Genomic DNA, 126,424 nt, shown 5'->3' with positions numbered 1-126,424 from the left:
ACCATTCTGAGTTTTCTATGACCTGGGCTTTAGATCCCATCAGCTAGAACAGACAAACTTCGTAACATTGAGCTGGGTGACTTTGGGTGTGTGGATGAACTCTTCTGGACCTTTAAAACTAGCCGCTCAGAGTCTACACGAGCCTGTTTCATCTGGACCCTGCTCACTCTCCACTTTAACCCCATTTTAGGGTCTCCCTCTGTAGCCCCAAATGGCCTAGAACTTTCCATCTTGTCTCAATTTCCCAGTGCTGGGATTACAGGCCGGTGCAATCTAGCCTGGCTTCTCTGTTTCTTTTGATTTGACTTACTCTAGCCCTTTTAGCCTCTACTATGAACTGAACTTTATGATTGTGCTCCCCTCCCCCATTTATACGTTGAAGCCCTGTGTGACCATATTTGCATATAGAGCCTGGAAGGAGGTAATTAAGTTTGGCTTAATCCTCCTTATAAGAGGGAAAAAGCTACTCCCCCCACCCCAGGTACAGAGAGAACGCGTGGTAAGGATACATCGGGAAGGTGGCTCTGCACCCCAAGAGAGGACCTCCCTGCTGTTTTTCATTAAATGCAGTGGCTGCCCCTTAAGCAACTCCTATCCTAATGGGCAAGTCCTCAGCTCCCAGCAGCGAGCGGTTCAGCACCAGCTCTGTCACAGCCAAAGGAAACTTTATCTAGATCTCTGTCCCTCTATAGAACTCAGGATTCAAAGGTTGAGGTGAAATTCTGCTCACTCAGAGAGGCTGAACAGCAAGCAGCTAACCTTCTCTCCTTGCTCACTCTCCCAAAATACAGGGCATCCTCCTGCTCAACCCCCACTTAAGAACCCTGGCTATACTTAGTTCCTCCCTACCACTTCCTGTCAGCTAGTTGCTGACTCAGCCTCCTGACCCCAGGTTCATTTCATTTAATCAAACAAATGCAACACGTCTTTGCACCATTAAACAAATATTCCACAGCATAAATGAATGTAACACATCTTAGATTAATATTCCACGGTACCTCACCAGATACCAGTCCTGCTCACACTTGTCCTTAGACTTCCAAACTGCAGAACTATGAGACTATAAATGTTTGTTGTTTGTGACACCCAGTCCATGATATTCTGGTATGACAGTATAGTGGTTTGAATAAGAATGCCTCCACCATCGGCTTAGATAGTTAATGCTTTGACATTGGAGAGTGGCACTATTTGAGAAAGATTAGGAAGTGTGGCCTTGTTGGAGGAAATGTGTCACTGAGGGTAGGCTTTGAGGTTAAAAAAGCCCACCCCATCTGGATAGTGGTGGTCCATGCCTTTAATCCCAGCACTTGGGAGACAGAGGTAGGAGGATCTCTACAAGTTCCAGGCCAGCCTGCTGCGAGCCACAGGAAAATGTAATGGAATTCAGATACTATCACAAAAGCTACTACTTGGAAAGGTCAAGGACTTTTCTGAAGGTCAAGCCATGGCTTAAGAAGTCTTGGTGATATTTTAGCTTTTGTATATATACTAGCTGATTTCTGCAATGATTTTCTTGTATGCTGTGTATGCTTCCAAGAACTCATAACAGTGTATTTTACCTGAAATACCTATCAAGCATCTAAGGCCAAAAGATCTGCTGCATTAAGGTAAATTAAGCTCAAACCCTCCTTTCTTTCTTTCTTTCTTTTTTTTTTTTTTTTTTTTTTTTGAGACAGGGTTTCTATGTGTAGCTTTGCGCCTTTCCTGGATCTCACTCTGTAGACCAGGCTGGCCTCAAACTCACGGAGATCTGCCTGGCTCTGCCTCCCGAGTGCTGGGATTAAAGGCGTTCGCCACCACCGCCTAGCCAGACCCTCCTTTCTTATACAGCCCTAGTGGTATTTATACTAACGCTAAAGACTCCTAACATTTACTTAACCACTTCTAGGAATGTAGTTTGAGCACATAAATTCCCTTTGTCTGATATATTAACTGATTTTAGCTCTTAGTTGACCTCCTCCCTTACCACTCCCCTTTTGGGTTGTAAAAGGAAGCCTGGCAGTCACTGCCTGAGAAAAACTCTTGTCTGCCTTTGTGACTCTGTAAGAGTTCAAGCCTGGAGCTGGAGAGAGGCTCAGGGGTTAAGAGCATTAGCTGCTCTTTCAGAGGTCCTGAGTTTAATTCCCAGCAACCACATGGTGGCTCATGACCATCTATAATAGGATCTGATGCCCTCTTCTGGCATGCAGATATACACGCAGAACACTCATACATAAAATATAAATTAAAAAAAAAAAGAATTCAAGCCTGGTGACCTTGCTTTAGCTAGAGCACTGCTATTGTATGGTTATATAACTGTAAACCTCAGAGACTGGGAGAGGATTTTGACTTGAGAACTAGATGGAGAACTAGAAGAATAAGATGAGAAAAACCAAGATGGGGCAGAATTAAGATGAGAGACTTAAGATAGAACTTAGAGGGGACAGCAGATAAATGTAGAGAGAAATCAGGGAAGAAAGGAGCTAGGCATGAGAACAGAACTGAAGCTGTGTAGATAGGATTTTATCCCAGAGGAATAAAGTAGATGGACTAAGAGCTCGGTGTACTTAGATTCTTTTCCTGAAAATAATTCTCAATGTTCGTAGCTTCTCTTCTGGGCCCTGGGAAGATAATTAAGGCTGGACCATGATAATAATCGAGACTAGCCTGGTCTACAAAGTGATTTCTAGGACAGCCAGAGCTACACAAAGAAACCCTGCCTCAAAAAAATCTAAATAAAACCCATACCAGGCTGAGCTTCTCTCTGCCTGTGGATCAGAATGTAGCTCTCAGCTACTACTCCAGCACCATACCTGCCGCCATGCTTCCTGCCAGGATGATAATGGAGTAAACCCCTGAAACTGAAGCCCCAGTTACGTGCTTTCTTTGGTTGCCTTGGTCATGGTGCTTCTTCACAGCAACAGAACAGTGACCAAGGCAGTCTGCAGGGGACTGTATACCACGTAGCTCCCTCCTTGCCCTAACCCTGCCTAAGGCAGCTTCAATAACACGTTAAAGTGCTCTTTTCATTTGCTGTTTCCATGCATATTGGTGGGTTTGTTTTATTCTGGTATTTTGTTGTTGTTGTTTATTTGAGACAGGATATCACTATGAACCTCAACCTGGCCTTAAACCTGCAGTGATCCTTCTACCTCTGCCTCTCAAATTCTGGGATCACAGGTGTGCCCAATACTGTAGGGAGTGGAGGGAGCCTTGAATGAATATGTAAAGAGTAGATGAACTCCCGAGTGAACGTGTATTGTTGATATATGGGCACACCATGTCAAGGACCCAGTGCCTCAGACCTATGGGAATGTCACCATACCAACTCTGGACTGTGGAGACAAGTGGACCCTGAGAGTTTGCTAGCCAGCCAGGGGGCAAGGCTACCTTCCAGTTAGTGACAGACCCCGTCTCAAGGCAATATGTGGAGAGTTGTAGAGAAAGACACAAAGTTTGGCCTTGCCTGCATATGTGTGTGTGTGCACAGCTGCACATTCATGGACATGTACCACACAGATATATAATGATTTTAGAGGGTGTTGGGGGGGGTGTTGCTGGGATGGAATCCAGGGTCTTGTGGATGCTGGGCAAGTATTCTGGGACGGAATTACATCCTCAGCTATGATACACATACCTTATTCTTGCTTCAACCACATATCTGGCACTATTCTCCTTACACAACCTCAGAAAAATCACCTCTGGGCCGGGAGGTGGTGGCACATGCCTTTAATCCCGGCACTCAGGAGGCAGAGGCAGGTGGATCTCTGTGAGTTTGAGGCCAGTCTGGTCTACAGAGTGAGTTCCAGGACAGGCACCAAAACTACATTGAAAAACCCTGTCTCAAAAAAAAACAAAACATAAATAAAGAAAAAAAGAAAAAGAAAATCACCCCTGGGCAGCAGGTAGCACAGCAGTAGAGTTGCCATCCTGCTGCTCAGTCATGCTATGGAGTCCTGGCTGGTCTAGAAATCAGTAACCTCCTGCCTCAGCTGCCTGAGTGTTGGGATAGGTGTGTGCTACCACACCAGGCTAATGGTGGGATTTCTTGCTTAGTATTAGTGAGGACCCTAGCTCAGTTCCCAACATGCAGACACACACACACACACACACACACACACACACACACACACACACACACACACATATGCGTGCGCAAAGGAGGAGGAAGAGGAGTGGAAAGTCGTGTCTTTGAACTTTTCTCCTCCTTACCTATCAAATGGGATTAAAGCTCTTGCCAAATTCAACTCACAAGTTCCGTACTGTGTCCTCGTTTGCTTCCTAGAGCTGTGATAAAGACCATGATCAAAAGCCACCTGAGGAGGAAAGGATTTGTTTGGCTTGTATGTCTCAACCACAGTCCATTTTTGAGGGAAGTCAAGTCAGGAATTCTAACAGGGCAGGGACTTGGAGGCAGGAACTGAAGCAGAGACCATGGAGGAGTGTGGTTTCTGGCCTGCTCCTCCTGGCCTGCTCAGTTTTTGTTTGTTTGTTTGTTTGTTTTTGAGTTTGAGACAAGGTCTCTCTAGGTAGCCCTAGTTGTCTTGGAACTAAATGTGTAGACCGGGCTGATCTTGAACTCACATAGATCTGCCTGCCTCTGCTTCCTGAGTGCTGGGATTAAAGGCTCAGCTTGCTCTCTTATACACCTGTGGTGGTTTGAAGGAGAATGGCCCCCATAAATGGCCCCCATAAACGCTCATATTTTATGTTTGTTTCCCAGTTGGTGGACTGTTTAGGAAGGATTAGGAGGTGTGGCCTTCTTGGAGTAGGTTTGGCCCTGTGGGAGAAGGAGTGTCACTGGGGGTGGGTTTCAAGGTTTCAGAAGCCCACACCAGGCCAAGTTGCTGTTTGTGGATCAGATATAAACTCTTAGCCACTGCTCCAGAGCCAGGCCTGTCTGCCTGGTGACATGCTACCTGCCATGATGGTCATAGACTAACTTTCTTAAACTGTAAGCAAGCCCCCAATTAAATGTTTTTTTTTTTTTTAAAGATTTATTTATTATGTATACAGTGTTCTGCCTGTATGTATCCCTGCAGGCCAGAAGAGGGCACCTGATCTCATTACAGATGGTTGTGAGCCACCATGTGGGTGCTGGGATTTGAACTCAGGACCTCTGGAAGAACAGCCAGTGCTTCTAACCTCTGAGCCATCTCTCCAGCCCAAATGCTTTCTTTTTTTTTTTTTTTTTAAAGATTTATTTATTTACTATGTATACAGCATATGTGACTGCAGGCCAGAAGAGGGCACCAGATCTCACTACAGGTGGTTGTGAGCCACCATGTGGTTGCTGGGAATTGAACTCAGGACCTCTGGAAGAGCAGTCAGTGCTCTTAACCTCTGAGCCATCTCTCCAGCCCATGCTTTCTTTTTTAAGTTACTTTGGTCATAGTGTCTCTTCACAGCAATAAAATACTAAGACAATACCTCAGGATCAATGTCCAGGGGTGGCCCACTTTTTTTTTTTTGTTTTTTTGAGGCAGGGTTTCTCTGTGTAGCTTTGCGCCTTTCCTGGAACTCGCTTTGTAGACCAGGCTGGCCTCGAACTCACAGAGATTCCCCTGCCTCTGCCTCCCAAGTGCTGGGATTAAAGGCTTGTGCCACCACCGCCCGGCCAGGGGTGGCCCTTCTACATTGATCATTAATCAAGAAAATGCCCCCAACAGAATTGTCTACAGGCCAATCTGATGAAGGCAAATCCTCAACTAAGGATCTCTCTCTCCAAATGACTCCAAACTGTGTCAAGTTGACAAAAAACTAACCAGCACAACTGTCCATATGACTCTAGAGACAGATGGTCATTCAGGGCTGTGTGACCTTGTGGGCTCTTCCTCTAACAAACACCTTGTTATCTGTTCAATAGCTTCATTGATAATTCCCCTTCGTAAAGACATAATGAAAGCCCGTTGGTGGTGGCCCACGCCTTTAATCCCAGCACTGGGAGGCAGAGGCAGGCGAATCTCTGTGAGTTCGAGGCCAGCCTGGGCTACAAAATAAGTTCCAGGACAGCCATGGCTACACAGAGAAACTCTGTTTCAAAAAACAAACAAACAAACAAACAAGGACATAATGAAGGTGTTAGCAGGTGGGCTAGTGCACACGTAAAGCTTTCAGAATAGTGCCTAGGGTATGCTGTGAGCTTCTGGGAGAAGTTGCTCATTCTCTCAGAAGCTCTGCATTACAGTCAGCTAAAGCTAGAGACTGCTTTTCTCTGTGAACCTCCTGTTGGTTTTAAATATGGCGCTTGTTACCATGCGAGAAAGGTCACAAGGCACGGAAAAACCCAATATCAGAGCTTTATTGGGGGTGGGGGGGCAGAAGGGAGTGACCAGGTCTGTGAAAGACACGTGCAGGGAGAGAGGGGGTGGAGAAGAGAGAGCAGAAGAGAGGGGAGGAGTCTGTGACTGGCTTTTTAAGGATTCTCCTGCACATGCGCCTGTGGGCTTACACCACACATGAGCAGATTGCATGACCACGCTGGGCGCATTAGTAATCGTGCAGCACACGGATGACGTAAGACCCCTTGCTTAGCTATTGAATTGCGCATGTGCGGTGATGCAGCTGGAGGAGTGGCAGAATCCTAACACCTCTGACAACCCAGACAGAGAGAATTAGGTTAGCATCCTTGGAGGAGAAAGAAAGTTATGAGCACAACTCACAGCACTCACGATAACAGTGTCAGCAGAGAAATTCTATTAGATACAAGCAAAAAGAAAGTGATAATTAGCCGGGTGGTGGTGGCACACACCTTTAATCCCAGCACTCAGGAGGCAGAGGCAGGTGGATCTCTGTGAGTTTGAGGTCAGCCTGGTCTACAAAGTGAGTTCCAGGACAGCCAGGGCTGTTACACAGAGAAACCCTGTCTCAGAAAGAGAAAGAAAGAAAAAGAAAGGGATAATTACATCCTTCCTCAGGGTACAACTGCCCTTCCTCTTTATTTCTCAACAGGCTGAACAGGCTTATGGGGAGTTGGAGTGTGAAGTGTGAAGCCCTGGATTCTATTCCTGGCTCTGAGAAGGGAGAGACAGAAAAAGAAGCCTATGAATTTCCATCCTTGTATGTAATCCTAGCACTTGGGATGCTGAGGCCAGGAAATTTTAAGTTCCAGGCCAGTCTGAGCTAAATGTTGAGACCGGTCTTTTTTGTTTGTTTGTTTGTTTGTTTTTGTTTTTCAAGACAGGGCTTCTTTGTGGAGCCCTAACTGTCCTGGAACTGGATCTGTAGACCAAACTGGCCTCGAACTCACAGAGATCCACCTGCCTCTGCCTCCCGAGTGCTGGGACGAAAGGCATGTGCCACCACTACCTGGCTGAGACCTGTCTTAAATTAAATTATAGAGATTAAGGAAAGGAAGTAATCCAAACTCTTCTTACTCGAATCCTCCACAAATATATCTAGTTTGTTTCCAAATCCCATCTATCCTTCATGAGGGATTCATCTGTTTCAAAAAGAGCAAAATGCAGCAGGTTGCAGTGTCTTGCACCCATAATCTCAGCACTTGGCAGGCTGAGGCAGGGGGATTGTCCAAAGTCTGAGGCCAGCCTGGGCTACACAGTGTATACCAGATAGCTGAGGCTGCATAGCAACACTGTCTCGGAAAAAAAAAAAAAAACAAAAAAAAAACAAAAAAAACCCAAGAGACTGAAGAGATGAGTCAATGCTAAGAGCATCGGATGCTTTCCCAGAGGATCCAGGTTCAATTCCCAGCACCCACATAGAGGCTCACAACTTTCTGTAACTTCAGTTCCAGGGAACCAGTTAACCTCTTCTGGTCTCTGGCAACACTAGGCAAGAAGGTGTTTCACAGACAAGTGTTACAGCAGTGGCGCACGCCTTTAATCCCAGCACTGGGGAGACAGAGCCAGGCGGATCTCTGTGAGTTCGAGGCCAGCCTGGTCTACAGCGCGAGATCCAGGACAGGTACCAAAACTACACAGAGAAACCCTGTCTTGGGGAAAAAAAAAAAAAGCAACCCCACCCCCCAAAAAAAACCAGACAGGTGTTACATAGAGGCAAAATACTCATATATATAAAATAATAATTAAAAAAAAAGTCAAAACAAACCAAGAAGTATAGACTGAAGTTTCTTGGTCCTGCCTAGGCAGCAGCCTTTTTTTATAAAATAAACACAAAGAGTCTTATATTAATCACAAACTGTTTGGTATATGGCTCAGGCTTATTACTAGCTAGCTCTTTCTTCTTAAATTAACCTAATTCTATTAATTCTGTTTTGCCACGTGGATGTGTGGCATTTCCTGTGTTCCATGAGATCTTGCTCCCCAGCAGAGCTCAGTGCCTTCCTTCTCCCTGTCTCTTTGCTTGGATTCCCTGCCTGGCTCTATTCTGCCTTGCCATAGGCCATAGCAGCTTCTTTATTAACCAATGGTAGCGACACATATTCACAGCATACAGAAAGACCATCCCACACCAAAGAATTATGTATATTCATTCATTTATTTGTTTATACAATCAACATGTTGTCATAGAAAAATTGGGATGTTAGGGGCTAGAGAGATGGCTCAGTGATTAAGAGCACTGGCTGCTCTTCCACAGGACCTATTCCCAGCACCCATATGGCAGTTAACAACTGCTTATAACTACAGTTCCCGGATATTTGACGCCCTCTTCTGGCCTCTTCAGGCACTACATGCGTGGTGCACAGACATGCTGGCAAAACACTCACATCTATAAAAATAATTTTATAAAAGAAGAATGAGGAAGTTAAATGAATTGGAGAAACTTAAACCTAATGTATCACTACACTGGTAGAACCATGTTAATATTTACTCTCCTAGATTTCCCCTTTGCCTAGACATAGGCTTACATGTATTGAGATGGCTACCGTTATGTTGATGGCTCACTCTATGATTAAAAGTTTAAAATTAAAAAAATAAAAATAAAAAAATAAAAAAAATTTTAAAAAAAGAAAAAAAAGTTTAAAATTACTGTACTTAAGAGAACTATAAAACAAAATTGGACTTCAGAACGGTAAGGGCTGTTAAGGGTTGGTTTTTGTAATTGCCTGGTCTTGTATAATTTTAACAAATCTGTTGTTTATGCAAGGTCATAAGGTCAACTGCTGTTTCTGCTTCTGTAAACAAACTTTGCTTTGCTCCAGAGGACTTTCTGCTTGCACTTAGACAGACTGTAACTCTGTATTATTTGCCTTTACAATCCCGACTGGGGTGGCTGGGCACTATACTTTGGAATTCTGAATCCCAGGAGTAGACCTGGTGCCAGTATGTGAAATAAAAACCTCTTCCTTGTTACAATTTGTTAATGGTCAGACTGGTGAATCTCTGAATGACCCCAAATCCATAACAGTATATTTCTAAAAGTAGTCACAGTAGTAGTTGTTTGAAAACCTGTTCTGTCACTTTATATGTTCTGTACATAAATTATCTAGCAATAAACCTAACCAAGGAGGAAAGATCTGTATGTAGTGGGTAGCCATTCCAGCTTTGATCTGGAAGTTCCAACCCCCATTGAGACTTCGGCAACTGTCACGCCTACAAGGCGGGGCGAAAGGAGGCGCCTGGGGACCCGAGATCTGGATCGGCGGGCGCTCTCTCTGTTGCGGGACCCTGGACTGGAGAGGTGTACCAAGCAGAGCTCCAGAGAACACCGCTGGACTGTGATACACCTTCCCCAGACCCCGCGACCTACCTATCCCTTAATCTGTAAGTTACGCCATTAAATAAATCTCCTTTTAACTACGTGGAGTGGCCTTAATAATTACACCAATATCTGGGTTGGAACTTCCAGATCAAAGCTGGAATGGCTACCCACTACATCTGTATAAGGAAAACTTGAAGACAATGAAAGAAGATGAAGACTCTAAACCATGGAAAGACCTTCCATGCTCCTGGACTGGCAGCATTATTGTGAAGATGGCTTTACTACCAATTTACATGGTGTACACACAGACATGAAGCCCTCATACACATGAGTTAAAATAAAATAAAATTTAAAAATAAAATAAAACCAGAAATGTTGAAACTGCTAAATGGAAACACCTCAGGATTTAGATATAGGAAAAAAATGTCTGGCTAGAAACCCAGTAGCACAGGAAATAGTCCCAAGAATTAACATATGGTAGTCTATAAAATTAGAAGGCCTCTCCATACAAAAGAACCTATGGACAAAGTGAATAGACAGACTACAGAATGGAAGAAAATCTTCACCAGCTGTTTCAGACAGGGTTCATATCTCGAATATATGAAGAACTGCAGGAGCTGGAGAGATGGCTCAGTGGTTAAGAGCATGTGTTGTTCTGCGGAGGACCTGAATTCAGTTCCCAACACCCTCATCAGCTCACACCTGCTTGCAACTCCAGCTCCAGGAGATCCAATTCCTCAGGCCCCCACGGGCAACTGTACTCCTGTGCACATACCCACATATACAGATACATAATTAAAAACAAATACATCTTTAAAAATATTTATTGTTATTTAAGTGTGTGTGCACCACATGTGTGTATAGGTGCACTTGGAGGCCAGAAGAAGGCATTGGATCCCCTGGAGCTGAAGTTACGGGTGGTTACGAGCTGCCCCTTGAGCCCATAAAATAAATAAACCATAAGGAAAAAACCTTGGCACAGTGCACACCTTTAATCCCAGCACTCAGGAGGCAGAGGCAGGCAGATCTCTGAGTTTTAGGCCAGCCTGATCTATACTACAGTGAGAGTTCCAGGATAGCCAGAACAATACAGAGAAACCCATTCTCAAAAAAAAAAAAACAAAAACAAAAACAAAAGGAAGCCAGGCGGTGGTGGCCCACGCCTTTAATCCCAGCACTCGGGAGGCAGAGCCAGGCGGATCTCTGTGAGTTCGAGGCCAGCCTGGTCTAAAGAGCGAGATCCAGGAAAGGCGCAAAGCTACACAGAGAAACCCTGTCTCAAAAAACCAAAAAGAAAAAAAAAAATCCCAAAAAAAACAAACAAACAAAAAACAAAAGGAAAGAGGAGGAAGAGGAAAAGAAGAACAAGAAGGAGAAGGAGGAAGAAAAGGAAGGAGGAGAAGGAAGAGAAGAAAGAGGAAGAGGAGGAGGTGGAAGAAGAAAGGAAGAATTATAAAAACTAGGAACTAGGGGCTGAGGAGAAGGCTCAGTGCTAACAACGTTTGCTGTGCAAGCATGAGCACCTGAGTTCAGCTATGGAGCACTCATGTGCTTTTTGGATTGGCAAGACGGCTGAGTGGGTAAAATCCTACATCACAATACTAGGCGACAACTCACATAGAACCAACCCAGTGCTGCGGAGGGGGGCAGAACAGAGACAGGAGGATCGCTGAGGCTTGCTGGCTGCCAACCTGGCTGCCAAAGGGCAAATCCTAGGTTCAATCAGAGACCCTGCCTCAAAAGAGGAAGGCCGAGAGCGTCAGAGGAGGAGCATCAGAGAGCATGCACCCACAGTGTGCACACATACAGACAGGGGGTGGGTAGAGACAGACAGACAGACAGACAGAACTATAAACAAGCCAACCTGTCCGCAACACACGGGAACATGCACTAAGAAATACAATAGCCAACAAATATTCTTAAATGTGCCCGATATCCCAGCTGTCAAGGAAATGCGGATGAAAGCCGCTTTGAGGAGGGCTGGAGAGTTGGCCAGTAGGTAAAGATGCTTGTTGCACACTGCTGGTGACTTGAGTTCAATTCCTGGGACCCACAAAAATATGGATGGAGAGAGCCAACTCCATGAAGTTGTCCTTTGATTTCCCACTATGCCTCGGCACATCCTCTCCATCTCATCACACACATACCAACAAATTGACTACAAATGAACTGTTCTGAGATCCCGTCTCACCCCAGTCTGTATGGCTATCATCAAGAAAACATGACAACAAGTTGTGGGGAAAATGTGGGAAAGGGAGAGCCCTTATCCATTCCTGGCCAGAGTGAGAACTTGTACAGCCACTATGGAAATCAGTGTAGATGTTTCTCGAAAAAGCTAAAAGTAGGGGCTGGAGACACAGTTCAGTGGTTCAGAGCACTTGCTGCTCTTGCAGAGGACCTAGGTTCAATTCCCAGCACCCCGGGTGGCTCACAACCATCACCAACTCTGATTCTAGGGAATCCAATGCGGTCTTTTGAGAGCACCAGGTGTTATACTAGTTGTGCACAGATGTATAAACACTCACCCAAATAAAATAATAAAGTTAAAAAAAAAAAAACTAAAAATAGCAGGATGTGGCAACCTACGCCTTTACTCATGGCATTAGGGAGACAGAGGCAGGTAGATCTTTGTGGATTATAGATTAGCCTGGTCTACATACCGAGTTCCAGACCTGGCTGGACTACATAGACTATGTCACAGAGAGACCCTGTTTTAAAGGAAAACAAACAAAAATCTAAGCCTACCACATGACCCAGCTGTACCACTCAAGGCTGTGTACTGAGAAGAGGAAGCTCGCCACAGGGACACCTGCTCATCCCACACCTATCTTTTCACAACAGCCAGGAAATGAAGACAGATAGTGAGTGGATACTCAAAGTGTGGTGCTTATTCACGATGGGGCTTTATTCAGCTCTAAAGAAAATGTAATTAGGAAAATTTCAGGAGGGTGGGATAGACCTGGAAAACATTACATTAAGTGAGGTAACCTGCTTAGAAAGACAAACATATGTTCTCTCATATGCAGATCCTGGCTCCTAATTGTTCAATGTGTGTATCTGGATGGTTGTGTATGTGGGTAAAGACCAGGAAAGTAGGAAGGGGTCCATGAGATGGGGGGGGGGGGGAGTTTTAAGAGAGGAGGTGGGGTCTGGAGAGGTGGCTTGGCCATTAAGAACACACACTGTTCTTGCAGAGGCCCAAGTTTGGTTCCAAGCACCCATGTAGGGTGGCTCACAACCTTCTGTAACTCCAACTCCAGAGGATCCTACTCTTGTGGACTGTTACTTTAACTATGTAAAGGTGTGTTGCATTTGTTTATGTTGCATTTGTTTAACTATGTAAAGATGTGTTGCATTTGTTTATGCTGCATTTGTTTAACTATGTAAAGGTATGTTGCATTTGTTTATGCTACATTTGTTTAACTATGTAAAGGTGTGTTGCATTTGTTTATGCTGCATTTGTTTAACTATGTAAAGGTGTGTTGCATTTGTTTATGTTGCATTTGTTTTACTATGTAAAGGTGTGTTGCATTTGTTTATGCTGCGTTTGTTTAACTAGGCAAACGTGTTGCTGTTTCACGTTGCCTGCCTAAGCACCTGATCGATCTAATAAAAAGCTGAACAGTCAATAGCTAGTCAGAGGAAGGATGGGCAGGGCTGGTGGGCAGAGAGAATAAGTAAGAGGAGGAACCTAGGTTCAAGAGAGAGCAAAGAAAGGAAGATAAAGAAGGGGAGACACCAGCCAGCCAGAAGCAGAGGAAGTAGTGGATGTAGGACATAGAGAATGAAAGAAAGGTAAACAGGCCTGAGGCAAAACAGAGATGAAGCTGGCTGGCGGTGGCCGCATGTCTTTAATCCCAGGACTCGGGTGGATTTCTGCGAGTTCGAGGCCAGCCTGGTCTACAAAGCAAGTTCCAGGACAGACTCTAAAGTCACACAGAGAAACCCTGTCTCAAAAAGCCAAAGAGAGAGAGAGAGAGAGAGAGAGAGAGAGAGAGAGAGAGAGAGAGAGATGAAGAGAAACAGGTTAAATTAAGTTTTTTAAAAAAGTGCTATACAAAAACAAGCCTAAACTAAACTAAGGCTGAGCATTCATAATTAATAAGAAGTCTCCATGTCATGATTTGGAAGCTGGTTAGAGGCCCAAAGAAAGCCTGCTATATCCCATAGCCTCTCCTGGCCTCCATGGACACTGTATTTATGTGCACAAACCCCCACACACCACCACCACTACCACAACCAACAATAATAATACCTTTTCACCTTGCATGGTGGTGCACACCTTTAATCCCAGCACCCAAGAGGCAGAGGCAGGTGGATATCTGTGAGTTTGATACCAAATTGGTCTATGTTCTGGTGGACGATTCACCTCAACTCACCTCCCCATCTCTTTACCCAAACCCGCCCCTTCAAAGCTGGCCAAACATGGCTTCTCCCGCAAAGAGACTCAAGACCACTCCCACAGAGTGTTTAAGCTTCATGCCAGAAAACAGACACATGGTTTTCTAGTCTCTCATCCCTGTCTCCTCTCTGGGGGGGGGGGGGGAAGGGGGGCAGAGAATCAATCAGGAACACTTTAGGCATTAAACCAGGGCTTTTTCTAATTCAGTCTGATTTGGTCTGATTTGGATTGCTGCCGGTGGAGAGGTTTATCAGGATGCAAAAAAAAACTTATCATTACTACATAGTGAGTTCCAGGCCAGCCACGGCTACATAGAAAGACCCTGTCTCATAAAACCAAAATATAGGGGGCTGGAGAGATGGCTCAGAGGTTAAGAGCACTGACTGCTCTTCCAGAGGTCCTGAGTTCAATTCCCAGCAACCACATGGTGGCTCACAACCATCTGTAATGACATCTGGTGCCCTCTTCTGGCCTGCAGTCATACATGCTGTATACATAATAAATAAATAAAATCTTAAAAAAAAAAAGCACCAAAATATATAAATAAATAAATCTCTTCTAAAACGTGAGAGGTGGGGAGGACAATAGAATGCATGCGCTATCAAAATGGAAGGGGGGTACAGGAGTTAAAGGGGGGGTCAGAGCAATAGGAGAAGAGCTGATGGCCATGTGAGACAATCAACCAAAATGAAATATATATAGAAAATACCATTAGGGCTGGGCATTGGTGGTTCACTCCCTTAATCCCAGCACTCAGGAGGCAGAGGCAGGCAGATCTCTGAGTTCGAGACTAGCCTGGTCTACAGAATGAGTTCTAGAATAGCCAAGGCTACACAGAGAAACCCTGTCTCAAGAAACAAAAACAAAACAAAACAAATAAACAAAAATACCATTAGGAAACCTGTCATTTTATAAGCCAATTATATTTTTATATGAATTAGAAACTTTTAATCTAATATCTCTGTATTAATATAACACCAGTTTAATATGCATTCTTCTAGATTTTCTTCTTTGCCTATACGTAGGTATTTATGTATATGTCTTTTTGTTTTTTGAACAAGGTCTCACCATGTATCCCTAGCTGGCCTGGAGCTCACTCTGTATAGATCAGGCAGGCCTAGAACTCACAGAGTTCTCCCTGCCTCTGCTTCTCAAGTGCTGAGATTAAAGGAGACAACTACCATGACCCCCTTCTTTCTTTCTTTTAAATTTTTATTTATCGTGAGGGGTGTATGCATGTCATACTGCAAGTATGGAGGTCAGGGGACAACTTGCCAAAATCAGCTCTCTGCTGCCACCATGTGGGAGTCCCGGGGATCAAATGGAGGTTTTCAGACTTGGTGGCAAGTCCCTTTACCCTCGGACCTTAACCCTCTGACTCATCTTGCCGTTCCCACTCTTCTTGCCATTCCCACTGATCCATTTTTGGGTGTAGTTTTCTTTATTGCCGTATTATCTGTATTTCCTACCGAATGCTTTGGGCCAAAGGAAAGACGAAGTTTTTTCTTTGTTTGTTTTTGGTTTTTTTGAGACAGGGTAGTTTTTTTCTCTGTGTAGTTTTGGGGCCTGTCCTGGATCTCGCTCTGTAGACCAGGCTGGCCTTGAACTCACAGAGATCTACCTGTCTTTGCCTCCCACTGGGATTAAAGGCGTGCGCCTCCACCGCCCAGCGAAAGACCAAGTTTACTGGCGATATCTTACATGTGCGTGTGTTTGTGTGCATGTGGGTGTATTCACCTGTGCAGGTGCATGAGGGAGTCAGACATAACAAGGGGATGTCTTCCTCAACCACCCTTTTTAAAAATTTTTTAAATTTTATTTTATGTGCATTGGTGTTTTGCCTGCATGTATGTCTGTGTGAAGGAGTCAGATCCCCTGGAAGTGGAGTTACAGACGCTTGTGAGCTGCCATGTGAGTGCTGGGAATTGAACCCAGATCCTTTGGAAGAATGCTGAGCCATCTCTTCAGCCCCTTCCTCAATCATTCTTACCTTAGTCTTCCCTCACTGAAGCTGGAGATTGCTGTTTTGATGGGCTACCTGGTCAGTGAGCCCCGAACAACGGGCAGCTGCCTGATTCTCCCTGCCAACACTTAGGTTACAGATCGGCTACCACGCCTGGCTTTTACGTGGTTGCTGGGGATCTGAACTTAGGTCTTCATGTTTGAGCAGCAGGCCCTGTTAGCCTTCGGGCATCTGTACTGGCCTGCCCTTAGGGTCGTATAGTGGTTAGTACTCTGCGTTGTGCCCGCAGCAACCTTGGTTCGAATCCGAGTCATGGCATCATACTTGTATTTTAAAAAACGGCGGGAAGGAGTCACACCATACCACAGGGTCCACGTGGGGGGTTTATTGAGGGAAGAGAAGGGACAGAGAAGGGGACAGAGACTGGTCCCTGGGGTCAAGAGTGAAGGAAGAGAAAGAGGGGAGAGCCAGGCAGGGCCCGCCTTTTATAAGGGAACGTAGCACATGCACACTGAGGGTGCTCTTAGTGGCTGCGGCTGAGGATGCCCCAAGGGAAGGCCAGCACAGACGCCTGAATGCTAACAGGCACTTTACCCTCTGAGATATCTCCTCAGTCCGATGATAACGTTTTGAAATTTATTTTTCAAAGCTTTGACCAACCCAATTCCAAATCTGTCATTATAGTTTGGGGATTCAACTGATTTGGCTCAGGCTTTGTGATGGTTAAGAAGTCCCAAGACGCCGGGCGGTGGTGGCGCACGCCTTTAATCCCAGCACTCGGGAGGCAGAGCCAGGCGGATCTCTGTGAGTTCGAGGCCAGCCTGGACTACCAAGTGAGTTCCAGGAAAGGCGCAAAGCTACACAGAGAAACCCTGTCTCGAAAAACCAAAAAAAAAAAAAAAAAAAAAAAAAGAAGTCCCAAGACAAGACCTTGGGGACTCTGGATGCCAGTAGCAAAGCTCAGTCCAAGACCAGTGGCCTGGCCTCTGAACCAAGCTAAATGTCCAAGGGCCTGTGGTGTAGAGGACTGGTACAGGAATGGAGTCTGGGCAGGGCAGTGGTGGCGTATAACTTTAATCTCAGCACTCAGGGGGCAGAGGCAGGCAGATCTCTGTGAGTTCAAGGCCAGAATGGTCTAGAAATCGAGTTCAGGACACCCAGAGCTCTGTTACACAGATAATCCTTGTCTTGAAAAAAAAAATTAATTTGTTTATTGAGATATAGTGTACATAACCCTGGATGGCCTCAATTTTGGGATCTTCTGGCCTCAAGCCCCTAGAGTGCTAGTGTTAAGTAACAGGACAGTAGGGTGAAGAGTGAGGTCAAAATTAGCACATGAAAGAAAGCAGCTGGCAGGAAGGAAAACTGGAAATACCCACACCAGCAAGGCTGACAGAGCAGAGTATGTGCCATAAGTGTGTTATACAGATGACCTCTAAAGACCCCAATCCGTCAGCCATGAGCACCTCTGAGCTTCTAACCTGTCCCCCAGCTCTGGCCCACTTCCTTTCTTGGAAATGTTTTCTTCCTTAATAACCTGTCTCTGCCTTTACCACTAAGCTATGTGTCCCCATCCAATTCCTTTAAAAAAAAAAAAACTTAGAAATTTTACACGTGTATACAACAAAGTATAATTATAGAAATCTAAAAAAAAAAAAAAAAAAAAAAAAAATAGCCGGGCGGTGGTGGCGCACGCCTTTAATCCCAGCACTCGGGAGGCAGAGCCAAGCGGATCTCTGTGAGTTCGAGGCCAGCCTGGTCTCCAAAGCGAGTTCCAGGAAAGGCGCAAAGCTACACAGAGAAACCCTGTCTCAAAAAACCAAAAAAAAAAAAAAAAAAAGAAATCTATCCAATTTCTTGTGCTGGGACTTGGAAGTCCTAAGAGTCAGCGTACTCTGATATCTACCAATTACAGTTATAGCTACGCACACACCACCCCCTTATGTTGTCTTGCATAGGTCCATTTAAGTGTCTCTCTTATTTATTTTGGTTTTCGAGACAGGGTTTCTCTGTGTAGCTTTGGGGCCTGTCCTGGATCTCGCTCTGTCGACCAGGCTGGCCTTGAACTCACAGAGATCCACCTGGCTCTGCCTCCCGAGTGCTGGGATTAAAGGCGTGCACCACTGGCCTCTTATTTTAATTATATGTATATGTGACTGTATGTAGGGTGTGTGTGTGTGTGTGTGTGTGTGTGTGTGTGTGTGTGTGTGTGTATTTGTGCTTGTGAGTTTGGTGCCCTAGGAAACCAGAGAAGGGATTCCCTTGGAGCTAGTTACAGGCAATGGTGAGCCGCTAGATGTGGGTGCTGGGAGCTGACGTTGGTCCTCTGTAAGAGCAGTGCATGCTCTTAATCACCAAGCCACCTCTTCAGCTTTAATTCTCAATCTGTCTGTCTGTCTGTCTCTCTTTTTTGAGACAGAGTTTCTCTGTGTATAGCCTGGAACTCTCTCTCTAAAGCAGGTTGGCCTCAAACTCACAGAAATCTGCCTGCCTCTGCCTCCCAAGTGCTGGGATCAAAGGCGTGAGCCTCTGTCTCGATTCCACAGACCCTCGTGAACCTACACCCACATCCCATATGCAACAAACCCACCTATTTGCGTGCCAAATACCCCATTTGGAAATCCCCTACCCTGGAGCTATTAAAACCTTACCTGTCCAGTCCAATGCTCTTGAAACCTGCCTGAGGGGACGGCAGCCCAAGTACATGAATAAAAAAACTTGCTTTAATGAGTTTGGCCATGATAATTTGGGTCGGTGGTCTTTCCTCCCATCTTTGGGATTAACAACACCTAGCAATTTTTAGTTTCTTTTTTAAGTTAGAACTTCTTAAATTTGGAGTAATGGGGGGCGCATTGCACGGGTGCATGTGGTCAGAGGACAACTTGTACCCTCTTTCCACTATGTGGGTTCCCTGGATAGAATTGAGATGTCAAGCTTGGTGACAATCACCTTTTTTTTTTTTTTTTGTTTGTTTGTTTGTTTTTTCGAGACAGGGTTTCTCTGTGTAGCTTTGCACCTTTCCTGGGACTCACTTGGTAGTCCAGGCTGGCCTCGAACTCACAGAGATCCGCCTGGCTCTGCCTCCCGAGTGCTGGGATTAAAGGCGTGCGCCACCACCGCCCGGCGTGACAATCACCTTTAACCACTGAGCCACCCCACTGGCCCCGATTCTCTTAGGTCTAATGATTTGTATGCTTTCCTTTAAAACTGGTAGCACTCAAGGGACCGATGATTCAACTTTATCTCAAACTTCTGCTTTAATGTAAGATGCTAATACATATGAATTAAAAACCCCGTCATCGTCTCTTTTTTGTGGCGGGACCGAAGACTCCAGGCACTCACCTCTACAAAGGAAAGCCTGCCTACCACCCAAGTTCCTGGGATTGCTTCCAGGGACTGGGTCCCGTGGAAGACGGCCCCACCAAGATGGAGGCAGGGTTTAATTCTCCAGTCTCTCCCTGGGCTTGACCTCCGCTGGCAGCCTTTCTTTGTTCCTCCACCTTTGTCTCTGCCTGGGGTCCTTTGTCCTGCCTCCCGCCCGATCCTCTCCAGGCTCTCCGCATCTCAGGGCCCAGGACTCCGCTCGGGGGACTGGCCGTCTCTGATCTTGTTTCTCCATCTCTTTGTCTCCGGTACCCGGTCTCCAGCTCCTGCCACTGTGTGTCCCTCGCCGCCGACCGCGTCCTGACTCGTGGCTTTCAGGCGAGGACCGGGCGGGCTGAGCTCGGTGCCGAGCCCCCGCCCAGCCCCCGCCCCGAGCCGGGCTTTGTTTCCCCCGCCTCGGCGCCCCGCCCCGCCCGCCCGCCCGCCCGCCGGGTCTCCGGAGCCCTTTGTCTGCCAAGGTCTCTCCCACCCGATCCCCGGGCTCCTTGCCCGTTGTCCCGCGCGGGCGGCCGGGCCCCGCCGCGCCCGTTAGACGAGCCGGGGAGGCACGCCGCCCACGCCGCAGGGCCCCGCTAGAGCGGTCTCCGTGGCCGCCGTGGCCGCCGTGGCCGCCGAGCCCGCGGCTCCTCCGGGTCCTAGAGCGGCTCGCTGAGGCCCGTGCTTCCGCTTCCCGTCCCGCCCCGCGGCGCCCGGGACGTGGGCCGAGCCCCCTCCCGGCGTGGCGCGGAGCCCGCACCGGAGCCGCTGGCGGCAGCGGGGAAGGGGACGGCGAGTGCCCACGGGGTGACCGGAGCCGCGCCCCGGTCGCGGGCCGACGACGGTGCAGCACGCGGCCGAACCCCGAGGCAGCGAGCTCGGCCGACTGGGAGCGGCTGAGAGCCGTCGGCACAGGTGAGGGCGGCGGTTGGGGCCGCGCCGCCAGGTAATGGCTTCTTGGGGACCCGGGAACGTCGGGCGTGGGCGAAGGGGCGCGGGAGCAGAACCCGAGGGGAAGGAGCCAGAGCACCTACTGTGTGCCAGGCCGGGGGGCGGGCATCCTCCACGGCCCGCTCCCCTCCCCCGCGGGCCTTCCCTCGTCGGTTCTGCCTCGGCTCTGCACAGGCCTCGGGGCTCAGTCGTGATAACCCCCCCTGCCCTGTCCTCTGCATGCTTTCTGCAGCAAGACTGCTGTAAATCCAGCTCTAATCCTGGCTCCCTTCTCAAAGCCTTCCTCACCTTCCTTATTTCTGTTAATTAAAAACCTTTCGTGAACCTAGTGTTAACGTACAAACCTTGTTTACTCCGACTAGTCTCAGTATCCTTTTCCAAATAACCCCATTCCTTTCCATAGTTTTCTCTTTGCTGCCTGAGTGATGCGCGTCCTTGACTTCTTATCTCTTGTCTCTCTTGTGACAACAGAGTTGTTAGGAACCCACAGTTATAGATAGTCCTTGCTACCTGGTCATTTCTCCCACCACCCCACAGTATCTGTAGGGAAGTAAGTACATGTAGAGTCATTGAAGTTACAAGGGACAGAATAGAGCCAGTGGTCTATTCTCCATGTACCTGTAATCCCAGGGAGGTGGAGAATTCAAAGCCACCCTGGGCACTATAGTAAGAATGTTTCAAAAACTGAAGGAAAAAAGCAAAACAGATTTAGTAGAAAGATCCCATACTAGGTTTTCTAAATAGAGGTATTGTAATATAACACAGGCTTGGGTAGATGCAAATTAGAAACTTGACTGTTCTCTAACTTTGCAGCCTTAAGAAAATTACTTTAGCTGGGTGGTGGTGGTCCAGGCCTTTAGTCCCAGTACTTGGGAGGCAGAGGCAGGAGGATCTTTGTGAGTTCCAGGACAGCCAGGGTTACACAGAGAAACCCTGTCTGGGGCAGGGGAAAGCTGGGTGGTGGTGGAAAACAGCTTTAATACCAGTATTCAGGAGGCAGAGGCAGGCAGGTCTCTTTGAGTTCAAGGCCAGCCTGGTTTACAGAGCAAGTTCCAGGATAGTCTTGTAAAACCAAAAAAAAGAAGGAAAAAGAAAAAAAAAGTGTGGAATGTTTATTTAACTAAGCAAAAATGTGTTGCATTTGTTTAATTATGTAAAGATGTGTTGCTTTGCCTGCCTAAGGCACCTGACTGGTCTAATAAAAAGGTGAATGGCCAATAGTTAGGCAGAGGAGGGATGGGTGGGGCTGCCAGGCAGAGAGAATAAGTAGGAGAAGAGGAAAAAGAGAAAAAGGGAGTCACCCAGGGCCAGCCCATCAGCAAGACACAGAGCAGGACAGGAAGAAAGAAAAGTAAAAAGCCTGAGGCAAAATGTAGATGAGGAGAAACGGGTTAATTTAAGTTAGAAGAGCTAGTGGGACAAGCATAAGATAAGGCTGAGCATTCATAACTAATAAGTCTCCGTGTCATGATTTGGGAACTGGTTGGATGCTAAAAAGAAAGCCTGCTACAAAAAAAAAAAAGAGAGAGAGAGAGAGAGAGAAAAGAAAAGAAAGAGAAGAAAAAGGAAATTAATTTTCTTTGTTTCCATGAGTGTAAAAATAAAGAAAATATTATTGATATGATTTTGAGGGTCTCGTATTTAGTTTAGTGGTTGTTGCTTAAAAACATGGTAAACCAGGATGGTGGTACATACCTATAATCCCAGGATTTGGTAGGCTGAGAATGGTGTTTGTTTTGAAACAAGTTCTTACTTTGTAGCCTTCTTGGCTGGCCTTGAAGTCTGATCCACTTGGCTCTGCCTCCCCAGTGCTGTGATTAGAAGCATGTGCTACCATGCCCGGCAGGATTGAAAGTTTAAGACCAGCCTGGGCAGGTTATCCAAACTTATGTTTCAAAATAAAACAAAAAGAGCTAGGGATGCAGCACAGTGGTACTTATAATTATTGAGAGACAGGTAGTTAGTGCTCCCTAAATTCAGTAGAGAGGGAGAAAAATTCAGGAGGTCATCTATTGTTAAGTCTTCCTGGGTAAATTACCACTAGGGGTAGAGGCCCTGGGTTCCACTTTAGCAGCACTAAAAGAAAAAGTGAGGTTGAGCCGAAGGGTGAGATTTATAATTCTGTTTTCTTTCTCCAGTTCTAGGGAGTGAGAATATGGAGGTTTCTCTGGTGGATGAGTTTGAACATACTCCACAGGAGGAGGATGGCTTAGAGTTCAAGGAAGAAGAACAATTAGCCCCAGATCATGAAGTAGGAAATGCTTCTCTCAAACCTGAAGGCATTCAGAGCTGGGATGACTTATGGGTCCACAGAGAGGGGCTTGGAAAGCGACAGCCTCGAGACCCAGTCCCCAGGGTCCTGGGAGAACCCCGCTGGGGACAGGCTAGTAATGACCGAGCCGCCGTGTGTGGGGAGTGTGGCAAGAGCTTCCGGCAGATGTCAGATCTGGTGAAACACCAGCGGACTCACACAGGGGAGAAGCCCTACAAGTGTGGAGTCTGTGGCAAGGGCTTTGGGGATAGCTCAGCCCGAATCAAACACCAACGAACTCACTCTGGGGAGAAGCCCTATAGAGTGCGGACACCAGCCTCGGGCCCTCCCAAGATGCCTCGGTCCCGGATTCCTGCTGGTGAGCGTCCCACTATCTGCGGGGAATGTGGGAAAAGCTTCCGGCAGAGCTCTGACCTGGTGAAACACCAGCGGACTCACACAGGGGAGAAGCCCTACAAGTGTGGTATCTGTGGCAAGGGTTTTGGGGACAGCTCTGCCCGAATCAAACATCAGCGGACACACAGAGGGGAGCAGCTTCCCCGGCCAGTGGTTCCCCGACGGCAGCCACCTCCGGCAGCCCCGACAGCCACACCGAGACCTAAGGCCCAGGACAAGCCGTATGTCTGTCCTGACTGTGGCAAGAGGTTCGTGCTGAGCTGCAGCCTTCTGAGCCACCAACGCAGTCACCTGGGACCCAAACCCTTTGGTTGTGATGTGTGTGGGAAGGAGTTTGCCCGGGGCTCTGACCTGGTGAAGCACCTGCGGGTGCATACAGGCGAGAAGCCCTACCTGTGCCCCGAGTGTGGCAAATCCTTTGCCGACAGCTCTGCCCGGGTGAAGCATCTCCGCACCCACAGTGGCCAGAGGCCTCACGCCTGCCCGGAGTGTAACCGTACCTTTAGTCTCAGCTCCACGCTCCTGCGTCACCGCCTTACCCATGTGGAGCCCCAGGACTTCAGTTTCTCTGCGTACCCTGTAGCCCCCCTCATCCTCAGCCCACCTCCACCTCCGCTTGTCACTAGCCCCTCCCTGACACCGCGAAGCCCTTCACATTCCAGTGATGGGCCCTTTGGCCTGCCCGGCTTGGAACCAGAGCCTGAGGGCCCACAGGCCGGGGAGCCTCCCCCACCACTGGCAGGTGACAAGCCCCACAAGTGTCCTGAGTGTGGCAAAGGCTTCCGCCGAAGCTCTGATCTGGTGAAACACCATCGTGTGCATACAGGGGAGAAACCCTACCTCTGTCCTGAGTGTGGCAAGGGTTTTGCTGACAGTTCCGCCCGAGTCAAGCACCTCCGAACCCATCAGGGCGAACGCACCAGACCACCACCACCATCTACCCTCCTGCGGCCACATAACCCACCTGGTCCTATACCCATGGTCTCTCAGTCTCGAGTGCGGGGCCAGCCCTCTGGACCCAGCCAGCTTCATGTGTGTGGCTTCTGTGGGAAAGAGTTCCCCCGGAGTTCAGATCTAGTCAAGCACAGGCGTACACATACTGGGGAGAAGCCATACAAATGCTCAGAGTGTGGAAAAGGTTTCAGTGATAGCTCTGCTCGGATCAAGCACCAGCGTGGGCATATGGTCTTAAGGCCCTTTGGGATAGGGGATGGTCTGTCAAGGCCTCTCCTCCAGGAGGAGTCACCAGCTGGAATAGAGTGACAGGGAGTCCATGGAGGGTAGAGGCCCAGGGTACCAGAGGGAGGGTATCTGCTGCTGAAGGCAGAGAAAAGCCTGGGAAATGGTGGGAGGGATGTGGAGGGAGAATGAGAATAGAAACAGATTGAAGACCATAATGTTCATGCTCAGGAAACTCTTGGCTAGGTGTTGGGAACCTCGCCAGTATGAGCTGTACCACAGCTTCTAGAACACTGCCCAGCAGAGGAAGCTCGTCATACTTGTAAAATTGGTAAGCTGGACTCAGCTCTAAAATCCTGCTGCCTTTTGTTAAGAATGCATCCCTTTGCTGGGCACAGTAGTGTACAACCTTTATTCCAGCACTCCGGAGGCAAAGGCAGGTGGATCTCAAATTCATGGCCAGACTGCTCTACATAGAGAGTTCTAGGTCAGCCAGGACTACATGGTAAAGCAAAAAGCAAAAAAAAAAAAAAAAAAAAAACAAAAAACCCACAAAAAACAAAAACCTTAATCCTCCCAACTTTAGGCTGGGAGATCATGGATTGTTTGAATTTAAGGTGTCAAAACAAGGCAGGGACATCTTGACTACTCTAGGGGGAAGTATTGCTGTGGCGCAGGCAGTTTCCACCTCTACCTGTGGATCACTGGACGTGGTTGTATCCAGGAAGGGCCCTTTGGGAAAGAGCCTGAGTCTGTGTGCTTTGAGGGCCTTGCAAGGGCAGGGCTAGTGCAGGCCAGAGACGCTGCAAGTCTCCACAGCCAAGCATCTGTCTTCTTACTAATAAACTGTCCCTTGTCTGAGGTTTGGTGTGTGGGTGTGTGTGTATATGGATAAATACAAACTCCAGCAAGGATTGAAGTTGGTACAGAGGCACTGTTGTAGGTAAAGCCCTCAGCCGTGATAAACTTATATGGGTCCCTTGCCTTAAGTTTGTTAAATAGATTGTCTTAGATGATTTAGCTGCTTTCATTGAAGGCAGGTGTCCTGGCTCATGCCTGTAATCCCAGAATTTAGGAGGCTCACTGGGATCTAGGACAGTCTAGTGAGATCCAGACCCAAAGACAAAGTCTTCAGTTCTGTCGGCCGATTTCCTAGGCTCAGGTCTGGTTGTTAACAAAAACTTAGCTACAAACTGGATCATGACTCTTGAAAAGAAAAATGTGAAATGCCAAGGAGGGAAGGCCAGTGACTGGGACTCGGAAAGCTGGTGATCAGTGAACTGGCTGTTGCCAAGCTCCCTGGGACATGTTCAGAAAGTTTGGATGCTGGGAGACCCACCTCCTCGGGCCTTTGAGTTGTATTACTTCCCAGGACTAGAGCTTCCTCTGCAGCAGAAAGCTGGTCCCCATCTTGTCCTGAGTAAAGCATCAGTAGGCAGGGAAAGGAGCTGGCCTAATTGGCCAGTGGCAGGAATCCTTAGTTCCACTCATCTTATTTGGCAAGTTCCTGCCAGACCTGGTAACTCAGATAACTGCTCAAGAATAGTCCGACGGTTTCCCAAGATCTTAGCCATCGATGCTTCCCCAGAAATCAGTTATCCAGACTCTTGTGAAGTTAGATGCATACTTGAAATCCTGGGACTTTGCAATCTGCCCCAAGGGCCCTTAGAGGCTTGTGTCTCCGTGCACAGGAATCCTGTTGGCCCTAAATGAAGCCCTTAAAGGGGCTTTTGAAGGGCCCTTCCTGAAGCTTTGTCTTCCTTTTCTATCCAAGCAGACCCCAGTGAACTTTGTAAAATTCTGTCAGGCCATGTCACCGCTCCATTGAAAACACTGTGATCACTCGGTGCTCTCTGTAAAGTATAACTCCTGGGCTGGGCAGATGGCGCCCATATAGTGGCTTACAAACCAGCCCTAGCTCCAGGTTCGGGGGATCTGATGCTGTCTTCTGAATTCTGCTGCACCAGGCATGCACATGGTGCACATACATGGATACAAGAAAACATAAACTACACATAAGATTTTGAAATCTTAAAAAAAAAAAGGGGGGTTGTTTGTTAATCCAAAAGATGCAAGGAGAAAGACCACCAACCCAAATCCTGGCCAAATTAATTAAAGCAAGCTGTTTATTCCTGTACATGGGTTGCCTCCTCCTAAGGCAGGGTTTATGAGGTCAATGTCAGATTTGAGGAAGACAAGGTTTTTATAGCTTAGGGGTAGGGGGTTTCCAAATGGGGGATTTGGTGGGCAAAATAGGTTACAGGAGCAGAACATAAGCATAAGTTAATCATCACCACCTAAAACAAAGACATCGATTGCAAGGTTGTTGAAACAAGATGGTCATAACAACCTTTTGAAACAAAGGTAGGGTTGCCAGACGATGATCGATAACTTTTTGAAACAAAGGAATGGGTGAAATTTCCTGGAACAGGCAGTATAGAACCATTTGTAGTTAAGGTTATACGTGGGGCATGTCCTGGTCCTTGAGAAACATTTAATCAACAGAAATGAGCCGTTGGTCTGTACCGTAAGATGGTTTTTGAGTCTAAATGGAGGCCTGCTGCTTCATCAACTGTTAGCATTAGGCCCTCCACTGCATTGCTTTTTATAGAGAGAAGGGCTCTCTGTTGCTGTCCTCCACTGAGAATTCAGCTAAGACACTTAAAACTGAAGTTTAGAGATCTGAAGACGACTGATCCAGAATGGCTGGGATAAGCAGCCTATTGTGTCCTGCCATGTGGATCTTTTAAGTTTTAATGAAGATTCTGGGGTGGAAGGCATATTCAGGGGAGAAAGATGCCTCCTTTTTCACCTCCCCTCATGGTGGATCAGACATTTTTAGATTTTTTTTTCCACATTCCTCTTGAAAAACCCACAAACAGAGGAGGGATCAAAAACACAGTGCAAATAATGTATTGAAGGAGGTCTTTGAGGAGGCAGACCTTCCTTGGTGCACATGTATGACAAAGTGCTGTAGGGTCATAGTTTCTTTTTTCTTTTAACATTTATTTATTATGTATACAGTGTTCTGCCTGCACACCAAGAGAGGGCACCAGATCTCACTATAGATGGTTGTGAGCCGCCATGTGGTTGCTGGGAATTGAACTCAGAGGACCTCAGAAGAGCAGCCAGTGCTCTTAACTGCTGAGCCATCTCTCCAGTCCCCTGGTCATAGTTTCTTATATAACCAGAACCTAACTGCCATTTTAAGAATATTTAACTAGGGTTGGGAAGAGGGCTCAGTGGCTAAGAGCATTTACTGGTTTTGCAGAAGACTTGGGTTTGGTTCTGAGCACCCATATGGTGCCTTATAGTCATCAGTTACTCCAGCTCCAGGTGATCTGACGCCCTCTCCTGACCCCTGGGGGCTCCTGCATGAATGTGGTGCACATACACGTACTCAGGTACACACAAATACATATTTAAAAAACAAACAGCTGGTCGGTGATGGCACATACCTTTAATCCCAGCACTTGGGAGGCAAAGGCAGGCGGATCTGAGTTCCAGGCCTGACTGGTCTACAGAGTGAGTTCCAGGACAGCCAGGGCTACACAGAGAAACTCTGTCTCAAAAAGCCAAAGACCAAAACAAAACAACAGAAAACTTAATTAAAGGAGCTGGAGAGCTGGCTCACCAGTTAAGTGTTTGCTGCTCTTTCAGAAGAGCAGAGTTTGGTTCCTAGCACCCATGTGCATCCCTCACAACTGTCCTTAACTCCACCTCAGAAGATTAGATACTTTTTTTTTTTTTTTTGCCTCTTCAGGCACCTGCAAGCATGTGAGCACACACAGACATGTGTCTTTAAAAAAAAAAAAAAAAAAACAAAAACTGCAAAGAAGCATTCTGACACCTGTAGTTGGTTTTTGGTTTTTTTTTTTTTTTTTTTTACTCTTTACTCTTTGTTCTTTGGGGGGCTCGCCACCCAGCTCCCAAGTAAATACAGAGACTTATTACTTATAAATGCCTGGCCTTAGCTTGGCTTGTTTCTTGCCAGGTTTTCTTAAATTATCCCATCTACCTTTTGCCTCTGGGCTTTTTAACTTTCTTTATTCTGTGTATCTTTTCTTTCCTTCTTATTCCATGTCTGGCTGTGTAGCTATGTGGTTGGCTCCTTCTTTTCTTGCTCCTTGATCTCTCCCTCTTCCCAGCTCCTATTTATTCTCTCTGCTTGCCAGCTCCGGCTATCCTATCTCCTGCCTAGCTATTAGCTGTTCAGCTCTTTATGAGACCAATCAGGTTTTTTAGACCGGCAAAGTAACCCAGCTTCACAGAGTTAAATGCAATATAAAAGAATGCAGCACATCTTTACATCATTAAGTGTTCCACAGCATAAACAAATGTAACACATTAAAATAATATTCCACAACAACCATCAGAAGACAGCCATCAAGGTAAGCTAGAGCTGCCTGTTCAGTTACATCATGCAGTACTTCCCTCTTTTTCCTTTTGAAATGGACACTTCTATATTGTTGCCCAGCTCGCTTTGAACTCAGGATCCTCCAGAGTAGCTTGGATTACAGAGGTGAGCCAACACACCCAACTTCAAATTTAATTTTCTGTTCTCAGTCCTATCAGGAGCTGATGCCCTTGGGCGTCATTAGATGCTATTTGTAGTATTCCAAGTGTGTCTTTGAAACACAAATTGCTCTCTCTGCTTTTATCTCCCCTCCCTCCTCCCCTTTTGTTTTTTAGATAGAGTCTCACAATGTAGGCCTGCTTGGCCTCGACTTACAGAGATCCACCTGCTTCTGCCTCACTAATGCTGAGCGACACCCTGCCCAGCTAAAAATATCTAGCGGGATAAGCAAGATAGTACTGTAGTATTGTAGACTGGATTTGACCTTGGGTTAATTTTCCACCCACACTACCTGTTGTCAAAAATGCTTCCTTACTGTGTAACTTAGGCAAGTCAGTCCTCTCTGAACCATCTTGAAGTGCGTGTGTAAAATGGGGCTGTGGTCCTTTATGCAAAGGAAATGTGACCAAGTGTGTAAAACAGTCAGTAAACTGGCACGAACTGGTACACAAACCAGACACCGTAACTCCGCTTTGGAGGTGGGGGGAGGGGCAGAACTAGACCTAGACTCGCCACTAGACCAAAACTAACCAGGGATACAACACAGCGAGACGCTGACCCAAAAGTCAGAAACACCACACGGTAAACCAAGGGGGCCGATTGGACGGCCGTGGATCTGGGCTATGCGGGCGAACAGCAAGCTGTCTGGCAGGCCAGTAGACGAGAGGGCGACGCGAGAAGAGAGGAAAAAGGAGGGGAACGAAGAGAGGAGGTAACAGGGCCGCTCTCCAGGCGAGGCGCCAGCGAGAGGCCCAGACCCGCGGCAGCGCACGTGGCCGACGCGGGCGCAGCAGTCTCGGTGGGGCGTCGAGACCCAGGAGCGGCGGAGACCCGGCTGAGGGTGGTCGGAACTCGGCTGCAGGGCCTTGAAGGCCGGGCTGGGCATGTTCGGTTCGTTAGGAGTTTCCCGACCGCCGACACCTCCGAGTCCAGGCTCCCCCTCCCCGGGCGGTGAGGACACAAGTCCGGGCCTCCGGCCTCTCCCCTAGGGGCGGGGCCAGGCGTACGAGCCAATGAATGGCCGCCCCTGGGGCCCCGCCCCGCCCCCGCCTCCGGAGCCGCGGCCTTCGCGGAGCACCCAACCGCCCCTCGCCCAGGCCCGGGGCCGCACGAGCGCCGAACCTCGGGCTGGTGAGTGCGCACCCCACCCCAGGGCCTCAGCTCCAGCTGGCCTCCAGCCCGTCCCTTAGCCCTGGGGTCGCCGACCCAGGCCCCGGGGAGTGACTCAGCGCGAGGAGGGTGGCAACTCGCGGGAGCTGGAGATTCGAACTGTTCGGGGCCCTGAATACCGGGATGAGTGGGGTGAACGGGTGTCTTCCGAGCTGGGCCTTGGGCAGTGCCGGAGCGTGGGGCCGGGCTAGGGTGGATGGGCGAGGACTCGACTCGGAGCCTGGACAAGGCGGGGGAAGCCACGGCTGCACCGCCTTGTCTGGGCCGGGGCCACAGTGGGGGTGGGGTGGGGGTGGGGGGCGGGTCCTGAGCCTCTGATCCAGCGCCCCGCCTCAGGACACCAAGATGCCTGGCGAACAGCAGGCAGAGGAGGAGGAGGAGGAAGAGATGCAGGAGGAGATGGTGCTGCTGGTGAAGGGTGAGGAGGAGGAGGGTGAGGAGAAGTATGAGGTGGTGAAACTCAAGATCCCTGTGGACAACAAGGAGGTACGTGTTACACCCTGATCCCACCCCCACCCTCGAGCCTGTGCCAGGTTCAGCGTCCCTCAGACAGAAGTCAGGAATCCTACCCCCAGCCTTCTCCTGGATCTCAGATCTAGAACCTCGGGATTAGCCCATCCCTCTGCCCACTGCCCTCGACCTGATCGGGACAGATGCTTTGGCTCCCTGTGAGAGTCAGGCGCCATCCTGAGTGCTGCATGGGGACACCGTGCTGAGTGTTTCCAGTCTCTTTGCAGCTTGATGTCCATAAACTCACAATCCTGGGTCCTGGGTCCAGATAGAGAGGAGTGGCGAAGGCCAGAGGTGAGGGAAGATTGGGTCAGGCAACAGTAACAGCTAACTCTTGCATAGTTTATAGAGTGCCAGAGGCTATTCTGAACACCTCCAGTCTGGTTTGTTGGTAGTATTGACTCCATTTTACAGGTGAGGAACTGAGGCACAGGACAGTTGGTAACTGACCTAAGGTCTCAAAGTTAGTGAGTGACTGCTCCAGGCAGAAAGAATGGCCCTTTGAGTGGAGAACTATGAGCCGGTAGTTCCCTCATACTTCAGCATGGCTCCGGGTAGGTCGGTTGGCAGACCATACTGGGAATCTGGATTTTCTTCTGAAGGGATCTGAAGGTATTAAGGACATCAGAAGGAGTTAGAGCCTGCCATTCGAGACCTTAACTGTCACCAGCTATTCTACTTCCTAGAGCTGCCAGGACCCTGGGCTGTCCCTGTCTGAGTAGCCTGAGTCCAGCTGAAGGGCTCTTGCATCCTTGGGTTTCAAGGCCCACACCCCAGGGGGGAAGTTCTAATACCCTCTAGTGGACATGGTGAGTTGTTGGGGAAGGGGACCTGCTCTCTAGGCCTCTTCGCTCCAAATTAACTTTGAAGCCCTATTTTTTCCAGCTTTCTTGGCTTGTTGTCTTAGCACAGCCCACCTTTCAGGCTCTGCGGGTCCTGCCTACTTCTTTGGTCTGTACATTAAGTCCTAGGGCTCTAGAGCTTAGGGTGGACTTCCATCCCCATCACCTACCTACCAGCTGACAAATTTTCCAGCCTTGTTAATTTTTCTTGTGGTACTAGGATTGAACCAAGGCTTTACATGTCTCTGTACTGTAGCCAAGCCCTTTTCCTTTGAGACAGGGTCTCAATCAAGTTACCTGGGTGGGCCTAGAACTTGTTCTATAACACAGGCAGGCAGGTAGTCCTTTGACCTCAGCCTTCCTATTAGTTGTGAGATTTCAGGCCTGAGAAAAGCTACTTGGCTTTTTCTCTATGCCTCAGTTTCCTTGTTAGTAAAAGGGAGAGCATAGCAGCGTTTACCTCTTGGAGTCGTAAGGACTGAGTGGATACATGAGTTAGGGCTGTGTCTTGGACATGAGCATTGTGTAAATAGTTCTGTATTTTTTTGTATATGTGGGTGAGTGGTATATGTGAGTGTGTGTACCTGTGCACGTGCCAAAGCTGGACAAGGATGGCAGGTGCCTGCTCCATCTCTCCACCTTATTCCCTTGACAGGGGGTCTCTCACTGAGCCTGGAGTTAGGTTAGGCTGGCGGCCTGCAAACCTAACTAACCTCCCCATATCCTCCACAGCACTGAAGGGTGCAAGGCTCAGCTACTATTTTTTGTTGCTGTTGTTAATTTGTTTTTTGGGTTTTTTTTTGAGATGGGGTTTCTGTGTGTAGCCCTAGCTGGCCTGCAACTTGATCTGTAGACCAGGCTGGTCTGAAACTCAGATCTGCTTGCCTCTGCCTCCCAAGTGGGATTAAAGGTGTGCACCACACCTGCCTCCAACTATTTTACTTTATTTAATTTCTTTGAGAGAGGCCCGCATATGGAGGTCGGAAGACAACTTTTGGGAGTCTGTTCTCTCCTTCCACCATGGGTTCCAGGGACAGAACTTGGTTCTTGAGGGCTACATGACAAGCCCTGTTACCTTCCGACCTACCTCGCTGGCCTGCCATTTTTATCAAAGGCTTTTTTTAGGCTGATCTCAAGTTGGACAGAGTTGAAGGCAAACTACTCCAGGCAATGGGAAAGACTTCAAGAGAGGGTCTCCAGTGTGGACCTTGGAGACTTGAGTGACAAGGAGAGGTGGGAGGAGGCAAGAGCTAAGGCTCAGAGAAAGTGATGCTGGAAGGGTCCGCGGGGCCAAAGTGTAACAGGGTTAAAACACGACAGGGCCGCAGCTTGGGCATACCGTGTTCCGTCCTGCTGTGACATGGGAAGTCTTAAGCCAGTCAATGAAAAGAATTGGAGTTTCTATTCAAAAGAATCTCTGGCAGGGGGCTGAGGATGTGCCAGCCCATAGAGTTCTTGCCTAGCATGCAGCAAGTCCTCACCCCCAGCACCACATAATCAGGCATGGAGGCATACACCGTGGTCCCAGTAGGTCCTAGGGAGGTAGAGGCAGGAAGTTCAGAAGTTCAGGGTTGGGGCCAGAGAGATGGCTTAGCAGTGAAGAGCATTTGCTACTCTTCCAGAGGACCTAGGTTCAATTCCCAGCACCCACATGGTGGCTCACAACCACCTGTAACTCCAGTTCCAAGAGATCTAGTGCCCTTTTCTGGCCCCCCATGGACACCAAGCATAGAGGCAAAACATTCAAACACATCATACCTTTTTAAAAGTTCAAAGTTCTATTCAGTTATGTAGTGGGTTTAAGGCAAGCCTACATGAAACCCTATCTAAAAAAAAAGAAAGAAGAAGAAAAAAAAAACTAAACAGCCAGATATGGTGGCTCATGCCTTTAATCCCAGTTCTTCGGAGGCAGAGGCAGGCGGATCTCTGTGAGTTTGAGGCCAGTCTGGTCTACAAAGTGAGTTCCAAGACAGTCAGGGCAATTATAGAGGGACCCTGTCTCAAAACAAAAAACAAAATAACAAATACAAAAATATTGTCTGCTAAGGCTAGTGGTCTGTGTTGAACTAAAAGTAACAGCAGCAGTAAGAGAAAAGGGTGTTTGGGTACCCACCACTAAACTAGCTGAAGCTGAGAGATAAGAAGAAGGTTTATCATGAAAGTCATAAAAGGTCCATTGGGCCAGACTGTAAATAATGTCAGGTAGCAGTCAAATCCTAGCTCTACCATTTACCTACTTTGCCTCAGTTTCTCCAAATGTAAAGTGGGATAATAAGATCAGTGAATGTGCTAGGCATGGTGGTGAATGCCTTTTTATTTTTCTTCGAGACAGGGTTTTGTTGTGTAGCCTTGGCTGTCCTGGAACTTGTTCTGTATACCAGGCTGGCCTCAAACTCACAGAGATCCACCTGCCTCTGCCTCCCAAGTGCTGGGAATAAAAGCATTTGCCACCACCACACTGGCTGGTGTCGAATACCTTTAATCTCAGCATTCCAGAGGCAGAGACAGGAGGATCTCTGAGTTTGAGGCTGGCCTCAACAGGTGCCCTTACCAGCTGAGCCATCCTGCTAGCCCTGAATGGAACTCTTTAAATAATAAATAAATACATATCTTGAAGGAGTAGAAACTCCCCCCCCCTTTATCATTGGGAGCTTTATAAAATGAAAGTCGTTTCTGCAATGCTGGAGGTTGAATTTAGGGTCTTCTGCATATTAGGTACCACTGAGCTATATCACCAGCATAAAATGAAGATTTAAAAAAATGAAGATGTATTATTTATGTGTACAAGCATTTTGCCTGCATGTGTGTGTGCATCATATATGTGTAGTTCTCATAGAGGCCAGAAGAGGGTATTGTAACCCCTGAAACTGATACTTGTGAACTACCATGTGGGTTCTAGGAACTCAGTCCAGGGCCTCTGCTGCAGTGGCCAGTGCTCTTAATCACAGAGCAATCTTTTCAACCCCTAAAAAGAAGATTAGGACTCAAATCTTGGGTGAGGCTTAACATTCAAGCTGTCCTCAAACCCTGTATAGCTGAAGAACTAGAATTCCTGGTTTTCCTGTTTCTACCTCATAAATGCTGGAATTCCAGGCCTGGAGTCAGCTGGAATTCACGGTAGAGTGGAGGCTGGCCTTGAATTTCTGATCTTTCTGCATCCACCTCCTGAGTACTGGGATTACAGTGGTATGCCACCATGGCAGGTGTATGCAGTGCTGGGGATTAGGCCTAGGATTTCGTGTGTGCTAAGTAATGACTACTGACTGAGCTACAGCTCCGACCTGAGTCTGTATTGTTCACAAGTGCTAGACTGTGGGCCACATCCTGGAGTAAGGAGCTAGCCTTGGGGGTGGTGTTTTATACTTTGTAGGAAAAGAGGAAGATTTTGACTTAAAGGGTTTAGGGGAGAAGACAAGCTGCCTAGGTGAATTCACACTTCAACGTGAGGTTAGGATTGCATCATGACGAAGAATGATAGACCTGAGTTTAAACCCTGGTTCTGCTATTTATTAGCTATATGGCCTTGGGTAATCAGTTGATGTCTGTGACTTATTTCTTCATTTATACGATGGGGCTAAAGTACCTAGCACAAAGGGTTATGAAAATTTCATTAGCTTGTTTTGAGACAGGGTCTCACTATTTAACCCAGGCTAGCCTCAAGCTCATGACCCTCTTGCCTCAGCCACTCAAGTGCTAGAATGATGGTTACCTCTCCAGGCCTTAGCAGTGTCTCAGGGAGTTAGACTCAGACCATTACCAAGATTCCACTCCAGGTGCCCGAGGCCCCTCCATCTGGGGATGGAGGTAGTGATAACTAGTGGGAAGGATTTCTTTCTCCTAAGTCGAAGAAGCCAGTGTGAGTAGGTCTCCAGGTTGGGCACCGTCAACTTGAAGGATGCTGGGGGAAGGATCTAGAAGAAAGGTCATCTCCACAGTGTCTTATGTTGACACAGACTCAGTGGATGTCAAAACCAGAGCAAGGGAGGACAGTGTGACCCTGAGTAATTCAGACTGGAACTCCCCAGTGTTCTTTAACCGGGAAGCTTTCTTGGAGAAGGATGGAGACTAGAGGGAGCCTCTGTCTGGTCCTGGCTGTGAGTTCAGGGGAGTTGCATCTCCTCATTATCTTCTCATGCTTTGTCAACTTAGTCTGTCTAAGCCTTGGTGTTCTCTGCTGTCAGGAGGTAGACCCTGTGATCCCTGTACTCAGCAGGTGGAGGTAAGGGGATTTCAAGTTCCAGGCTAGCCTGGGCTATATGATAGCAAGGCAAGAACCTCTCCATAAAACAAACAAAATAAATAAATAAACAAAAGTAAACCTGCATGGTGGAACACACTTGTAATCCAACAGTCAGGAGGCAGATTTTGTCCATGAGTATGAGGCTAGCCTGGGCTACACATTAAGATACTGTCCCACCTGACTGAGGGGTAACAGGAAGATTTATTGTAATACCATACATGTCAAAGTCTGACATGGGGCTCTTGACTACAGAAGCCCCTTTTAGGCATTGCATTTCAAGATGCACATACCCTGCCATGAATGCCCAAAACTTTGAATGGTTTCAAATCATATATATATTTAGGTTGTTGTTGAGATAGGTGCTTGCCATATTCCCCAAGCTGGCCCAGAACTTGTGATCATCCTGCTTCAGTCTCCTGAGTCCCGGGATTATAGGTGTGCTCTCATACCTGGCCTGTGTTTTTTTCTTTAGGTATATACCTATGATACAATTTAATTTCTAAATTAGGCATAGTAAGAGTTCAACAATAATAACAGAACTATAATAATATACTGTAATAAAAGTTGTTTTAAACTTACAAATTGTTTATTTTTGGAATTTTCCATTTAATATTTTCAGACCGTGATTGACTGCTGGCAGCTGAAACTGGGGCAAGTCAAACCAAGCTAAGGGAGGGCTATTGTTATTAAAGGCAGAGCTCTCTTGGCTGATTGCTAATTTCCCACATTGTCTCATGTTCTAGTTTGAATTCCAAGCCACTTTCTGTTTGATTTCTTTTTTGTTTTGTTTTGAGATGGGGTCTCTTTATGCAACCCTAGCTGGTCAGGAACCCTCTATGTAGACAAGACTGCCTTTGAACTCACAGGAGATGCACCTGCCTCTGCCTCCTGAGTGCTGAGATAAGTCCTATGCCACCCCCACCTGACCACAAAGCCAGTGTCTCATAAAGGACTGATGGCCTTCGAGTTTCACTACACTCCAGCTTCTGAAAGAGAAGGTCCTGTTCCCTGTCACTTACCGTCCTTGCGGTGTTCCCTCCTCTTTAAAAGGAGAGTGGCATTGGATTGAATACAGGAGAGGCAGCACATGTCCTGTCCTGTGTGCCAGGTGATTCTCTGATCACGAATTAATGGGGTTTTGTGTGTGTGTGTGTTTATTTGATTTGATTTTAAAATACAGGGTCTATGTAATCTTGACTGTCTTGAAACTTGCTATGTAGACCAGGCTGGGCTGGAACTCACAGAGATCCACCTGCCTCTGTCTTCTGGGTGCTGGGATTAAAGGCATGCACCATCAAGCCCAGCATGAGTTAATGTTCTTAATTACTTGGTTCACAGTACTCATCGTACTTACTAGGGGATCATTCCACCCCCAGTATCCTCCAGTTCTCTTCCCCACCAGGAAACAAACTATACCTCACTCACAAACTTCCTTCACGGACAGGAAGTCTATGCCATGCTTTCAGCCGTCTATACGTGGTATTTTTCTTTTTTATTAGAAGGGAGTAATGTGCCTTCAATATTCCTCTTCACTCTTTAGTACAAAATGTTTCTGCTTCATCTGCTTCTTACACAGCATTCTTTCCTTTTCCTGATTTTATCTCTAGAAGTCCAGACTGGCTCAAGCTTCACAACTTCAGGCCTCAGAGCAGCATTTGGCCTCTTCTTCACAGCTTAAGAAAGTGCTTGCTCTTAAAGGTCTGTTGAGAGCCTGGTCCTGGCCAAGCTGTCCCTGTCCTGGCTTCTGCCCACACTCGCCAGCTGGCTGCTCCAGTTTCCTCTGCCATCCCCTGGGTGCTCTCTTCAGCCTCTAGGCTTTAGTGACCACTCTAGGCTGAAAACGGCTTGGTCCTGAGTTCCTTACAGCTCCAAGCAGATTTTACCTCCTCCCTGCTCCCCTCAGTAAAAGGCAGCTCCACCCATGCAGTTCTAAGCCTAAAGGCCTTACATACTTGGGGCCAGGCATGGTGGCCCACGTCTTTAATCCCGGAGGAGGGGTAGAGGCAGGCAGATCTAATTAAACCCTAGTCATTTTGAGTCTCACATCAAGGCCAATTTGTTACCATCTCTTAAACTGTAAAGTGGATAAAGAAACGGACATCTCACTGGCTCCACTTTCTACTAGTTTCCTGGGCTTAGAGCAACTAGTCCTTGGTCAGATGAGAGCAGTTGCCTCCTCACTAGGCTCCTGGTTCTGTCTTTCCGCCTTCATTTGGGTTCCCAAAGAGCCTTTTGAAATGTGTGAGCTAGTCACTTTCCTGATGAAAATTCTGAGAAATCCCTTATAGTGGTTCTGCGTGTCAGTCCTCCCCGTGGCCCGGGGCCTGTCACAACAGTGTCTTCCTAGCCCCACTTAACTCTGCAGCATTCCAGCTGTACCAGCGGTCATAACCTATTACTCCTGTAAGCAGGATTCTCCCGAGGGCTAAGGAAATTGGTAGCTCTCAGTCACTGCTACATCACAAGCACTTGGGTTTTGAGACAGGGTCCCCGCCAGACTGGCCTGGATCTCAGGATCCTCCTGTCCCACTGCTGGTCTTACGGGCACCTAGCACTTTATTATTTAATGTCAAATCCCCAGTGCGTCTTAACTCTACAACCTAGGACGTGCCCAATAAATGTATGAGTTAATACAAGTAACTATAATGCCACCCGGCATTGTAATGTATTAATTCATGTAAGGTGCACAATCACGGAGGCAGGCACAGCTTCCTATTTTACAGATGGAGGAACTGAGGCTCAAAAAATTTGCGTTGTGCAGGAGACCAAGGTTTCCGCTGGGGCCTCTTAAGGCTGACCTGTCCTCCCTCTCCCTGCAGGTCGCCAGCCAGATGCCAGCGCCGTCGGCCGACCCGGCGCGCCCCCACGCGTGCCCGGACTGCGGCCGTGCCTTTGCACGCCGCTCCACACTAGCCAAACATGCGCGCACGCACACGGGCGAGCGTCCCTTCGCGTGCACGGAGTGCGGCCGGTGCTTTTCGCAGAAGTCGGCGCTGACTAAGCACGGCCGCACGCACACAGGCGAGCGACCCTACCAGTGCCCAGAGTGCGACAAGCGCTTCTCCGCCGCCTCGAACCTGCGGCAGCACCGGCGGCGTCACACGGGCGAGAAGCCGTACGCATGCGCACACTGCGGCCGGCGCTTTGCGCAGAGCTCCAATTACGCGCAGCACTTGCGCGTGCACACGGGCGAAAAGCCTTACGCGTGCCCGGACTGCGGACGAGCCTTCGGCGGAAGTTCGTGCCTGGCGCGCCACCGACGCACGCACACGGGCGAGCGCCCGTACGCATGCGCCGACTGCGGCACGCGCTTCGCTCAGAGCTCGGCGCTGGCCAAGCACCGGCGCGTGCACACGGGCGAGAAGCCGCATCGCTGCGCCGTGTGCGGCCGGCGCTTCGGCCACCGTTCCAACCTGGCGGAGCATGCGCGCACGCATACGGGCGAGCGGCCCTACCCGTGCACGGAGTGCGGCCGGCGCTTCCGCCTCAGCTCACACTTCATCCGCCACCGACGCGCGCATATGCGGCGCCGCCTCTACATCTGCGCTGGCTGCGGCCGAGACTTCAAGCTACCCGCCAGTGCCACAGCCGCCACGCCCACCGAGCGCTGCCCGGAGTGCGAGGGCAGCTGAGCCACGGCGGGGCAGCGAGGCGCACTTGGGGTTTGCACCCGAGTGGCTCCTTCCGCGCCTGCACCTGGGTCGGGGTGCTTTGGGACTGGGCGACAGGGAGTGCCCTAGTTGGGGTCCCTAGAAACCGTGCCCCGTCCCCAGCTACATTCCCTTGGCCTTTCTGAGTGAATAAAGTATTCTATCCTCACCTCACCGGTGCCTGTGAGTGAGGTGGGTGGGAAGGGGAAGAGCACTAGGGATAACGGAAGCAAGCGGGGCTGTCAAGTAGCCTAAAGGGATTCCTGCGATTGGGAGAATCACACACCTGCCTTTGGCTATGCCTCACTCAGTTCTGAAAAGAATCATAAACAGGACATGTTCATGACTAGATGACTGTGTTGGCCTTTGGGGGTCAGTGCGTCAAATGGGGAGAAATGGGGTTATACAGACTTAAGGACTGCCTCCTGAATTTTGGGATTACGAACTTGCACCTCCACAGCTCGCTCCAAACCTCATTTTATCTTCACTGTTGCGGACAGCTAGTGAATGGCGTAGCACGGATAAGGAAATTGGCGATCACAATCCGGTGTTCACCAGAACTGTGATGGGGGAAAGTAGGCAGTGATTTCTCCGGGGTGTGTGTGTAGGTATCTCTATATATTAGTCTTGCAGAGGCTCTGGGTTCCATTCCAAGTATCCATAACTCCAGTTCTAGGGGATCCAGAGCCCTCTTCTGACTTCCATGGGCACCAGGCACTGACATGGTACACATACACACATGTAGACAAAACATTCATCCATATGAAAAAATTTGTAGCCAAGCTGCCCTCAAACGTGGGTCCTTGTGTCTCAGCCTCTTCAATGCTGGGATTACAGTTATGGAATTAGTGATTTTAAAAAAAATTTGGGGGAGGGGACTGTGTGCGATGGTGTGTGTGTGTGTGTGTGTGTGTGTGTGTGTGTGTGTGTGTGTGTGTGTGTGTGTAGGTGAGAAGACAACTGCAGGAATTGGTTTTCTTTACCATATGGATCTCTGGGATGGATGAGGCTCTGGATTTGTGCATGCTTGAGTGCAGGTGCCGATGGAGTCCAGAAGAGGGGGTAAGATTTGGAGCTAGAGTGACAGGCATTTGTGAGCAGCCTGATGTGAGTGCTGGGAACACAGCTTCAGTCCTCTGCAAGATGCTAGGTGTGGTGCACGCCTTTAATCTCAGCACTTGGGAGGCAGATGGATTTGAGTCCAAGGCCAGCCTGGTCTACACAGCCAGTTCCTGGCCAGCCAATGATACATAGTGAGACCTTGTCTCAACAAACAACAAAGACCAAAAAGAGGAGCAGCAAGTGTGTAACTGCTAAACATCTCTCCAGCCCTAGAAGTCAGTCGTCCCCCCCCCCCCCCCCCCCCCCCCCCCCCGTTTTGTGGTGTACACCTTTATTTTCCATCATATTTTCAGTATTTGAGAATTTCACACAATGCATCCCAGTCACACTCACTTCCTATTTCTCCCGGGTCTGCCCTCCCAACCTTGTGCCCTCCTACCAAAAAAGCAAAAAAATACACCAAGTCCAATCTGTGTTGCCCATCTACTCCCTGGAGCATGGTCACACTCCCAGTGTCCCGTCCGTTAGCGAAAACTGAGTCCTCCCCACCCACCTCCAGAAGCCATCAACTATGAAGTGCTATACTCCAGCATCCCTATCAAGTCATGTTTTAAGATTTGTCAGGATGGTAGAGCAAGTCTTTAATCCCAGCACTCTGGAGGCAGAGGCAGGCGGACCTCTGTGAGCTCAAGCAGCCTGGTCTACAGTGAGTTTTATAAGATTCTGTAGATTTGGGAATATAAAACTAAAGGAGTTTTAATATAAACTGTTTTACCTGGGAAGGCAAGGGACATTAGAGAAAAGGACAGGGGGGGTGCTGGGTCCGGACCCCTCACTTTACTGATGTGGAACAGGTCGAGGGGCAGGTACTCACTACCACTGCTTTCTCTGCAGGACCCCTTTTTGGGAGGCAGGCCTAGGTGTCTCAGGGGAAGTGGTGTGTCTTGGGTCACACACTGCATAAATCATTCAACACCATCTAGCTGGAGAGGAAGCACAGACCAAGCCAGGTGAGAGGGGTGGGTGGCCTTTACTTACACCACGGGACCAAGGAGGAAAGGAAGCTATATTCTGCACTCATCAAAGACTTGTAGCCCACATTTACTTCCTGTTTTCTGCTTTTCTAAGTCTTAAGTTGAAAAGACAAAATAACAACTGGCGAGCCCTGCTTCTCTGAAGGCCACCCAAGAAAAATCTAGAAGTTGTTGCCTTAAATCATTTTATTGAGAGAGAAAAGACCAGTAGACTATCTTTTGGAGACTCTTGGGTCTCACTCAGACCCATGAGTTAGTATGAGTGGACCAGAACAAGTCCATCTCTGCTGTTCAGACACCGTTTTCTAGGTAGAGGCCTGGCTTTTCAACTCAGAGGCAGGGTCTGCAGCCCCCACAGGCTGCTTTTCTGAGATGGTCTCTTGGGGCAAGTCTGTGTACTTGCAGGCAGAACCTCGGGAGAGATGGACTGGGTAACGTCGTCGGTTGGTGTCCATTTTGGAGACCACTGCTCGAGGTAAATCCACATGACAACGGGCTGCTAATGCTACCAGGTAGATGAGGACGTCACTAAGCTCCTCTTGAAGGGCTGCTCGTTCCTTTGGCGGCCAGGCTTGAGGACCAGGCTCTGCATCAGACTTCCACTGACTGGAAAGAGAACAGGACAGACACACGAGCTTGTTAGTTCAGCCGGCCCGCCTCCAGTCTATCAAGTATCACACTTCCACAGCCCAGAAAACCCCTCCGAGGTAATCTACCTGCCTGGGCTCTGGATGGAGCCAGGTGGGGAAGAGACTGGAACAGGTAACAGCCAAACCCCCACGACTACCCAAGCCAAGGGGGGACCAGGAGACACTGTTGGGACACTTGGAAGGTCTAGGCTATTTTGCCCTAGCCCTAGCTGCTGCCATTCCAAACCAAACCCCAGACCTAGGTCAGTGCAGAAGCTGAATTTATCTTCCTGTTAACTCATCTTTACCCATTAATCTCCCACCCAAAGCCACTACCACCTTTTCTGTTTGCAGTCACTGTTCATTCTCGGGTCTCAATTCAGAGGTTACCACCTCAGAAACTCTTGCTTCCTCATTTCCCTTCCGCTCCCATGAACACCTGATCCTCCAGCCTCTTCCTCTCCAGAGCTGGGATTTCATCCCACGCCACATCTGACTTTACTCTCCTTTTACCCCACGCCACAGTTCCAGATCATTTAAAATTAGCTCATGTATTATCAGTCTCCTTCCATTACGGCCCGAGTCAGCCTGGTCCAAGGCCCCATCTTTCGGTTCCAGATGACCTAACCCACAGCTGATGCCAATTCATCTGTAAAAAAGCAATGGCCTGCTCTCAGATGTCGTGTGTGCTCTCTGTTCTTCAGCTGCCCAGAGGTAAGGCTACTCCAGCCTGCTCACAAGTCTACTCCACGCTCTCGGACGACCAATCTCTGCAGGCACCGAGATCTTTCTGCAACTCAGGTTATCAGGCCCTCTGTCCAAACTCCATCACTTTCTAGCTCCAACCTTTTCTGCCTGGGTTTGCCTCCACCCTCATCCTCCATAATTCCATCTTCTTCAAAATGCCTACGATGGGCCAGACACTTGGGACAGACCAGAGAACAAGAACAGATACAAAGTCCTCATATTGAATTGGATTCTCCCAGGATTTAACCTGCCCTTTCTTGCCTCACTACTTCCTATTTTTAAAGAATGTATTGATTGTGTGTGTGTGCAGGCACCTGTGTATCTGTACGTGCACTACATATATGCAGGAGCCTCCACGTCCAGAACAGAGTGTCAGATCCCCTGAAACTGGAGTTATGGGCATTATGACCTGCAAGTGGGGTGCTGGGAACTGAACTCTGGTCTTCTGCAGGAGCAGGAGGGGCACTGAGACATCTCAGCAGCCCCTCACCACCTCTGAAGTGGAAGTTCCCTGTCTGGCAGGCCTCTGGGCAGGTCCTATTTTGGAATTCCTTATTTTCGGTCCACACAGGGGTAAAGTGCTGGTGACAACTGTCCTTCTCAGTCCTAGGTCGGCTCACTTTTTCTCTCCCCGGAAACTGGGACCCTCTGTCATCTCCATATCCTCAGCAGCAGCACAGAATACAGCAATAAGGAAAATCAAACCCGCCACTGTGTTTGAGGCTCAGATACATGCTTCCCTCCCCGAACAGCAGCCTCTTCCAGGAAGCCTCCCATCTACTCACAAGAGTTCTGCCAGCTCGCCCACTTCTCCCACCAAGGCTAGGAGCAAGTTCCGAGGCTGGTGGAACTGCTCCCAGTCCCGCTCTGCGGCAAACTCGGCATGGAGGCGTCGACTGGAAAAAAAACAAAGGGTGGTGGGTGGTTCAAGTCCCAGGGTTGAAGAGCGAGGGACAAGACGCAGGGCCCAGGCCGGTACCGGGTCGGGGCATACATAGAGATGGGGCATAAGAGGAACCCCACAGTCCGTTTTTGGATGTCCTTAAGTTATTACCTCCTAGCAAGACTTGTTCTGATCATCTGGAAATGAACGCGCCCCTGTACAGATTTTTTAACCTCAAGCTAAATTGTGCACCACTCTTCATTATTCCATTTTTTGCTGCTACTTCTGCCGGTCCTCTACCTTAACGCCCTTAAGTTTGAACGCCTAAGTCCAGCTAATCACCGGATGCAGTTTTGAGACAACGTCCCCTGGGGGCCTTCCTTGATATTCTGCAAGAAGAAATAACATCTCTCTACACTTCAGCCTCCCCTGTCCTCCCATCCTCACTCTTGGGGTGCACAGGCACCATCAGACCTCCGTTATCTCCTCAAAGTTGGACTAAAGGTTGGTATGAACATGCCCGGGGGCGTCACTCATTTTCCCCGGCTTCAGGTGGTGCACCGTGCAGATGAGGTTTGGCTAAGCTCGCCAGAGGTCCACCAGGAGGGCCCCGACGGACAAGAGCATGTTCTTCTTGCGGACCACGTGGAGGGGACCTCCCCACTACGACAAAAGGGCCAATCTCTTCACCCGAGGCAGGACAAGGACTTGCTTACATGTCCTCAAGCGTGGGCTCCGGGCTGAAGCTGAACGGGCCAGCAGCAGCAGCAGCATCTTCTTGCCCCGCATCACCACGCGAACCGCCACCAGCTTGGGACATCCCGCCCACCTGCCCCAGCCACGCGGGAGCGAGCAAACACCGCGCCACGCTCGGAGCCGCCTCCAGGGTCCCGGCCAATCATAGCGTCTTGGTGCGTTCCCGGGGCGGAGCCGGAGGAGGGCCCACTCAAATACGTGGATTTTTGCTACGGTCCGCCCCTTATCCGGACTGGACCAATCTGCGGGAGCTTCAAGTGTGTTTTCTTCGCCGGTCCCCTCGAGTTCTTCCGCCCGGGGGAAACTTCTTAAAGGGAAACGGACCAGTTCAATCTGGGAAAGAGACAAGAGCAGAAAGCCTAATGCGACGTTGTTTGCTTAATGAACGCCAGATGGCGCCAAAGTGAAGTGGCAGGAGCGGAGGAGGCGTGTCCGCTGCAAGCAAAACCCTACAAGTGAAGGACCCAATGTTTGCGTTGTCTCTTAGTTAGGAACACTGCTTAAGGCTCCAGAACAGCCTTCACACAATTTGAATGAGGTCGACCGGAAAGAGTGCAGACTGCCAGACACAAGGAGGACCCAGGCGTTGTATCCCGTGTCAGTGTCCTGCTCCAGCGGATTCCAATGATTGGAAGCAAATAACCCATTCTTGTCCTACAGGGAGAGGAAGGCATTCCTCCTCTTTACCTGCAGCACAGAATACAGGACACAGAAATTTGTGGCAGGTAGATAGGGTCTGGCCTCTTCCCACCTTTCCAGCTCCTTGGGTCACTATCACAGCCTTACATAACACACGAGGACACCAAACTCCCTTACGTTAGCGAGTTTCTGAAGGCTCTTTTAAAAAAAAAGACATTTGTATTTATGTATTTATGTATGTATGTATTTATTTAGTGTGTGTGTGTGTGTGTGTGTGTGTGTGTGTGTGTGTGTGTGTGTGTGTGTGTTTTGTTTGCATGTCTGTGGACCACTTGCGTGTCTTCTGCCCAGGGCAGCCAGAAGAGGATGTCAGGTTCTCTGGAACTGAAGTTACAGACGGCTGTAAGATGCCAGTGGGTACTGGGAATAGAACTTGCAGGAACATCAAGTGATCTTGTCCTTGGAGTCATCTTTCCAGCCCCTCAAGATTTTTTTCCTCCTTAAAATCTATAAAGAAAATTGTGTGTATGTGTGTGGCTGGGTATGTGCACACGAGTGAAGTTGTCTGCATAGGTCAGAGATGTGGAATCCCCTGAAGCTAGAGTTATCGGCAGGTGTAAGCCACCCAGTGTGAGTACTGAGAACCAGACCCTGATCCCTCTGCAAGAGTAGCAAAGGATCTTCATTGCTGAGCTGTCTCCTCAGTACCCCCTTTCCTATTTTTAAGGGTGCTGGAATCCAACCTAGAGACTTGACCTTACTAGGCAAGTGCTGGATCCAGTCCACTGAGCTACCCCAGCTCTTGAGAGTTCTTTCTTTCTTTCTTTCTTTCTTTCTTTCTTTCTTTCTTTCTTTCTTTCTTTCTTTCTTTCTTTTTGTTGTTTTTTTTTGTTTGTTTGTTTGTTTTTTCGAGACAGGGTTTCTCTGTGTAGCTTTATGCCTTTCCTGGAACTCGCTTTGTAGACCAGGCTGGCCTCGAACTAACAGAGATATTCCTGCCTCTGCCTCCCAAGTGCTGGGATTAAAGGCATGCACCACCACCGCCCGGTGAGAGTTATTAATTTCAAACCTGAAGAATCACTGCATCATTAACCATGGCAAGAATGGAGTTACCTAAGAAGAGGCATTTTTTTGTTTTTTTTTTTTTTTTTTGAGCCAGGGTTTTACATTGTAACCCAGGCTGTCCTGGAACTCACTATGTAGCTCAGGCTACCATCAAACTCACGCCAATCCTTCTCCATCATCTTCTAAATACTGGAATTATAGGCATGAGGCTCTGTGCCCGCTGTGAGTTTAAGGCCACACTGGAAACAGAGCCAGGCAGTGGTGGCACACACCTTTAATCCCAGCACTTGAGATCTCATGTCTTTGCTTGGGAAAGACACACGCCTTTAATACCAGGAAGTGATGGCAGGAAGTAGAAAGGTATATAAAGTGTGAAGACCAGGAACTAGATAGAGGCTTTTAAGCTTTTAGGCTTTTAGCAGCAGTTCAGCTGAGATCCATTCAGGTGAGGACTCAGAAGCTTTCAGTCTGAGGATTCATGGAAACAGGATTGGATGAGGAGTTGTTGAGGTGAGGTTGACTGTGGCTTGTTCTGCTTCTCTAATCTTTCAGCATTCGCCCCAATACCTAGCTCCGGGTTTTTTATTGATAAGACCATTTGAAATTCATGTTACACATAAGTAAATATAATAATTTTTTATTAAAAATCCACAACAAATAAAAATAATAAAATTAGAGCACCAGATGGGGTGTGGTGGTATATACCTTTAATCCCAGCACTCAGGAGGTAGAGGCAGGTGGATCTCTGAGTCTGAGGCTAGCCTGGTCTATATATGTGTTGCATAGTATTGTTTTAAGGTGTGTTACTTTTGTTTATGTTGCATTTGTTTAATTCTGTGAAGCTGTGTTACTTTGCCTGTCTAAAACGCCTGATGGTCTAATAAAGAACTGAACAGCCAATGGTGAGACAGGAGAAAGGATGGATGAGGCTGGCAGACAGTAAGAATTAATCTGGGAGGAAAGAGAAAAAGATCAAGGGACTAGTGAGAGAAGGAGGACTCCAGGGGCCAGCCACCCAGTTACACAGCAAGCCATGGAGTAAGAATAAGATTTACAGAAGTAAGAGAATGGGAAAAGCCCAGAGGCAAAAGACAGATGCGATAATTTAAGGAAAGCTGGCTAGCAACAAGCCAAGTTAAAGCCGGGTATTTATAAATAAGAATAAGCCCCCATGTGTGATTTATGTGGAAGCTGGGTGGCAGGCTCTCAAAAGAGTAAAAACCAACAACAACACATGAATTCTAGGGCCAGCCAGGTCTAAACAGTAAGATTTGTTTCAAAATTAGAGCAAAAACAAAACTGCAAGTCTTCACTGGAACCTCCTTGGAGAGCCCTTCACAGGGATGCTGTGTGCCTCAGGTTTGGAAGAGTAACAAATGAGGCTTTTAGAGTCTGAGCTCAGGGAACCTTTGGAGGTTGGTGAGGAGAGTCAGGGTCACCTCTGCATTCTCCCCAGGAGACTCTGCCTGTGAGCTTCTGTAAGGCATCTTTTAAGAACCTTTTAAATGTATTATTACTGTGTGTGTGTGTGTGTGTGTGTGTGTGTGTGTGTGTGTGTGTGTGTGTGTGTGTTTGTGTGGCAATGGGCATCTTGAGGTCAGAGGACAACTTTATGGAGTTGGTTCTTGCTGCTGTGGGTCCCAGGAATTGAACTCGGGTTGATAGGCTTATGTGGCAAGGGCTTTTCCACGATGAGCCATCTTGTAAAAGCATCTGGCAGAAACATCCATGGTCCTTTGTCACAGTAGCATCCTCTGAAGAGAAGGCCAGTCCTACAGGGAGGGAATGGATATGAGTGTGCACGTGGCCTCATTAGCTGTTCTCTTATTCCCAGGCTCTTCCCTCTTCCCCCATATCCAGTCAGTTTTCTCCAGTCTCCTTAGATATACCTTGGCAGTCCAACCTGCCTGCTTTAATTAGGGCCTCAATGTATTTGGACTTGTCTTTCAGTTCACACTTGTCAATAGCCCTTTATAGACCTAGCCTCCCAAGAAATTGTATCTTTTCAAACCAAGAGTGACTCTCTAGCACAAGCCAATAAATATTTTACAGGATGTCTGGCTTGGGTCAGGCAAGCATGTACATGCTTGCATTCTCTCTGCTGCTCTCAAAAGAGTTTGGCCACCTTCCCCAATGGTCCCAGTATGGCTCTCTGGGAAACTGGAATGGAAGAGGTAATAGCTGCTTGAGAAGACAGTGGTGAAGGTTTATGGCTAGGCAGATTATGTGATAGCAGAAAGACTTGCCCTGACCAGTGAGACAGAGACAATAGGGTATGCTGGGATACTAGGAGCTGAGGGCTTGGGTACCCACTGCCAGTGCCCTTGAGAAGATCTTTGCTAATCTTAGCCTCAGTTTCCCTCTACAGATCATAGGGATCTGGCCTAGGTGGCCTCAAAGGACCCTTCATGTGTGGTGGGTAGAATGGGACAATATGTATCCGTAGCTACATCCACCACTGTATTAATCTTGTTATAATTTTTCAGGAGGACCAAGTGCTGTGGGATGTCCTGTATGCTGTGAATATGTGTTGCTCTGATTGGTTGATAAATAAAATGCTGATTTGCCAGTAGCCAGGCAGGAAGTATAGACGGGATAAGCAGACAAGGAGAATTCTGGGAAGAGGAAGGCTGAGTGAGGAGATGGCAGCCCACTGTCCAGGGAGCAGCATGTAATGGCACACAGGTAAAGCCATGGAAAACATGGTGACATATAGAGTAACAGAAATGGGCTGAGTTTAAGTGTAAGAGCTCGTCAGTAGTAAGCCTGAGCTAATGGCCGAGCAGTTTTAATTAATATAAGTCTTTGTGTATTTACTTGGGGGATGAGAGTGGGAGAGATTTGTTCTGACCACCGGCCGGCTAGGACACAGGAAAACTTTCAGCAACAACCAAGGATGGAGACTTTAGGAATTTCTAGCTTAGCCCTTTCAGGCTGAGGGGACTCCAATAACCCTAGAGGTCTGTGATTCTACCCCTGTCCCCCCTCCACACATGCTGAAATCTAGTCAGAAGATCCCACACCTTCCCTGCCTCCCTTTATTCACAAAGTTCCTCCATCTGGATGCCTATCCTCTTCTCCACAATCCTAACGTGCCCATCCCACAGAGCCCTGCTTAAAAGCTTCTCACTCTGGAAAGCCAAATGCTCTAGAAAAAGGCAAGAGTTTGGGTCAGAAGGATTGACCTCCATACATGTGTTCTTGATCATGCGCGCACGCGCGCGCGCGCGCACACACACACACACACACACACACACACACACACACACACACACAGTTGTAGAACATTATTTTAAGGTGTTTCTTTTGTTTATGTTACATTTGTTTAACTCTGTGAAGCTGTGTTACTGTGCATGTCTAAAACACCTGATGGTCTAATAAAGAACTGAACAGCCAATAGCAAGGCAGGAGAAAGGATAGGTGGGGCTGGCAGGCAAAGAGAATATATAGAGGGAGAAATTTGGGAGAAAGGGAAAAAAGAAGTAGCCCGAGAAGGAGGAGGACTCCAGGGGCCAGCCCACCCAGCTACACAGCCAGCCATGGAGTAATAATAAGATTTACAGAAGTAAGAGAATGGGAAAAGCCCAGAGGTAAAAGGTAGATAGAATAATTTTAAGTTAAGGAAAGCTGGCAAGAAAGAAGTCAAGCTAAGGCTGGACATTTATAAGTAATAATATGCCTCCATGTGATTTATTTGGGAGCTGGGTGGCAGACCCCCCAAAAGACCAAAAACAACCAACAAAACACACACTACTTTTAAAAAAATTATGTATTTATTTATTTATTTATTTTTCTATTATCAGTTTGATACAGTATTAATTCTTATCCTAATAATGAAATGTTTCATTGAGGCTCACCCAGTAATTGAGTAAAACCAAAACTCATTATAAGCCACAGTCATTCTAGGGTCCCCCCTGCTATATAGCCTCCCTGGCTCTGTGGGTTGCAGTCTGATTGTTCTTTGCTTTATATCTAGTATCCACTAATGAGTGAGTACATACCATGTTTGTCCTTCTGGGTTTGGGTTACCTCACCCAGGATGATATTTTCTAGTTCCATGCATTTGTCTGCAAATTTCATGCTGTCATTGTTTTTCTCCGTTGAGTAGTACTCCACTGTGTATATGTACCACATTTTCTTAATCCATTCTTCAGTTGACGGGCATCTAGGTTGTTTCCAGGTTCTGGCTATTATGAATAATGCTGCTATGAACATAGTTGAGCATATGTCCTTGTGGTATGATTGAGCATTCCTTGGGTATATGCCCAAGAGTGGTATGGCTGGGTTTTGAGGTGGATTCCCAATTTTCTGAGAAACCACCATACTGGTTTCCACAGTGGTTGTACAAGTTTGCATTCCCACCAACAGTGGAGGAGTGTATCCTTTGCTCCGCATCCTCTCCAACATAGACTGTCATTAGTGTTTTTGATCATAGTCATTCTGACAGGTGTAAGGTGGTATCTCAGAGTTGTTTTGTTTTGCATTTCTCTGATGACTAAGGATGTTGAACATTTCTTTAAATGTCTTTCAGCCATTTGTGATTCTTCTTTTGAGAATTCTCTGTTTAGCTCTTTAGCCCATTTTTTAATTGGATTATTAGGTATTTTGATGTCTAGTTTCTTGAGTTCTTTATATACTTTGGAGATCAGTCTTCTGTCAGATGTGGGGTTGGTGAAGGTCTTTTCCCATTCTGAAGGCTGTCTTTCTGTTTTATTGATTGTGTCTTTTGCCCTACAAAAGCTTCTCAGTTTCAAGAGGTACATTTATTAATTGTTGTGCTCAGTGTCTGTGCTGCTGGTGTTTTATTTAGGAAGTGATCTCCTGTGCCAATGCATTCAAGAATACTTCCTACCTTCTCTTCTATCAAGTTTAGTGTAACTGGATTTATGTTGAGGTCTTTGATCCACTTGGACTTGAGTTTTGCACACTACATTTTTAAAAGGAAAGGATGAGCTGGAGAGATGGTTCAGCTGTGAACTGCACTGGCTGCTCTTCCAGAGAACCCAAGTTCAATTCCCAGCACCCACGTGGCAGCTCACAACTGTCTGTAACTCCAGTTCCAAGGGACCTGACATCCTCACACAGACATACATGCAGGCAAAACACCAATGTACAGAAAATAAAAATAAATCATTGAAAATTTTATTTTAACAAGAAAGGAATTTGAGCCTTTGTCTTTCTAATTCTCATGGCACTCTAACCTTTCATCATAATTTTTCGTCTAGACACCTAAACCAGAGTTTATTGGAACCCAGAGTTTGCTCAGAGCAGGTACTCAGTGGATCTAATGAGTTTATGTTGGAGCGTATCTCATTGTGTTTCCTCCATGACTGCCTCCCACTCCTTTTTAAATTCTGAAACGGGCTCACTATGTAGCCCAGGTTAGCCTTAAACACATTGTGTAGCCCAGGTTAGCCTTAAAAACTATGTAGCACAGGTTATTTCCTCCCACTTCAGCTTCCTGGGGGCTGGAATTACAGGTGTGTTCCATCATGCTCAGCCAGGCTGCACCTAAGTCACAACTGTGAGACTGAGGCCCTCAGAGGCCAGGGGCCCGACTCAGGCTGAGGTAAGGCAGTACTAATGCTGCTACTCTGGTTGGGGAGATGGCTCAGTGGTCAGGCACTGCTGCGCTTGCAGAGGACCCAGTTCAGCTCCCAGCACCTGCATGGTGGTTCACATCCATTCGTAACTCCAGTTCTAAGGGATCTGACACCTTTTCTGACTACATGGGCACCAGGCACACAGGTGGTACACATCATACATGCGGGCAAACCACTCATGCACATCAATAAATCAGGAGAGAGAAAGTCCCTTTGAGTGGGAAAACAGGCCCAACTCGAATTTCTTCTCCAAAGACTTGTTGTGTAGATAAATGATACCAGCTTCCACTGCTAGGAGACACCAGACATAAGAGCCAGGACAATGTGAAAAAGGGTGACGGTCCTCAAGGTCCACTCCCTCTTCTCCCACCCTTCCCTCCATCTCCCCCCTCTCCCTCCAGAATGCTAACCAGGTACTGATCAGTCTGAGGCATGAGCATCCCTGTCCTCTTGAAGCTTATATATATACTAGGGAACAATTTTGTTTTATTTTTAAATTTTTACTTTATATTTACTGTGTGTGTGTGTGTGTGTGTGTGTGTGTGTGTGTGTGTGTGTGTGTGTGTGATGTGTATGTGTTCACACACAAAGTGCAGGTCAGAGGACAACTTCTCAGAGTCTGTTCTCCCCTCCCTCCATGGATTACAGGGTTTGAACTCAAGATATCGGGCTAAGTGCTTTTACCTGCCGAGAGTCATTGCACCAGAACAAAAGTTTACTTTTTTCCTTTTTAAAAAAACTGGGGATTAAACCTAGGGCTTCATGCATGGGAGGCCCAGCGCTCTACCCATTGAGCCCTCACCCCAGCCCCCCCAGCCCTCACCCCAGCCCCCACTCCAACCCCCACCCCAGCCTCCACCCCACCCCAGCCCCCACCCAAGCCCCCACCCAAGCCCCTTCAGAGAATAATTTTTTTTTTTTTTTTCCGAGACAGGGTTTCTCTGTGTAGCTTTGCTCCTTTCCTGGATCTCGCTCTGTAGACCAGGCTGGCCTTGAACTCACAGAGATCCGCCTGGCTCTGCCTCCCGAGTGCTGGGATTAAAGGCGTGTGCCACCACCGCCTGGCAAGTTTCTTTCTTTCACCTGTCTTATTACTGGAGCTCCCGGATCAACTGATTTTCATATATTTTCCTTGTCTACCACACATCTTTTTCATGATTTTGTTTTCTGCCAGCCTCTTCCACCTCGTCATCTCTTGCTGTATTGTGTGTTTAGGTCTCCGGATCCCAAGCACTTTCCCTGAGAAATCGTCCTTCTGGACTTTCCTTCTTCCCCTGCTTCTCTCTGAACTGTCTTTTCCTTAATTTTTTTTTTTCCCAAGTTGGAAGCTTGCCTCAAATGCCTAGTGATCCTTGATTGCTCTTATTTAAAAATAAGAATAAGCCGGGCAGTGGTGGTGCACGCCTTTCGTCCCAGCACCTGAGAGGCAGAGGCAGGTGGATCTCTATGAGTTCAAGGCCAGCCTGGGCTTCAGAGTCAGTTCCAGGACAGCCAGGGCTATATATTGAGGCCCTGATTCAAAAAAGAAAACAAAGAAACAAACAAAAACCCAGCAACAATAAAGAATGAGGGACAGAGAGATGGCTCATTATACCAGCACTGGCTGCTCATGCAGGGGCCCAGGTTCCATCCCCAGCACCCACAACCATCTCTAACTCCAGTTCCAGGGGATTCAAAGCCCTCTTCTGGCCTCTGGGGGGCACTGCACGTGTGTGATGTAAACATACATGCAGGCAAAACACTTACATACATAAAAATAAAATAAAGGAAAAACTAAAAGAATGAGTTGGGTGTGGCGACACATACATTTAATCCGGGCACAGGAGAGGCAGCGGCAGGGGAATCTCTGAGCTCTAAACCAGCCTGGTCTACCTAGCAAGTTCCAGGCCAGATCCAGCTACATAGCAAGACCTTGCCTAAAACAATACCAAAAGACACGGGCAGCCAAGGAGTGCAGCTCAGTAATAGAGCTGGCCTAGCAGCTAGTCCTTGAAAGGGAAGCAACTTGCAAAAAGAAAGAACAAAGTTGCATTCTCAGCAGATAGGAAGACAAGGTATCGAAAACCTTTGAGGCCAAAGCCGGAAGATCTAGACAAGCCTCGGTTAGACAGCAAGATGCTGTCAAGTGTGTTGGGGCAGTTGGGGGGGTGGGCAGGCATTGAAGTCTTAATGTATTGGGAAATTTCAGGGTAGTGCTTTTACTTATAAAGAGCTTCACGTTTGCATTTAAACAACTGTGTTCTGGACATAGTCACCTTCTCCAGAGTATTTCAACTGTCAAGCTACTAGATGGTACCTGGGTCCTCTTAAGCTTCTTGCCAAGGTTACCCTTTCTGGTGGTAGATTAAACTAGGACTTTGCCCAAGCCGCACCACTGTAACACTGAATTACACAACTCCCTGGCCAGTGTTTTAAAACTTATCTCCTTACATCACCACCCAACCCCCAAAGCACTGTGTACTGAACCAAAGCTCTTATGTGTGCTAGGCACCCTCCAACAAATCCTAGCTCAGTTTTCTTTTGTAGGGGGGTGTTGAGACAGGGTCTCATGTAGATGTAGCCTAGGCTAGCCTTGAGTTTACTATATAACCAAAGATGACCTTGACTTCTGCTCCTTCTGCTTCTATCTCCCAAGTGCTGGTTACACCAGCAGGCTTATTTGGTGCTAGGGACTGAACCCAGGGTTTCAAGTATGCTAGGCAAGGACATCAGGCTGTCTACTGCTGTACTTGGTGTTCCTGGCTTTTTTCCTCCCAAAGATAAAGGTAGTCACCGATCTCCGAGTGTGGGGGCAGGGTGCCACAAAGTGTGAGGCCATTAATTGCTGTGTATAAGCTTTTAGCCAGGTCTCTTCCCATGCCAACGCCTTGCCTCCACCTTGCTGAATCCTTCCAGAGCTATTTCCTGTTAGTACCCCCCCACTTTCAGAAGGCCTCTTTATTCTGCTAAGCCAGTTTTGCTATCTATCTTCCTAGCTTTTAAACACTGCCCACTTTTTTTTTTTTCCCTATTTCCTGTCTACCTTGTAATCCCTGGAGTTTACATCTATTCCAAGTCCTCTTCTGTCACCACTTGGGGACAAGCAAACTCAAATACCCAGGCTCTGGGGCAGGACAACATCCACTTTCTATTTTGTAGGTTCCAAACATCAAGGGATCCAAAGATTCAGAATTCCAGCTAGGCTTGGCCGCACACACCTGGACTCAGCACACAGGAGTTCAAGGCCATCCTCCACTACATGAGAACCTGCCGGAAACAAAACAAAAACTGACCCACAAAATCAAACATGAGCCACAAGAGTTTTTCAATGAAGTCCCTTTTATTTAGCTGTAAGAAATTTTCTTTATTAACTAAATCTCCGGGAATTTTCAGCATAAGATTTAGTATATTAATGACCACCATCACCTGGCTCTGAGACTTGTTCAGTCTCTTCCAGTCCTTAGTGGGAGTTAGAGGAGGAGACATCATTAACAGAGACCAAGGCAGGGGACTGCGTCTTCCTTTCCTAGTCGGACAAGTTGCTCAACTCTTGTCCAGAACAGGAAAAGAGGCGATTTCTCAGAAAAATTAATAACGAATTTGACAATGAATCAGTAAGAGTTCTAACAATTTAGACTTATCAATATATTGGTCCAAACTCTAATTTCTTTTCATGTTGCAGTTTACTTTTTCCGTATGTAATCTTAATAATCTTTACTCCCTGTGCAGAAATCAATCAACTCAGTGCAAAGAAAAAAATCCCTCAACCTGGAATAGTCTCATCGTGCTTTGGGAAAAGGCTTCCTGCTCCTCAATCACTCAACAGATGAACACACATTCCCCCAATGCTACTTATGGCCCTAGATGTACATACAGGCAGCTTTGGATGGAACTAGCAAGGGCACCTGGAGGCACTACGCAGAGAGCCTTTGCAAAGGTCTTAAAACCAACCCTGGGCAACAGTCCGTGAGCTCGTGGAATGGCTCTGAGTCCTCAACAACTTCTGCTATTATTCCATTTCATAAACTAGGCTCAGCGGCGGCGTTGGAATTTTCAGGAGCAGGAGCAGCAGCAGCAGCAGCAGGCGCGGCTCCCCGAGGTAGAACTTCAATAACGCGAGGCTTGTCAATGATACGGGCTGTCCGGTTTCCCTTCTCCACGATGCCGACGATCCATGCTTGGTGACCCTCTCCATACTTGGAAGATTTGATCTCCGAACAAAAGCGGGCCGCCTGTTCTCTTGGCAGACAAATCAGTAACCCCCCAGAGGTTTCAGCTGATGTTCCCTGGAGGAGGCCAAAGCGCCCACTGGCTTTGCTGATGGCAGCCATCTTGGCAATGATTGGCAGGTTATGAATGACAAAGGACACTTCATTTTTCTGTTGTTTTGCGAGGTTCTGAGAGTGTCCTAAAATGCCAAAGCCTGTGATATCTGTGGCTGCGTGGGCATTAAATGTGTGCATCAACCCAGCAGCAGTTCTGTTTAGAGTAGCCATGTTGAACATAGCTTCCTGATAGGCCAACTCTACTTCCTCTCTGGAAACCACCATCTTGATCTTATTCCACTTCTCAGGATTATCCAGCCATTGGTGGGCATTGGCGGCAACCTGGGTTCCCAAAGGTTTGGTCAGCACCAGCACGTCTCCTACCACCGCACTATCAGGCATTATGAATTCGTTCTGCTGACACACCACAGTGGCCACCCCGCCGATGATAATCCAGGGGTTGACCACCGTCTGTCCACCCGTCACTGCAGTCCCTCCCTCCTCTGCAGCATCACGGAAGCCTTTGATCATGAGCGGCGTCACTTTCTCTCGTTCCTTGTCACTCATGCTCTGGCTGACACTGAGTAACATCAACATGTTGTCGCACTCGGTGATGCCCATGGCGTAGAGGTCACTGAGCACATTGGCACAGGCTATGCGCCCCATCATGTAGGGGTCTTCCACCAAGGGGTAAAAGAAGTCGGTGGTCTGCACCAGCGACAGGCCGCCGTGCCTCAGGGGGATGACGCAGGAGTCCATCCCAATGCTCAGCGAGGGGAGGGCTGAGCTGGGGCCCGGCCTGGCGGCCAGGCCCCCTTCCTGCACCGTCTCTTCCGGACCCCCGACCAGACCCGCGGCGAGCGGGGGCTGCAGCGCGGGCCGCGTCAGTCCCTCCAGGAGCTTGAGCAGAGTCTCCTGGGGGACCTTGCAGCCTCAGCCCTTCATGCCAGAGAAGCTCGTCAGCCGCCAGCTCGGGCTGAAGCCCAGTGTCTGGGGCTCGAACGGCCGGTAGTTGCAGAAACTCCGGCCCGCCGGGCCGAAGGACCCTTCCGCCGCCACCAGCGCCGCCATGGCCTCTCCGCTGGCGCCTGCCGCCGCTTCCGCCATCGTGCCGCCTGCGGGGGAGGCCCGGTACCTGCAGGCGAGCCTACTTGCCACAGCAGGCAGAGGTTCCCGGAGGAGATGGTGTGCCACACGTGTCGGACCGGAGGACGCCAGCCACGCTGCCGGGCCGAGCGCCGCGCGGCCTCTATTTATATACGGCGTGATTGACAGCCGCATCACCCAATGACGGCTCCGGTACCGAGGGGCGGGCTTCCTTTACTCCGGGAAGGTAAATTACAAATTAACCGTCTGCTTGCATAACCGGTCCCCGCGAGATCGTCACGTGAGCCTTTTGTAACTGGCCTGGAACGCGCTTCTCTATGTAGACCAGGGTGGCCTCGAACTCGCGTCTATCCGTCTGCCTCAGTTTCCCAAGTGCTGGTATTACAGTCCCCTCATATAGGTGCACCTAGTCTTGGAAGTGGCTGGCGGAAGTTTGTTGCTTTGGAGTGGCTTTACCAAAGGCTAGCTTACTTGCAGAAGGAAGCCCTGACCCTTGGCTAACCCCCAGGAAGGTCAGAGTAGTGCTAGCGTCATATGACAGGACACAAGGCCAGTCTAGGGTAAGAAAACACTTTAAGGGGAGAATTGGGGGAAGAAAAGGGATATCACAAAGTAAATACTATCATTACGTAAGCAAATTGCAACATCGGTGTTGTGAAATTTCACATGGACTGCACAGGTTTGGGTACTGACTATTTTGGCCATTAGTTGCCAGTGATGAGTTGCTGTCCCCTTGCAAGTTAATTTATTAATGCAACAGAATAGCTTACCTGTGCTAAGATGTCATATTTCTTCAAGTTAATGGATGTGAGAATTCATGATAGATTCAGGAAGGAAACCAATAACTACTAAAATTGTAAATGCTAGACCCAGAGTAGTGGCTTCATGCCTGTAATCCCAGCACTTGGAAAGCTGAAGTAGAAGATGATGACCATCCAGGCCAGCCTGGGCTACACAGTGAGACCTTGTCTCAAACACACACACACACACACACACACACACACACACACACACACACACACACCAAAATAGGGCTGGAGAGATGGGTCAGTGTTTAAGAGCGTTTGCTAGTCTTGCAGAGGACCTAAGTTTGGTTCTCATCACCCACACGGTAGCTAGCTAACAAACATCTGTAATTCCAGTTTCCAGGGGATCTGATCTATTCTGGCTACGGAGAACACCGGGACACATATAGTGCACAGTCATATGCAGGCAAAACGCGCCTACACATACAAATAGAAATAAATAAATCTTTTATTGTTGTATTTGATGATGTGTGGGGTGTCCAAGGACAACTTGGTGTAATTGGTTCTCTTCTTCCACTTTTAATGGATTCATGGAATCTAACTGAAGCTGTCAAGATTTTCACAGCAGCCAGGCAGTGGTGGTGCACGCCTTTAATCCCAGCACTTGGGAGGCAGACGTAGGAGGATCTCTGTGAGTTCAAGACTATCCTGGTCTACGCAGTGAGTTACAGGACAGCCCGGGCTACACAGAGAAACCCTATCTCAAAAAACAAAACAAACAAAAAAATTAAGATTTAATTGTTGGGCGGTGTATACCTTTAGTCCCAACACTTGGGAGGCAGAAGCAGGTTGAGGTCTGGGAGTTTAAAGCCAGCCTGGTCTACATAGTGAGTTCTAGGACAGCCAAGGCTAGAACCCAAAGAAACCCTGTCTTGGGAAAAAAAAATTTTTTTTTCACAGCAAATACTTTTACCCACTAAGCCAACTCACTAGCCCCAGATTATAACTTTACAAATAAGAGTTATAGCTTTAGTAGCAACACTCTAAGACATTTTTGTGTAAGAGCTATTTTAATTCTCATAAAAATGTTACGAATTAGACTTCTGTTTTCACTGTATAAGAACATGAGGTGAGCTGGGCAGTGGTGGCGTACGCCTTTGATCCCAGCACTCAGGAGGCAGAGCCAGGCAGATCTCTGTGAGTTCGAGGCCAGCCTGGTCTACAGAGTGAGTTCCAGGACAGGTATCAAAGCTACACAGAGAAACCCTGTCTCGAAAAACCAAAAAAAAAAAAAAAAAAAAAAAGAACATGAGGTGTGGGGGGCTGGGCAGATGACTCAATTGGTACAAGGGTGTTTGCTGTTCTTTCAGAGGACACAGATTTATTTCTCAGCTCCCACTTGGTGGCTCAAATGTTCCTATAACTCTAGCTCCAGGAGATTTAAGACTCTCCTCTGGCTTCTTCATACACATGTGTCATGCCCTCAGACATTCACACATACACAAAGATAATGAAACAATTTCTCTGTGTAGCCCTGCTTGTCTTAGAACTCGCTTTGTGGACCAGGCTGGCCTTGAACTCAGAGATCCACCTGCCTCTGCCTCCTGAGTGCTGGGATTAAAGGTGTGCGCCACTGCCGCCTGGCTTTAAAAAAAGGTATTTTTAAAAAGAAAGAATATGAGGTACAGATGTGTCCTACTCAAGGTCACCACTAGATCAGAGTGGAACAGAATTAGAATCTAGAGGTCTGCTTCAGAGGTTACTCACTGAGCCTGCCTGAGACACTTGTTGAGAGAAGCCAATGAACTTCAGAAGAACATGTAGATGACATTATGGATTTGAGGACGTGAAATTTTTCGTTTTCTTTTGTGTGGTTTTCTTTTTTTTTTTGGAGGCATGGTCTCAATGTATAGCCCAGGCTGACCTTGAACTCACAGAGATTCACCTACTTCTGCCTCCTGGATTCTGGGGGTAAAGGTGTGCACAGCACCCTGCTTTCATCTTTTTAAGAAATAGATTGATTTTTATTTTGTGTGTAGGTGTGTTTTGCCCACATGTATGTAAGTGGAACTGGAGTGACAGTATCCATAGAGATGCTGGCATCTGAACCTTGGTCCTCGGGAAGAGCAGGCAGCATTCTTAAATCTCTGAATATCTCTCCAGTCCTCAACGTTTTAAAAAGAGGAAAATTTGGACCAGAAAGAAAGCTCAAGGGTAAAGGTACTGGCCACCAAGCCTGAGGACTTGAGTTTGATCTCCAGGACAGAAGCAGTGGAAGGACAGAGTTACTTCCACAGGGGTCCACACATGCTTGGGCACGCGCGCGCACGCACACACACACACACACACAAATGCATATAAACTCACACCCACATACATGGATGCACACCTACATATAAACACTTATACACATCCACAGATGTTGTGGAATATTACTTTAACTAGGCAAAAGATGTGTTACATTTGTCAATATTGCATTTGTTTAATTATGTAAAGGTGTGTTGCTTTGCCTCTCTAAGGCACCTGATTGGTCTAATAGCTCGGCGTAGACGGATAGGTGGGGTTGGCAGGCAGAGAGTAAATAGGAGGAGGAGTCCAGGCTCAGGCCAAGGAGAGGAGAACTGGGGAGAAAGAAGGGGAGATGCCCAGGGCCAGCCAGCCAGGTAGCTGCCAGACAGACAGACATGGAGGAAGCAGTGCAAGCAGGACACAGAGAATGAAAGAAAGGTGAACAGGCCTGAGGAAAGGGTAGGTGAAGAGAGACAGGTTAAATGAAGTTATAAGAACTAGCAAGAGGCCGGGCGGTGGTGGCGCACGCCTTTAATCCCAGCACTCGGGAGGCAGAGGCAGGTGGATCTCTGTGAGTTCGAGGCCAGCCTGGACTGCCAAGTGAGTTCCAGGAAAGGCGCAAAGCTACACAGAGAAACCCTGTCTTGAAAAACCAAAAAAAAAAAAAAAAAAAAAAAAAAAAAGAGCTAGCAAGAAATGAGTCTAAGCTAAGGCTGTGCATTCATAGCAAAGAATAAGTCTCCATGTCATGGTTTTGGAGCTGGTGTGTGGCCCAAGAGAAAGCTTGTTACACACACACACACACACACACACACACACACACACACACACACACAGTAAAATGTAATTTAGAAAAGTAAAGTATATTAGAATTTATAAAAAATAGAAATGGTACAGTGGTCAAACAATAGACGTGGAAGCAAAAGCTTTGGATTGTTTTAGGGTTTTCTTAAGACGGATTAGTTACACACAACAATGTGTTTCAAAGGACAGTTCTTGAATGTATAGTGTATTTTGGTCATACTTGGGCCCATAGCCCTTTCCACCCCCTCCACTCTGCTGACCCCCTGCTGCTCCCCAGCTAGATCTCCTGCACCTCCTCCTGTCTTTGGTCTTTAAGGCTGTGGGGCCATGTGAGCATGCTCTCCCACCTCTACACTCAAGGCAATCAAGCTGTGACCTTGGGGAAATGAGAGACCATCCCTGCCCCTCCTTGCCACATCGGTAAATTGGGGATCATAGTTTCTGTTTGGGAGGTAGCATGATGGCAAGATGAGAGAGTCACGTGTGAAGGCCTTTGCGGCTCCTCAGCATATGGCACACTTGAAGGAGTCTCCTATCTCACAGGGAAAAAACCCAAACGGTTGTGTTAAATCTGTCCGCACCTGGGAAGTTAAACAGTGACTAGACCAGGCCGGCCTGCTGTTTTCTTGTTCTTTGGACTTTCCCGTCTCAATTAAAATTTGTAATTCTGTATTTGAAACAGGGTCTCACTATGCAGGCCAGGCTAGTCTCTAGCTTGAGGCTGACCTCCTGCCTCTGGTTTAGAGTTCTTCGCTCCTGCAGGATGTCAAGTTGTCAAACTGCCATGCAGTGTGTGAACTGCACAGGGCAGGGCTGCTCTTTCACCCCCTCTTGTCCTAGCACGGTCCGTGGACGAGCAGTGCCCCGTGAGTAAACCCTCTTGTCCTAGCACGGTCCGTGGACGAGCAGTGCCCCGTGAGTAAACCCTCTTGTCCTAGCACGGTCCGTGGACGAGCAGTGCCCCGTGAGTAAACCCTCTTGTCCTAGCACGGTCCGTGGACGAGCAGTGCCCCGTGAGTAAACCCTCTTGTCCTAGCACGGTCCGTGGACTAGCATTGCCCCGTGAGTAAACCCTCTTGTACAGTTATCTGTCCAGTTTGCTAAGCACAAATGAAGAGGCAAACATTTTTCCGTGTATTCATCTTCTCATTTAGTATTCACAGCAGCCAGCTGGGTGTGGGGACACACACCTGTAATCCCAGCACTTGGGAGGTCAAGTGCTCACAGAGGATCAGGAGTTCAAGGCTAGACTTAGCGACATATCAAGTTTGAAACTTGCCTGGACAACAAGAGAGCTCAGAGGAAAAAAAAAAAGAGAGTCTTCCCAGCAGCCCCTGGAAAGGGCATTGCTTCCTTTAACTAGTTTTTGTTTGGTTTAGAGGGGTCTTTTGTATTCTGGACAAGCGTTCTTATCAACTGAGCTGCATCTCCAGTGCCTCTACTTTTTATTCTCATCTATCTATCTATCTATCTATCTATCTATCTATCTATCTATCTACCTACCTACCTATCTATTTATTTATTTATTTTGGTTTTTCAGGACAGGGTTTCACTGTGTATCCCTGGTTGTCCTGGAACTCACTATGTAGACCAGACTGTCCTCAAAATAGAGACCCACCTGCCTCTGCCTCCTGAGTCCTGGGATTAAAGGTATGTGCCACCACTGCCTGGCTCTATGTTTGTTTTTTTTAAGACAGGATCTTATTATGTAGCCCAAGCTTACATTAAGCCTGCAATCATTATGGCCATGTTTAATTTATTTATGTATTGTGTGTGTGGGGGTATGCTATGTATATATGTGTGTGTTGTGTGTATGTGTGTGGAATGTTGTATATGTATGTGTGTGGTTGTGTGGTGTGTATATGTGTCTCTGTGTGTGTATGTGTGTGTTCCAGCACTGTGTGGAGGTAAGTGGTCTTTGCAGGAACTGTCAGGAAGACCCTATATCCGCTGAGCCATCTCTCAGTTCCCTGTTTTGTTGGAGAGTGGTCCCACTCTGTAACCCACCCTGTCCTGAACTCACTGTAGCTCAGGCTGTCTTTGAACTCAGCGTGATCCTTTCACTTCGGCTTCCAGAGTCCTGGCTTCTAGGCATGTACCCCTGTACCCACCTCTGTTTCCATTTTTGCAATAGACAAAAACTGAGGGCCCTGAAGGTACACAGTGTTGTGTGGTATCATCTCTTGTGGGGTAATCACCAGAGAACACTGCTCAGACGTGGGTTTAAGTCAATAGAATGTCGTTATTGCCCGAAAGTGAGTACAGGGGTGTTCAGGATTCCACTGCATCCCAGAGCCTTTCTACAGGTGAACTTTTAAGCATTAAAAAAAAAACATGATCTGGGTTGGCACACCTCAGTTAACAAGAACAGTTAGCCAGAAGCAGAACTACAGAAGCCAAAAAGCAAGTTTAGAACATTTAGAGACTTTCCCAGAACTATGGACTTTGATGGGTTAGGCCTTTGTTTTAGTTTTGACAGGTTGTATTGTTTACATGATGAGTTTTATAGCCTGATTCATAGAAGTTAGTTGTCCTAAGGTCTGGGGTATAGACGAATTTCTAAATGGTCTTATTAAATAAAAAACATGGAGCCAAATATAGGAGTGAAAGCCTTAGATCAGGGAAGCAGTGAGAGCCACCAGCCGCTCCCTCACCAGCTCTGCAGCTTCCAAATGGCACAACTTCCTGTCTACCCAGGCTTTTATTGCCTTGCTGTTCTGCCCTCTCATTGGCTATTTTAACCCAGCTACCTCACTTCCTCTTCCTACACAGCTCTGTTACTGTCTGTCTGTCTGTACAGACCTCCAGGTCTCTATGGTTGGTACTGGGATTAAAGGCGTGTGTCACCACACTTGGCTCTATTCCCTAGTGTGGCCTTGAACACACAGAGACCTTGCCTGCTAAGTGATAAGATTAAGGGCATGTGCTACCACTGCCTGACTTTTGTGTTTACTTAAAATGGCTTTGTTATTTCCTCTGATCTCCAGGCAAACTTTATTTATTAACATGCAAATAAAATATCACCACATTTCAGCACAAATAAAATATTACCATACTGGGGCCCTGTTACACATCATCTGGGAAGCAACATAGTAAGGATACAAACCCAGGCCTGGCCTGGCAGACCTGAGGATTCTGCCCAGCTTTTCATCCCACAGCATTTTCAGAGGTAGGATTCTCTGGGGTAGTTCCCTGTGGATAGGACATTGGTACTTGCGAGCAATGGTCACTTGGATCAGTACAAAGAAGTTGTGCAATTGCCTTGGCCAGTGAGTGGACTCAGACTGACAAGCCCAGGTGACCCTGAATGAGTGACGCATGTGGTCCCCTAGGGTAACTTTGTGACTTTGCTTCTTCAGCATCTACAAACCTCTGTCCCCTTTATTTGTCACCAAGACAACCATTCCACCTCATCTTCCATTTGTGGTCGGTCATGTGTGCGGATATTAGTCTGGATATGAAATGTCCCCCAAAGGCTTGTGTGTTGAGCATGTAGGCCCCAGCAGATGGATCTGGTTATTGCAAAGTTATTGGACCATGAGGGCTGTGGTCTAATCAATAGATTAATCCAAGCATGAATTCATAACTTGATGGCATTGGGGGTATAAACTAGGAAGTGGGGCCTAGGCCAGAGGAAGTCAGTCACTGGGGGGCGGGGCTTGGAGGGCATATCTTGTCACTGGCTCCTTTCTGTTTTTACTCCTTCCACTATGTGGGTCCAGGGGACCAAACTCAGTTCTTCAAGCTTGGTGGCCAGTGCTGAGCCATCCTGGTGGCTCCCTTAAGTACCTTTCTTTATCCTACTCAGGTGATTTGCAACAGTGACCAAAAATGACTAACATAATCTAAGACTGCAAAGGTAAAACCTGGGCGTGGAGATTGGAGAACAAAGAAATTTCACAAACAAGGGCTCTGGCCAGGCAGGTCATGCATGCCCGTCATCTCCGCACTCAGGGAACTGAGGCAGGAAGATCAAGAGTTCAAGTTCTGTATAACAAGTCCCAGAGATACTTAGGCCTGTAGCAATTTTTTTTTAAAAGTGTGTGTGCGTGTGTGTGTGTGTGTGTGTGTGTGTGTGTGTGTGTGTGTGTGTAGCCGTCTCTCCAGTCCCACTAATATATTTTTAATTATGTAGTTTACCTATTACAAAACCAGTTTTGTTTTTTTGTTTTGTTTTTTGCTGGGCATGGTGGCACACACTTTTAATCCCAGTGCCCAGGAGGCAGAATAGTGAGATCTCTGTGAGTTCTGGGCCAGCCAGGGTTACATAGTGAAACTTTGTCCCAAAACAAAACATGTAAACAAACAAACAAAACAAAACCCACCTGTCTAAGTGTTCTATTGCTGTTCAGAGACATCATGACCACAGAGACTCTTATAAAGGAAAATATTTCACTGGGGCTGGTTTACAGGTTCAGAGGTTTTAGTCCATTATTATCATGGAGGGAAGCATGGTGGCGCACAGACAGATGTGGTGCTGGAGAGGTAGCTGAGAGTTCTACATCTGGACCCATAGGCAGCAGAAGAACATGAGACATACTAGGCCTGACTTGAGCTTTGAGACTTCATAGCCCACCCCCAGTGACACACTTCCTCCAACAACACCACACCTACTCCAACAAGGCCACACCACCTAATAATACCACTCCCTAAACGCCTATGAGGGCCATTTTCATTCAAACCACCACACTACCATTTAAAAAATATTTATTTTATTTGTGTGTGTGTGTGTGTGTGTGTGTGTGTGTGTGTGCGCGTGCACGCACGCGCGCGTGTGCTGGTGGCCAAAGACAGTAAGGGGTGAGGGAGGAGAGGGGTGTCAAGTCCTTTGAAGCTGGAGTTACAGGTGTCTGTAAATTGCCTGATATGAGAGCTGGGATCCCAACCGGGTCCTCTGGTGGAGCAGCAAGTACGCTTAACTGCTGAGTCATCTCTCTAGCTCCGTGTGAAACCATTTTTGTTGTTGAAAAGCCAGTCTAGGGAAGTTAAACAACCTGAATTGCTGCTGCTAGAGGGAGGTGCGTTAACATCTCAGGCCTTAGTGCATGCCAGGCATGGTGCTTTACAGCTGTAGTTCCAGCACTCAGGAAGCTGAGGCAGGAGGATTGCTGTGATCTGAGGCCAGAGTTGGCTACATAGTAAATTCTAGGCCTGTGTGGGCCTCTCTCTCTCTCTCTCTCTCTCTCTCTCTCTCTCTCTCTCTCTCTCTCAAACAAACAAAATCATTTTTCTGCATGTGTACAGACAGCAGTTACCTCATGATGAACTCCAGAGGGCGCCCTGTCACTGTGTGTGTGTGTGTGTGTGTGTGTGTGTGTGTGTGTGTTTCTCCTAACAAAAGCAAGATAATCCTACTTACAGTTGGCCAGAATGCTTGGAAGAATGGCACCCCACTAGTATACATAACTTTTAGGTACATGTCTCAGTTAAAACAAACAAAAGCTTGGGAACCAGGAGAGGTAGCACACACCTATAATCCAGGAGAGCAAGGTCATGCTTGTCTACATAGCAAATACAAGACTAGCCTGGGCTACGTGAAACTCTATCTCAAAAACTAAAATTAAAAACAAATATGCATATGACCACCTCTGTGCCAGGCATTGAGGGACACACAGCAGACAAAGCCCGTTGTCAGCCTGGCAGGATAGTTCACAGGGTAATGACCCTTGCTGCCAACCTGAGTTCCTGAGTTCAATACCTGGAACCTACATGGTAGAAAGAGAGCGCTGACTCCTACAAGTTATCATCAAGCTTCCATGTGTGTGCAATGGCACACACACATTCATGAGTGTATACACACACAAAAGAGACCAAACCCCTCTGTCCTCGAACTAGTGAGAGAGACAGCCCCAGATGAGAGCATCCACTAGACATAAATACCAAGGAGTGGTCTGAGGGGAGGTGGTTTTGAGTGACTGTTGTGTGATTGTGGTCAGGGAAAGCCTCACTGAGAACGGACCTTTGAAGCAAAGTCCTGAATGAGATAAATGTGTAGATGGCTGAGGAACCATGGTGAGGGATTAGTGTGTAATGAGCGGAGCAAGCAGAGCTGAGCTGTAGAAGAATTCGGACACCTCGAAGTCTCCCAGGAAAGCAGCAGGTCCTGCAGCCTCCCAGGTCCACAGATCATCGCAGGACTAACAATTCACTTTGTATTAGGAGTCTGTATATTCTAGGTAAGAACTTTACCACTGAACTACACTATCAGACTTCTTTGTTAAGAATTTTATCCTGGGTACTGGAGAGATGGCTCAGCAGTTAAGAGCACTGGCTGCTCTTCCAGAGGTCCTGAATTCAATTCCCAGCAACCACATGGTGGCTCACAACCATCTATAATGAGATCTGGGGCCCTCTTCTGGCCTGCAGGCACACATGCAGGCAGAACATTGTATACATAATAAATAAATAAATAAATCTTAAAAAAAAAAAAAGAATTTTATTCTGGGGGCTGGAGAGCTGGCTCAGGGTTTAAGAGCAGTGACTGTTCTGCCAGAGGATCTGGGTTCAATTCCCAGCAACCACATGGTAGCTCAAAGCTGTAACTCCAGTTCCAAGGAATCCAATATTTCTGGCCTCTTTGGGCACTGTGAACAAACATGATACACAGACAGACATACATGCAGGAAAAACACCTATACACTTAAAAATGAATAAGTTAAAACTGTATTTTATTCTGCAGTCAAACACTGGAGGCCACAGCCTCTGAGGTGCCTTTCCCTCCCTTGAGTTTGACTCTGTTGCTGTGTCTAGGCCCGTTCCAGCCCCTGCCTTCCTGGAATTTACTCTGCGGGGCTTCTAGCAACAGGACTGCCTGGGAAGACGTGAGATTGACACCCAGACCCACAGTTCTCACACCCTCTCCGCCACCCACCTTCACAAGTGAGAAGAGCACAGTGAGGTATCTGGGGCAAACGTGAGTCATCTCCTGCAGGGAGGGGAGGAGGGGGGAGGGGGGAGAGAGGGGAAAGGGAGGGAGAGGGATGGAGGGGGGAGGGGGAGAGGGAGAGGGGGGGAGAGGGGGAGGGAGGGGGAGGGAGAGAGAGAGGGAGAGAGAGAGAGAGGGAGAGAGAGAGAGAGAGGGAGAGGGAGAGGAGGGGGAGAGGGAGAGAGAGAGAGGGAGAGAGAGAGGGGGAGAGGGAGAGAGGGGAGAGAGAGAGAGAGAGGGAGAGGGAGAGGAGGGGGAGAGGGAGAGAGAGAGAGGGAGAGAGAGAGAGGGAGAGAGAGAGGAGAGAGAGAGAGAGAGGGAGAGAGAGAGAGAGAGAGGGAGAGGGAGAGGAGGGGGAGAGGGAGAGAGAGAGAGGGAGAGAGAGAGGGGGAGAGGGAGAGAGAGAGAGACTCTGAATCTCTGAGGAGGAGTTGCACAGGAAGAACTCAGGGTTGGGGGAGCCGGTATGGATTTGAAGGAGGAGAAGCAACAATCTGGGGGAGAGGCCTTCAGGGCAGGGGCAGCGCCATGTGAGAGGCTGCAGTGGGGACAAGCCTGACATGTGAAAGACAGTGAGGAGGCAGAGGGGGGCGGGGTGTGGCTGGCAGTAAGGGGTGAGGGAGGAGAGGAGGCAGCAAACACTTCTTTCTTGTTTTAGGAAGAAAGGCTTTTGTGAGGTTTTAATGTACTCTTGTCTAGAGTGTATGGTTGATTTGCCTGCATGCATGTCTGTGTGCCTGATGTCCGGTTCTCTGGAGGAACAGTCAGTGCTCTTAACCACTGAGCCAGGTCTCCAGGCCCTAGAAATTGCTCTTTCTTTTCTTTCTCTTCCTCTTTCTTTTCTTTTCTTTCCAAGACAAGGTTTCTCTGTGTAGCCTTGGCTGTCCTGGATCTTGCTCTATAGACCAGGCTGGCCTCAAACTCACAGAGATCCACCTGCCTCTGCCTCCTGAGTGCTGGGATTAAAGGTGTATGCCACTGCCCAGCTCCCAGAAATTTCTCAAAACTGTGTCTTCTATCTCTAGCTACAACTCAAGACATCTCTATGGTCTAGAAATAATAACAATGCCAAGTTCAGGAACTGTCCCTTTCTGAATGTGTTTATTAAGGAATGTTAGGACAGAGCTGGCGAGATAGCTCCAAGCACTGTCCTAGCATGCAAAGGGGTTCAGGCTCCGGGGTCAAATAAAGGGGCAAAGACGTGGCAGGAAAGGAAGACTTCCTGTCTAGGAGATGAGCAAGATAGCACACCTGTTCTGCAGCTGATTCATTCTTACATCCTCATGGCGATCTGTGTTAGCTCATGCGAATCATTCTCCATTGTTAAACACTGAATAGTATCCTATCACACCCACACCCATTCTCTCTCTCTCTCTCTCTCTCTCTCTCTCTCTCTCTCTCTCTCTCTCTCTCTCTCCCTCTCCCTCATCTCTCTCTCTCTCTCTCATACACACACATCTTCTGTGTGTGTGTGTGTGTGTGTGTGTGTGTGTGTGTGTGTAAGGATAAAGACTTGAGTCCTGATGTGTAGCCGAAGAAAGCTGAACTCAGGGTTCTCATAACCAGCCTTCTGAGTGCTGGGATTAGAGTCAGAAATCATCATTTCCAGGCTAACATGGATATTTTTAATTGATTTAACCAACTTGTTACTGCTGGATAGTTATTTTTTTTTATCCTTCTTGTGTTGTGCGGTGCTGAAGATCAAATCCAGGGCCTGGTGTGTACAAGGCTTTCACGTGGCTGCAAAGCCTCTGCTCCAGCTTATATCTGCTTTGTCTTTTATCTTTTTTTTTTTTTTTTTTTTTTTTTTTTTGCCAGCCATCTTGCGCTTTATTGATTTCCATTAGGCCTTGACCGCGTACTTGCGCAGCGGGTACAGCCTCTCCTTGCGCTGCTGCTTCTTGGTCTTCAGCTTCTCTTCATGCTTGGTGAGCCGGCGGCGCATGGCTCTAGTCCTCGTGGGTCGCAGGTCCAGAGGCTTGTACTTCTTGCCCTTGTAGAATTTCCTGAGGTTTTCTTTTTGAGTCTGGTTAATGACAGTGAGGACACGGGCGATGGATTTGCGGACGACTCGTATCTTGGAGAGCTTGGACGCGGCGCCGCCTCTCACCTTGGCGACTCGAAGCTGAGACAACTCAACCTTCAGATCTTCCAGTTGTTTTTAGCAGCTCCTCCTTCTTCTTGCCGCACAGGTCCCGAGCCTTAATCTTGGCCATGGCTCAGCTGCTCACCGCCAGAGGCCGCCTAGTCCGAGAGCGTCTTTTATCTTTTGAAGGATATAGTTTTATTTATTTTTATTTGTGTGATGTATGCATATGTACACATATGTGCAGGCATGTGCCTCTATACATGTGCATACATAGCGTTGTTCTCTTTTTTTTTTTTTTTTTTTTGAGACAAGCCTACAGCTTACTGTTTCCTCTAGACTGGCTTGCCAGTGAACTCCTAGGACCTGCCTATCTCTGGGATACAGAGTCATTACACCTGACTTTTAAATGGGTGCTGAGGATTCAAACCCGTGTCCTCAGCAAGCACTTTACTCAGCCACCTCCCTAGCCCATCTTCCTTTTATTAAAAGATTTTCTGTCTCAAAAAACCAAAAAAAAAAAAAAAGATTTTCTGGAAGTCAGGCATAGTGGCACACCCCTTTAATCCCAGCACTCAGGAGGAAGAGGCAGGCAGATCTCTTGAGTTCGAAGCCAGCCTGGTCTACATAGCAAGTTTCAGGTTAGCCAGGGCTACATAGAGAGACCCTGTCTGGAACATCTTTATTGCACTCTCTTTGAGTCAGCAGAATTCAGGAAGTTGAAGGAGGAGTTCTTCCTGGTATAGCCAGAAGAGGGCTTGAGAAATGTTGGGTTAACTGCAAATGTTCTGCATGAAAGAGAGAAGACTGACAGGTAGCATAAGCCCTGTTCACGTTTCTTCAGGGCCTTCCAGATTCAGATGGAACAGACTTGCCCTGGCTCCCGCTAAAGTCGGGAAGTTATAAGCAGGCAAATTTTTATAGAACACAGAAAGCGTTTTCCCAAGGCAGAGCTGCAGGAGACTGTAGGTGGAATTTTCCATCTAGATGGCCAATCAGCTCTGTCCCACTAGCTGCTCCCCAAATAACCACCCAGAGATTTATTATTAATTATAAATGCTCTGCTGATAGCTTAGGCATGTCTCCAGCCAGCTCTTAAACTTAAATTAACCCATTTCTATTAATCTGTGTGCTGCCCTGAAGCTTGTTTACCTCATCTACGAACTTCCCATCTTGCTTCTCCTGAGTCTGGCTCAAGACTCCTTCCCAGTGTTATCTCTGACTGCAAAATCCTGCCTAGCTGTCGGCCAATCAGCTTTTTATGAACAATGAGAGCAACACATCTTCACAGTGTACAGAAGAATTATTCCACAGCAGGCGACACAATGGTTCTGTTTGGAGAGTCTCTGGAGACATGTCCACAAAAGCTGGCCAAGCACATAGTAGGACTGTAGAAGAGAGCTGTGCACAGCAGGAGGCTTCACCTAGATGACAAAGTTCCATTAGGCAAGGCCAAGTTGACACAATGCCTACCCGCTGGGGAGGTTTGGGCAGGTGATGATGGGGGAATGCACATTCTGGGCAAATAGGACAGGCCAATGAGGCAGGGGAAGGAAAGCAGGACACAAGGCTAAGGGGGAAGCCTGGGCCAGGCTCTTCAGTCCTCAGTCAGCTTTCCCTCACAGGGCAAAACACCCGTGACAATGGACTAAGAAGGAAAAAAGGAAAACAGAGAGGGAGAGATCTATTGCTGCAATATAAATTATATTGGTAAATTGTCATACGTTGCTTCAGTTTGTTAAAAGCCAATCCTGGGAGCAATGAGGTCCCCCCTTGTCTCCTCCAAAACACATGGTGCTGGGTCAGCCTGTTCCCCACACTCTGTAGCAGGGAGGGAACACCAAGCAGCAGATATGGAAATCAAAAGCTTGATGTCCTTGCTGGGCGGTGGTGGTACACACTTTGTTTTTTTTTTCAGTACACAGCCCTTTATTGGACCACACACCACTCTCAAAACTTTAAAACCCACAACCACAATATGAATCTTAAAGAAAGGCCAACTCAAGCCAGATGTGATAGTACAGGCCGGTAAGCCCAGCTCCTGAGAGGTAGAAGCAGGCAGATCGGGAATTTGAGGTCAGCTACATAATGAGTTCAAGGCCAGCATAGGCGTGCACACTTTTAATCCCAACACTTGGGAGGCAGAGGCAGGCAGATCTCTGTGAGTTTGAGGCCAGCCTGGTCTACAGAACTAGGCGCCTTCTGATTGGTTTAATAAAGAGCTGAATGGCCAATAGCTAGGCAGGAAGAAGTTAGGTGGGACTTCTGGGCAGAAAAAAAGAGGATGACACTCGGGAGGCAGAGGCAGGTGGATCTTTGTGAGTTTGAAGCCAGCTACAGAGTGAATTCCAGGAAAGGCGCAAAGCTACACAGCGAAACCCTGTCTCGAAAAAAACAAAAGAAAGAAAGAAAGGAAGGAAGAAAGAAAGAAAAAAGAAAAGAGGAGGAGATGAATCAAGGTATGAAAGAGATGCTGGAGGATGAGAGGAAACAGTAGGTGCAAGGTGGAAGAGAGTTGTAAAAAGCCACGAGGCAAAACACAGATTAATATAAATGGGTTAATTTAAGTTGTAAGAGCTAATGGGACTAGCCTAAGCTATAGGCCAAGTTTTCATAATTAATAATAAGTCTCTGGGTCATTTTTATGTGAGCTGGTTGTGTTATGATATTGTATGATGTGGGGGGGGGCATGGGTATCCCACACATACAGGGGACCATGCTGGCATGCTGCACAGAAGCAGCAGCAAGCTGGCGGGCAACCCACTCCATTCGGTCACGGCAGCGGGGCGGCGAGTGGACATTCACGACCCAGAGGCTGCATCCTCGTGGAAATGGTTTATTATAATAGAGAGATAAAGAGGCAGAGAGACAGAAAGAGGGAGACAGAGAGAGAGGAAGGGGAAGGGAAAGTGAGCAGGGGTGAGGTGGGGTGGGGTGGGGTGGGGTGGAGAGGTGCACACCTCTGGGAGTGGAGGGAGAGGAGAGAGAAATGGGCAGAGTTTTTCCTTAAAGAGACTGTTTACTTCAGGATACAGGGTGGTGCTAAGGGGCAGGATCAGAATATTAACAGGTGACCCAGAGAAAAATCTATCCACAAGTACAGCCGGTCACTGGTTCCCAAGTTGCTGGCTGTAAACCATGTGCTCTTTTGGACATACACAAAACCAATCACAGACCAGAGGTTGGAAAGGAAGGCCCTACAGTGAGTCACCCAGTGGCCCTTGTCAGCCGTGTATAAATATAATCCCCAAGGAATACCACCCTTACAAACCCCCTAACTACGGTATGTTCAGTTTAGCCCACCCTCAGAAATTCCAACATACAGCTGGGTGATGGTGGCACATGCCTTTAATACCAGCATTCGGGAGGCAAGGCAGGTAGATCTCTGTGAGTTCAAGGCCAGCTTGGTCTACAGAGCAAGTTCCAGGACAGCCAAGGCTACACAGAGGAAACCCTGTCTTGAAAAAAACAAAACAAAATAGAAAATCCTATATATAAGTTCCTAGAACTTTAGAATGCCAGTGTTCACCTACTGTGAGATCCATGACACAGAATATCTTGGAATATGGTGGTGGACTTGTAGAGACTTCCTCTCTCCAAGGCATAGCCCTGCTTCTAATCTCTTGGAGCACTGTGGTGACCCACACACTGCTGTCAGACCCTTCCTGACCAAAGCTCTTGTGTCACCACACCCAAGAGTGAAGGGGGCAGCCAAAAGCACCTTGGCCTGAGTGCTGCCATTTTGACTTCAGACTCCATTTTACCTGCAAGGTGAAACAAAGCTCAGGTTCCTAAGCCCTAGGGGAGCTGAGAACTTTCCAATGGCTGATCAGCCTCCTCCCTAACCATAGAAATAGTCGTTCTGCATCTTTAATTCTCTAGAAACATTACGGCTGTTCCCAGCCACAGAAGGAACAAATGAATCTGATTGGTTGGACTGAAAGGCTTGCATTATATAGTGGTTGACAATGATGTGGGTATAAACCCCACTTCTGCCCCTGCTTGGGCTGTCAGGACCAACAAGGCTCCCGAGTCCTTGTCCTGCAGCCCTGATCGATCAGTAACCTACTTATGTGGTGATTTAATAAAATGTTTGGAACCGTAAGTGTTGTCTCTCTCCTTCTTCACGGTGATTAACAGGCTAGGTGTAACATTATAAGGTGGTAGGTGGGGAGCGAGAGCCAGGACACCAGCTGACTGTATGTGCGTGATTCTTGTTTGTCCATGGGCTGTGGGTGATCAGGCCTGGTGGGAATGGAAGAAGGTAAGAAGGCCCCAGCTGGCTAGCCTGGCCAGAGTTTCTGGTCAGAGGTCTGGAGGCCCCAAGTGTGGCCAGAGACTCCCTGCCTGTCACACTTTGGCTTATGCAAGATTTCAGAGCCACAAACGAGAAAGGTTCAGTACACCAGCGTATGGACTAGAGTAGCCATTAGGCATGGCTGCCATTCAGTTGTTATTGCTGGTCTTTTATTTTTATTTTTTAGATTTACTTATTTTATTTGTGTGAATATTTTGCTGCATGTATGTATGCTAACTGTGTGTGGGTGCCTGATGCCCATGGAGGTCAGAAGAAGGCATCCAGTCTTCTCAAACTAGAATTATTGATGGTTGTGAACCATGATGTGGGTGCTAGGAACTGATGTGGGTCCTCTGTGAGAGCAGTAAGTGCTCTTAACCCCTGAGCCCCTTATTGCTAGTCTTTGTCGACCCCCTGGTCCAGTTCACAAGACACTGGCAACTCTTTCTCTATATGGACGCACTGTTTTCCCAGTTTAAAAAAAAAAAGGTTTATTTTGGTTTGGTTTCAATGGAAATACGGTTACATCACTTCCCCACCCCTCTCTCGGACCCCTCAGTTTGTCTGCCATGCAGTGCTGGGGTCCAGCCCAGGCCTTCAGCACACTGGGCCGGCTTCGCCAGCTCTCCTTTCGCTTTATCTCATCTGAAGATTTTGTGTTCATTCAGAGAAGATGCGCTCTCTTTTTTGGTAGGGCTGGGGATTGAACCTAGGGCCTCAGCAATGCTAGGCGAGTGGTTTACCACTGAGCTACAGCCTCACCCCTCCTCTCACTTTTAACTGGCCAGTCCTGTCTGTACTCTCCAGTTCATGTTCCAGAAGGAGTCAGCTCATTGGCTGACCTGTCACGGTCACACCTTATTGGGCAGAACCCTTCAAGGTCATCCACCTCAGGCCAGGTAATCCATGGTGATTGAGCCAAGCCACAGCTCCCCTGATGTTAGCTCAGCGCTGTGCCTTTGACAAAAAGCCCTCCCACCCCACCCTCTCTTTTCTTTCTTTCTCTTTTTTTTTTCATTTTCTTTCTTTTTAACTTAATTTAATTTAAAACATTTTTTTTTGAGACAGGGTTTCACTGTGTAGACCAGGCTGGCCTTGAACTCATAGAGATCCACTTGCCTCTGCCTCCTGAGTGCTAAGGTTAGTGTGTACCACTTCACCTGGCTTCTTCTTCCTTTTCATTATTGCATATTTATTTATCTATCTATCTATCTGTTTTTCTCTCTCCCCCTCTCTCTCCCCCCCCCCCCCGTGTGTGTGTGTGTGTGTGTGTGTGTGTGTGTGTGTGTGTGTGTGTACTCTCGAATGGAGGCCAGAGAACAACTACTAGGAGTCATCTCTCTTCTTCCACCATGTGGGTCTCTGGGATTAATCAGGTTTGATCAAAGGTGCCTTTACCTGCTGTGCTATCTTACTGGCCCTCTTTTCTTCTGCTTGTGCTGGAGATCAAACCCAGGGCCCTGGGGCTGGAGAGATGGCTCAGCGGTTAAGAGCACTGGCTGCTCTTCCAGAGGTCCTGAGTTCAACTCCCAGCAACCACATGGTGGCTCACAACCATCCACAATGAGATCTGGTGCCCTCTTCTGACCTGCAAGCATATATGTAGGCAGAACACTGTATATGTAATAAATAAATAAATAAATAAATACCCAGGTCACAATCAAGCATATATGTAGGCAGAACACTGTATAAGTAATAAATAAATAAATAAATAAATAAATCTTAAAAAAAGTACCCAGCCCGCACACATGCAAGGTGTATTAGTCAAGGCTCTCTAGAGGAAGAGAACTAATAGAATGAGTATATTCATTCATATATATTCATATGCATATATATGGGATTTTTTTTTTTTTTTTTTTTTTTTTTTTTTTGGTTTTTCGAGACAGGGTTTCTCTGTGTAGTTTTGCGCCTTTCCTGGAACTCACTTGGTAGTCCAGGCTGGCCTCGAACTCACAGAGATCCGCCTGGCTCTGCCTCCCGAGTGCTGGGATTAAAGGCGTACGCCACCACCGCCCGGCTATGGGATTTTTTTAGAATGGCTTACAGACTGTGGTCCAGCTAGTCCAACAATGGCTGTCTACCAACGGAAACTCCAAGAATCCAGTAATTGTTCAGTTCATAAGGCTGGATATCTCAGCTGGTCTTCAGTATAGGCCCAAAACTCAAAGAAGTAGACTCTAATACCAGTGAAGGAATGGACTTACTTGCCAGTGAGATCAAGGGCAAGCAGGTAAAGAACAAAACCTCCTTCTTCCATGTCCTTTATATAGGCTACCAACAGAAGGTGTGGTCCAGATTTAAGAGGGATCTCCCTACCTCAAAAGATCTGGATTTAGGGTGAGTCTTCCACTTCAAATAATTCAATGAAGAAAGATCCATCACAGGTGTACCCAGCTATTTGGGTTCAACTCCAGATGTAGTCAAGTTGACAACCAAGAACAGCCCTCACACAAGGCAGATGCTCCTCCACTGAGGTATAGTCCAAGCCTTTGCTTTGCTAGGTTTTTGATTCAGAACATCACCATGTGTCCATGCTGGCTTTGAACTCACAGCCCAAAGAGCTGGGATCACTGGTGGGTGGCACCATGCTACTGGAGCATTGTAGATCTGATCTGTGCTCTCTTTGACTGACAGATGACAAAGGCAAGAGGAACAATCCTGGAGGTGACAGATTTTGCAAACGTGTTGCCATTTCCTGATTACACCACTGACCTCTGTCTGAGCAGTGAGGTCACGCTGGAAGCTTCTCAGAGATGTCATGGCCTCGCCAGTATAAATCAGGAACGAAGAGTGTAGGCCTAGGATGGGTTTCTAGTCAGGGCTGTGCCCTGTCTGCAGAGCCCTGACCTGAACAACACCAGCCTGGGCACTCATCCCAGAGCGCCCTCAGCAGGCAGGGTTCTTCCCCCAAAGATCAGTGAGTGAGGACTACACAGAGAAAATCTGTCTCAAAAAGCCAACCCCCTCCCCCTGGAAAAAAAACAGATATTCTGTAAATCCAGATGTGTGTCAGTGGCCCATGTGGCACAGGTGGAGTCTAGAAGAGCACTCAGTATTGGTCTGTATCAAAAGAGTTTGCAGAGCCTGGAGAGGCGGCTCAGTGGTCAAGAGCACTGATGATTCCCAGCGCCCACATCCCAGCTCCCAACAGTCTGTAACTTACAGTTCCAGGGGATCCGACACTCTCACACAGACACACATGTAGGCGAAATACCAATCAAGGTACATAAAACAAAAACAAATAAATCAAAAGGAGTTTGCAGAAGTTCGTCTTGGTTACCATCTAAACTAACTTAAAAATGTTCCTCACCTAAATTTGTGATGCATTTTTAAACCTTTTGTTTTTTTCTAAGTCAGTTAACTGTACTTTTAGAGGAAAAGTATTTCGTATCTATTTCTGTAACGTCACCACAATAAAACTGTATCAAAAACAAACAATAACAACACAACAACAAAACAGTCACCCCACGAAACAAGCAAACAAAAGGCCAGGGCTAAGGGTTTGGCTAGCAAGGGCTTATGAGTTAGATCAGCAAGAGCAAGATCCTGGGCTCAAACTCGGGTACCATAAGAGAAAGGCGTGAACCCGACTTTCTCTTTCTCTTTCCTTGACAGAGTCTCATGGATTCCAAGCTAGCCTGGAACTTTTTTTTTTTTTGGTTTTTTTCGAGACAGGGTTTCTCTGTGTAGCTTTGCGCCTTTCCTGGTACTCGCTTTGGAGACCAGGCTGGCCTTGAACTCACAGAGATCCGCCTGCCTCTGCCTCCCGAGTGCTGGGATTAAAGGCGTGCGCCACCACCGCCCGGCCTAGCCTGGAACTTTTGATCTTCCTGACTCAGCCCCCAAATGTTGAGATTGCAGACATGTGCCACCATGTCCAGCTGTCAGAAGTTTGCAAAGCAGAAGAGAGCCACATTTAGACTTCTGAGGTTAAGATGGCAGTCCCTTTGAGGGAGAAGAGCCGTGGTTATGGCCATCGGTGCCGGGAGGATCCAAGAAAAGTCTGAACAGAAGGGATGGGGATGAGAAATAGTTCGAAGGACCTGATAACTGACTAGGAAGGGGTGTGTGTGTGTGTGTGTGTGTGTGTGTGTGTGTGTGTGTGTGTGTGTGTGTGTGTGTTTGTAACACAGAGAGAGAGACAGACAGACAGAGAGAGAGAGAGGAGACAGAGAGAGAGACAGACAGACAGACAGAGAGACTTGCTACCTCAGGACTTCCCCGATGTGGTCCCAGCCTGAGATCTTTGTGGCCAACTTCCTCAGGGGAATCACTTTCTTGGTTTGACCCCCTGACTTCCCGTAACTCTTGAGCCTCGCAGCTTCCTAAGCCTCATAGTTCTTAAATAGAAGGGAGAAAAACAACTGGGTTGTTTTTTGCTATGGTTCAAATACATGTCTCTCCACACACATATTGGAACTCAGACCCCAAGGTGTTAATAATAACTGAGAACTGGACTGGGTGTAGCTCAGTAGAACTTAAGGTGAGGCCCTGGGTCCAATTCCCAGAATCAAAGGTGTGTGTTACCGTGCCCAGCTGTCCTGTTTGCCCCTCCCCCTCCTTCCTGGTAGCTCCGAGGTCATGCTAGAAGTTCTGCCCTTATAGATGGTGTTAGTGTCGTGCTCTATAGACAGTCTTAAGGGTTAGCCTGTGCCATTCTCCTTTTAAGTCTTTAATTTGTGTGTGCAGAGTGTCTAGGATGGCCAGGGGGAGGCATCAGATCCCTTGGGGCTGAGAGCCACAGCTTGGGTAGCTCAGGCAAGAAAATCCCCCTGCTTCAGTCGTGACTATTGGATTTCGCTCTCACACTCAGCAGTGTGAAGGTTTCCTTCCGTGTTCCTGTCCCTTAACTCCTGCTGGACCTCTAACTTCCAGTTTCTCCTAGTTTTTGTTTTTGTTTTTTTGAGGCAGGGTTTCTCTGTATAGCTGTGGCTGTCCTGGAACTCACTCTATAAGCCAGACTAGCCTTGAACTCATAGAGATTCGCATACCTCTGCCTCCTGAGTGCTGGGATTAAAGGCGTGCACCACAACTGCTGGCCATTTCTCCCTTTTTGTGATGAGAACACTCATCCTGTTCTCCACTGAATTCTGGAAACTCATGACTTGCTCGATGTGACAGGTTCAAAACTGGAGGAAAAACCGATTCTCTTCGGCCTCAGGGTGAACCATACATTAAGTTCCACCTGAATCCAATTGAGATGACAATTTAGGAGCTGGGTATAGTGGCACGCATCTTTAATCCCAGCACTCAGGAGGCAGAGACAAGCAGATCTCTGAGTTTGAAGCCAGCCTGGTCTGCAGAAAGAGTTCCAGGTCAGCCAGAGCTACACAAGAAACCCTACCCTGTCTAAAGAATGAGGGAGGGAGGGAGGGAGGGAGGGAGGGAGGGAGGGAGGGAGGGAGAGAGGGAGAGAGAGAGAGAGAGAGAGAGAGAGAGAGAGAGAGAGAGAGAGAAGAGATTTAGGGCTCAGGTTATAAAGTTGATGTTGAGGTATTTTTTGAGGCCATCTTGGGATAGAACAAATATATTTTGCAAATGAGAAAGGCAGGTGTAATGGCCCCAGACCTTAGCACAACTGACTTCTATGAATCAGGCTCAGCATACAGACACTACTACCTGTCAAAACTAAAACAAAGGCCTAATCCATCAAAGTCCACAGTTCTGGGAAAGTCTCTAAATGTTCTAACCTTGCTTTTTGGCTTCTGTAGTTCTGCTTCTGGCTAACTGTTCTTGTTGACTGAAGTATGTCAACCCAGGACATGGTTTTTGTGCTTAAAAGCTCACCCTGAGAAAGGCTCGGTGCTTCTCTGGGATCCTGAACACCTGGTGCAGTTGCTGGTTGACTAATAAAGACATTCTATCGGCCTAAACCCACATCTGAGAAGTCTTCTCTGGTGACAACCCCACAATAGCATGCATATTGGGAGCCATGGGGTTTGAATATTGTGTTTCCCTCAGAATTTATGCTGAAATTTAGCCCCAAATGCAAAGATATATAGAGGTATGGTCTTCAGGAAACAGAAGGAAGACAGGGCCATTTTTGAGGAAAATGAAAACTCCCCAAGACACAAAGTATTTTGTTCTACAGTCCAAGCAGACTGCAGAAACTAGACTGATAAATTAATAAATGAATATGCTCACCAGATGTGATGGCTCACACCTGTAATCCCAGCATGTGGTGCTCTGTGGGAGGAAGATTACATTGAGTTTGAAGCTAGCCTGGGCTATAGAGCTAGACCCTGTTTCAAAACAAAAATAGAGAGATGTAAAAGCCTGCCCAAGTCTGATGACCTGAGCCTGATCTCCAGAACCCCCTAAAACATCTGACACAGTGGCCAGCATCTGGAGAGAATATGCCAGAAGCTGGCCAGCAGCATCTGGAGCAGAGATCCCTGCCTCAGTGAGGTGGAACGAAGGACAGACTCCCCAAAGTCATCCTCTGACCTTCACATACCTACTGTGGTGTGCTCATGCCTGTACACACACACACACACACACCAAAATGAAAACTAGGCCGGCCGGGCGGTGGTGGCACATGCCTTTAATCCAAGAGTTCCAGGTCAGCCAGGGCTACACAGTGAGGCTGTCTCAAAAACAAAAAGTTAAAATTAAAAACAAAAGAACGGTTACTTACTCTTTTGCTTGTTTGTGTCTCTCTGTCTCCCCCCACCCCACCCCATCTCTCCCCCTCCATCTCTCTCCTCTCTCTGTCTCTCTTTCCCTTTTCTCTTCCCCCCCTTTTCTCATTCTCTCTCCCTACTTCCTCCCTTTCTCAACTCTCCCTCCCCCATCTCTATTTCCCACCTCTCTCCCTTCCTCCTTCCTTTTTGAGAAGGCTAAGCAAATACCAGGACAGGCTCCTAATAACTCAGTTAAGAACTAAGCCTCAGTTCCTGCCTCTTGAAACTGCACAGTTTTTGAGGAAGACACGAACAAAGGGCTCTTAATCACCATGCCCCTGACTGCAAAGGACAAAGGGAACTGCTCGTACCAGGCCTGAACCAGCCCCCACAGTATCTCAAGGCAATAACCAAATAAGGACAGAGCCTGGGACTTGTCCCAAAATGGGAAAACTGTAGCCCTAGCTAACTCCTGCTAGCCTTAACCTATCAGGAACATACAAATATGATTGCCTCTCACGTAAGCCAGTCCTAGATAGACTGATCTCACTGCCTTTAGAATTCCTTTTCCTGTACATAAAAGAGCCTGCAAGCTTCTCTCAGGTCAATATTTTGCCTTTGTCTCCAATGTGCAGCCCCAGCAGGCTGGCACTTTTACTCTCAAGATAATAAACGCTCTTGTTGACTGCATACATGGATGGTGGTCTTTTGTGAGGCTTCTCTAGGACCCTAACACTATTCTCTCTCCCCCTCCCTTTCTCTCCTCACCTCTCCTCCTGTTCTCCCTTCCCTTCCCTCCTCAGGATCCACTCATGACACTTTCAAGTACTTCTTCCACTGACCTTCCTGCCCCCAGTCACCTCTGTATTCTTTTTCTTTAGACACTTTTTTGTGCAGTTGAGTTTTAAAATGTATATGCTTTTTGAAAGTTCAAAAGAGTATTTGGCTATAACATCTGCTTTCTCTACAGAAGATCAAAAAGACTAGATCACTCTGAATTATCTGATCTTAGCCTAACATTTTGTTATCTTTTTTCTTTTTTGTTTTTCGAGACAGGGTTTCTCTGTGGAGCTTTTGAGCTTATACTGGAACTCGCTCTGTAGACCAGGCTGGCCTCGAACTCACAGAGATCCACCTGCCTCTGCCTCCCGAGTGCTGGGATCAAAGGTGTGCGCAATCACCGCCCAGCTTACATTTTGTTTTCTTTTGAGATAAGATCTTACTATGTATCCCTGGTTGGCCTGGAAGTCACTCTGTACACCAGTCTGGTCTTTGAACTCATGGAGATCTGCCTGCCTCTGCCTTCTGAGTGATGGAAATAAAGGCATGCGTCACCATGCCTGGCCTTAACTGAACATTTTTTTAAAAAAGATTGAGATTTTCAGGCAGTGGTGTTGCATGCCTTTAACTCCAGCACTTGGGAGGAAGAGGCAGGGGGATCTCTGTGAGTTCCGAGAACAGCCAAGGCTACACAGAGAAACCCTATCTTGAAAAAAAAACCCTCAAAAAAGTTGAGCTCATTCCATCCCATAGCCAACCTGTCATGAAGCAGCTGCGGTGGGAGATTTGGGAAGATGGGTTAGAGAAGCCTCTGACCTCTGACCTTGCAGGCTGAGCAGACTGCTCAGCACAAACAGAATGAAAGTGTCTTTCCCAATTTCCAGTAAGTAAAGACAGTGCTCTAGTCTCTTATGTCTCTCTTCCTTCAGTGTGGGAATTGAACCCAGAGCCTTGTATGGACTTGTCAAGTGTACACCCCTGAACTGTGACCCCAGCTTCCTCTTCCTCTTTCCTCCTCTTTTTCTTTTGAGATAGGCTCTTCCTAAGTTACCAAGGTTCAAACTTGCCATCCTCCTGCTTCAGTCTCTCAAGTAGCTGGAATTATAGGTTTCTGTGACACGATGCCCTGCTTTTATGATTTAAAAAAATAGCCGGGCGGTGGTGGCGCACGCCTTTAATCCCAGCACTCGGGAGGCAGAGCCAGGCGGATCTCTGTGAGTTCGAGGCCAGCCTGGGCTACCAAGTGAGTCCCAGGAGAAGGCACAAAGCTACACAGAGAAACCCTGTCTCGAAAAACCAAAAAAAAAAAAAAAAAAAAAAAAAAAAAAAAAAAAAAAAAATAAATAGTAAAATTATGCATTCTTATTGTAAAAAATCAGATAACAAACAAATGTATAAAGCTTCTACAGAAGTAGTCACTGTTTAGAACTGGGTTGTAGAGGTGCTAGGGATGTAGCGCTGTGGCTTACCTAGGAGGTGTGAAGCCCCGGGTCTGTAAAGTAGGTACAGTGGCACATGGCGGTAACCCCAGCACACAGTGTTGGAAGCAGGAGGGTCCAGAGTCACCCTCCCCTGTCTAGGAGTTCAACACCAGTCTGTCTCAAAGGGAAAAAATTTTTGTATATCTGTTAGATTTTCGTTTATTAATTTATTTTGTTTTTTCAAGACTGGGTTTCTCTGTGTAGCTTTGGCTGTCCTGGAATTCGCTCTGTAGAACTGGCCGGCCTTGAACTCGGAGATCTGTTTGCCTCTGCTTCTCAAGTGCTGGGACTAAAGACATGTGCCACCACACCTGGCAAGTTTTTTATTTTTAATCTGTTTGCTATTTATTGTGTATGTAGTGGAGGGGATGCATGTGTGGGTCAGAGGATCACTTTTGGAGGAATTGGTTCTCAGTTTCTACTGTGTGGCTCCCGGGAACTGAACTCCAGTCATCGGGCTTGGCAGCAAGCCCTTAACACACTGAACCATTGCACGGGCCTCACTCATCCTTTAGATTTTCAAAATACACATTTACAAATATTCCTTTGTTTTGCCTTTGAGACAGGGTCGCGTGTACTCCTGGTTGGCCTTGAATTCACAAAGTGGTTGAGGGTGATCTTGAACTCTTTTTGTAAATTAAATTTTTAAAATTTATTTTACACACCAACCACAGTTCCCCTCTCTCCTCTGCCCCTGTCCCCTCCCCCACCTCCTTTCTCGCCCCCTCATCCACTCCCCAAGAAAGGGTAACTATTTTTTTCCCCTTTTTTGTAGGTTTTTTTAAGACAGGGTTTCTCGGTGTAATAAATAGCCCTATTTGTCCTGGAACTTGTTTTGTAGCCCAGGCTGGCCTCAAACTCAGAGTTCCGCCTGCTTCTGCCTCCTGGGTGCTGGAATTAAAGGCGTGCGCCACCACCACCGGGCTCCCTTCTAGGGTCTTTAGGCTTTACCCATACGTACACCTGTTTATACAAATACAGGTGTACTTTACAGGCTAGGATCCACGGGGGGGGGGGGGGGGGGGGGGGGGAGGGAGAGAGAGGATATTATGTTTGTCTTTATGAGTTTAGATCCTTCACTTAATGTTACATTTTCCAGATCCATTCATCTTCCCGCAAATTTCATGGCTTTATTTTTCTTTACATCTGAGTAAAATTCCAGTATGTATATACATTACATATTTATCATCCACGGTCAGTTGATGGGCATCTAAGCCCGTTCAGTTTCCCTGTTACTGTTGAGTACAAAAATACTAAGCCTGGGGCGGTGGTGGCGCGTGTCTTTAATCCCAGCACTCGGGAGGCAGAGGCAGGGGATCTCTGTGAGTTCGAGGCCAGCCTAGTCTACAGAATGAGCTCCAGGATAGCCAGGGCTACACAGAGAAACCCTGTCTTGAGAAAACAAAACTATATATATATATATATCTATATATATGTTCATAAAGTTGTACAGTCATCTCTAGTATCAAACCCAGAACGTTAAATGTTAATCACAGAGGTTAAACCCACCAGCAGTCACTCTCTCTTCGGCTCCTTCACAGCTGCTCTTCTTCCTCTCTCTCTAGGCTGGGACTGTAGTTCAGTGGTAGATAACTTAACCAGCAGCCTGAGGTGCTGCATATGAGTACCAACATCACACATACAAAATTTATACTTGTTCTGTACCCGTGACTCAGGAAATTCCACATGTGAGCCTTTGTGCCTGGCTGCTCTCACAGAGTCTGTCTTCAGGGTCTGCATCGTGGTATGCGTTAGCTCTCTCCCGCCCCCATACCCAAGCGTGAGGATTACAGGCTGCCATGTCTGGCTCTGCCCTTTCTTTAAGGACTAATATGGTTGAGCATCCCCTCAACTCCTTGTTGGCCATTCATATATCAGTTTTAAAGAAATGTCTGCCTGGGCTGGGGATGTAGCTAGTGGGAGAATGCTTGTTTAGCACACAGGGCCTGGAATCAATGCCCGCACCACAGAAAGAAATGTCTTCCCAAACCTTTTGCTCATTCATAAATAACATGAACTGAGGGGTGTAGCTCAGTAACAGAGCAAGTTGTGCATCAGGTTGATGATGCACGTATGAAGCCGTCAGTTTGATCCCTGCACTGCAAAAAAAAAAAAAAAAAAAAAAAAAAGAATGTCTTATTTTTAACTTTTAAAAGTATATTCATTTATAAAACCTTGATTTTCTAAATTATCACATGTGTGTGATGAGTGAGTACACACAGAGATCAGAGGACAACTTTGACCTTATGTGGGCTCTGGGGTGGAACTCAGTGGTCAGGTGAGCACCACAAGTCTCTTTATCCGCCCAGCCATCTCCCGGGCTCAGTAATTGAATTTGTTGTTGTTATTTTTTTTGGGTTTTGTTTTGTTTTGAGACAGGGTTTCTCTGTGTAGTCCTGCCTGTCGTGGAACTTGCTCTCTAGACCAGGCTAGCCCCGAACTAGCTGGGGCTGAAGACATGCCCCACATCACCCGGCAAGTAAACAGTAATTGATTTTTTTAAAAGGAAATTAATGGAGAAGCGCTCCAAAGCTGTCTTGTCGTCGAAGTGTCTTTGTGTCCCGAGTTCTTCATCTATTGTCCTGAGTTCTCCTGCATCATCATCTGTGCTACTGGCAAATGTTTCCTCCCATTCTAAGGATTTTATTTCATTTTTTAAGAAACAAAATTAGAGGCAGGCGGATCTTTGTGAGTTCGAGGCCAGCCTGGTCTACAGAGCGAGATCCAGGAAAGGTGCAAAGCTACACAGAGAAACTCTGTCTCGAAAAACCAAAAAAAAAAAAAAAAAAAAAAAAAAAAAAAGAAAAAGAAAAAGAAACAAAATTAGTTGGGGCTGGAGTGATGGCTCAGTGGTTAAGGGCACCAACTGCTCTACCAGAGGACCCAGGTTCAATTCCCAGCACCCCAGAAGGCAGCTCACAACTGTCTGTAACTCTAAGATCTGACACCCTCACACAGACATACATGCATACACCAATGCGCATAAAATCAAGATAAATAAATTGTTAAAAAAAAAAAGGAAAGAAACAAAATTAGCTCTGGAACATTCCATTCTGTACCTTGCTCCAAGCTATATCTCCCCATCTTCTTATCACCCACCTTCTTCCTCTGTGGTTCAGCAGCTTCGCTTAAGGGTTGTTTCCTGAGCAGACCTCTTATGTTTTGTGTTTTGTTTTGTTTTAGATTATAACATAATTACAGTACTTCTCCCCTCTCTTACCCCCATCCAACCCTCTCGTGTGCCCCTCCCCCTCTATCGCGCCTTGAAGTGTCTTCCGGGGACTGAGGCTGCCTAGCTGAAGGGGCCATCCTTTAACCGCCTTGCTGTCTGCTCTTGGATGATGTGAAAATGCAAGTAGGCACAGGAAGTGTATCTAACCTGCTTATACTTCCTCTCTGAACCGAGAGGTTTCACAACCCCGGCAGGAGCATACCCCTCCCTCCACCCCCACCCAGTGTCGCCAGCCTGGTGGCCCTGAGAAAGTCACACTGCAAGGGGCCCCATGCAAGAGGCACCACCATTTCCCTCTTCTACCCTGTCTAGGTTGCCAGAAAATCTCAAGAGCTCTCAGAGACCGAGGCTGGACCCACAGGTCTCTCCTTGACGCAGATGAGTTTCCGCATCACCGACCCCAGACTGTTGCTATTGGGACTCCAGCTGTTTGGTAGGAAATCCAGGAGGGATGGGGAAAGGGACGTCATCGGTGACAGGAGAAGCTAGAAGGCTTTGTAGAGCTGAAGAAAATGAGGAGCCACTCCAGGGGTCGGGTGGCACAAGCGATGTGGGCCCCAGGAACCTCAGAGATAAGTGGGAACCACATGAAGTCAGGGCGCCATAGCAAGGAGAGAAAAGACTGGGGGAGGAAGCTGTGGGGGAGGCGGAGCGGGGCTTCAAGGTTTTAGGTAGACAGTTGGTGGACCCAGGGTTGGGAGGAGAATTTGGGGTTGGGTTACTACTCCACCTCCACTGTATTAGCTCTCCTTGGAATTTTAGGCAAGTCTTTCCCTTTCAGACGCATCCCCACCGCCACCCCACCTTCCCTTGAATAAATGAGGGTACCCTCATGCCTGACATCCCAGGACACAGGGTTCTAAGTCTGACTGGAAGGAAAGTTGGGCCAGAGTCTGAGGATGACACTCTTGCTGGAAGGGGAGGGTGTTGAATTCTAAAGGTTCAGGAGATACCTGTGCCTGGTGGGTAGAGTTGAGGAGCTTGAGTGCAGCTCCCTGCTGGGCAGAAGATATGGAGATTCAATGAGGCTGATCCTTGGGGTTCTCAGGTGCTGGGCTGCAAGACCCCCCAGAAAAGAGCAGTGTGTAGACAGCTGTGGGGCCTCACGGCACCCTCTTTGGGTCCCTGCCTGGGAACTTGGTCATTCTCTGCTTGGGGGCCTCTTTCCCTGGCTTTCTCATGGGCCTCCGCCTTCTTACCCTTTCTTCTTTGCCAGTAGTTCCAAGGGGAAGTTGAATCCTCAGGGCCTGGGAGGAGTTGCCTGTGCTGTGGGAGACAGACTGTCATCTCTGTGTTCTCCAGTCCAGGCTCTTGGAGGGAAAGTCCTGGCACCAGTCCATCTCTGCTGGGGTGTTGGCAGCCTCTGGGTTCTGAGGAAGAGGCCCTGGGGCAGCACGTGGGATGTGGGGTCCAGACAGGAAGCAGCTGATTGAGTTTGCTTCCCCCAGTCAAGGCCTGGAGCTACAACCTGGACACGCGGCATGCGCAGAGCTTCTTGGCACACGCTGGAAGACACTTTGGGTACCGGGTCTTGCAGGTTGGAGATGGGTGAGTTGTTACCCTTTCAGCTGCCCTCCACCACCAGCAGAGTGTGCAGGGCCCCACGTCTGCCCAGGGTCAGAAAGCCAGGGGTGGGGTGGGGTGTCATCTCTCAGGAGCTGGCCTCACTTCTGCAAGTGTCTGCTAGATGGACTCTTTGAGACAGGGGAAGGCTCTCCAATACCACACAATGAGGGTGATGGGTAATGTGCTGCATGAATGTCTAGGGAACCTCTCCCCTCCCCTTCCTAATTTATAACCTAGTTGAGAACATAGTAGGCAAGCTTGGTCATTGATGGCTTTGGTGGTGTTGGTGGTATTTGAACACTAGATCTGTGTGTTAGGCAAGCTCGGTCATTGATGGCTTTGGTGGTGTTGGTGGTGTTTGAACACTAGATCTGTGTGTTAGGCAAGCTCGGTCATTGATGGCTTTGGTGGTGGTGGTGGTGTTTGAATACTAGATCTGTGTGTTAGGCAAGCTCGGTCATTGATGGCTTTGGTGGTGTTTGAACACAAGCTCTCCATTGAGCTGCACTGAGCTGCATCCTCTGTCTTCATTTCCTTGTTTGCTTTGGTTGGAGACAGGGTCTGTGGGTCAGTCGGCTTTGGATCAGTCGGCTTTCACACTTGCTGTAGCCGAGCATAGTCTTGAACTTCTGATGCCCTGGCCTCTACCTCTGGGGTGCCACTGGACCTGGTTTCTTTTTAATTTTATTTTGAGACAGGGTCTCATTAAATTCCCATGGCTAGCTTGGGACTTACTGTCCTCCTGCCTCTGTCTCTAAGTAGCGGAGATGCCAGGCCTGTGTCGTCACAACATAACTTTGGAGTTGATGACTAAGGGAATGAAGTCCTAAGGTGTCCATCTGACAGACCACTCTTCTAGACTGCAAATGGAAAGAAGTCTTAATGTTCTAGAATGATGCTATTTGGCTGTTTGGAGAGAGGACACGGAGGAACTCCCCTGAAGAGTAAGAGCTGAATGGCTTGGGCAGCAAGTTTCTTTTTAGCATATGATTATTATTGTTGGAGGTGTGTGTGTACATGAATACTGTACTGCACATGTGGAAGTCAGGACACCTGCTGGAGTCAGTTCTCTCCTCCTACCATTTGGGTCCCGGAGAGCCAATCAGGCTCAGGTTGTCAGGCTGGTTAAGCACCTTTACCCACGGAACTATCTCGACAGTCAGTCTTGCACCACTTTGAAGTACTTGTTAAGATACATAGCTGGTCGGTGCTGGCGCACACCTTTAATTCTGATACTCAGGAGGCAGAGACAAGCGGCTCTTTGTGAGTTCAAGGCCAGCCTGGTCTACAGAACTAGTTCTAGGACAGCCACGGCTACAAAAAGAAACCCCGTCTTGAAAAAAACAAAACAAAAGAGCCTGGTGTGGTGGTGTACAACTGTACTCTTAGCACGTGGGAGAGAGAGGAAAAGTTAGATCTCTGTGAGTTTAAGACTAGCCTGGTCTACATAGTAAGTTCTAGGCTAATCAGGGATACCTGTATAGTGAAACCCTGTCTCAAAGAGAAGAGAAAAAAAAAAAAAAGAAAGAAAGAAAGAAAAGAAAGGAAGGAAGGAAGAAGGAATGGGTAGGAAATAAGAAAAGAAGGACTGGGTAGGCAAAGGCCTAGGCAACTTCATCTCACAAGTGAGATTTTCCGCCAGGGTTGTCGTGGGAGCTCCCGGTGAGGGGAACAGCACAGGAAGTCTCTACCAGTGTCACCCCAGCAGTGGCTCCTGCCAGCAACTCAGCCTGCATGGTGAGTAAGGAGGAAGGAGAGGGGAAGTGGGTCCCGGGGAAACTGAGGCTGACCCCAACACACCTGGTGGCCAGAGTTCCTCCATATTGCTTTTCTGGTATGTACAGGTTCTAATTTTACCTCCAAATACTTGGGAATGACCTTAGTGACAGACGCCACCGATGGAAGCCTTTTGGTAAGAATTTTGTGTGATGGTATTAGGGTCTGGGGAGCTGAGCACTGGGAAAGGGAATCCAGATATGGGGGTTCAGACCTGTAATCCCAGCACAGGCACAGCTGAGACAGCCTGGGCTGCATAGTTACGAGCCAGCTTGCGCTACATAATGAGACCCTGTCTCCGAAAGGAAAAAGAAATAGATAAAAGACCTGATAAAATGTTAGCAGCACCAGAGATTCGGGTTCAACTGATGCCTTCTGAGAACTGACTAGGAGCCAGTGTTTTCCTGCCTTTCTCACATAGTCTGGGCTGGCCTCAAACTCACTACATAGCTGAGGTTGACCTTGAACTACTAGTCTTCCTGCCTCCAAATGAGCTACACAGCACATCTATATACAGGCTACTTACAATTATTTTTAATGTTCTAATAGTTGCAAATTTGTACAGTTAGTGGGTTATTGTTGTTATTGTTGTTTTAATTGATACAGGGTCCTGATATGTAGCCCAGGCTGGTCATCTCTTGCTTCGTCTTCCCCAATGCTGAGATTACAGGCATGTGCCTCCATGCGATGTTGTGTTTACTTGTAACTTGTTTACTTAACTACTATTGCAGGTCAGGCACTGTGTTAGATTCCACGGGGTAAGGCTGTACGATATAAAGATGTACAAAGGACAAAAGCCTTGTCTGTAAACTTCAGTCTGTAGTTATAAATGCAAAGAGCAGTACTGTCTATTCTGGAAGGGTGAGGTTTCGATTTGGTGCATGAAGGGTGTGTGGTTGGGAGGGGTAGTCCTGGAAATGTAGGACACTGTGATGAACTAAGGAGGTTAGATGTCATTCCACAGGTGGTGGTGAGCATCCACTGTTACAGAATTCTGGCACTGGGGATGTGGAGACCCTTAGAGGCAGAAATGCTTTGCTTTGAAAACCATTTGGGCTGGGCATAGTGGCACATACCTTGAATCCCAGCACTCAGGATGTACAGGCAGGTGGATCTTGTGAGTTCGAGGCCAGCCTGGTCTACAGAGTGAGTTCCAGGACAGCCAGGGTTACACAGAGAGACCTTGTCTTAGAAAGAAAAAAATGAGAGAGAGAGAGAGAGAGAGAGAGAGAGAGAGAGAGAGAGAGAGAGAAAGGAAAGAAGGAAGGAAGGAAGGAAGAAAAAGGAAGAAAGAAAGGAAAGCAAGCGGTTTGGAAGTGAGGGAGGGGACAGGATTCCGAAGACTTTTATTCTCTGGTGACAGTGCTTGAAAGACCCATAACACAAGGAGGCCTTAACTTTCCCCTTTGCTGCCTTCAGGCCTGTGATCCGGGACTGTCTCGGACATGTGATCAGAACACCTACCTCAGTGGCCAGTGTTTCCTCTTTCCCCAGAGTCTGGGGGGACCTGTGTTACAAGGGTATCCTGCTTATCAGGGTAAGGAATTGGAGATCTTGTGGGTAAAAATACCTCTGAGGAGCTGGCTTCCACAGGAGCCAGCACAGCAGGCCAAACGTGGTCAGTCAGGCCTGTTTGCATGTGGTCTCTGCAGAGTGCATGAAGGGCAAGGTGGACCTGGTATTTCTGTTTGATGGCTCGGGGAGCTTGCATAAACATGAATTTGAAAAAATCTTGGACTTCATGAAGGATGTGATGAGGAAACTCAGCAACACTTCCTACCAGGTACATCCACACATCGGGATCCTTAGTTGCATACCCAAGACGCCAATAGAGGAAAAAGTATTGTGAGGTGTGTGTCCAGAACGCATGGGCACGTTTGTGCCTAGACCACTGGCAGCACCAAGTCAAAAGCGAGTCAAAAGCGGCCCAGTTCTCAGTGGCAGGTTTTTGTGCTTGTCTTTCCTCTCCACTTTCTCTGTAGACAGGCTTCTCTTTAGATTTCCTGGCCTGTAGCAAACTCCTAAATTTGCATGATAAAGTTCCAAAAGAGCCACTTCCTCTCAACTGATTCCTCCTGCAAAGTCCCAGTTCTAAAGAGATTCTGTCCGGGGCAGAGTTAACTCTGTCTAGTTAAGTGGCTTCACAGACATGGTTACTGGGAGCCATCCCTGCCGGTCAGTTAGGTGGGCCCAGAGACCAGGAGCCTAGCACTCATCTCTAGGTAAGAAAGCAGAGGTTTCTTTAGTTTTGTTTCTACATCTGTTTATATTTATGTTCATTTTCCAGAGTGATTTGGGGCAGGGGTGTGGAGTTGGGTTCCTCAAGGTCTGCATAAGAGGCGGAGACTGGGGTTGGGTGGCGAGTGCAAGGCCCTGGGTTCCCAGCGGGGAGGAAAGCAGGCTGGAGCCGGACAGCGCGGCGGCGGCGGGACCGGTAACCCCATACCATGTCTTCCTCTCTGCCCCAGTTTGCTGCTGTTCAGTTTTCCACGTCGTACCGTACAGAATTTACGTTCTTGGATTATGTTCAACAGAAGGACCCCGATGTTCTGCTAAGCAGTGTTAAACACATGCGCTTACTGACCAACACCTTTGGCGCCATCAACTATGTGGTGTAAGTTCCCTTTGGAGGAGAGACGTGTTCCTGTCTATTCACCAGCTCTTCCAGCAGCTCTTCCAGCAGCGTGATGCAGGAAGTCAGCGGGCAGGTGCAGAGTGGCAGTTTATTGTATCAATTCAGGTGGAGAGCAGCATGTGGTTAACTCATACCCCCCCCCCCCTTTTTTTTTTTTTTTTTTTGGTTTTTTGAGACAGGGTTTCTCTGTGTAGCTTTGGAGCTTTTCCTGGATCTCACTCTGTAGGCAAGGCTGGCCTCGAACTCACAGAGATCCGCAGCCGGGCATAGGGAGCCTCCTTGTAATCCTAGCTGCTCAGGAGACTGAAGCAGGATGATCACTTGAGCCCAGGAGTTCAAACAATATAGTGAGACCCCCATCTCTAAAATCTAAAATAGCAGCCAGGTGTGGTGGTGTGCACCTTTAATGCCAGTACCCAAGAGACAGGGGCAGGAGGATCTCTGTGAGTTTGAAATCAGCCTTGTCTACATAGGAAGTTCCAGGACAACCAGGGCTCTGTAGAGAGTCCCTGTCTCAAAAAAAAAAAAAAAAAAAAAAATCAAACAAACAAAAGGTAAAACAGGCTGGGGAGATGGCTCAGCGGTTAAAGGTGGTAGCTATATGCGTTTGGTGACGTGAGTTCAGATGCCTAGACTCCCTGCGAAGATCTGAGGTAATGGCAAGATGGCAAAAGACAGAGGAACCTCCTAGAGGTGGCTGGGCCCGCTAACCTGAAGACATGGGGCAGCGGCAAACAGGAAAAAGGCCTGTGCCAAACAAGACGGGAGCTGAGGACCCCCACCAAGGCTGTCATCTGACCACACGTGTGCACCGTCATGTGCACATCCTCACACGTGAACACATCCACACGTCATCCACACAGATACACACATAAACGTTTTTAAAAACTAAAGCAAAAGCTTGCCTTGAAAACGTTACAGTGGCCAGCAGGGTGTGGGAGCTCAGACTAGACTGAGGGCCAGAGGGTCGACACCCCCATTTCCTTCCATGATCCCCCAGGACACACACTCAGACTGTGTGACTAGAAGGAAAGGTCCCTACCACCTCACTTTCCTTTTTTTCATTTTCTCTTCTCTGCCACACATGTGTAAGTTGAACATAAAGTAAACAGCACGCCCTGTGCCTTTGAAGACGCTCTGGGTGCTGCTCTGTGTCTTTCTTCTGGGGCTGAGTTGGTCTGTGTGGCCTTTTCGTTTTCCCTGCAGAGGCTGTGGTGGGGACAAGGTTGAGCCACTTGGGCTTGAAAGTCAGCAATCTCTGTCCCTCGATTGAGACGAGCGAACCCCAATTCCAGTTTCCAGGGGAGAAAATGTAATTAGTTGACCTGATTTGTGTGTTCAAGGTCCGTCCGCTCAGCTGTGGCCTGGGTCTACTTGATAGTGTGGTCAAATGATACAAACACAGACGCTGGAGTCTCCCCACTGTGGGAAGGGGTCTTTATTTGAGACAGAGTCTTGCTATGTAGTCTTGACTAGCTTGGTACTTACTATGCAGCCCAGGCTTGCCTCAAACTTCTGGCAATCCTCCTGCCTCAGCCTGCCTCGTGCTGGGATGACAGGCCTACCCACCTTGTCCATCTTTGGAAGGGGTTTTGTTAGGGGACGAGGTCCCCACATGGTAACAGGACACTCTAAAAGGTGTCAATTATTAGAGGACAAAAAAAGTGGCCATGGAAATGTGTGTCATAAGCACTTTGACCTCTAACTGTCCTGGGCAGAGTCCTGTGACGAGTCAGGACCTGGCCAGCTTTTTCTGCACAAGACCAGAGAATAAATCCTGTAGTGTTCTGTCTGTAGGTGGCATCTGTTGTGTATTCTTCATAGTTTGACTTTATACTCCTTCAAGATTTAAAAAAAAAAGTTGTTCTTAGCTAGTAAACTGAGGACAGGCTGGACTTGGCCAGTGGAGGGCTGTTTGTCAAGTTCTAGGTCCTGGGCATCCATATTCCTAGTGAGTGAAACTTCTGCCCTCTTGGTGCTTAACATTTCAGTAAGAGAGAAACGTGATAAATGAGATAAGTAAGCGAGTTTCATAGCGCAGCAGATGAACGTGCTATACAGAGAAGTAAGGAAATAACTGCATCGGAAGGTCGGAGAGGGAGCCGGCAGAGAACGATGACTTGAAACAGACTTTCTTCAGATAGCCCCAGGCTGGCCTCAAACTCACTGCGCAGACAAGGCTGGCTTTGAACTCCTGGTCTTCCTGCCTCACTCTTTCAAGTGCTGGGATTACAGGCATGTGCCACTACGCTCAGCTAGAGAGGGGTCCTGTTGATAAGACTTCCTGGATGTGAGGACCTGAGCCATGCAGGCCCAGAGGAAGCTTTTCATTGGCATCTTTTGTGTGTGCCACGGGATTGGAACCCAGGGCCTCCGTGTAGACGAGCACGCTACCATTAAGTTCCCACCCTTGCTCAGGTTTGGAAGCTTTAGTCTGTGACCATCTAGGCTCTACTGCTTTAGGCCAGAGCAGCACTCATAACAGGAGGGATGGCAGAAAGAACCTGCTCACCGGATGACTCGGACGTCAAGGAGAAAGAGGAAGGAGTCAGGGTCCTGCCGTCCCCTTCAATGACTTCGAGACCTCTCACTAAGTTCCACTTCCTAAAAGTTCCTCCAGCTGCCAAGAGTGCCACTCAGGAGACCAAGCCGTGGGGAGGACACTTAAGAGCCAACTTCAGCAAATCTGGCATGTTCAAGAAGAACCAGATGTGGTGGCACATGCCTCTAATGTCAGCACTCAGGGGGCAGAGGCAGAAGGATTGCTGCAAGTTCCAAGAAAGTCTGAACTACATAGGGAGTTCCAGGTCAGCCTGGGCTACATCGGGAGTTTAGTCGGCTAGACCTTACGTAGTGAAACTGTCTCAAAAAGACAGCTCAGTGGATCAGAACATGTACTGCTTTGGAGAGCACCCAAATTTATTTCTCAGCATCCACACTGGGCACCTGGAACTCCAGCTCCAGGAGATCTAATGCCTTCTTTTGGCCTCTTCAGGCACCTGCACTCATGTGCACACCCCTCCCCCCACACACACATGTGACTACACATAATTAAACTAAAATCTTGAGGAAAGAAAAGGGAACCAGGCCTTCTCTGTGGCTGGAGAGAATAAAGAAGAGGGACATGGCAGAAGATGTGGTCAGATCGTGGCTGTGGGAGTTCAGATGAGTGAGGACTGAATCTGTAGTGAGGTCTTGGCTTCCCCAGAATAAGTCATAAGAAGTTTTGAGCAGAGAAGCAATGGTCTGGTTTATCTTCATTTGTGTTTTGCTTTGTTTTGGGAGATATGGTCTCACTCGTATAGCCCAGGCTGGCTCCTAACTCACAATCCTCCTGCCTTAACCTCCCAAGTCCTGGGATCAAAGGCATATACCATGGCACCCAAAACTGATTTATATTCTTAAAAAGACTCTTGGGTTGAGTGTTGTGGCACATGAGGTGGAGGCAGGTGGATTTCAGGGAGTTCGAGGCCAGTCTAGTCTACATAATGAGTTCCAGACCAGCCAGGGCAACATAGTAGTGAGACCCTGTCTCAAATATAGATAAATAAAAAAGAAAGAGAACCATTTCTCTGCTGTAGCAGAGCTGAAGGCAGCCGGGTGTGGTGGGAAGGAAGAAATGACTGATGGATTGCTTGCCTGGAAAAAGTGACTCCACATCTCTCTGGCCATGGAGTCCTTTTCCGCACTGGAATTTCATATAGACAAACACCTATAGCTGACTACATTGTGGTTGTCACGTAATCAGAATGGAGAGTAGGCAAATCCCAGAGTCACTGTTCCTCAGACTTCCCCATTGCTCCATGTGAACTCTGGGACATACCGCTGGGCTACCCAGAATAGAGTGAAGCCCACCAATCCAGAGGGAGATGGTGGCCAAAGGGTGGGCTAGGGGGGTAGGAGAACACTTGAAGGCTTAGAAAACTTGCTTGGTAGATTAGAGAAAGGCTTTCTCGTGATTGGCCGGGCAGTGGGGGAGGGAGGCCTTGGGCTCTGCTTTGAGAGGAATCTCACATTCCCCTTTCTTGGACACAGGACAAACGTGTTCAAAGAAGAGTCTGGTGCCCGGCCAGATGCTACCAAGGTGCTTATCATCATCACAGATGGAGAGGCTACTGACAGTGGAAATGTCGACGCAGCCCAAGACATCACCCGCTACATCATCGGGGTATGATCCCTCTTCCTCTCAGCTCCAGGCTCCTTCCTCAGTGTGCCAAGGTCTTCTGCTGATGAAAAACTGGTCAGAGATTTGGGGGTGTTCCAGCTCTTGCTCTCCTCCCTCACAGATTGGAAAGCATTTTAAGACTCCAAAAGGACAGGAGAGTCTTCACATATTTGCCTCAAAACCCACAAAGGAATTTGTCAAGATTTTGGACAAATTTGAGAAGCTCAAGGGTCTATTTGATGAGTTGCAGAGGAGGATTTACACAATTGAGGGTGAGTCCCAGCCCTGGCAGCAGGTGGAGAGGAGAGGTTGGGTAGACGGCTCACCTCACTGTCACTGATTGTGGGCCCCACATGACATAAGATGGGCAACCCGGCAGAAGCCAGGAGAGGAGCCCACAGGCGCTCTTTCCTGACCTGGAATAAGAGGAGCTTTTGGATGAAGACTTCAGACGGAGGACTGAAAACGGAGACTTTTCTCCAGGCAGCTGAGTGTGCTTGTAGGAATCAGGATCCACAGGGCAGTCCCCTGTGCTGGGACGCGGCCTCAGTGCCCAACTCAGTGGAAGACGCACTGTGGTGCTAGGGTGGGCCCAGGTAGACTTGGTCAAGGATCCTTGCTGCCTCTTGCTTGCTGTGCGACCTCAGACAGATCTCTTCTTCTCTGTTCACTTTGTTCTTTTCTGTTACATGAGAACAATAAGGTCGGGGTGGTGCATGTCTTTAGTCTCAGCACTCAGGAAACAAAGGCAGGAGGATCTCTGTGAGTTCAAAACCAGCTCGATCTATATAGTGAGTTCCAGGACAGACAGGACTACATAGAGAGACCCTGTCACAAATAAACAAACAAACAAATTAATTAATTAATTAAAGAAGAAGACAATACTAGTTATTTATGGATGTAAAACTCAGCTGTTATATTAGTTCCTTGTGGCCTCTGTATCAAAGTATCAAAGGCTAGTTGGCTTAAAACTGTGGTGGTATTTGCTCCATTTCCTCCTTTGGGCTGTGTAGCCCAAGGTCACGGGTGGAGCAAATACCACTACATTATACAACCTTGTCTTGGTTACTTTTCTGTTGCTATGATACAGTGATGGCCTAGGTATCCCACAACTGTAGAACTCTTTTGAAAAACATGTAGTATTCTATTTAATCTTTGAGAATTTCATACATAAATTTTTTTATATAAATATATACAATTTTATTTTAGCCCTGGGTGTCTGGAAACTCACTGGGTAGATTATTAGGCTGGCTTCAAACTCACAGAGATCTGCCTGCCTCTGCCTCCCGGGTAGTGGAACCACTCCTGACTCAATATACAGTCTATTTCAATCACTCCCCCACTCTCATCCTCTAGCTCCTTCCAGACCCACCCCTCACCATGCCTTCTCTCAATTTCTAGAGAGAAACAAAACCCGCAAAAAACTAATACACTGAGTCCAAATAGTGCTGCCTCTGTGCACATAGGTATGGGGCCAAATCCACTGTGTGGTCAGACCCTTGAAAAACCATGATTGGTAACGCTCAAGTTTATGCTTCCTGCCTGTCCCAAGGTCAATGTTGTGCCTCCTGCTCACTGTTCCCACGGATGTCCCCCTTCTCATTGTTCCTTGGGTCTACTTTGTCCCACAGGCACAAGCAGACAAGACATGACATCCTTTGACATGGAGCTCTCCTCCAGTGGAATCAGCGCAGACCTCAGCAAGGTGCCGAACGACGAGATGAGGGTGCTGAGGGGGTGCTGTCGGCTCAGCCGGCACAGGATGATGCTCACCCTGTTCCTCTCCTTTTCCGAGCAGGGCCATGCAGTTGTGGGAGCAGCTGGAGCCAAGGACTGGGCTGGGGGCTTTCTGGACCTGAAGGAAGACTTGCAGGATGCCACATTTGTTGGGAATGAACCACTAACCTCAGATATGAAAGAAGGCTATCTGGGTGAGCTTGCTGTTTTGCTCTGGTTGGAGAGGTTGGAGAATCGCTCACACTAGCTTTCAAAGTGACGGTGGAAACTGACTTACCTCTTGGTTTCTTTCTTTCCTTTTCGAGGGAGAGGAAGATTTGAGGCAGAGTCTGACCTAGTCCAAGATGGCCTGGAACTCACCGAAAGCCTGTTATTTTAGCTTCCCAAATGCTAGATGACAGGTGTGGACATTGTTTTTTGGAGACAAGCTGTTCTGTACTCTAGGATAGATTGTATGTGAATGCCACAGGGCATGTGTGGAGGTCAGAGGGCAACCTGCAAGAGTTAGTTCTTCTTGCTGCCATGTGTGTCCCAGCGATCAAACTCAGAGAGATCATCAGCTTTGGTGGTAACAGCCATCACCTGCTGAGGCACCTCACCAGCCCGGTTTTACTTAATTTCAAGAGTTCTTTTCAGCTAGGCACGATGATGGCGCAGGCCTGTAATCTCAGCGCTTTGAGAGGCCGAGGCAAGAAGACTGAGAGTTCAGAGGTCATCATGGCCCAGAGAGATTCTGTCTCAGAAAGAAGGTGGGGGTTGGGGGGAGCTGGGGAGATTAACAGTGCTTGCTGCTCATGCTGAGGACCAGAGTTCAGTTCCTAGCATCTCCATTGGGCAGCTCACACCACCTGTAACTCCAGCTCCAGGGACTCTGATACCCTCTTCTGGCCTCCCAGGGCACTCTCTCTTCATTCTCTCTCTCTCTGTCTCTCTGTCTCTCTGTCTCTCTCTCTCTCTCAAATACATAAAATAAATAAAAAAAAACTATGCTAAGCTACTGGGCAGTGGTGGAGCACGTCTTCAATCTCAGCACTTGGGGGGCGGAGGCAGGCAGATCTCTGAGTTCAAGGCCAGCCTGGTCTACAGAGTGAGTTCCAGGACAGCCGGGACTGCACAGAGAAACCCTGTCTCGAACCCCTCCCCCTCAAAAAAGAAATCATGCTAAGCACAGAGAAGAAATGTATCTTTCCGGTCACATTTGCCAGGGTGCTTTCTGCTCATGCCCTGCTGAGATCTCACTCTGCATAGCTCCAGGCTGCTGGTCCGGCTGAGGAGCTCTTCCCAGGCTGCCCCGGGGCCTCCCCCTGATGCTCTTCAGTTGACTCCGTACAGTAGGCCTTTCCTCTCTCTTGCTGTCCTTCCGATGTCAGCTCTCATTAGCGGAATGAGACATACTTAGGTCTCAGGTCTTATCTGATTCTCAGAACCACCTCCATGCAGCTGGTGCTGTTCCCTTTTTATTTTATTTTATTATTTTATTTTTAGATTGTAAACAGACTGAGAGGCTGGAGTGATTTTCACCAGGTCACACAGCTCGGAAGTCATGGCCCTGGGATTTAAGCCACATCTCTGATTCCCAGGGCGTTCTTCAGGCTTGCTTCACACACTGAACAGGAGGAGAGTCAGCCTCTCTGCCCTCCCTTCCTGTGCTTTTCTTGTTGTCAGTTGTTCTGCAGAAAGAACCGGGCAGACTCTTGAGCTGTTTACTTCTGGTTTGGGGGGATGACAGAGTTTCCCACCTGGAACTCACTCTGTAGCCCAGGCTGGCCTCAAACTCAAAGATACACCTGCCTCTGCCTCCCAAGTGCTGGGGTTAAAGTGCCCGGCTCCATACTTACCTTTATTTATTTATTGTGGCAACACCCAGAGCAGTAGCTGGGGTCACGTGTCTTCTTCCTGCCAAGCCTTATCAAGATTTGATCTTGACTGGCAGTGGCTTCGAGGTCCTCGCAGCCTGTTTAATCTGGTCTTGTCCACGGTGACCAGGGGAGCTGGGTGACGGTGTTTCTCCTGGGGTGTTCTTCTACCTCCAGAGCCACAGCGGTTTGGGCCACCAGGAAGTGGGTGACGTGTGGTCATCTTTGGGTGGCTGTGGATGTCATTCAGCATTGCTGTGGCTTCAGCTTTGGGAGGATGGGGGTTCCTTTTCACTTTTGCTGATGTCTTGGTGAAAAGATTTTTGATATTGAGACATTTTGTGATATATATATATATATATATATATATATATATATATATATATATATATATATATATTTTTTTTTTTTTTTTTTCCCGGAGCTGAGGACCAAACCCAGGCCTTGTGCTTGCTAGGCAAGTGCTCTGCCACTGAGGGTTGTCCCAAACCCCGAGACATATATATTTTTATTTTATGAGTATAGTTTTGTCTGCATGTCTGTCTGTATACCATGTGCATGCAGTGCCCTTGAAGGCCAGAAGAGGGAGTCATATGCCCTGGAACCGTGAGCCACCATAGGTACTGGGTCTGTGGGTCCTCTGAAAAAAAAGCAGCCAGTGTTCTTAACTGCCGAACCAGCTATCCCTCCTCAAAGAGGGTTTTGAGGTAACACGTTTAAGCATGGACGTTTCTCACACGTCCTTCCCTCCCCTGTCTTCTGATGTGAGGAGCTGGGCTGATGTGGAACTTGCAGATTCCCTGTACGCTTGAGTACAAGTGTGCATCAGCTCTTTGTTTTCAACACGCCCATCAACTCTGCCAGGGGTTCTCTGCGTAGCCTTGGCTGTTGAGAACTTGCTTTGTAGCCCAGGCAGGCCTCGAACTCAGAGATCCACCTGCCTCTAGCTCCCAAGTGCTGGGACTACAGGTGTGCGCCACCACGCCCAGCTCTTTGCCTCCTCCTGAGGAGATTGTGTGAGTTACTTACCTTGTTGCTCTGACAACATCCCTGTTGGCACATAGGGAAGGAGGGGTTATTTTTGGCTCACAGCTTAGGAAGGGACACAGTACACCGGCGGGGAGGGCACGGTGCCAGGAGTTTGAGGTCACAATTCATCTGTAGTTAAAAAAAAAAAAATTACTGTTTTTCCTTCAGTCCTGGAACGCAGCATGAGATGGTACCGCCCACATCAGGGTGGGTTTTCCCTCCTTGGTTAAACCTTGTCGGAAGGGTGGGAGAAATGGCTCATTTATTTAGAGCACTTGTCAGAGCCTGCCGACAGTCAGCTGGGTAGCCGGGTGGAGGCGTGTGGATTGCAGAGACAATGAAGAAGACAGAAAAGAGTCGAGAGGTCTGCCGGTCAATGCTGGAGAGCCCCGAGTTTATTTCACAGCCAGCTGATATACAGTCTGGAAGGACAGAGGTAGAACAATGCACAGCGCAGGCATTCAGCCACTGTCTATCCTGCCTTGCGTCAAGGAGCAGGCAGTTTCTTTTTCTATCTCAGTATACCCCCGGCTGGCATCAGCAGCCTATGTCTAGCTAGATAGTGTGTTCCTTCCCATGGGCTAATCAGGACTTTCTCACAGCCCTTCAAGGAGACTCTGTGGGCAAGTCAGAACTTTATCACAGCCTTGGAGCAAACAACCCTGAACTCTATTGACTTAGAATAGACTTCAGATTCAAACTGGGAAACTGAGTCAGTTGTGGGCTCCCACAAGCACTTACTGCTCTGACAGAGGACTGGAGTTTGATTCCCAGCTCCCACATGGTGGCCCACAACCACCTGTCACGCCAATTTCAAGGAGTCTGACACCCTCTTCCGGTCTCCATGGTTGCTAAGTATACACATGGGCCACATACCTATATACAGGTAAAACACTCATATACATGAGATTAAATTGTGCCTCTGCAGACTCTTTGTCCATCGGCACCCGGATGGCTGTCCCCCGGGTCAGCAGGTTGTCCACCATTGAGAAGTTCTGGGGTGGTAAAGGCTGTTCAGTGCATATGGCGGCCGCTCTCAGGCAAACAGTCTTCTGGCTATTTTCGTGTATCTTTGTTATGAGCCCGATGGTGTGGGCTCTCCTTCTCCCAGCAGCCTTTGTACCTCTAACTCCAAGTTCCTCACCTCGGTTTAGGTTACACTGTGGCCTGGTTGCCCTCCCGTAGCTCCATGTCACTACTGGCAGTGGGAGCCCCACGGTACCACCATGTTGGACAAGTACTGCTCTTCCAAGCACCCAAAGCCGGAGGACCCTGGAGTCAGATCCAGAGAATAGAAGGGACTCAGGTGAGAGTGGCCGGAAGGGCGTCTGCCAGGGCAACATGAGTGATGGTTCCTATGCCCTGCAAATACAGTACTGTGTGGGATGAACCACGTTTGCTGCTTAGAACAGACTAAGGTAAATTGTCCTTTCTCCACTCTCCACCTTAAGACACTGACCCTCCAGGGGCCCAACTCATCTTTTTTTTTTTTTTTTTTTTTAAGATTTATTTATTTATTATGTATATAGTATTCTGCCTGCATGTGTCCCTGCAGGCCAGAAGAGGGCATCAGATCTCATTACAGATGGTTGTGAGCCACCATGTGGTTGCTGGGAATTGAACTCAGGACCTCTGGAAGAGCAGTCAGTGCTCTTAACCACTGAGCCATCTGTCCAGCCCCCAACTCATCTTAATTCACATAAGCTCAAGGGTGGAACCAAGACCTGGTCCTGCATTTGAGGTGGGGGAAGGTGGATGTGGTGCAGCTGAGGGGTCGGAGGGGACCTGTACTTCCTGCTGGCCCTGCTGACTCTTCCTGGGGTGCCTTCCTGTCTCCACAGATTGGATCTTATTTTGGTGGGGAGCTCTGTAGCGTTGACTTGGACCACGATGGTGAGGCGGAGCTGTTGCTGATTGGAGTGCCCCTGTTCTATGGGGAGCAGAGAGGAGGCCGGGTGTTTATTTACCAGAGAAGAGAGGTAAGAACCAGGACTCCCAGTGAGGCAGGGAAGGGGGCGAGGCTGGGAGCTCTGCTCGGGTCTGGGTTATTCTGAAGGACTTCTCCGTTATGCCAATGAAACCCTTTAAACAACAAACAGCCCTGATAGTCTTTGTGGTGTGTTGTGCAAAGCCTGGCGCCAAGTGTCTTGTATACATGGCCTCATTCATTGTTGATGGTCTCCGAAGACCTACAAGCCGTGTGTTCCGGATGTGAGCACAAGGCTAGGGAGGCTTCCTCCTGTCCCAGAGCCACAAGGTCATGTAGACAGAAAGGGACAGGGCTGTCAGCCTGACAGCAGCATTGAGATGCTTTGAGGACCTGGTCACACCTTTCTTTTGTGCTCTTCAATGCATCAACCACAATGCCACGTTCTGGGAAAGTTTGGTGAGGTTAAGAGGTTAAGGTGTAAGCCAGGCAGTGGTGGCGCACGCCTTTAATCCCAGCACTTGGGAGGCAGAGGCAGGCAGATCTCTGTGAGTTCAAGGCCAGCCTGGTCTACAGAGCAAGTTCCAGGACAGACACCAAAGCTACACAGAGAAACCCTGTCTCGAAAAACAAAACAAAAACAAACAAACAAACAAACAAACAAAAAAGAGGTTAAGATGTGATCCATCTCCTTCCCATGAAGGTGTTCAACATGGTTTCAGAGCTGCAGGGCAACCCTGGCTACCCACTTGGTCGGTTTGGAGCTGCTATAACTGCCCTGACAGACATCAATGGGGATGGGCTGACAGACGTGGCCGTGGGAGCCCCTCTGGAGGAGCAGGGGGCCGTGTATATCTTCAATGGGCAGTCTGATGGGCTTAATCCCCAGCCAAGCCAGGTAAGGTACCCTGCCTGCCCATCAAACTGGGACCTCACGCTCCTTGAAACCTCAAGGCTCCTGGCCCAGACCGAGCCTTGACTTTGTTTCCTGCACCTGACCTCTCTCAGCTTAGCATCTATTTCTCTCTCCCTCCCCCCCAGAGAATCCAAGGAACCCAGGTGTCCCCAGGAATCCAGTGGTTTGGACGCTCCATCCATGGGGTGAAGGACCTTGGAGGGGACAGGCTAGCAGATGTAGTTGTAGGAGCCCAGGGCCGGGTGATTGTGCTGAGGTAAGACGGGCTTCCCGGGTCGCCCTGATCAATGTAGCTCTCTTCCTTCCCGGAGCCTCAGGGGCACTGTGCTCCAACTCTCGGAGGCCAGCCCTCCTTCACGGTTTCAATATCTTACCCCAGGCTCAGCAGCCACCACTCAGGGGCACTGTGCTCCAACTCTCGGAGGCCAGCCCTCCTTCACGGTTTCAATATCTTACCCCAGGCTCAGCAGCCACTACTCAGAGACAGAGAAGGGATTTGAACCCACGTCTCTCTGGATCTGAAGGCTTGGGTTCTTGAAACCCAAGTTTCTCCATTTTTGAAGTGGTGGTGACATTTTCTGCTTTGTTAGTGACATGGTACAGGGAATAGATATTATCACATATTATGCCTTTAAAAATTATGCTCATTTGTAAGGCTGTGTGTGTGTTTACTCTCATGCAATGCCACACCACATGTGGGGATCAGAGCACAACTCTGTCCTTCCACCCTGTGGGTCCTAGGCTTGGAGGCAAACTCCTTTACCCTCTGAGCCAACTTGCTGACCCCCTTTCTGTTTTGGGGGTATGGTGGGGATAGAATCCAGAGCCTTGTGCAGGTTAGGAAGGCATTCTATCACTGCACTCCACCCCTAGTGTGGTTGCCAAAACTTTTTTGTCTTGTTTTTGTTTGTTTGTTTTTGTTTTGTTTTGTTTTTTTATGTCCATGGCCTGGTTTGGTGGTCCACACTGTTGTTTTTTATTTGGGGGATTTTGTTTTGTCTTTTCAGGACAGGGTCACAATGGAGTACAGGCTGGCTTAGAGCTCAGAATGGTAGCCCAAGCTGTCCTTGAAGTCAAGGTCTTTGCGCCTCTACCTCCCTTTGCCAGGATTCCAGGGATGTACCATCATGCTCAGCACCTGCCCTACCTTGAACACTGGGGCAGACACTGAGCACTGAGTGTGTGTGAGGACAGGTATAATGAAAACTTGAAGGTAGGACTGCTGAGGGCCACAAGGAGATGAACAGGCTCCTGTAAGGCAGGAGCAGAGACAGCCTATTGCCGATCAGGGCCTCTCTGGGGGGCTGGTGTTGGAGCTGAGAACTGAAAGGGGAGAATGTGTAGACTGGCAGAAGCCTAGGTTGAGAGGTTTATAGAAATCCCAGCATGTGTCAAGGCCATAAGGAAGGTGGAAGACTGATAGGAAAGAGGGAAGTGTGCCTAGAATGTGGTTGTCCCAGGGGCATTGTGGTAGGAAATAAGACTTTTAGGACAGGTAATAAATACATCATGGGTAGTAAAAAGCTTGAAATTTATTCTGAATATTATATAGCATGACATGGTCTACATAGTGATTTCCAGGTCAACCAAGGCCTATAGTAAGACCTTATCTTAATCTATCTATCTATCTATCTATCTATCTATCTATCTATCTATCTATCTATCTATCTATCATATGGCAATGAGCACAGTCTCTATTTCCTAATACCAAAAACCCCAGCATGTAACCTACCACTGTGTCTGTGGTATAAGTGGGTCTTTCTGTCTCTCTGTCTCTCTCTCTCTGTCTCTCTTTCTTCCTCCCTCTTAGGATCTCACTAGCCTGGGTTGTGGTCTTTCTGTCTCATGCTTATAGCACTGGGATTGTAAGTGTGTGCTACTGCCCCCCTCTGATTTCTCTTCTTCTCTTTCTCTCTTTTAAAAAACCATTCATTTATTTATGTGTGCACGGGGGTGTGTGCTTAGGGGGTGTCAGAGGACAACTGATGGGGGTCGGCTTTTTCTGTCCACCATGTAGTTTCTTGAGACTGAACCCACGTGATCCAGCTTGGTAGCAGGTGCCTTTACCTGCTGAGCCACATCATCGACGGCCTTTTTAAAAATTATGTTTATTGGGCTATTTGTGGTGATGCATTCCTTTAATGCCAACACTTGGGAGGCAGAAGCAGGTGGATCTTTGTGAGTTCAAGTTCAGCCTGACCTACAGAGCAGTTTCCAGGCCAGCCAAGGATATATAGTGAAGCCTTGTCTCAAAACCAGGAAATTATGTTTGTTTATTTTTTTGTGTATTATATGTATGTGTGTGCATGTGTGTATATGTGCTCACACTCACACGTGTGTGCCATGGCACAATGTGGAGGTCAGATGGCAATTTGTAGGAGTCTATTCTGTTTCTACCATTTGGGTCCTGGAGACCAAACTCATCATTAGGTTTGATGGTTAGTGCTCTTACCCATCATCTCACTGACCCTGGTTTCTCTTTTCCTCAAAGATCATTTCTTTAGGGAAAAATGGATCACAAGGCCAGTGAACTAGGGAAGCCCTAGCTGTCACTGCTGTTATTATTGAGGGACTTCTCACAGTGACATGGAAAGAGAGTCCTCTGTCTCTGCTGGACAGATCTCCCAAATGTGAGTCACAAGCCCAGTGGTTTGTGGTGCTCCAGGGAGAGACTTAGTGGTTTTCTGCTCTGCAGCTCGAGGCCTGTGGTGGATGTTGTCACTGAGATGTCCTTCTCCCCAAATGAAATCCCAGTGCATGAGGTGGAGTGCTCCTTCTCAGCCAGTCAGGAGCAGAAGAAAGGAGTCATGCTCACGGTGTGCTTCCAGATCCAGGCCCTCACGACTCAGTTTCAAGGTCACTGTCATCCTCCTGTTCCCAGAAGAGCTCCCAGCACTGGGAGAACTCCCGTCGTTCAACAGCCTCCCTTTGTGCCCAGGTCGCCTGATTGCCAACCTTAGCTACACCCTGCAGCTGGATGGCCATCGGACTCGCAGACGAGGTCTGTTCTCGGGAGGGAGCCACGAGCTCAGTGGGAACACATCTGTCACCCCAGTTAAATCCTGCATGGACTTCAGGTTTCACTTCCCGGTAAGGGAGCTGATGCTGGTGTTCTGGGAAAGGCTGACCGAAGTGAGAAGCACTGAGGGTACAGGCTGAGCTCTATCACCGTACAGCTGTGACAATGACACTCATTTCTTTTTTTTTTTTTTTGTTAGTTTGGTTGGGTTTTGTTTTTTGTTTTTGTTTTTTCAAGACAGGGTTTCTCTGTGTAGTCCTGGATGTTCTGGAACTCACTCTGTGGACCAGGTTGGCCTCAAATTCACAGAGATCCACCTGCCTCTGCCCCTCTCCCCACTGAGAGCTAGGATTAAAGGTGTGCACCACCATGCCCAGCCCTGTTATTTTGTTTTGTTTTGTTTTTTTGAGACAGGGTTTCTCTGTGTTGGTTTTGGTGCCTGTCCTGGATCTCCCTCTGTAGACCAGGCTGGCCTCGAACTCACAGAGATCCTCCTGGCTCTGTCCCCTGAGTGCTGGGATTAAAGGCGTGCGCCACCACACCCAGCCCCCTCCCCAATTAATTAACTAACTAATTAATTTTTGCTTTTCCAAGGTTTATTTGTATATGCATTTTATGAGTGCTCTACCTGCATGTGCACCTGCACATCAGAAGAGGCATCAGATCCCTTATAGGCGATTGTCAGCTGCTGTGTGGATGCTGGGAGCTGAACCCAGGACTTTCTGAAGAGTAGCCAGTGCTCTAAACCCCTGACCCATCTCACCAAAAATACTGATTTTTTTAAATATTATTTTGGACAGTTGCTGAAATGTCCAAATGGAGTTTGCGTGTTGCTTGTTGTTTCTTCTCTGGGATGGCAAGCCCACAGAACTAGAAGCAGTACCCAGGTGGTCGGCACCCACCCTGGACAATTGTCCACTCCCAGTCTCGGTTTGTTCCTGACTAATACCCTGTCCCTCTGCTCCTCGCACCCCACTCTTCTAACTCTGGAAACTTAAAACATAAATTTGCCGGAGAAGACAGCAGCATGTTACGGGGACGTTGAGTTTTAGATCTGGGTGTGTGGGTTCTTGGCTCTGTTCCTCTCAGCTCTAGATGTGAAGACAATCATGTCAGTTTTTAGAGCTCTTCCCCTTATTCTGAATAGGGAATGATTGTGCCCACTCTGAAGAGCAACAGGTTCCTTAGGCATAGTTCAAATTGGCAGCCTACCTAGGCTGTTATGGCCACTAGTAATAACAAAAGATTAAACCAAAGTCTGTAGTCAGAGAAGGAATAGCCTAGTTGTTCTGGAATATTCCTGCATGAAATTTGATAACGGCTGTCTAGGATAGGTATATAGATAATATATATTATTAAATAAATGTGTATATATTATATATGTATGTGTTATATATGTGTACACATGTTATGTATATGGGTGTTTTGCCTACATGTATGTCTTTGTACCACTTGCATGCCTGGTGCCCAATCAAGACAGAAGGCATTGGCTCTCCTAGGTTTGGAGTTACAGATAGTTGTGAGCCATCTGTGGGTGCTGGGAATCAAGCTGGGGTCCTCTGGAAGAGCAGCCAGTGCTTTTAACAAATAAGCCATCTTTCAGCTCCCTAGAGCAATCTTTAAAACATTGTTTGTTTGAAAAAGGTCTCACTCTGTAGCCCAGGCTGGCCTGGAGTACTAGATAATCATCTTGCCTCAGCCTCTTAAGTCCTGGTATTATAAGCATGAACCACCATGCCTGGATCAATTTAATAATGGTGTCTTAGTTACTTTTCCATTGCTATGAAGAGACACCATGGCCAAGACTACTTATAGAAGAGTTTGTTGGAGATTAGCTTATAGTTTCAGAGAGTGAGTCCATGATCATCAGGGCAGGGAGCATGGCTGCAGGCAGGTAGGCAGGCAGGCAGGCAAGCAGGCATGGCACTAGAGTAGCTGCCATCTGATCTACAAGCAAGAAGCAGAAAGAGTTAAGTGGGAATTACATGGGCTTTTGAAACCTCAAAGCCCATCCTCAGTGACACACGTCCTCCAACAAAGCCACACCTCTTAATCCTTCCCAAACAGTTCCACCAACTGGAGACCAAGTATCTAAATGTATGAACCTATGGGGATCACTCTCATCCAAACCACCACAAATGATTCAAATGCTTCCATTACAACCTGTGGAAAACTGTGGGACTGATTAATGATGTCTGGCAATGAGGAATGAGCTCTTGTACTGGAAAGTGCATTATAAATGCCTGATCTATAATAAATGTGTTTAGTGTATTTAAGTGTATGTGGTGGAAAATGGTAAGCTCTTAACATATAACTACTAGAGTGTTATTGCTGGTCAAGTACAGAGGAAGCATGCTCTCAGTCGGGGTCGGGGTTCCAGTTAGATTCATCATGACACCATGTTCTCACCCTCAGATCTGCATTCAAGACCTCATCTCCCCCATCAATGTCTCTCTGAATTTCTCTCTTTTGGAGGGAGAAGGAACACCGAGGAACCAAAAGATGGTAAGATTAATGAATGTTTAAAGGGAAGACTGGAAAATCTAGTTAGCAACGGTAAAGCTAATATGTGTTACTTAAGCAAGAAGGGAATTCATAGGAGTTTGTATTTAAAACTGCTTTGGGAGGAAGGGGGGCAGGGTCTTCCCCAGGTTCTGAGGGCTCTGAGGAAGAAGAGGTAATGGGTGGAGTCTGGAGGGTCCCTTCAGTGAAGCTGTTCTAGGCCCTGCTAGGCATCAGCCTACCACATTACTTTCCAGCACTGGCCTAGCTTTGGGCTCGGCCTGTCCCCAAGGTTACAAAGACAGGGCACCTGAATTAGCCTTCTCCCTTCTGTGTGGTCAAATCAATGTCAAGTTGGGGTGCTATGGAGCTAGTGGGGGAAAAAAATCCATCCTAATTCCCGAGATCAGACGCTCCCTAAGCAGCGTCAGAAGTGTGACACCCTCTTTGGAAACATTTGAAGGTCGGCTGGTGGTTGGACTGGTGAGAGGTCTGGGGGAAAGAGTGACCTGGGAACTCAACTGTGGACCTTCCTAGCAAGGCCTCAGCGGGTTCTCTCCCGACCCGTCTCCTGGGACTGCTTTCTACTATGTAGAGAGCTCTTCTTAGTGAGCCTCTTCCAGAGGAGGCCGTGTGGTGACCATCAAGCTCATTCTGTGCCTTTGGTGTCATACGATGGGTGCACCCCCTCTAATCCTGGGATTTGGAGGTAAGGGCAGGGTGCTTACAAGAAACAAGCACAGTGTATTGGCTGCTCCACATGCACTTGGGCAAAGCTGACTGAGGCCCACTCTGTGCTGTGCCACTTCTGGGCACTCATTCTGCTGTGGTCCGTAAGTGTGACCCTGCCCTGGAGGAGCTCACAGCCTGCTGCCAGAGAAACCACGGTTACTACCCTCTTCAGTGGGTGCAGCTGTCAAATTACGGGCCAGGCTGCAGTGATGTATGCCAGAGATCTGGGGGGTAAGGCAAGTCTGCCCGTAGAGGTGACCCAGAGGTCCCCAAGAGGAGAGGTAAGTGTTCGGAAAGACCATAATGTGGCATAGACGAAAGACACTGGGGATTCTGGGATGATGGGTGTGAAGAGGAAGAGGTGTCAGATGGTCTTAGTTAGGGTCTAGTCAAGGGCATTGTGGAGACATCAGAGAATTTGTATGTGGGAAAAGGAAATGCTGTATATTCATGAGTTTATTTTTTTCACACTTACTAATTTTATTTTTGTGTGTGAGTGCTTTGCCTGCATGTATGTATTTGCACTACATATGTGCCCATGAGGGTCAGAAGCGGGCATCAGATGCCCTGAAACTGGAGTTTTGAGCTACCATTTACATGGCTGTTGGGAATTGAACCTGGGTCCTCTGGAAGAGAGGTCAGTGCTCCTGACTGCTGAGCCATCTCTCCAGCTCCTCCCGGGTGGTTTTAGTGCCAGTGTCAGAAACCCAACTAAAACTTGATGTGAGCAAGAAGGGGCATTGACCAAACCAGACGGAGGCACAGGCCTAGCTCTGTGTGCATCTGTATCCAGACACCTGGACAGAGGCATCAAGACCCTTCCTTCCCTTCTCCCTCTCCTTTCTTTCCTCCCCCTCCCTCCTTCATGTAGCCCAGACTGGCCTGGAGCTTGCTGTGAAGCCCAGGTTGTCTTCGAACTCCTGGTATACCTGCCGCCATTGCCTAAACCCTGATCACAGACACGTGGCCTGCTGCCAAGCTCGGGAAGCTTTCTTCATTGTGTGTAGCTTGTTGCCCTTGTATTGGTACTTTCTTTGTCAGACCAATTAAGTAAAAAGAGAGAGACCTTCCCACTGTTGTGACCCTAACCCAGTGCCAGGGAGCAGACCTAGATGGTATACATGCCCAATGTGTACGGAGGCAACCAAAGCCCGGAGCGTGGGACCAGATATTTAGGAGAGAGGGAGGAGGCTTTGCTACTGTCACATGGATATTTAAGCAGCTAGTTCCAGCACTGATGTGGGCCGCATTGCAACAGCGTGAGCCTGGAGGCAGGGAGGATGCTGTGGTGGTGGGTTCCACCGGGCAATAGGCAGGTGTGAAGCAAGGTGCTCTGTGGGAGTGGAGAGGAGGAGATGATGCATTAAAGAGTCTCTAGAGGGGGGTTGGGGATTTAGCTCGGTGGTAGAGTGCTTGCCTAGTAAGCGAATAGGCCCTGGGTTCGATCCTCAGCTAAAAAAAAAAAAAAAAAAAAAAGAGTCTCTAGAGGAAGATTGCCAGGACCTTGAGATGTGCAGAGAGGCAAAAGACAGTGGCCGTTTGTCTTTTGGATCTGGGTGAATGATGGCACCCCACAGCAGGAAGCCCTAAGAGAGAGCACAGCTCTGTCAGGAAGCGGGACTAGAGAGTTCAGCCTCAGAACATGTGGTATCTGGGCCTCTGAATCATACAGGAGGCGACTTGCTCTGTCTAGGCCAAGGTATCTGCTAGGCCTACTCAACTTCAAATAATAGAGGTCTACTTTAAAACTGGCTTTTTTCGTGTTTGGTTTTTGTTTGTTCGGTTTGTTGTTTGTTTGGAGACACCCCCCCTCCCCATCTCACTCTGTAGCCCAGGTTGACCTGGAATGTTTGATAATTCTTTCTTTTTTTTTTTAAAGATTTATTTATTTATTATGTATATAGTGTTCTGTTTGCATGTATCCCTACAGGCCAGAAGAGGGAGCCAGATCTCATTATAGATGGTTGTGAACCACTATATGGGTGCTGGGAATTGAACTCAGGACCTCTGAAAGAACACTGGAAGAACAGCCAGTGTTCTTAACCTCTGAGCCATCTCTCCAGCCTCGCTTGATAATTCTTATTGCTACCTCAACTTCCTAATTGCTGGGATTACAGGTGTAAGCCATCACACCCAGCTAAACATGATATCAAAATTCTATTACATATATTGGTGTGTGTGTGTGTGTGTGTGTGTGTGTGTGTGTGTGTGTGTAGATCAGCTCTCTCTTTCCATCATGTGAGAAGTCTTTCTTTTGTACAAGGCAGGTGGGACTGGTTTGGTGGTTTCTATGGTGATGACATCTTGTGCTCAAAGATGCCTGGGCTCTGGTTATCACGTCTGTGCACCTGGCCAAGGAGGACAGAGCAGCACACACAGCTTCCCTTGAAGAATATTTCCTAGAAAATCTACATAGCATGTTCACTGACATCCCAAGGATTAGAACTTAGTCACATGCTCACACTCAGCTGCAAGAAAAACTAAGAAAAGCAGAAACTCACTGGGCAGTGGTGGCGCACGCCTTTAATCCCAGCACTCCAGAGGCAGAGGCAGGCAGATCTCTGTGAGTTCAAGGCCAGCCAGGTCTACAGAGTGAGTTCCAGGACAGCCAAGGCTACACAGAGAGACCCTGTCTGGGTGGGGGTGGGGGAAGTAGAGACTGATATCCTTGGGAGACCTGCTCTTTTCTGAAGGGAAGTGGAGGAGCAGTGGCTCTGGGGGTGGGGGCTGAGAGGAGAGGAGCGAGGTGAGGTTGCAGTCAGGATGTATTGTACAGAGAAGAATAAATAGAAAGAAAAAATGTGGAGACTGTTCTTAAGGCAAGAGGTGAAGAGCCCTGTTCAGGGACTACCAGCAGCCTCTAATGAAAACCCAGCACATTAGCCGGGTACTTGAGGTCATAGTCAATGTCAGGACAGCCTCCCTGGGAAATGTCATTAGTTCTGGATTTTACAAAATGAGTAGATTAGGTAGAGGTAGTGGGGGTGGGATAGGATGTGGGGGTGGTGTATGTTGATATGGTCAAGGGAGATGGACGATGGACAGTGTTTCTTTCAAAAAAAACAGCTGAGGGGTTCAAGGCCCTAGTCATCCATTTGTCTCATGGTTCCATGGGTGGTGGGCACCTGTGTGAATGTTGAGGTGGGTGGGGAGTGTCAGCAGAGACCACTAGGACTCTGTCCACTTAAAGACGAGTCCGGAGGATGAAGTCTTCTAGATCTAGCTGTGAGAACCTCTGAGGTCCTCCCAGGGTTCCCTTACCTTTAGAAGACAATCTCAGGGCCCCAGCATTGCCCACAAGGCTCAGTGGAACCTGGACTCTGTCCTGCCTTCTTGCTCCTTCTAAAGCACGGTGCTCCAGCTAGTCCTGCTCCTGGGAGAGCCCTTCTGTTCTGGTAACGAACACTTGAGAGATAATTAATTTATAAGAAAGGTTCATTTGGGCTCATGACCTCAGAGGTCACAGTCCATGACCATCAGTTGGCTTTGTTGCTTCGGGTTTACGATGAGCACATATCATGGTGGGGAGCGTGTGGTAAAGCCACCTACCCACATCATTGTGGGCTGGGAAGTAAAGAGAGAGGAGGAAAGAGCTGGGGTGCCAGTGTCAACTTCAAGGACAAGCCTCCAATGATAGAACATTCTTCAACTAGGTGTTAGCGCGTATAGATTCTGCCGCCTTTCAGTTGCAGTACAGGCTGGTACAGGCTGCAGTACCAAGCCCTTGGTACACGGAGAGGTGGGCATTCTAGATCCAAATACCGCAATTAACAGGAATGCCATTGCTTCAGGAAGCTTCCTTGTCTGGGTTAGGAGTCCCTTTCCCACGCTCTGGAGCTTCCCTGTACGTGTCTCACCGTAACCCCTCACCACTGTGGACGCCATCTTGTCATTTCCGCCTCTGTGTCTGTTTTATGATCAGACGAATTACCCAGTGCCCTCTGGTCTAGAGGAGGAGTTCAGGAAAAGCTGTGAAAATGGTCCTGAATTTCTAGGAGTTGGAGAGCAGGCCTGGGGGGATAGGGTGTCGGCAGAGGAAAAGCACGGAGAAAGGGCCACTGGCAGGCCGGTGAGGCCAGATGCTGAGCAGCCACGAGCCACTGCCAAGGGCGGGACTGTAGTCTGCTTTGTCCCAGCCCAGACAAAGGGAGGGCGAGGCACCCCAAGCCTCATCCGCCCACTGTGAAGCTGTCCCTGGAGAAGGACCGTGTACCCGGCTGTGGGTGTGGATCGGGGTGTGGGAAGGCCACGGTCATTCCAGCTGAGCCCCATCACAAGGCCTGCTCACTCACCCAAGCACTCTGTCTCCTCCATGTTCAACAGGGCAGGGACACGCAGCCCATCCTGAGACCTTCAATACACGCAGTGACTAAGGAGGTAAGAGGGAGGGGGGCAGACACACGGGCCGGGGGTCCCTGTCCAGCTCTGTGGGGCCCTGAGCCTCCTTCCGGGTCCTGTCTTGGTCTTTCAGGTCCCTTTTGAGAAGAACTGTGGGGAGGACAAGAAGTGTGAGGCAAGCCTGGCCCTGGTGTCCCCTGCCAGGTCTGTAAGCCTTTGTCCCCCGACGACTCTTCAGTTCAGCTCCATCTTCCTGAGGTGGCTGCAAAGAACACCGAGGCAGTATCAAAGACCCTTCACCCATGGGCTGTGTCCACTAGGAAGGGGGCTTCCTCTCTGGGTCACCTTCCTTCTCTGAGAAAGGCGGTCTTTAGCAGCGCTTGTACAGGGATTAGCTAGTGTTAGGTCACTGAGCCTGAGCATAGGAGCTGGTGTCTATGGTCAGCCAGCTCCCTCAGCTCTGACGTCCTCACCTAGTGCTGTCTCCTGCCATCTTGGCCCCCATGACTTTTTTTCTGGTCATCCCCAATCCCCCAGCTCTGGAGTCCTGCATCTGACGTCCTCTGCCAGCCTTGCCGTGAACTGGACACTGAGCAACTCGGGAGAAGACGCGTACTGGGTGCAGCTGGGCTTGGGTTTCCCTCGGGGACTCTCCTTCCGCAAGGTGGAGATGCTTAAGGTGAGCCCGAGGCTACCACCTGCCTGAGTCGTTTCCTGCACTGGCTCCTGTTCCCACAATGAGCTTTGGGTAGCCCGGATGGCCAGGGTAGGTGGCATGGCAGCTTATGTGTAGGACTCTGAGGGTCACATCTGCATTCCCAGCCTGGTGGTGCTCATCAAACTCTGAGCTGAGGCATAAGCTCTTGGGGCCTCGAATTCTCTTTTTGGAGCTGGGAATTGGAAAAGGGCTGGGGAGATGACTCAGCCAGTAAAGGATTTCTCTTGCATACTTGAAGACCTGAGTCTGGTCTCCATGTAAAAAGCCCACATATATGTGCACCCTCATACACACACATACTTAAAAATAAAATTAAAAGGGACTAAAGAGATAGCTCAGCAGTTAAGAGCACTGACTATTCTTCTAAATGACCCAGGTTCAGATCCCAGCATCCACATGGTGGCTCACAACTGCTGTAACTCCAATTCCAGGGATTCTGTTGCCTCTTCTGACTTTGGTGGACTCCTGCATGCATGTGGTGTACACACACACACACACACACACACTCAACTACATGCTCATATACATAAAACAAATAAGTATGTATATATTTTGTTCTGCTTTTTTGAGACAGGTTCTCACATGTAACCCTGGCTGGCCTGGAACTCACTATAGAGACGAGGCTGGCCTCGAACTCACAGAGATCCGCCTGCCTCTGCCTCCCGAGTGCTGGGATTAAAGGTGTGTGCCACCACCGCCCGGCCCTTTTAGCTTTTTTATTGTGTGAATATATCTAAGTTTTAGCATTCTAACATTTCTAGGCACACAGTTCACTGGCTTTGAGCCTGGTCACAGTATCACACCACTTTCTCTTTCCAGAACTCTTACGTCCTCTCAAGCCTGTTGAACATTCCCTGTCCTTGGTCTCCTGCCAACTTCTCATACACTATTTTGTGAATTTACATATTGGATTGCATGTAGCCATGGACTCACAACACGTGTCCTGCATATCTGACTTACTTCACTTTATGTGGTTTGTTTTAATATTATATCTCAGTGTTGCCCAAGTCGGACTCGGACTTTTGGATTCAGGCAATCCACCTGCCTCAGCCTCTTGAGTGACAACAACTAAAGACATGCACCGTTAAGTTCAGCCATGGCTTCCTCTTTCCCTCCTTGGCCCTGCCTCTCTGACTGTGTGTCCTGGGAGCCACAAGCCTTGAGAGTTAGTGGCCTCTGGGGGACCCTAGACCTTGTTCACCAAAAAGCTTCCTCATTCCCAGCCACACAGCCAAGTCCCTGTGAGCTGCCAGGAGCTGGCTGATGAGTGGAGTCTCCGGACCAAGACGCTGGCCTGCAATGTAAGCTCTCCCATCTTCAAAGCAGGCCGACAGGTGAGTGTCGAGCAGCTCTCCCACAAGGGCCTGAGCTGGCACACAGGGAGGAGATCTTGGTTCTGGGGAAGGGAAGGTGGTTGGCCAGGAAGGGTCTATCCTGTCACAAGAGGAGGTATACAGAGCTGCTTGGCATCTGAGCCTGGATTTGGGATGAGACAAACCCAAGACGGGGTTAATTAATTTTGTGGCTTTGCACACCTCACTCAGCCCACTCCCAGAGTTTTCCTCAACTCTCCAGTGGAAATGAGACACCTATCCAGTGCCAGAGTCGTGGGAAGCACACACTCCATGGTCACTGTAGGGCTGGTGACCCAACTAGGACCGTGAGACACTCAGGTTACCCTGAGACTCCTCCATCTTCTCTCACCTCTGTTCCTCTGGCAGGTCAGCCTCCAGGTGATGTTTAGCACGCTGCTCAACAGCTCCTTTGGAGATGTGGTCGAGCTGAACGGTACCGTGCACTGGTGAGCAGGCCCATCCACACGCCTGTGCTGGGGTTAGATGGTCAGGAAGCCTGGCCGTGCTCTTCTGATGGTGTCCCTCTACCTTGCCCACGCAGTGAGAATGAGAACTCAAGCCTCCTGGAGGACAATGCAGCCACCATCCACGTCCCTGTCCTGTACCCAATCAACATCCTTGTGGAAGAGTGAGTGCCAGAACTCAGTCACTCCCTCCTTCTACCCCAGTCTTCCCACCTGGGTGTCCTTGTCACCCAGGGACCCCTCACCCCCCGGCCCTCTTCCTTTTGGGATGTCTCGGGTTCAGTCAGAACTCATCCCTGCCACAACAGGCTTCAGGGGTCCAAAGTAGGAGACCCTTTCAGAGCTCTGTGCTCAGGTCAGCGTTCACCTGTGGAGAAGCATGCTGTTGGCTGACTGGTGGCAGGCCCTCTCTCTGAGGCTTCCCTTACCCCTGTGAGGAGCTTCACCACTCTGCACCCTACTAATGAACACGGGTTCCGTGAGAAGGCTGGCGTTTGCCCAGGGCCACGCGGCTAGGAAGGACTAAGCTCAAGCTTGTCTTATTCCAAAGCACTTGGCTGGGTCCAGTTGCACTGGATCCCCTCTCTTCCCGGGGTTGTAGTGCTGGAAGAAAGGGGAGGGGCAGTCCCAGAGTGACCTTTGCCCTCCAGCCCTTTAGTGTCCAGTCAGAGCAGACTCACCATGCACATGGAGTCAGTGGTGTCAGCACGCAGTGGGTAGCGGACTCAAGGGTCTCTAGTTGGATGTTCTGGTTGGTATAGAGAGAGCACAGTGGCTTTTTGAAGTTGGGTCTGTGGTGAGGACAGAGCCAGTGTCTGAGCTCAAGTCTCCAGGACTTCTGCAAGTGTCATGCAGGGTGGTGCTGGCGGTGCTGGCGCTGGCGTGAAAGAGGCGGGCAGGTGTTGGAGAGAGAAAAGGCTCATGGAGAAAGCTGGCCTTGGCCCTCCATCTAGAGGCACCGGGATGAGGGCAGGGGAGGAGACAGAGAGCAGAGCATAGGCAAAGGCAAGGAGGCAGGACTCGGGGAAAGCAAGTGGGCAGCCTCCAACGCGGGCAGTGTGTGCAGGAGAGGGGGGGGCAGTGGGTGTGAGCAGGGGAGCTGCAGGCAGGGGTGGAGTCCTGGAAGTCAGAGAGAGGGCCGTGCACACGGGAAGGACTCACAGGGAGAGATGGCTATCTAGACAATGAGCTGAGTTGAGACACAAATGAAGGTGGCGTGTGGTAGTGAGACATGGCTCCCCAGGTATGACCTTAATTCCAGAGCTTCAGTTCTGCTCTCTACTGGTCGTAGTAGGACCACATGACAAGGTGCCTGTGAAGTCCCCAGCACAGTGCTGGAGGCGCAGAGGCTTCTGGGGTCTGGACTGCTTCCTTCCCTCCATCCCCGCACATCTCTCTCCACAGCCAGAAGAACTCCACACTGTACACCAGTTTCACCCCTAAAGGCCCCAAGACCCACCAAATCCAGCATATCTACCAGGTACAAACTTCCATGGGGAAGGGTCCTCGAAGCCTCAATTTCTTTTATTTTTTTATTTTTATTTTTTATGTGTATGGATGTTTTGCCTGCATGTATGTCTATGCACCACTTACATGCCTGGTGCCACCAGAGACCAGAAGAAGGTGGGGGGTCCTCTGGCACTGGAGGTATAGGTGGATGCAAACTGCCATGTGGGTGCTTGGAACTGAACCTGGGTCCTTTGGAAGAGCAGTCAGTGCTCTTAACCACACTTGCAAGAAGGCACAGTAGCAGGGCCAGGTATGGTCCATCCTTATGTACCGCCTGGAAGATAACAGGCCCCAGAACTCACCCAGGCAGTGCCTCAGGTCACACAGGGTGGTAGTCGGAGTGGTTGCCATTCAAGCTTGTCAGTCTCTGCCCTTCCCCAGGTGAGGATTCAGCCTTCTGCCTATGACCACAGCATGCCCGCACTGGAGGCCTTGGTTGGGGTGCCACAGCCTCACAGCGGGAGCCCCATCACACACGCATGGAGTGTGCAGATGGTGAGTACCACTCAGAAGAGGGCAAAGGGAGCTGGTCCATGGTGGGAAACAACTACATGAAACTGCTAGAAGTAGGAAGGGAGCATGGACGGATGGACCCCAGTTCCATGGGCTCAGTCATGTCTGAATTAGACAAAAGTATCCTGTGGGGTGCCTGAGTTCGTGGGGGAGGAAGAGGCCTCAAACCTACTGAAGACCCCACCTCCAATTCCTAGGATCCTCCTGTCACTTGCCACCGTGAGGACCTGAAGATGCCATCTAGTGAGGCTGAGGTATGGGGGTGTGAGCTGAGGAATGAGGCTGGAGGTGGGCAGTAAGCTGGGAATGGTGGACCTCTCTGACTGGTGTTCTTGACCACAGCAGCCTTGTCTACCTGGAATTCTGTTCCGCTGCCCAATTGTCTTCAGGTGGGAGACCCTCATCCGAGTGAACGGGACAGTGGAACTCTCGGAGGAGATCAAGGTACTGCCTGCTTGTAGCTGGCCGTGAGGAGTGTCGAGGATCCATTTGCCTTAGGAGTCATGGGGATGGGCTTCCCACCTGGGCTCCCTCAATTGGTCTCTTCTTGACTAACACCCTGGTTGGCACAGGTGCAAACAAACCACAATGAACCACTGGGATTTGTTTGAAATTTATGGGGTTGTTTTTTTGGGGGGGGGGCTTGTTGTTTATTTTTATTTTGCTTTTTTTTTTTTTTTGGTTTTGGTTTTTTGAGACAGGATTTCTATGTCACCCTGGAAGTCTCTATGTAGACCAGGCTGGCCTGCAACTCAAAGAGATGGACCTGCCTCTGCCTCTGAGTGCTGGGATTAAAGGCATGTGCCACCACACCCAGCTTTGCTCGCTTTTAAGTTAGGGTCTCACTGTGTAGCCAGACTAGCCTGCAACTTATGATCTTCCAACCGCTCCTCCCAAGTACTGGGAGGAGAACCATGTGCCATGGTTGCCAAGGGTACTTACATGTTCCTTCTGGGAAACTCCACTCTGACACTGGGGAGTGAGTGATACATTAGACCATCACAGTAGAGAAATAAGATGAGGCAGAAGATGGGGTCCTCTCTTACCCTGTGCACATGGGCGGAAGTCCAGGCTCTCAGTCCTGTTCTGAAAGACACCCTCCTTCCTCCACAGGCCTCCTCCACGCTCAACCTCTGCAGCTCACTCTCCATCTCATTCAACAGCAGCAAGCATTTCCATCTGTATGGCAACAAAGCCTCCATGGCCCAGGTACATACCTCAGAAGCCTAAGGACAGACAGCAGAGAGGTTCGGGAGCCCATGAAGAGCTCATAGGAGGGGACCCATGGGAGAAGGGAAGCTTGGCCCCCGTCAGAGCCTCCTCTGATCCAAATCCTTGTGAAGTGGGCGGTCCCACCTCACTGGGAAGCAAGCCAACCGCAGGGTCACTTGTCTGAGATGTTATAGACCCAGGCGTCTGCTAAAGATCAGCACAATGGTACTTTAGCAAAGGGCCACCAGCCCAGCAGTGAGCACAGAGGCCCAGGGTTCGAGGATTAGGCAATTCAGTGTGGCCAGAAGGTGGACCTAAACCCAGAGAGCAGATTCTTCTGGGCTTTGAGTGCCCAGCTAAGGTGCTTCCTACTGAGGCCAACGGCAAACAAACCACGTGAGTCTCAGGGCAGCCTGTGGTACATGTGGCCTGGTGGCTGGTTCGGGCAATGGGTGGTACATTTATGGAAAAGGCTCTGTGGCCAGAGCCCAACGCTATGATGCAATCCATACCTAAGAAATAAGACTGGGGGTGGACTGGGCACACGGGGGCATTTAGGGTGGGTGGCCTTTTCCTGCCCTCACCTAGCTCTCCTCCCCAGGTCCTCATGAAGGTTGATGTGGTCTACGAGAAGGAGATGCTGCACCTCTATGTGCTCAGTGGCATTGGGGGGCTACTGCTGCTGGTGCTGATTTTCCTAGCGCTCTACAAGGTAGGGGCTTCCAGATGGTTAAGAACCTGCCAAGACAGCTGGGGCAGAGGGGGTGGGGACACTGGCAGGGACCAGGGCGGAGCATGCCGGACCAGGGAGGAGAAGAGACAGAGCAAGACTCAGCTCACGCCATCTGTCTACAGCTAGGGCTGTAAACCTCAAAGAACAAGTGGGAGAGACTTCACCCTCACTCAGTTCAGCACTGGTCCAGCCAGGACCAGGTTGAGAGAGGAAAGAGAAAGCAGGTACCCATACACTGGGGACCTTCTGGTGCCAGGTACTGTACAAGGCCCCATAAAACAGAGACGTACAATATAAACGTGGCCCCCGCTCATATGAAGTTCGCAGTCGAAATGCAGGACACAGACAGGAGCCAGCTAATGAAGGCTGTCCCGGGGCCTGTGTACTCTGGAACCTGTCATGGAGGTACCTGACTCAGGCTGGAGGACCTGGGAAGGCCACCGAGAAGAGGTGGCATTTGAACTGAAGTTTGGACGGGAAGGAAAAATTAGGGACAAAGAGGGACAGAGGACAGGTGCTCCATGAAAAAGGCTCCAGAGTTTCAGAAACGAGGCTGGGTGCAATGGTGCTCACCGACAGTCCCGGCACGTGGCGGTCAGAGTAGACTCTCTGAAAGTTCAAGGCCAGCACAAGGTGCCTATGGAGACCCTGTCTCAAAAGTTAACGGAAAGGGACTGGAGAGATGGCTCAGTGGTTAAGAACACTGGCTGCTCTTCCAGAGGACTCAGGTTCAATTCCCAGCACCCACATGGCAGCTCACAACTGTCTGTAAGTTCCAGGGGATCTAACCCCCTCACACAGACATACATGCAGGCAAAACACCAACGCACATAAAATTTTTAAAAAAGAGAAGGGAGAGTGTAGCTGGAGGGTTTCTCCAAGAGCTCCCGCCAAGACCCGGCAGTCCCGCAGCCCACTTATAAAATAAACACACAGACGTTTATATTATTTAAACTGTTTGGCCTAATGGCTCAGGCTTCTTGCTATCTAGTTCCTATATCTCAAATTAACCCATATCTATTAGTCTATAAGTTGCCATGTGGCTTGTGGCTTTACCAGTACCTTACATCTCACTTGTCATGGCAATGGCTGGCAGTGTCTCTCTGCCTCAGCCTTCCACCTCCCAGAATTCTTCTCCTCCTTGTCCCACCTACCCTATCCTTCCTGCCTGGCTACTAGCCAATCAGCGTTTTATTTATCAATCAATCATAGCAGCATATATTTACAGCATACAGGACATCCCACCGCAGGAGAGAGGCAAAAATGGGGTAGAGCTGCACAGCCTGTTGCCTTGTGTTTCCCACACAATGCCTTGTCCTGATGTCTTCCTCTCCATGGCCACCAGCAGCTCTTCTTCCTTCTTCTGAACTTGACTAATTTCCTGCTGCCCCAGTCCTCCATCTTTATTTAACAACTGCCCTATTAAGGATCATATAACATCTGTACTGTAGACTGTTTCTCATTTGCATCTATCTAAACCGTGGGGCAAAAACAGCCGTTGTTACCCAATCTCCACACTTGTCCAAATATTCTTAGAATTAATTCGCAGAGAAGGAGACACTGGAACACACACGTGTGCACACACAATGTTAAGCTTTCAGGAGAGCATGCATAGCATATATTTAAGCACTACACTATAGATTCTTCCTGTTAGAAGGTATTGTCAGATTACCCACCTGATATCTAAGAGTGTCAGTGGTGGAGCAATTGGCAAGCATGCAGAAGGCCCTGGGTTCCAGTCTTAGCACTGAAAAGAAAATCACCTACTTAACAGATTTATATGTGACGCGCGTGCGTGTGCATGTGTGTGTGTGTGTGTGTGTGTGTGTGTGTGTGTGTGTGTGTGTACGTACACCTTATATATACAGGAGCCCACAGAGGGAGGTTAGAAGAGAGAATCAGATCTCCCGGAGTTACGGGAGGTGTTGGGGACTGAACCCAGGTCCTCCACAAAAGCATTAAGCACTCCTTACTCCTGTACCATCTCTCCAACCCCCTGTTGTGTGTTTTGTTTTGTTTGTTGAGACAGGCTTCGGCTGGCCTTGGCCTGATAAATTATTAAGTCGCCGAAAATGATCTCGAACCCTTGAACCTCCTGCCTCCACCTCCCTAGTGTTAGGAACACAGGCTGGCCCCCCCACCCACAGGCTGTGCAGTGTTGGGAGTCAGTGTGCACACTAGGCAAGCACGCTATCAACTGAGCTACAGCAGTAGCCCACATGACGTTTTTTAAAGAGAGTATCAGTATGTAGCCCAGCTGGCGAAAATTCAAGATCCTCCTGTCCTTCCTCCTGAATTCTGGGACTGTGATCTTGGGCCACCATGCCTGGCTGATGCATGGCATTCTAAGGAGTCTAAAAAGGAAATTACCAAACTTAAAGCTTTCTAAAGTAGTCATGAGATTTTAAAAACATCTATTTCTTTAATTTTATTCTTTTTTGTGGGGGATGGATGGGGCAAGGTCTCACTATGCAGCGCTGGCTGCCTAGAACTTCTGATGTAGGTCAAGTTGCCTTACACTCACAGAAATCCTCCTTCCTCTGACTCCAGAGTGCTAGCATTAAAGGCACGCACTACTACACCTAGCCTAAATGTTTTTTTTTTTTTTAATTTGTGGGCTGGAAAGTTGGCTCAGTGGTTAAGAGCACTTGTGTTCTTTCAAATGCCCCTGGTTCGATTCCTAGCACCCAAATGGAGGCTTACCATCTCCTCACACACTAGGCATGCAAAACACTCATACACACAAAATAATAAAAATAAATCTAAAAACAATTTTTAAATTTCCCTCTTATTGATGGGGGGTGGTGGGGGAAGCATGCCATAGTGCCCAGGTAGAGGTCAGAGGATAACTTTCAGAAGTCTGTTCTCTCCTTCCACTGTAGCTGAGGGACTAAATTCTAGTAGTCAGACTTGTGTGGCAAATGTTTTTACCTGGAGCCAGCTCACTGCCCCTTAAAAATAAATATTTCTGCCAGGCGGTGATGGCCCATGCCTTTAATCCCAGCACACAGAAGGCAGAGGCAGGTGGATCTCTGTGAGTTCGAGGTCAGCCTGGTCTACAAAGCAAGTTCCAGGACAGTCTCCAAAGCTACACAGAGAAACCCTGTCTCGATAAACAACAACATAAATAAATAAATATTTCTGAGAAGCAAATATGCAGATATCCCCCATCCTCCAAGCAGGTGCCATCTGTATCCTATTTGTCAGTATAAGACATCACGTGTTTCAGGGGCGGCCGGTCTCTGGACGTGTGTCCATTCAATGTGTGCTTCCGACAGGTTGGCTTCTTCAAACGGAACCTAAAGGAGAAGATGGAGGCCGATGGAGGTGTCCTGAATGGAAGCCCTGGCGAAGGCCCTGACCCCCTGGCAGTATCTGGAGAAGAAACCAAAGATCCGGGCTGCCTAGAGCCCCTCCATGAGGATGACAAGGACTAAGGCCTAGGCGTGATACACCGACGGCCCAGGACTAGACGTACAAGCTCTGGCACTGACCAGCTTCAGCCACATGCCACTGTGTCCCTTAGTCATGGCTGTTCCTAATCCTAGTTTCCCTATCATGAGCATAAAGCTCATTCCTACCTTATCGACAGGTGCATGATATGGCTCTGCTGAGGGAGGCCAGTGGGGCCAGAGGTGAAGCCCTGTCTTCTGTTAGCCTGCCTTGCTGTCCCCAGAGAGAATCTTTGGTCTAAACTTGGAGAAACTGTCATCTCAGGACCCCGTTATACTCCAGCCCTCCCAACTGCCCTGGATGCCCCAGCCATCTGGATCTGCCCCACACTCCCCTGCCTGGATTCTGGCCTGGACTCTGCTGACAGACTGCAAATCCCACCTGTGGCATTGCATTGCCGCTGCAGACGCCTTCTCCTTGAGTCAAGGACAAAATTCCTGATGAGCCTTCGAAGGCCAAACCAGGCCCCAGTGGCCTTCCCAGCCTCTGCTGGAGAAAACCCGCCTCTTCCCTGATGTGGGATGTTCTGTATGGCAAATGTGTTGCTCTGATTTGTCAATAAATAAAACACTGATTGGCCATTGGCTAGGCAGGAAGTATAGGTAGGACAAGGAGGAGAATAAAGCTGGGAAGTGGAAGGCTGAGTCAGGGAGACACTGCCAGCCGCCACGATGACAAACAGCATGTGAAGATGCCAGTAAGCCACGAGCCACGTGGCAAGGTATAGATTTATAGAAATGGATTAATTAAAGCTGTAAGAACAGTTAGCAAGAAGCCTGCCACGGCCATACAGTTTGTAACCAATATAAGTCTCTGTGTTTACTTGGTCGGGACTGAGTGGCTGTGGGACTGGCGGGTGAGAGAGATTTGTCCTGACTGTGGGCCAGGCAGGAAAACTCTAGCTACACTTCCCACTTGTCTTTCCTGCCTCTCTTTCTGGACTGCAGCTTCTCCAGCCCTTCCCCGAGGCATTCTCCTTCCTGTGCTGCTGCATTTCACCTCCTGTCCTCTCCTGCCTGGAACCTTCCTGCCTCCTCCTGTCCTGGCTCAAGGAGGATTCCACACGGTGCACTTCACACCAGCCCGCACTTGTCTCTGGTCCCCCAGGTTGTATTTGTTCTCTCTTTGATGACTGAATTCCTGCCTCTAGTGAGCGCCTTGAGGTTAGGGTATACATACCTATCCTGTTCACCTTGGGACTATGTGGTGACACCCCAGGGTAGGGACCCAGAAGGTGCTTGATACCGTTTCAGTGACTGATGACGAAGGCCGCAGGAAGATAGAGAAAGAGTACCGATGAGCCCCGGCATTGCATCCTGCAAGCCTCTGCCTTTCCAGGCTCCTTCACACCCTGTTCAGCCCCCCAGTTCCCACCCAGAAGGAGCTCCAGGAGCCCCGATACAAAGCACATGTATGGTGGTTTGAATGAGAAGTGGCCCACGTAGCCTCAGGCATCTGAACACTTGGTCTCTGTTTAGAGAGGTTGTGGGAAGTGCAGCCTTGCTTAAGGAAGTATGTGGCTGAAGAGGGCTGTGAGGGGGTAAAGCCACGCCCCATTTGCAGGAGGGCTGTGAGGGGGTAAAGCCACGCCCCATTTGCAGGAGGGCTGTGAGGGGTAAAAGCCACGCCCCATTTGCAGGAGGGCTGTGAGGGGGTAAAGCCACGCCCCATTTGCAGTTCAAGCTCTGCTTGGTGCTTGCAGTTGTGGTGATCTCTCAGTCTCCTGCTGTCCTGCCAGTGTCTGGCTGCTGTGCCTCCCCACCGTGATGGACCCTTGTCCCTCTGGAACCATGAGCCCAAATAAACTGTCTTCCATAACTTCCCTTGAGTGTGCGAGTTTATCACAGCGACAGAAAAGTAAGGAACACAACATGCCTGCGTCTCTTTATCCAGTACGTGGGGAATTATGTCCAAGTGCAGCATTCCAGCCTGGCTCATTTAAATGAATATGTCCCCCTCAAATTTTTAGCAAGTAGAACCAAAATAATAAGCCCCGCTTCTTTTCTCCTGTATTAGGTTTTATTTTGTTCTTTGTTTGTTTTTCTGTAGCCACTGTTACAATTAAAGCACCCTAACAAAAGCAACTTCCAGGAGAAAGGTTTCTTTTGCCTTACACTTCCTGAAGG

General features: G+C 48.3%; 5 protein-coding genes and 1 pseudogene across 9 annotated transcripts; 3 read left to right on the top strand and 3 right to left on the bottom strand.

Moving 5' to 3' along the window:
* Positions 1–20,066: 20,066 nt before the first annotated feature.
* On the top strand, positions 20,067–24,985 carry Znf48 (zinc finger protein 48). Its single transcript, XM_052712890.1, has 2 exons — positions 20,067–20,240; positions 22,415–24,985. Exon 2 carries the CDS (start codon positions 22,432–22,434, stop codon positions 24,205–24,207), a length of 1,776 nt encoding a protein of 591 aa, XP_052568850.1. The 5' UTR covers positions 20,067–20,240; positions 22,415–22,431; the 3' UTR covers positions 24,208–24,985.
* Positions 24,986–29,295: 4,310 nt separating this feature from the next.
* On the top strand, positions 29,296–39,285 carry Znf771 (zinc finger protein 771). 2 transcript variants are annotated; one of them, XM_052763285.1, is made up of 3 exons: positions 29,296–29,830; positions 30,206–30,355; positions 38,281–39,285. In XM_052763285.1, the coding sequence occupies exons 1-3, from the start codon at positions 29,717–29,719 to the stop codon at positions 39,091–39,093; spliced, it is 1,077 nt and encodes a 358-aa protein (XP_052619245.1). In that variant the 5' UTR covers positions 29,296–29,716; the 3' UTR covers positions 39,094–39,285. The 2 variants fall into 2 exon arrangements, with proteins under 2 accessions (XP_052619245.1, XP_052619247.1); XM_052763287.1 differs by having other exon boundaries at positions 29,779–29,830; positions 30,193–30,355.
* A 2,090-nt stretch (positions 39,286–41,375) lies between these two features.
* Positions 41,376–44,364, bottom strand: Dctpp1 (dCTP pyrophosphatase 1). The gene is made up of 3 exons (XM_052762702.1): positions 44,183–44,364; positions 43,369–43,479; positions 41,376–41,813 (listed from the first exon to the last, which is right to left on the bottom strand). The coding sequence occupies exons 1-3, from the start codon at positions 44,284–44,286 to the stop codon at positions 41,513–41,515; spliced, it is 516 nt and encodes a 171-aa protein (XP_052618662.1). The 5' UTR covers positions 44,287–44,364; the 3' UTR covers positions 41,376–41,512.
* Positions 44,365–54,827: 10,463 nt separating this feature from the next.
* On the bottom strand, positions 54,828–56,998 carry Sephs2 (selenophosphate synthetase 2). The gene has a single exon (XM_052763360.1). It carries the CDS (start codon positions 56,878–56,880, stop codon positions 55,528–55,530), a length of 1,353 nt encoding a protein of 450 aa, XP_052619320.1. The 5' UTR covers positions 56,881–56,998; the 3' UTR covers positions 54,828–55,527.
* Positions 56,993–125,107, top strand: Itgal (integrin subunit alpha L). Of its 4 annotated transcripts, none has more exons than XM_052763358.1 (33): positions 56,993–57,106; positions 67,470–67,617; positions 86,456–86,576; positions 87,592–87,691; positions 89,352–89,446; positions 89,554–89,621; positions 90,905–91,022; positions 91,138–91,268; positions 91,954–92,099; positions 96,156–96,288; positions 96,407–96,557; positions 97,917–97,990; positions 98,084–98,216; positions 102,062–102,213; positions 102,749–102,886; positions 103,538–103,732; positions 103,876–104,006; positions 106,446–106,606; positions 106,689–106,840; positions 109,185–109,274; positions 114,327–114,380; positions 114,475–114,545; positions 114,879–115,020; positions 116,283–116,393; positions 116,781–116,860; positions 116,956–117,042; positions 118,283–118,358; positions 118,769–118,882; positions 119,098–119,154; positions 119,243–119,344; positions 120,014–120,109; positions 120,714–120,824; positions 124,124–125,107. In XM_052763358.1, the coding sequence occupies exons 3-33, from the start codon at positions 86,522–86,524 to the stop codon at positions 124,280–124,282; spliced, it is 3,483 nt and encodes a 1,160-aa protein (XP_052619318.1). In that variant the 5' UTR covers positions 56,993–57,106; positions 67,470–67,617; positions 86,456–86,521; the 3' UTR covers positions 124,283–125,107. The 4 variants fall into 4 exon arrangements, with proteins under 4 accessions (XP_052619318.1, XP_052619319.1, XP_052619316.1 ...); XM_052763359.1 differs by having other exon boundaries at positions 67,470–67,632; positions 119,246–119,344; XM_052763356.1 differs by having other exon boundaries at positions 67,470–67,632.
* On the bottom strand, positions 69,464–69,875 carry LOC128125715 (60S ribosomal protein L35-like; annotated as a pseudogene).
* Positions 125,108–126,424: the final 1,317 nt, after the last annotated feature.

The sequence above is a fragment of the Peromyscus californicus genome, unplaced genomic scaffold (genome assembly GCF_007827085.1).
Source record: "Peromyscus californicus insignis strain IS unplaced genomic scaffold, ASM782708v3 Scaffold_4__1_contigs__length_199733344, whole genome shotgun sequence".
In the NCBI taxonomy this organism is placed as follows: domain Eukaryota; kingdom Metazoa; phylum Chordata; class Mammalia; order Rodentia; family Cricetidae; genus Peromyscus; species Peromyscus californicus.
This window is presented reverse-complemented; position numbering and strand designations above follow the sequence as displayed.

Bases quoted from the DNA above. Each gene is read 5' to 3' on its own strand.
- Znf48 (XM_052712890.1), top strand. From the start codon at position 22,432: ATGGAGGTTTCTCTGGTGGATGAGTTTGAACATACTCCACAGGAGGAG.
- Znf771 (XM_052763285.1), top strand. From the start codon at position 29,717: ATGGCCGCCCCTGGGGCCCCGCCCCGCCCCCGCCTCCGGAGCCGCGGC. The intron at 29,831-30,205 runs GTGAGTGCGCAC...GCCCCGCCTCAG, and splicing joins GAGCGCCGAACCTCGGGCTG to GACACCAAGATGCCTGGCGA. The intron at 30,356-38,280 runs GTACGTGTTACA...CTCTCCCTGCAG, and splicing joins TCCCTGTGGACAACAAGGAG to GTCGCCAGCCAGATGCCAGC.
- Dctpp1 (XM_052762702.1), bottom strand. From the start codon at position 44,286: ATGTCCCAAGCTGGTGGCGGTTCGCGTGGTGATGCGGGGCAAGAAGAT. The intron at 43,480-44,182 runs GTAAGCAAGTCC...TTTTTTTTCCAG, and splicing joins GAGCCCACGCTTGAGGACAT to TCGACGCCTCCATGCCGAGT. The intron at 41,814-43,368 runs GTGAGTAGATGG...TTCTCTTTCCAG, and splicing joins GGCGAGCTGGCAGAACTCTT to TCAGTGGAAGTCTGATGCAG.
- Itgal (XM_052763358.1), top strand. From the start codon at position 86,522: ATGAGTTTCCGCATCACCGACCCCAGACTGTTGCTATTGGGACTCCAG. The intron at 103,733-103,875 runs GTAAGGTACCCT...CCTCCCCCCCAG, and splicing joins TTAATCCCCAGCCAAGCCAG to AGAATCCAAGGAACCCAGGT. The intron at 118,883-119,097 runs GTGAGTACCACT...TCCAATTCCTAG, and splicing joins ACGCATGGAGTGTGCAGATG to GATCCTCCTGTCACTTGCCA.